At 34.0% G+C, this 137,045-nt stretch overlaps 1 protein-coding gene across 1 annotated transcript; it reads right to left on the reverse strand.

Moving 5' to 3' along the window:
• Positions 1 to 11,017: 11,017 nt before the first annotated feature.
• Positions 11,018 to 104,150, reverse strand: LOC129239648 (putative exonuclease GOR). The gene is made up of 3 exons (XM_054875313.1): positions 103,101 to 104,150; positions 51,887 to 52,240; positions 11,018 to 14,040 (listed from the first exon to the last, which is right to left on the reverse strand). The coding sequence occupies exons 1-3, from the start codon at positions 103,225 to 103,227 to the stop codon at positions 12,227 to 12,229; spliced, it is 2,295 nt and encodes a 764-aa protein (XP_054731288.1). The 5' UTR covers positions 103,228 to 104,150; the 3' UTR covers positions 11,018 to 12,226.
• Between the last annotated feature and the right edge of the window lie 32,895 nt (positions 104,151 to 137,045).

The raw sequence follows: 137,045 nt of genomic DNA on the forward strand, positions 1-137,045 counted from the left end.
ACTGTAATACTTTGGCTATTATTTTTTTCTTTGGCGAATTTTATTTATTGAAATCAAGTAAAAAGTAGAATTCAGCTAACATCGAACAAAATTGATTACTTTTTGGCGTTGAAGGCAATAAACCTTCTGCCTTTTTCAGACTTACACTACTTACCATGTGATCCATGACCAGTTGACGGTTGATAGCGCATAAGTTGTCTGCATTTTAGTTAAGTGATAATTGTGCACAGCCTTAGTGTCGGCGACTAAAGTGTTTGCTCATACTCACAAAAGCTATTTGGATACATACAAACAAACATTCACGTGCTTACCAGCAGTTGCAGCAATCAATTTCAATTCGACTTAATTTAGATGGCTATAAAAATAAGTTTGAAGGTCTTTTTTATTATATCAGCAATGCCAAACAGAGTAGCCACTCCGTGCATAGATTCACTTTACGCTAAGAACAAAAAAAAAAAGCAAAAAAAATAGGTATCTACTCTTATATTTAAACGGCAGGTAAATAGACGACGACAGCGCACTTCCTAGTTTAGCTTTCAGCTCGGCATCAAAATCAAAGGAAATGTTTTTAATTTGTTTTAATTTTTATCTATTTATTTTTATTTGCACTTACTTAAATTTATTTGTTTTTCAATTTATTCCATTGCTGTTTTTCATTCATTTTTATTTTTTTTTGTCTTTTCCGCATGTTTAAGTGGTCATCTCTTGGCCTCCTAACACATTGGCTTCGTGATAGCTCCAGCCCCGGTGATTTGATGTTGCCATTTGTTTTCATTTTCTTGCCTGGTGTTCCCCAAGGTAGTGTCCTAGTGTCCCTGTTCTGAACCCTATACCCTCAAACAGTTGTACTCGTCCTTAGTTCGGTCCAGGTTAGAATACGTGGTATTCGTTTGGAGACCGTTTCATGCAGTCTATATTAATAGATTAGAGTCTGTTCAGAGAGCTTTTGTGCATTTTGCGCTCGATGAAATTCGTCGATCCTACTCCGTCTTATCGGTATCGTTGCTTATTAATAAATCTAATGTCCTTAGAGTCTGGGCTTGTTCTGTTGTCGATGTGTTTTGTCGTCGATATTTGGGCGGGCTCCATAGATTGTCCGTATCTGCTCAATAAAATTAATTTTAATGTTGCCTCACGCATTTTCCGTTGTAATGAAAAATAAGTAAAACTGTACGAAAATCGTACAAAGTTCACAAAAGAAGTTAATATTTTGCCATATCTGCTTATGCCGCTTATTTACGCGCCTTGATGTTGTTTAAAAAAAAAATCGGTTGTCTATAAAATCGGTTTACTGACGATAGTTGAACGTGACAACGTCATAAGAAAATACTGATGGAATTGTTGCATTTTTCAAAAGAAAATTTTAATTCTATTTTTATTTGTTTGATAGATATTTTGTATGGATATAGAGAAGGAGGTAAATGAAAATTAGAAAAATTTTTCATAAAATTCTTCGTTCAGAGAATCATTTTAAATTTACAAAATACTTGAATAAAATTTTTTGTTTCAATTTCTACTCGAATGCTAAAATTTAATTTTTATTTTATTATTTTATAATAATACATTTTGTATTCACATTATTTTTTTCAGAAATTAAACTGAAGTTGAGAACATTGTTCCCTTTGACGGCTGGCTGGTCGAACCTGTCATTTCAGACATGTTGTTATGATATGTGGAAGATTTAGCATTTATGTTTTAGTTTTTTGAAATCATAGCTACGCTCGACAATTATTTCAATCGAATAGTAAAGCCATTGATTTTTTACTCATCGTGAAATAGTTATGTTAACTTATTGTTGTATAGTTTTGTCAATTATAGCATAACCTAAAATCGCTGCACCAGCGGACCGATGCTATTTATTTAGTAAATGATGAAAGCACGAATATTCGACAATATATCACCGATCATATATTTAATATCGAAAGAATCATTACCTTTATCGCCGCAATTATCGTTGCTATAAACAATTGACACCACATTCACTTTTCACTGCCCTTCATACTTAACGAAAACGTGTTAATTTATACATTATTATTTTAGATGAATCAGTGGGAAATTGTTTAGTATCGAAATATCGCAAAAATGGGCACTGATTCCTTATTGGGTGAAATTGAGGCGCTTTGAATTAGTCTAGTATTATTGTATAGCAGCTGTCCAGACGCATCGCTCACTCAATTAGGAGAGAGATAGCTGTCGAACATTGCCGAACGCGGAGACCGATTGTGCCTCTTTCTCGCACCTTCCGCGCTCTCGCTTGCACTTCAAGACTTAAATGGAACGCCTCAGAGCAAGGTAATGCCGCATGAGTTTTTTGGTGCGTGCAGCCGGCTCCATCGAATTATAAGGCGTTGTCAGGTCAAAAATGAAAAAATGTAGATTCTTTAAAGTTCATTATTTTTATTCAAAATGCGGCCCTTATCAATTATATGTGCAAAATGACATCATATGAATTTCCACCACGAGCGCGTCTACAGGCCGCCATACGAAAATTAAAATTTTCAAGAACTCGCTCAGACATTACCCCATTAAGTTCAGCAATAGCAATCCGAATGTTGTGTTTCAGCTCTGGATGCGTTGTTGGCTTATTCACATAGGCTATAATTTTCGAAAAACCCCACAAAAGTAGTATATTGGAGTTAGAGCGCATGATCTAGGTGGCCAGTTTATGGCACCAATACTGAAATTAATCGGTCCAGAAACTTAGGTCGCAATAATGCAAGGTTTTTCCGTGTTGTGTGACTTGTGGCGCCATCCCGTTGAAAATGAAGCTCTTCTTCATTTACTATATTTCTTCAAGCTCAGACTACAAGAAATCTTCAATTAGTTGTCTACAGCGATGCCCATTGACAGTAGAAGCTTTTTCAATTTCAGCTTTGAAGAAAAACGAGCCAATTATTTCAACAGCCCAAAAGCTACACCAAAGAGTATATTTTAGTGGATGTAATAATTTTGCTGATTTTACTCGAGAGTTTTCCTCTCCCCAGAGCGGGCAAAATAAGTTTCATCACTACAGGTTATTTTGCGTGAAAAACAAAGTTCATGTTAAAAGAGCGAATTCACGAAATTTGTGAGTTGTTAATTTGAATTTGTAAGAATGTAAAACGTCTTATGTAAATCCGCCAAGCAGTCTTGCATGAATGACAATGCGGACCAATAGAAAAAAAGCGAAATTTTGTATAAAAAACTTTTAGCTAAAATCAGTATAGCGCATATTTAATGCAAATTATTGTTGTTGCCATTAGCTTATTTACTTTATTTGGCTCAATATTTGCGAAATATTTCCTCTATTTTGCAGGTATTGGTGATTATTTTTTTAACAATTTATTTTGGTGTTTATATTTATCTTTAGCGAACTGTGCTAATTGCTTGATGCGATAAACGTAATGATCATGCGCTTTCGACGAGCTTCGCAATTGAATTTATCAATATTTAGGTGTGACATGGCAAGTAGACTAGAACAGTGAGAATTCCGTTTATGACCATCATAAATATTATTGTACGTGCGCTGGCGTGATTTTAAGGTACTATGGCATATAAAAACTACGGAAATTTTTACAAAACTTATTTTCAGCTGGAACTTAGCTTCAGTTAGAAGCTCTATTAAGTTTCATAAACATCCGAAGTTATAGAATTAACTTTAAAAAGAAAAACAACTGATTTTTACTTACACAGCAAATTTGCTGACATGAAATGTTTTGCCTTTGTAGTGTTTTCTGTGTTTTTTATTCACTCGATTTCTTACGAAAAATAAAAATTTGTATGCTAAAAAAAAGTAAGAGTAATTATGTCCCTTGAAATTCTACTCCAAATACAAAGCTCCCACGGCAATTGGTTCTACATTACCGGAAAGACTTGGATTGATATTCGGCCAAGGGCTGCCACTCCAGCAGCATTCCCCGTAATTGTATTGCTATTATTTGCTAGCTCGCCTCCTGGGAGCGCAAGGTTAGGCTAGGTTAGCCTGGTTGACATTAAGCCACACATAGACCTTTTGGTTCCTAACGATACCAGACAGTGGGACTCCCAGGCATTTTAAACGCGTTTTTAATAATGCCGAACAAACGCACAGAAGGTGTTCTAAAGTTTCGTCAACATCCTCTCTACATTTCCTGCATTTGTCCGCGTTAGCAATTCCTACCTTGTACGCATGTGCAGCCAATAGATTATGACCTGTCAGCCTATCTATGATAGTTCTGCAGACGTTTCGCGAGAGCGTAAGTACGAATTGAGTCAGTTTTTTGTCGTAAGTTCTACACATAACTTTTGGTGTTTTGCATGTGGTCAAATTAGTCCACCTAGCTTCAACTCGCTTTTTATGTAGTCGTCCATTTCGTTGTATTCTGTATTTAGCGGTTTTAGTATGTCGTTCTCTTGTTCAAATGGTAGTCTAACAGCACTTTTTGCTATTTCATCTACTATTTCGTTCCTCATAATGCGGATTTCCTCACAGCAAAAGCTTCCTCTTAGGAAAATACTGCTGTGGTCTGGCAGCTTGATATGCTGCCTAATCCCTAGTTTTGATCAGTAAATGCCCGTTCCCACTCCGTTTAAAGCTTTAGAGCCGTATGTGTAGACGTGAAAAGTCCTGTGGCCAGGTTTCATGCCTTTGTGCCATCCCTCCTCTTCAATTGTGTCGGCCAAAATCGCGTAAACGGTTATCGCGCCAATAAAGAGGAAGAAGAAACAGTAGTAGTATAAACCTATAAGTGATGTATTCGTAACAATTATTCCTCTTGTAAATGGTACTAAACTGGGTTTCATTGGAATAATGGCGTTCGACATAACTAAAGTCATTTCGTTTAATATGTATATAAATTTTATTTTCATTTTCGGAGTGAAATTCGTAACGGTCAATAATAGCTGTCCTTTCGATAGTTAAACACAATCGATAAGTCCGATTTTGAGGTAATTTCTCAGAAAAAAATAAAAATATATAATAATAATCAGTTTTTTGGGTTGCGAAAGGAATTTTGTTTGTGGGTTACCTGCAAACTGGTAAAACAATAAATTCTGAATATTATTGTAACCTTTGAGACCAGCTGAAGGAAAACTTCGTGAAAAAGGACCCAGATTGCAAAAAACAAAATTGTTTGAAGCTTAGACCTGCTAGTGCCAGAATTGACTAATGGGACTGGAAACTTTTCAACACGCCCTCGTCTGCTACATAAGAGCGTGATCACTGTTAAATAATATTTAACAACAATTGATTTTTCGAAAATTCCCAAATTTATTGATAATTTGGTCGTCAATACTCAATGCAAATACCTCAGAAGCAAGTCCAATCTCCTGCATTGTCAATTATGGCCTGGCACCGTCTGAGCATACTTTCCACTAGTTTTTCTGCATATTCCACCGGAAAAGACCTCCAAATTTTCCGAATTTGCCTAGAAAGTTGATCTAAATTACATGGCTTGCGTCTGCAAAACTGCATTTTTATCAGAGCCCACACATTTTCTATGCGATTTGCATCCGGTGACTGAGATGGCCAATCTAAAGTGACAACTCCGTTTTGCGCCTTCCACTCGCTACACGCTCGAAGGATCCAGCTTTCATTTTTCTTAGTATACCAATGGTTAGCAGATGGTAACAAAGCCTTTTCATATATTTTATTCATTTTTTCGGCATTTAAATTCTCGGTAAATAAGAACAAAGTACCGGAACTTCTGTTTGAGAAGCACCCCCAAACATGGATCTTGGCGGGGTGTTTAACAGTCCGTTGAAGCATCCTACTGGTGGAGGTTGCCCGGGCGTGTTTGATGCTCGGAAATGCTCAGAAGGAGGGTTCATCAGAAAAAATTACGTTGCTCCATTCGCGGTCCAAGTTTTCCTTCGCCCATTCCACTCGTTTTTCAACGTGTTTTGCACTCAACATTGGTTTTTCCAAAGTACTGCCATATTTCAGTTTATTGGCAAGTAAGTGCCTGCGAATCGTTCCGTAAGATATGTCAACAACACCTTTTGCTTTCAATTTCACAGCAGCTCCACGTAAAGTCTAAGTTGGATCTTTCGAGAACAATGCGAGAATCTTTTTTTCGTCTTTTTTTGAGACTTTACTTGCACTTCCGCGACCAGGAAAATCATCAACGTAACCGACCTTTTTATAGCGATTTCTGCACTTGCTAACGAGCTGCTTCGACTTTCCCATATATTTTGCAGCAGCAGTTTGCGTTAATTTGGGTCCTTTTTCATGCAAACAAAGCGAGAATTGCCTCAAAGCGAGAGGCGTAAACAGAACTCATTTCGAAAAACCACTCAATTGAAGACTAAATTCGACAGACAGCTAACTTTTTACAAAAAGCATGAAGGACTGAGGTGCTCTCTATGTCATAGAAAAAGAAACTAGACGCTATAATTTTTATCTACATACGTGTAACAGTGACCACACTCTTATGTAACAGACTGTATTTGCATGATTCCACCTAATACAGGGCTGTCCATGTACGACGGACCCATCTGGCAACCCTGTATCTTTTGACAGAGACGTCAGATCGCTTAATGACATACCGCGTTGGAAGCGTCAGTCCAAGCAGATTTTTACCATGGAACAGAACACGCCACGCGAGCGCTCCCAAATTGTTGAAATTTACATTCAACAAAAGAAGTCAAAAGAAGAAGAAGAAGAAGAAGAACAAAATCATCATGTCCGATGAGGCTCATTTCTTATTGAATGGGACGGTAAACAAGCAAAATTGCCGTATTTACGCCACTGAAAATTCTCACGAAATTCAAGAGGTACCGCTTTACGACGAAAAAGTCACTGTTTAGTGCGGCGTTGGTGCGAAAACGATTATTGGACCGTTTTTCTTCGAAAATGAAGATGGTCAAGTGTGATTGTGATGCCAATCATTCGTCGAAAGCGTATGAGGCAGTTCTGGTTTCAACAAGACGGCGCTCCACCACACACAGCTCGCACCACAATCGATTTTTTGAAGAAATTGTTTCCTCGTCGTTTGATGTCGAAAAATGGCGATTTTGACTGGCCACCGTGTTCGCTCGATTTAACGCCACCTGACTTCTTCTTGTGGGGATATTTAAAATCAAAGGTTTATATTAATAAGCCAAAGACCATAGGAGAGCTCAAGAGCAACATCCGTGAGAAAATAGCCGCTATTCCAGCCGAAATGTTAGCTAAAACTATGGAAAATGCTGCAAAAGGGGCACAATACGCCGTACAGTCTCAAGGCGGCCATTTGAGAGATATCATATTCAAAAAGTGATGTCAACAAATCTACTTGAACCAAATAAAATGATTATTATCGTCAACATCAAAAAAATTGTGTTTTTCTTTGATTTAAAAAAAAAAACACATGGGTCCGTCGAATATGGGCAACCCAGTATTACGCATATCTCTCTATTTATCCATACTTACACTTGGCCGTTGCTTATGCACTCCTACCAAAGTTTGATATACTTGAATAAAAAGAACGTTTTGTTTTTGTTTGAAATTATCGTAAACAATAAATCAACATTTATTTTTCCAACCATAAAACGTCTCAACAAAAGTGTTGATAGACATTTCATGTTCGTTAAGTTATGTTTTTTTTTTGTTTTGTATTTATATACATACATATGCTTGTACATATGTATACATATATATTTTTTTTAAGGCTAATTTTGCTAATAAATCGATTTGTTGTATATTTTGTTGCTGTTTTCTGATATTTTTTTGCTTTTTCCTGCAAAATTTTGTTTTACTATACAAATGCGTACGAAGTCGGGTCGGTTAAAAAAAGGAATTACAAGAAAACCAATTACTCAGCTGCTCTTCTTTTGATCTCGCTTTCGTTTTCGTTTTCTTAAAAAAGTTTAAAACTAATTTTGTTTTGTATATATTTTTGTATGTACATTTTTTTAAACTAGGAACCTCAATTTTTACAATGGGTTTTGTTCTGCAGTGACTTATGTGCTTGTTTTTGCTTTTGGTTTCTCATTCTCCTTACTTCGCATGACAACTATGTACAGCCAGCGCAACAGCGGATTTACAAAATATTTTTCTTTACAATTCGTATTTTTTTGTTTAACTAAACAGCATCGTTAAATGAGCTGCTGTTGCCAAATTTAATAGCCAGTTGTAGTTCGCCTTTGAGTAAAAATGTAAACATTTTTATAAAATATTTATCGCAATAATGCTAAAAAAAATACAGCATTTTCTTGTTTGGTTTTTACAAAATGATATCTTTTTCTTTATTTTATCGTGGTAAACTTATAACTAATTAGAATTACAAAGATACTAAATTAGACTTGCATGAAATGGTGGGAGGTCAACAACTGGGTTGGCCACCTTACAAACAAATTTTTTAAAATTAATTTTTTTTGTGCTTTTAGGTATATTTTTAGTTTTTTGGGCATTTCTTGTGCCATCTTGTTTAGTTTTGGATTTTTGATTTTTGTTTTTTTCTTGTCGTTTTGTGTTTTTTGTTTTAAATTTGTTTCTAATCGTAATTGGTGAATGATAATTTCATAAATAAATAATAAAATAAAGTTTATGAAAGCTTACAAAAAAAAAATAAAAAAATGAAAAAAATCGTATGCATTTAAACAATGTTAAAAATCAATATTAACAATGTAAAATTTAAGCTACATTCGTTAGGTAGCTTGCACATGTGTACGTGTATGTATGTATGTGTCTAGTCTATCTAAGTAAAAAAAGATACTATGAGATGCAAATACATAAAATAATATTCGTATGTTTCCTTCAATGAATGCTGTTGCAGATCGATTACTTGTACGTTTGTATGCGGTAAATAGTAAATATGTATGTGCGGATATGCAAATGAAATTTCTATTCACAACAAATGTAAATTGGCAAAACTGGAGTGAAATTTTACAAAAATTTTACACAATTTTGTTTTTCTAAATTAAACTGTTTTTTTTTTGTTTTTTGTTTAACAAATTTACTTTTCTTCTAAAAACGTTTACTTTGACATAAATTTGTTTTATTTCGCTTTTGTCTATTTTTTTGTGTTGTTTAGGAACAAGCAGGATACAAAGAAGAAGGTAGTTTCACTTAAAGGCATTAGCAGCCACGTTAGCCATTTGACTTTTGCTGGCCCCCTGACATCTTCAACGAAATATAGCAAAATGATTGAAAATTGTAATTAAATTTTTCTCTTCTTCAACTGCCTGCAATTCAATTCAAACTCAATTTTATAAAAAAAAAAAACCGAAAAAATGAGTTGCGCATTGTCAAGCTGCAAAAATACTCGTACAGGAGAGCAATGTAAGAAAGCCGGTATACGCTTTTATTTTTAATTTTCCACACTTCGCTTTGTTAGGCAAAAACGGCTAGAAGCCTGCGACTTGATGCAGGAAAACCTTGTGAAATTTTTTTTTGTTTTTTTTTAATTGGCGCATACACCCTTTTTGGGTGTTTGGCGGAGCTCCTCCTCCTATTTATGGCGTGCGTCTGGATGCAGTTTCACAAATGGAGGGACCTACAGTTTCAAGCCGACTCCGAACGGCAGATATTTTTATGAGTAGCTTATTCATGGCAGCGCTACACTCGGAACTTTGCCATTGCCTGCCGAGGGGCGACCGCTATTAGAAAAATGTTTTTCTTTAATTTGGTCCTTCACCGAGATACGAAGCTACGTTCTCTCTGTGAATTCCGAATGGTAGTCACGCACCAACCCATTCGGCTACGGCGGCCGCCTTGTGAAATGCGCTCTAAAATTGGTGCACTCAACATTTTACCAGCGTAGAGATAAGATCTAAGCTGCAATTAACGGTGCCGTAACCATAAACATAGCCGCAGCATTAGAGCATTTAAAAATTAGTCATGTGACGTAACCATAAACAGCTGATATTGGAGTCGCTTTGCATTGCAGTGTCATAAAAACACAAATAATTTTCCACTAAGTCAGTTCTCGTCGTTCATTTCTAATATTTAAATATCAAAACAAATGTGAATCATTGCACAGCTGCTTACAATTACGCGCAAAAACCAAAACTCAATAGTTGCATACGGCTGCGGCTACCGCTACGGCTACGCTGCTATGGTGCTATGGTGCTGCTGCAGCTATAATCGTTTACAGTGATGTCCATGTTTGATCAGTACCGCTGATCGCTATGGTTACGGTTATGGCTAAGGTACCGCACCAATAATCGCAGCTTTGCGCAGCATAAAACATTTAATTAATGCAAAAAATACGCGTCCTTATATTTCAGATATGTTTGAATATTTCAACTCAATCTTCATTTAAACAGTGAGCAGTTAACTGCAAGCACAAATTTGTTGCAAAATTTATTGTACTACTCAAATGCAGCTTTAAACGAAAAACTTGTAAAACATTTTTTTTTTTTGCTCATGGGGAGGCCACTTTTTCACATTCGGTGTTTAAATTACTATAAACTCAAACTAGCCGAATGGGTTGGTGTGTGACTGCCACTTGGAAGTGCACGAACACGAAACACCAAGCAATAGAAAAAATTTGTTTTGCATTAGCGGCCGCTCCATGGCAAGCAAAAGCAAACATCCAAGCGTATGTTTGCCATGAAAAAGCTTCTCATAAAACCATCTTCATCTTCCGAATGGCAGGAAACGGCATACAATTGTAGGTTCTTCCATTTTCTAAAAGACGCACACCACAAATTGCAGCAGGAGCTCGGCCAAGCAGCAAATAAAGAGTGAAAAAGCCAATTATGTGGAGTTTTGGAGAAAAAACAATCCATTATTTTCTCGGTAGTTGACTGTAGTGGCATTTCATTGACTAATTGACAATTTCAAGTTTACGGTCGTGGCATTTCAAACTAAAAAAATTTGTTTTTGTTCCATTCAGTTGTGAGTTACACCCGGTCAACAGTGGAAGTCAACAAAGCTGAAATTCACTACATTTTACAGTTTTTTTTTCATAAAGGCGAAAATGCGAAAATCCAAGCCAGGCCGCTGAAAGTGTGAATGCTGTTTATGGTGCCGATACTGTGACAGCTGATGACGTGCAATTTTGGTTTCGCCGATTCCGCTCTGGCATTTTTGAAAGTAAGAAAATATTGATAAAATCACAGAAATAATCGAAAAATTTTTAGGGATTTCTTCTTCCCCAAAAAGGAGCAAAGCTAAATATGAAAATAGGAAGTTGAGAAAAATTACAGCTTTATGCGTTGGTTGAATTGAATTGTTTATTAAATAAAATCATAATCACAACTATGTTAACATAACATACATACAGATGTTTCGATTTCGGATTATCCTTAAGCGTAAGTACATACATATGTACATATATGCGTTTATTTCCTTGTAATGGGCAGTACATTTAAATTTTGTGCATGTATTGGCGATACATACATATACATACATATCCTGTACTACTACATTCATGGATTCGTCTGAGAAGACTAATAAAAATGAAATTTATGTAATTACGCTAAAGAAATTCCCAACTCGCAACACCATCATTTATTTTTAAGATAGTAATAATGTGGCAACGCTGTTGGTAATATATATGAAACTTCAAAAATTACTGCATCTGTCAAAAACTTGTAAGTGAAACTACTTTCTTTGTTATATCATGGCAATAAAAATTTCATATTCGTTTAGTTTAGTTTAGTTTTTTTTTGGTTTCCCTCCTGTTTCGTTTGAATTTACGAGGGTGAAAATTGGAAAAAAATGAGAACAGCGTGCGCTAGTGCAAAAAATCACAGCAATTAATCAGTTCATAGTATTTTCTAAAAAAAATTCCGCTCCATTTTTGTTTGAATGTCAGCAGCAGCTTTTCAATAATCCGAGATTGCTTTCTGTCGCTACAACGGCTTTTGCTACTTTCTTCTGGTACGGTTTCACATTAGTTTTTGGAGGCACCCGCACTGCGCCATACCGCGCGTCATGCAAACGAACGCTGAGCTGGAAAGTGCAATAATTTTCCCACGCTCAGGCGGCAAATGCGGGCCAGCTGCCACACAAGCAAGTTTTCTTAACTTTAAACTTGTCGTAATATATAAATATATACATACATACATATGCATATGTATATGTATATGTTGTAGCTAATTAGTAAAAAATTAAGCAGTACTTGTAGAAAATTACCACACACACTCACACATAGATACAATAATGTGTCGTATGTGTATTGTAAAAACAATAGAGCACACAGCGAGGTCCACATGCGCTCACAGCCACACTCATCATCACTCATTCACTCACGCCACGCCACACCACACCACCAGTTACACCCAATACGCACTGAGGCTCACACATAGTGTTGGTCTCGCTCAGCGACCCGCCTGTTGCTCAATACGCTGTCGGCCGTAAAGTGTCTTTACGCACTTTCCACATCATAAGCTCTAGACACGCCATTGAGTCCTCGAAACTATTGTGCCCGGCATCACTGCATTGGATGTCGCGATGAAGATATGACTTCGTCAGGTTCTTTAGCGCGCGACGGTACGGGAAGCCGCTTGGATGCGGGAATGTGATCGACGTATCAATGATATTTTTATGCACTATTCGCAGCACACGCAAATCATTATCCAGAGCGTGGCCTATTACGATGGTTTCGGCATCGATAAATTCGAGCAGATCTTTCTGCACCTCTTCCAGCGTCTTTACGTCATTACTCGAGATGTCTTTTTCGGTGATTCCCGAGAAACGCGTATTGTAGTCCACCACAGGTTTATCGGGCCGCACGAAATGCTCGTAAACTAATTGGCCATCATAGCCAACCATCGTCACCTTGGTCACTTCAAGTCCACGCCCTGTAAACGACATCTCCGTGTCTAGAGCATACACTTTGGGCGTAATACTTTTATAGCTGCTGCGCAGGCGTGTTTGCACAAAATTCTTGTAAGGGCCATTAATGCCCACCACAGCGCCGGTCCACACATGCAGGTGGTTGTGTGAACAACCTTCCGTCTCCTTGGTGCCCCCACAACAGGTGTACTGTGAGGCGTAGCCATTGCCGACATAGTTGAAATGGAGTTTACCCCAGTGGAACGTGCAGCTCTCGTGAGTGAGGTATTCGCCCGATTCGGTTACGTGAAATGTGCGCATACAGCGCACGCATTGCTTCTCCAATGACTGGTCGTATTGGGAGAAAATTTGAAATTGCCCATTTGGTGTGAAGCAAACGGTGGTAGTCGCTGGTTCGTCCTCACCTGCTTCGCTCGAATCCGAATCCAAGGAGGGCGGAGTAGAATTGGCAGATCCTTGGCCGGAATCCGACGAATTGTCGCCGACCGTCGATTGTGTTTCGATGTTGTTGGTGGTGGCAGTGGTTGTAGAGTCGCTGCTGCTGCTGCTAGTAGTACGGCTTATTTCCAATCCATCAACGATATTAACTACGGACGTCGTATGAGATGAGTGCGCTGCTGATGGACGGGGGAAGCACTTTTGTACTTCAATACACCCTTCGTGGATCGCGCTCTCGACTGGATAGCCATAGATGCGTAACAAATTGGGATCTATGACGTAGCGTTGCAAATGTTGCACAAACTCTCCCTCCGACATATTCAGTTTGGTGTGCTGCTGCACTCGCGGCACGAATGCGCGTGCAACTCTGCGCAAATTTTCCACGTTACGCTTACTTGCGGTGGGCGAGGCAGTGGGCGAACAGTTCGCCGAATTGGTGGGTGAACTCGAAACAGATGACGTTTCCGACGACGTGGATGCAGCTTTGCCAGACTTCGCATTGGTGCTACCACCAGTGTTGCTGCACGCCGTGTGTGTGTTTGCCGCTTTCAGTGCAGCTGTTTTTCGCAGATTTAAGTTAGCCGTCTTCGATGGCTGTTGCTGCTGCTGTTGTTGCTGCTGGTTTTGACATTGTGCTTGCTGCTGTCCGGGACGCCGGTTTTCCTTGCTATCCTCGTTGCCATTTATAGGAATGATGCGGACTAGGTTTTGCTCGCTGTGACGCTTGCGGTGATGCTGCTGGCGATTTCTACGCCCCGTCTCTTTACCAGCCTTTTTGTCCGGCTGCGAGATAACCGAGTAGACGGTGCTCAAGTCCTCATTACTCGAGCTTGAAACAAGATCATCGCTGGCTGCAACACCGCTGCTTGAGGTGCTGCTACGATGTGCTGGGTTGTGGCGTGCCGCCAAAATATTGTCTGAAAAGAAATTGAGAAAAGAATATATAATTAGTTGAAGTTTGTGAAGAGACGATGTGCAAAAGGCATGGAAGGTAGTGGAACAATTTGACGCCCTAAGACCATAAAAACTAGAATCAATTAGTAAAACGAAAAGCATATTGCGCACGACCTTGTAGGTAGGCGCATGTATATCGTTTGGTAAACTCATCACGCTGGAGGTGTATCTGGTTTTACAAGCATTAACGCCTTGGATGATTACTAGCTACCGAAGAATCCACACACTAATCTCTAACACGTGTTCCCCTTTACCCACGTCCCCTCCCTCCCCCTTTTTGATCAACGCTTTGCGCTAGAATAAATCATAAAGCGCTGACAAAAACGAAAATACTTAAGCCGAGCAGTGGTAAAAATTTGTCCGCCGACGTACATACAAAATATGACAGCTGCAGTTGTTGCCGCCGTAAATATTATTTTTGTGTGTGATTTAAATTTGTTCACCAAGTAAACAGGCAATCCGCCAATTTAACTTGGCAAATGTTTATTTGCATAAATTTACTATAAAAATAAATAAAATATTTTCATGCTTTTTCTTTGTTCAATACAATTTTGCAAAGCTATCTATGTGTGTGTGTGTGTGTAGGTATGCTATAGGCCACAGCCATAGCTGTTTACTTTTAACAAAACAACTTCTTTGATTTGCGCAGTTTTTACATTTAGAACAAGCTGATTTGTTTTTGTTGTGTGTTTTTTGTTTTTTTTTTTGTTCAAAATTTAGTAATTAAAACATCTTCAGCTACGGCTGAAAATAACTTAAATGTAACTACGAGTAAAAGTGCTGAGTCGTTTTACGTTGTTTTGCCAAAAGCCCAGTCCATAGATGTTCGAGTGCACACACACATACATACATACAATTGTGTCAGTTCCTTATGAAGTCACTTAACGATTTTGGGTGTAAGCTGCTGTCATTGTTAATTATTTTGATTGCATTTAAGACAAAAATTTGCTAAATATAGAAAGAGCATTTCGATTTCCTGCCAAAGCCAGCTCTGGTGGTGGTTTTGCTTGAAAAATGTTAATGGTGATCAATAAATTATTGCGCCCATAGAAATGGTGTGGAATAAAATTCAATTGATTTCAATTTTAAGAGCAGGGTTGCCACATGTATTTAAAAATTAATATCTTCAGAACAAAATTTGGTTGATCGATCAATAGGCTAAACTAAGCTGATCAAGAAGGAAGTTTTAATCTATAAAATAATTTCTAATAGGGTTGCCACATATGTGATATAGGCAAAATAAATTTTGATACATGCGCTAATATCTTTTGATACGCTCCAGCGTTCCCTTGGAATTGTGTACTGTTGTAATACTGTAAATTCCATGAATAGGGTTGCCAAACTTTTCCGGTTTAATTTAACAGTTGAAAAAACGAATTGTTTTCTGGCAAAAGTAAGGTTAAGTCGCTGTTTTGTTTGAAAAGTTAAAACGCTAATGAGAATTAAAACAAGAAACCGGGTTCAATTTAGAGCAGGGTGGCCATATACAAACAATATATTTAAAAAATACATATAAAACAAAACCTTGATTGGCAAATGTTAAAACTGTCTATCGAAAGCAAACATGCTTTAAGCTATGAGCCAAATATGTGGCATTCACCAAATTTTTTGTCAATTTTTATTCTACATTTTTTTTTATTTTTTCAAGAACTAAATAATATTATATTTTTTGTTATCTAATGGTTGTTGGGAAAATCGACACATTAAATTGGTACTAAACATCGAAATATAACACACTTAGTTGCGAATAGTTCCTTACTTCCACCTACATTTGCACCCTCAAATACCAGCATTCACGCCCGTGCCTACTTAATCATTCCGTGCATACAATTGCTTGTCTACGCAAATTTCATTTTCTTTTGTTAACTCTGAAACGTACCCATCACTTGTAACGAAGTGTTTTTGTTTTTGCTTTTTTTATTGCTTCCTAAAATGTATGCTTTCCACACATATAATCAGCAAAAGCACGGATGTGTGAAGAAATTTTTATTTCCTCATTTAAAATTGTATGTATACTTATGTGTGTGAATTGAGTGTAGCGCGGCGTTACAGGCAGGGCGTATACGCAACCTCAACAAGTGGGATAAAAACAAATCCGAATTTCGAGCACACAATCAACACAGACATGTGTACATACATGCATATTTACATACTATTTACATGTAGGTGTGAAATAAAATTCATTAGAGCGTGCTTTTGTTGCATTCGCACATGAGTGTGTACATACATATATGTATCTATATAAATAAATATTTATGAGTGCACCTGATGAAATTTAAATAAATTTTACTTCCTTAAATTTCTTAAATTTCAACGCCTTTCCTCCACATTTATTGGTATATCATATGTATGGATATAAAAGTGCAAATATTATGTATAAAAATACATGCATACCCATACACATACACACATATATGACGCATGAAAAGTTAAATTTAAGAAATTTAAAGGAAGTAAAACTATTTTTTGTTTTTTTTTTTAATTTTTTCATAATTTTATTTGTCACAAATGTTTCATATTCACTATTTTATAAACACACATACGTACATGCACATGCATATATATGTACATATGTATATACGTGAATATATGTAGTATTGTAAATATTTTTATTTTGTTTTTTGCTTTGACGTTTTTACATTTTTTAAATTTAACCACGTGCATTCCCACGCTAACAAGGAAGAAGTTTGTAAAGCCAAAGGCGAACACACGCGTACGTGAGCAACAAGCATAAAATGCGAAGCATTCCAAAACTAAAAAAAGTGCCTGTTTCGCTGCTTACGGCTTAAGTGTGCGCGAGTGTGTGCAACTATTTCAATTTCAAGTGCACAAATACGGTTAACGTGCTTTTATGCTTTTTTTAATTTTTTTGGAATTAAAAAAAGAAATTTTAATTTTTATTTTTTTTTAGTTTTTAATTTTTTTTTTAGTTTTTTAATTTTTATTAGTTTTTAATTTTTTAATTTTTTTTTTAATGTTTTTGTTTTTTTTTTTTTTGGGAATTGCGAGTAATAAACTTAAGTTAAAATTTGTGTGCATTTATAGAAATTAGCAGGCATTAGCAAACCTCCAGGTGTATTACTGCCATAAAAAGGCTCCTCATAAAAAATATCTGTCACTCGCAGTTGGTTTAAAACTGTAAGTCTTCGCATTTTTGGAACAACATCAAGACGCCCGCTACAAATAGGAGGAGTTCGGCGCAATACCCAAACAGGGTGTAAGCGCTTATTTTATACATACATATACAATATATAGAAATTATGTCGCAAATGGTGGTTTATATAAAAAAATAATCTCATAACAGCTGTGGTCGACTAGAAAAGCTTTGGTTACTTTTCCAATACTTTCGGGGCTTGTGTAAATCAAATCCGTAGCAGATGTCTTATATTACATTTTGTATATTTGCTTCGTTTTAATTTAGAAACAAATTAATTAAGCTCTGTGAAGGCTAATTGTGTGGACTTTCCAGCGCATTTCACTTCAGCTGTTTGACAACGAAATCTAGACAAGAAGCCTACACAGCGTGTGGCAAAATCCTGACCTTTCTTATCTAAACTAAACTACTTCTAGAAGCAACTGAAGTAAGAGCTCACTACTGCTGCGTGCATTTTCGTGATCATTTACCAAGCTTATCTTCACAGGAAACAAAATGCTAACGCAATGATGATAAGATTTAAGTGAAAACCTCAAACCATTAAGAGATTTAGATTCACGTACTTTTTCGCACTTTTCCTATCAGATTTCAATCAATGAAATGAACCACACACACATACACATTAAGCTGATTTACTTGAAATGAAATAGTGGATATGTATGTGTGTACATAAAAAACCACTAAAGTGCCATTGGTGCGCATAATACAGCAAACCACTGAGTTAACTTGATATCACCTCTATTATAATTTTGTGGGCGTAGCGCTGTTTAAACTCTGCAGTTTGTTGACACTACGCCATTCACAGGCCACTTTGACGCTCATGTGCCGGTTGGGAGTGTTCTTAGTGCGCATATGCATAAGTAAATATAATACAATACACGGGTAGATATCAGTAAACTATATAGGAGTACATCAGTTCATTAGTATGTACGCAAGACGCAGCACCAGCGCCATAACTTTAACTCATCCAGCTTTGGCTTATCCATTTGCTGCTGCGCTTGACACTTGCCAAGGACGCGTTGAACAAACATGGTCGCGATTAATTTATGGCCGAAAAGTTAAGTTGACTATTTACATATCTACATATGCGGCTTTGTTTTCCCTTTGTACTACTTCACTATACATTTATGTATGTGATTTGTTCATTTGCTTATGAAAGTGTTGCTGTTTATCATAAATTTTGTTTGCTCGTGAAGACTTTGCGTGTACGTGTGTTGAAAATTTTGCATACAACTTAATTTAAAGGCGAAGCAAACTAATGTAATAATAAATAATGAAACAAAAGTACCATAAAACTACAAAAAACTCCCCGGGGGAGGACGCGAACAGATAGAAAAATTCAGAAAACAAAATGAATGAAAAAATGAGAGAAACACCTTTGTCAGCAGAAATCACAAAATTAAAATTAAACACTATATCATTGCGCAACGTGCCTAGCATTTCGAGGAAGCGCTAACATTTAAGCATCGATTACCTAGACAATTACGTCATTTGAGGCGATACATACAAATATCAACACCACACTGTGACTAGTTCGTGATCGATGTTTTCATTTCTGCGGTGACACACTTAACTTTATATGCCAAAAAATCATCTAGTTCAAAAGCACGGCCAGAGTAACCGACAGTCGATTTTAGGGTCACCTAATCAGCCGGAAAAATATCTGAAAAGAATGTTTCTATTGTCCATTACATAGACATCAGCAATCCCCATTTAGATGAAAAAATTTATTCAAAATCAAAAATCAATCGAATTTGTTTAAAGAGATTAAAAACATAATTTTTTGAATGAGAATTTCTACCTTTAAGGGGGAACACCACTGGGATTTTTCAAAAAAATCGATTTATGTAAAATATGTAAAAAAAAATTTAACTTAAAATCATGAAAATTGACGAAGTTATAGCCAATACAGTAAGTGCAGGTAGTGAACGCGTTTTTCTCAAAACGACTTTTTTGAACACAGTAGCCTCGATTTCTCGAAGACTTATGAACCGGTTTTAATTTTTTTTTTTTAATTTTTGTACATGTATTGGCTACAGTCGTACATAGCCGTTTTTAAAAATTCCAAAAATTAAAATTTTTTCCAGCCTTTCGAAAGCAAAAAAAAGGGTAAAAACTCAAACTCATTTTTCAAACCTGCACCATTTGCTCAAAAAAAAAAAAAAATTAAAATTAAAAAAAACCGCCACGTACGACGATAGCCATTGATGTATAGTTTAAGAATTTTGTTGGTTTTTTGCTTTGAGATGATTTTTCACCGCTGTATCGGGGTTACCAGGGTGCATCAGTTTTTTATGCCATTATTGCATTAATATTAATAACAATTGTAATTTTTAATATTTTCAATAAAAACTAACACAAAAACTGATACTGATATATCGAGCCATTACCGCCAAAATAATGTATCCCACACCATAATCGATTTTTGTTTTGTTATCGAAATCTATAGCTCAACATCATTTGCATCATCTGTCAAAATTTCATGGCTGTAGATTAAACCGTTATGATTTTATAACAAAAACAATTTTAATGTAAATGCATATGGTGACTTGTTTACATTTTCTTTGAACGCTTGTGTGGGATACAATTAAATTCTCTTTTAAAATAAATGAAACACAAGGGGAAAAAATAAAAAAAAACACAATTTTTTGAGACTTTAATTAAAGATAAAGCTTTAGAACAATATGTCGAAGTTATGAATTTGTTTGTTTTGCAAAATATGTTTTTGTTTTCAATTATTGGATATTTTTACAGCTCTCCCTGGTACCGTATAGCGATTCAGGTGAATCTTTCGTTGATTTAAATGGTTTGGAAAGTTTAAAAGAAGTCGAGGAGGAAACGTGTGTTGGGAAAAAGGGCTACAATACAGTAAATAGTCAGTTATCGTTAAGAGTATTCCGTAATATTTTTAGAAACAGTTTCAATTTAGGCTTTCATTCACCTAAAAAAGATAAATGTATCTTATGAGAGAATTACAATAATTTAGAAAATATTCATTCTACAATGAAAGTTTTTATGAGAGTGGTACAAGAGATGGGTTTTGTTTTTTATGGGGAGAAAAGGATGGTAAACGAGGGTGTAATGAAATTTGCACAACTGTTTTCCAATATCTTAAATTAGTCGATGAAAGAAAAACCCAGTCGATAGTCCATCTTTATTGTGATAGCTGCGCACGACAGAACAAAAACAGAGTTATGCTTGCGACATTAACCTATTTTGTTGAAAATTCTAATTTTGTGACTAATATAAAAGTCACATACTTGTTGCCTAGACACACCATGATGCCTGTTGATTCGATACATAGTACAATTGAATCGTTTATTCGGAATAGGACTATTTGAGCTCCAAGTGAGTGGTACACCATAATATCAAATGCAAGAACTAACCCAAGAAAATATAATTGTATTGAATTAACTAACAGTGATTTTAAAGACTGGAAGACATTTTCACAGGCGTTACTTCCAAATTCAGTGAAAATTCAATTTACAAAATTACGCTCTGTTACATTGGAAAAAAATATTCCAAATATTACTCTTAAATATGACTACTTTGATGAATCTGAAACCATAAATTATGATCTAGATTCAATTCCACGATCCAGACGAAACTCCGAAATAGTTTGTGAGGGATCTACTCAATTATATAATATGATGATATATTAAACATTTCTTCTGCTAAATATAAGGATTTGAAAACGTTTTGCGATCGAAAAACTTTGCCCGTAAAATTCCAACACGAGTATTTAAATTTAAAATGGGATGGATCTATTAAAGATTTGCTACCTGAAACCGGCCAGGAAGATAGTATTTAGCTTTCTTTATATATTTTTATCTATCGATATTCAAGTTTACAAGATTTTAATATGAATAACATTACTTTGTTAACAGAAAACTTTAAATATATGAATTACATTACTTTATTTTTGTTTTATCGAATATACCAAGAAATGTATACATTTATTTTTTTTTTAAATCAAATGTAATTTAATTTTAAGGAGTAAGTAAAAAAATTAAATAAAAAAAGTCACTTCCTTAAAATAAATTTTTGTGTAACCCAAACACTTTTTTAATAATAGGTTGCCAGAAGGAAAGCAAAAAAAATGTATCCCACAAAAACAACCCTTATGACGCAAATATCTATTTCAAATTATTAAAATTAAATGTATTACACAAAAAAATATTTACGTTATAAATTTTAAAATAATGGCTTTATTCAAACTGATTTAATTTAAAAAAAGCCTTCCCCTGTAAAATTTCGAGTTTGTGGGATACATTTTTTCGGCGGTTATGGCTCGATATGTTAAATAAATTATAATTTGTCCGATCCTCAAATAATTATCCCTACTTATAAAAAAAATTCATGAAAATCACTTAATTTTCACGCGTTCACAGTGGTGTTCCCCCTTAATAATTCTGACGAAAAAATCTTTTAATTCCACACTTATTGCAGTAGGACAGGACAAAATTATCCCCCAGCTTTGCTATAAAAACTAACTAACAAAAAAAAAATACAAAAGGATAACACAAAAATCAAAACAAAGTTTAAAAAATTACAAAAACCAAAATTTAAAAAAAAATAATAATAAATTTTTTTTTTTTAATTACAAAAACCAAAAATGCAAAAAAATTACAAAAACAAACAAAAATTCAAAACAAAAAAATTGCACTTTCATAAATATCAGCTCTACTCAGCTGCTCAAAACGAGAAAATTTGGAAATTTAATATTAATCGTGACTAACATTCGGTAGTGCCCTAGTGCGAAACCTCGGGCACGAAACACCAACTAATAAAAAAAGTGTTTTCTAAAAGCGGTCGCCCCTCAGCAGACAACGGCGCACACACGAGAGTATTTTTGGCATGAAAAGGCTCCTCACGAAAACCATCATGTGGCATAAAATTGTAGGCCCCACTATTTGTGGCACAACAACCAATAAAGCATGTAAGAAATCTATTATCTCGATAGAAGACCAAAATCGCGTAAAGTATCGTTCAAACAATTTAAAGTTTATGCTCGTTGCCAAGGTAACATTTCACACTAAAAAAATGTTTACTGTTTGTTTGTTTCATTCTGTTGTTCTTTTACCCCAAACTAATATTGATTGCTTTTTGTTCCCATTGATTATGAAGTGAAAACGACATTTTATTTTTGTCGTACTTAATGTTTCCAAAATGCAACTTAACAACTACAAAACTTCAGCTGGAAGTCATAAAAGTTTTCGTTGCTGCAGGCCTTTTGACCTACTGCATAACTATTGGGATGTGGCAATTGTTTTAAGTAATTTTAATTCATTAATTTAGCTAATTTTTAATTCAACTAATTGTCCCCATTTTATTCGAACTTGAAGTGTTTTTAAAATTATACGTCTTTTTAAGTAAATATCGGTCCATAACTCATTCTGCATGTCTATCTATCACCAGCTCAAGCAGTCGGCCATGCTAATAAAATCAACAATTTAAGACCGCTAGAAGCATTAGTGTACATATGTATATGTGTTTTGTATATATTTACATGCGTAAGTACTAATTTATGATAAACATAGTAAACATACTTTAATGTTTATAACTTTGCATTTATTTATTTTTTTTTTTTTCATTTTTTTTTTTCAAATCTAGGCATTCAAAACTGACCTTAGTTTTAATTGATTTTTGTTGCTTTGTCTTGCTTTTTGCGTATTGTTAATCGTGGCTAGTACACAACTAAGTAAGTACATATTTATGAATCTATATTCTATTAGCATTTATTTTTAGCGCACGCGCAAACAGTGGCAGAAGAATATTTTTATGTATGACAATAAAAATAAATATTTCAAATAAATGAAAAAAAAAAAAATACTAGGCAGTAACTCAAAAAGCAGTACCTATAATATAATAGTGGTTTGCTGGTTCTTGGTTTTTGTATTTTTTTAATAATTTTTGAAAATTTTTGCTTTTATGACAACTAAACCCCACTTGATTGTCACGTAAATTTGCAGTAGTTGCGTGTCGAGTAACAATAAATAGAATAAGTCAAAAGCAAAAATCGCTTAAAAGTTATGAAGCAAAACATTATAACTTAATTTGAAATTTTTTTTTAAATATTTTTAGCAATCAACCATCACTTTTCGCCACTGCAATTAGCCATTTATGTGTGTCTTTAAGCGGCGAGTTTCATTTGTGTTGATGGTAGGTATTTCTATGCTGATCGCCAGCGACGACACTCTTCAAGCAGAAAACGAGACGTGAAGCGACATATTAGCAATTTATACTTGGGTTAGCGCTAAATAATAATATATTATTTCATAATTACAAATATTTGTATGTAGTTACTTGCTAGCATGCGGCGGGGCGTGCTCAGTCGTAAATGAGATTCGGGGTTAGTGGAAATTTTTTAGCCAAAGTAAATGCGTGACGCTTTTTTTTTATTGCATTAAAGTATTTATGGCAAAGACATTTTGTATGTATGCAGGTATGTTCTGATACTGCATATATGGTTTACTTTTGAAACATTTTTCAGCAAGAAAAAAACAACAACAACAACACTAAACAATAAATGTCTGAAAATTACTTGGGGTGTTGTTCTCTGCGAACCTGAAGTGATCAGCAATCATATATAAAATTTCACGCCATTGCTCATTTATGTAGGAATGGAAAACAGATTTCGGTAAACTTTTTTCTTTTTTTTTAATTTTAGTCGGAATAAAAAGTAAGCTACTCCTGGATACGAGAGTAAGCCACCTAATAAGGCGAATCTATTAAAGGTGGTGTTGGCAAATCAGTTGATTGGTTTTTTTCTTTCGCTGTGTCCATATGGCTGACTGCACAGAATAAAACAAGGCGATTTCATTTTTTGTTTCCTACTTTTCCAATACTTTGCCGTGACAATCAAACGTGCAGAACTTTGTTGTTGGTCTAGTGCCACCACCTTTAATAAATACGCCTCGCCACCTAAGCGCTGCAATCAAAAATTATTTACTGTAATAATGCTCCCCTACTTCATGGCAGGTCTCACTAATCACTAGTCACTAATGTACGAATTAATGTGGAAACTCACAAGACTCTTTGATTTTCTGCAAATTAGTTTGCGCTTCCAGTTTTCCCAGCAAGCGCGTCTTAGGCCTCGCCTGCCAATTTTACCAAGTGTTTCATTATCTTGCAACTACCGGTGAAAAAGCTTGTAATAACTCGGATATTTGCAACTACTGGCAGCATTTAGAGGTCTTTTAAATCATTTTGCAGCCAATTGTGGAATGACAGCTTTGGTTTTCGTGCTCGTCTAGTAATGTTTGACATATTTACTCATGTAGATGCCGTAGTTTGAAGACAGTTTTCTAAAAGACAGAGAATTTGTTGCCTGCATATATTCATTTAACCCTCTGTTGGACACCTTTATGAGGTTATATCCATCAATCGATAAAAAATAAAATTTTAGGAAGCTATAGAAAAGTCTGGCCAGACCCGGGAGCCCAACGGAGAGTTCAAGAAACCTCACTAGGCAACTTTTTCGTAATCTCCTTGAGGGGGATTGGTTTATGAGAGACCAAAAATTGCATTAGCCAATGTAATAAAATAAAGTAAACTTTAAAAAAAATTAAAAGAGCCTCTTTCAGATACTTTTTTTATAAAAATATTCCGCTCATAAGTCAAAGTTCACTGAAAATACCAGCTGTAATTACATTTCGCACTTTGCTGTGGTAAAAATTTCAATTGCAAAAGTAAACAAAAGTACAATAACAACAACAACGACAGCAACATCAAAGTGCAGCATGCGCTGCATATACACACACTCACATATTTGTGTATTTATGTTAATTTATATTTAATTACATCATCACCAAGAAGTGGGCAGTGCGACGATGGCTATTGTTTTGTGCATGCAAAAGTTACTCATACTTACATACAAATAAACATACAAAATCAGAAACACACAAGAAAAACTACTACTTTTTATATTGTTTGTGCATGTGTGTGTGAATGCATGCTTAGTGGGTTCAAATAAATTCGAGTATTGCATGCTTACTTAGTACGAAGTATTTAAATACCATATATGTATGTACGCATGTATATGTGAGTGTGTGTATGTGCTGTCATCATGCAATTATTTATAGCTGCCGTTGTTATTGCCTTTGTTGCCAACGAGGCTATTGACAGTCATGCAATTGCAATAGTTTATAAACAAAACAAACAATTGTTGTTGTTGTAGCAAGTGGGCAATATATGTATGTGCGTATTAGCATAGATTGCATTGCGGCAGCGGCTATGCTTAACTTTGTGTTTGACTGCATGAAAAAGTATGTAATTGTTTGCATGAACACAAGTACACATGTGTATGTGTGTGTATATGTGTTTGCTGTGTTTTCGTTTCAATGTTGTCGACACAATACCGATTGACTCATAAGCCGGTTGAAAAAGTTGCTAAAATCAAAAGTAGCCAAAAAGTTGGCGGCACGATAACTTAACCGAGGTGAGGTGAGTTGCAGCGTGAAAGGAAGGTGGAGATGTTGCCGACAGCCATACACCAAACAGCTACCACCAGAGCATAGTTGAGCACAATAAAGCACAGCAGACAGGCATTGCAGCAATAGCAACAGCAGTAGCAGGCGAACATTCGACGCACTTGACAGTCGGAGACCATTTAAGGCGTCGCCGAGGAAAACCACATTGCAACGCAATCGTCTGGCTGACAGCTAGACAAGCAACAAACGTGTGTGATACATATGCATACATATATATATATATATACATATACATACATGCATCAGATATTCATGCACACATATTTACATATACATATCGCGCACTTACTTCAATCGTGTCATAACTCAAGAAACCAAAATGTACAGAGAAAGGGTTTCGAAGTTTTCAATTTACTATGCCTCATATGCAAACTTAAATATTCAAACAAAATAATTAAAAAATATTAAAAAAATTTACAAAATATATATATTTTTTTTTTTGGATTATGTCACTATTGAAATAATTGCATATCGCCCAATTGTACGAATGCACTATGAACAACAATGACAAATAATATTGAATGCATTAAACCATTTTTCCCCTCTAATAAATGTTTTCAATAATTTTTCAAATACTCGTTTTTAATAAGTCTAAGTGCGTATACCTGGCGCTTAAGCAGGGTGAGCCAAATATGGATATAACTTCTAATCATTAGCCTTTTTCATGCTGACAGTAAGAAACTAAATGCGTCGCTTCACGCTTCGGAAATATTGCAAACTTAATCCCAAGCCGTTCTTGTTTTGTGACCTAGGCAGTGCTTTTACTGAATAGAAGTCTTAGCTGAAATAAAACCAAATGTGATAGCAAAAAATGGGACAAACCGAAGTGTACTCTCGAAGAGAAGCCAATACAAAGGCAGTGAGAAACTGTTTTGTGTGCACTAAATATTTTTTCGAAAATGAAATTTCTTTTTTATAAATGTAATTTCGATCAACAGCGAGTGCTACAGAACCATCTTTGAGGTCTTGAATCGACCCTGAGCTGTTGGCGTAGACCTTCTCTTTCACGTGGCCCCAAAGAAAAAAGTCACAAGGTGTTAAATCATAAGATCTCGGTGGACTATTGCGATCACCTCTTCGAGAGATATCACGATCCGGAAACTTTTCCCGTAAAAGATCATTGGTTTCGTTGCTTGTGTGGCACGTAGCGACGTCTTGTTGAAAATAAACGTGGTCCAGACCAATACCATCCAATTCCGGCCATAAAAAATCGTTAATCATCTTTCGATAGCGCAATCAATTCACCTGTTACACCTGTTATTGCAAAACCCTTTAAATATGATAAAAAAAAAAATGATTTCGAGTGATGGAAATCTTTGCCTTAACCTTTACGCAGCTATCGAATTCACAAGTGTCAAATATGATTGACGTACGACGGCATTTACAAAGATCACAAATCTTCCGATAGGGTGATTAATTTTGCGCCATCTTGTATACAGTGGTTACTAAGCATGAATTTCATCAGATTTCTTATCTCCAATTAATTGCTGTGCACCTAAGATTGATTGCGCTCTGTGCACGCCGACTGTGATTTAAAACAGCTGATTAAAAGTACACGATTCTGCCAATTACTAAATAACGGTTAAAGGTTTATCTGGGTGTATTTTTTGATAGATATTGGCATTGAACTTAATACGGTGTGATATGTTTTTGTTTGTCCCGATTATCTAATATACATAAACTAATTTGGCCTGATTTTTGCTTTTCCTCTAATATATAATAATTTTCTGTGCCACACGTGCCGATATATTGATAAGCACGCACAGCTATTGTTGTTAAGCGCAGCTATATACATGCATACGTATTTAAGCATAATATATTTATATGTACATGTGCACATTTGCCAATTGTTTAGGACTTGCTATACTAAATGCCGATGCTATCGCAATTTTTATTTGTTTAGTTTGAATTTTATATTTTGGAAATTTTTTAATCATTTGCACACTTTCACTTTCTTATCACATTTTTACAAACGTCTGTGTGGAACTTACAAAATGAAATTAACTAAAAGAATAGTCGCAGCAGTTTATCATTTATCAGTGCTGAGCATCACTGCGTCTTACATTGCTACCACACACGCACACGACAGCCGCGCTACTCATACAAGTGCCCTGTGGAAAAATACACTGCTTGCGAATCGCTGCTTTCGTGTGAACTTGTAACCGAAATTAGTTACAAGAATTGTGTAATTTTTCTTTCCTGCAGGGTTTGTATGCTTATACAAATTGAAGAACGTGTGTGTGCGCCCCAATTGCTGTCGCCATTCCACTGGCAATAACAACAACATGCATCACCAGCAGCAATGCGAAGCTAAAATTGCTTAAGCTGTCAACTTGTCTTGTCTGTAAAATGATTTTGACATTTTGTCATTTTGTGTTGACATACTAAGCATTTCTGTTGTTGTTGCTGTTGCTGTTGTCGTTGCCGTAGCCATTGCTGTGCCTGTGGATGTTTTAACGCTGATGTTGATGTCGAGGAAGTTTGTGTTTTGCGTCCGTCTCCGGCTCGCTCTGCATGACTTGCAAGGAATTTGAGAATTTGCAAGCCAACAAATTGTGTTGACAATTTTGTGAAGTTTGTGCATGCAAAATAGATAGATTTTAAATAGATTTCAGAAAAAATCTAAATAAATAAATCTTTGTCTCTCTGTTCGTTTGACGCTGTGGGGTGAATATTGAAAAATTTGAATACAGCTTGGGATCCATACATATTGCCCTGAGCTCAAAATAGATTGACATTGAAAATTAGCTAAGTCAGGTGCTACTACCAACTTTACGTTCAACATAACGGTAATTTTCCAAAATGCAAAAAACACTGTATTTCAGTAATTAGTAAGCAAAACTTGAGCAAATTTTGAACACCGTTGCAATATTAGAGAAAGTAAAAAAATTTTGAAAAAAGGGGCATGGCAGCGCTTACTTGCCATTTCATTTAATTGCCATTTGAAAAGGATGAAGTGTGTGAACAACTACACCCAATTTCCATATGACGATGAGCTTCGAAGTTGCCAAATATGACGTTCTTGCACGATAAATATTTTTCATGAAAATCTTTTTGTCATACTTGCAGACAAAGACTTACGATTGCCTATAGCGGGGCGACCCTTTGAGAAGAAAATATTTTTTGCAAAATGGGATTCGCACTAAGAATCAAACGAGTGGCCGCTACGTACTACTCAACGTTCTTATACCTAAACCAATAAAATAATTAGCCTCGAAGCTGTAGATAACCGGAGCAAATTTAGAAAAAGATTTGCTCCAATACCTATATATTTTTTTTATGAATAGACTATCAGCAATACCAGGGTTCCACTAAATAATTAATGTTTTATGCAGATAGTTAAAACATTGAAAGCCTGAAGATTTATTGATAATGAAACACTTATTTCAACCACCACTAAAAAATTATTCGTTGGGAGCCACTACCAACCCTGAGCAATACCTTTCTACCTAGCATTCAGCGCGATTTCTCGACTTCGCAGTACCTTTCAGCAGAACGCTTTGGACTTGCAAAAAAAAAAAAAAACAAGGAAAACTTGCCCTTCGCTGGTTATTATTCCTCACACGTGCACATACCCACATACACTAGTGTACACATACATATTAATATAATATATGCACATGTAATTACCACCATAAATTATATTTCAAAGCACATACGCAGCGATCGTCTACCAAAGGCGTAGTGATTATCAAATATGTTAGACAAATAAATAGAAGCTAATGACCAGCAAAAAAATATATGCCTATAATACAATATTTGTATTTTTTTTTAGAAACAATTGATTCAGTGTAATGAAATCAAAAGTTATAAGGCACGTGCAAGCTTAACAAGTTCTCGCAGTAGTTCAAAGTACGTTTGAAAAGTATGAAGGCTAGCACAAATGGCACCTATAAAATGCACGTGCAAAAGGGTGAGACAAGCTGGTGCAGTAGGAAATGTTGAGAGTTAAAGTCACTTTTTATAAATCACAGCCCTTTGATTACTTAATTACTATAAATCACTAGGTCACAGGAAGTCAGTGAAAGCAATTGTATGCAATAAATTTTTATTATACTACTATTTTATAGTATATTCTTTATTCCACTATTTTTATATTCTTTTATATTCTATTGAAATCTATTGCACTCATTCCAGCTTTTAGAGTCACTCTTTGAAGTCGAAGTACATGTTCAAAATTTTTTATATGGAAGAAAGAGCCTAACACCTTAAAAAAAAAAATTGCCAAAAATTAACGGTAGTTTGTGGTCACTTGAAACTTGCACTTTGCTATACTAAAATTCAATGGGCTGTAAAACAGCGTGTCTAAAAAATGGCTAACAAGTGTGTTTAAAATTTAAAAAGTTACAAAAAAAATTTAGAGGTTGCAAGTTTTGAGGAAATTGTAAAAAATTTTGAAAAAATGTTGTGCTAAGCTTGACAAATTTCATTATATGGTTTTTGTTGAACTATATTTTCATCAAAAACTAATGGTATATTTAAAATTTAAAAAATTATAAAAAAATTTAGAAGTTGAAAGCTTAGGGGAAATTGTAAAAACGTTTGAAAAAATTATGTGCTAAGCTTGAAACTTTGCGTTATATTGTTTTTGTTGCAGTACGAACTATATTTTTATCAAAAAAATAATAGTGTGTTTGTAATTTTGTAAGCGGGTGTATACGAAAAGAAATTGGAGGGACACGAATTAGTAGTGCTTAGGGTAAATGTAATGAACATTTTAAGTTCTTAAACGAAGTCAAAGCTGCTCAATGAATTCAAGTTTTGTCAATGGTGACCAATAAGCACCTACAGACATATTTTTTATGTAAAAGTTGCATACTCCAAATTAAATTATTTCAGTTCATTTGGGAGAGTGAATTGTTGGAAATACAAAAATTGCGCAGTATGCCGATAGTTAATCAGCTGAGAACTCAGAACTCACAAGAAAGCAAGGAAGCCATTGACCGAAATATAACTAAAGGCATATTCTTCTACTACAGCATAGCAAAAAAAAAAAAAACTTTTCACTATTGCAATTTCATTTTCTAAGCCTTAATTGCTTTTGTTTTTTCCTGCTGGGTAACTTGCTGCTGCTAATAACGCGTTCACAGTCGATATTTCACGACTCACAACTGATAGTCATCACTCGGGCGATGCTCAAAGCACGCGCTGTGCGTCAAATATTGAAAAAAAAAAAAAACACAAAGGCTACTGGTTTTTTCTGCATAGAAACATTGTAGATAAAGTAATCACCAGCGACTGTTTTTAATCGTTAATGATCTTGCTTATTGTAAGAAGTTAACTAGAAGGCGATAACCTACCATGCGTTGTTGTGGTTACTAAGTCACTAAGTGAAGAGAAAAAAAAGTTATGGAAATGATTTTTACCTACTTGCGAATATTTTCTAGCAAGAAGGGCGTTTAGTGCACGCGTACCTCGGCAAGCACGCGTAGCTTGGTTTTTTTATTTGTTTGTTTTTGTGCGCATGGCCTGGAATTAGCTTCAGCTACTCTCGCTGCTCATTACCTAAATACGTAGTTCACACAGCAGCGTCATGCGATTCGGCGATAAGTCGGTGATCGTATTCAAGGCAATGAATTAATGAGCGCTGATGGACAATGCGGTGACGTGTGAGCGTTTAACACGCGCTATCTTATCTAATTCATTCGTGTGAAGTCATTTCTTTATTTTTATAGCTTTGTAAAATTTATTAATTAAATGCGTATTAATAATCAAGCATACTTTTTCACCCTACTAACATTCGGCTTATCTGCATATGAATAGGAAAATCTGTGATATGCGAAACATGTGTTCCGAATTCGACACCAGTGCGTATGAGCAACACCCAGATGATTGGTTGGCAGTATGAGTAAAGTAAATAAATAAATGTATGTATTTGTGTAATTTATTATGCGCATTTTGCAATGCTGCTTGAACTCCGAATACTCGGCACAAAAATCTAAATCAGCACTGACACAGAAACACCATTTCCGAAATTTATGTTACACACACTCGTACATAGTCGATTATTTATTAATGCATACATACAAATATACCAACTTAGGCATGTATTTACTTATTGCACTCGCTTGCTCTCAAAAACAAAAGATCAAATCAGCCACTATTGTAGCTCAATAAATTAGCACAGCAAAATGAGCAAAAACAAAAAAAAACCGAACTAATTCAATGCAATGCCACAATTAACCGGCAATAACTGCATGCATAGATACTATTTAGTTTTTCACCTTTTTTCATGCATCACTTTCATGTGCTAATGTGCGAATAAATGTTGGCAAAGAACCTGTCAGTGTGCGAGACATGCAAAATCAATTGCAACTGGATCACAAGTATGCTTCACTCTAATTAATAGCAATTTAGCAGGCACAAAACATAGCATGGAAGTAGAAAGCAAAAAATTCAAAACGCAAAGCCAAACAAAAAAAAAAAAAATTGCGCCACAAAACACAAACAGCAGACAGAACTGCCAGCTGTCCGATGGTGCTTAGAAATACACGGCATCTAAATTATCTACGACAAACATATGGGCATACATACATACATACTCGTATAGTAAGTGAGTAAGTGAACATATCATACAAACAGGTAGCACGCGAGATTCAACTCGGCCCCTTAGCGTGTGAAGTGCTGGCGAGTATGGCTTGATTGCTACTATATCTACATACATTTACTGTACTCCATATACTCCGCCATACTTTGCTATATTTTCACATAAATCCCCGAGTAAGTATGCTTGTACATATGTGAGAGCTTGTGTGCTCGTGAGTCGTTTGAGTTCGCCTTAATTTATGCCACATCATAAAAAAAAGCCGGCATTTTCAAGGTTCAATTTTTTGTTCCTATTTCAATTGCCACTACCGCGACTTACTTGGCTATTTCTTATAGTGTTTGTCTTCTCTTAACTGAACACGTTTCTGTTGAGAGCATTTTGCTAACTATTGTTATGGTTTTTATTCTTGTCAATTGCTACTATTCAAGTGTTTGATGGTGTAAAAAGTGTCAGTGATTGATCTGAAATAAGCTGGTTTGTGTTGTTGAAAATAAAGCAAAATCATAGCTAGTAATTTTATGGAAAAAAATTAAATAAAATTTACCGCCAAAAGTTAAAAATGATAAGCAAAAAAAGATAGACTGAGAAATGAGGCAAACATACTAGCACCGGCTTTTAGTCGCTTAGGCACGGTAGCTGGGCAATAAGGAAGTCAAATTTTCGATTATTCAGTTAGTTGAAAAATCAGTTACTGATTTGAAGCGCTGGATATTTTTGAAGTCATTTAGTATATTAAGTTGGTAAGAGTTAAGTCGTTTAGTGTGAGTTAAGTTTTTTAATATGAGTTAAGTCGCTGAGTATTAGTTAAGTCGTTCATTTAGTATGACTTAAAAAGTAAAGTCGTTTAATTCACTTAAGTCGTTTAGTGTGAGTTAAGTTGTTTAATATGAGTTAAGTCATTGAGTAAGGGCTAACACGTTGAGAATGAGTTAAGTCGTTTAGTATAAGTTCAGTCATTGAGTATGAGCTAAGTTGTCTAGTATGAGTTAAACCATTTAATATGAGTTAAGTCGTTTAGTGAAATTTCAAAAGTTAGTATTATTGAATTAGTCACTCATTAGCTGGGTCAACTCAAAAATACTCAGAAAGTGGTTTAATCATTTAACTATTCCCTTACTCAATCACCCAGTCATCAGTCATACAATTAAACAATCGATTAATTACCGATTTCAGGTCAACTAATCACTACTCAAAGCAGTTTCTAGGCTTTCAGTTGCTTAGTAACTGAGTTTCCGGTTAAGCGAGTAAATTAGTCAATTGTTATCGGTGCATAAGTCAAATTAGCATGATGAATGAGTTAAGTCCTCATACTCCACACTTGGAAACACACTGAGCATTTTAGTTATCTGCAATTAATTTTACATCGATTTTAGTTGTCAAGGGGGATTTTGTTGAATTTTAGTTGCTTAGCGAAAAGATAAATTCATTTGTATTGATGATCAGCAATTTTCTATTTACCCGCATACAAAGGGTAGCATGCGTTCATCTATGCACATATGTCTATTTCACACACGCCTCAGAAACTTGTTTCTGGCTCTATTGTTGCGTGGGTTATGGACGATTATTTGAAGTGGTTGAATGACACTTCAGAGCACAATTTATATACTACATACAAACATACATACATGTCTTTGTGTAGTTTTTTTTTGTTTTTGTAGATAATGGAAGAATTGCCACTTAATAGCACTTAGCAAGCAATTTATTGATTTTTTTCCAAATTGATTTCGAAAGTAATGGAACAAATACTTTATAGCAAGGAAATTACTATTGGAGGCAATAAGGGGTTAGCATTAAAAGGCAGAAGAAACAATTAAATATTAAAAATTGGCGCGCACACTTCTGTTAGGTGTTTGGCCCAACTTCTCCACCCATTGGGAAAAAATACATGCATAAAAAACACAAGCAAAGTGCTAATAATTTTTTACGGAATTTTATAACATTTTCTCACACTTTAAACCAAAAATATTTTTGGTTGAAATTTTTTTTTTTTAATTTTTCATTTTTCACTTCTTCTTAGCAAATAACTGCCCTCAAAACCAACAAAAGCAATGCTTAAATGATGAAAAAAAAATATTTCAAAAGCTTTTATAATGTTGAAATTTATCAAAGTGAAAAAGTAAGATGTTAAAAGTCAGACTTAATAAATGTATATTACCACTTTTCGTACTAACTGTAATTGAAATTAAATAGCAATTTAAGCGGCTTGAAAAGCCAAAAGCTTTGTGCAATAACGGTGCTGCATAACGGTGACTACTAAATTACCAAGTAATTACATTTGCACTTTGGAAGCAACGGAGGAACTAACGCAGCTGTTAAATACAATACATACATACATATCTACACATTTATTTTATGCACAGCCACAATGAAGTGTTGCTTTTGCTTTTCTTTGCATTTGTAATGCATTGCTAAAAAGCCTCGCTAAACTTGCAAAACGGAAATTAATTGCAATCTGAATTACAAAGTGTTATTACACTAAGTCTGGCGGTCGGTTGAACGGCTTTTTTCGCTTTAATGAGCGCGCTAATGGCTAATTGCAGCGCCACAAGCATTATGACATGTGTAGACATAAGTAGGCATGTATGTACGTATGTTAGACAATTAATACGGTAAAACTGGAGCAAAGCGGCAGCTAAATGTGAAAGAAAAAAGTGAGATAGAAGTGAGAGCTAGAAATCTAACTGAAGTAATTCAAATTCCATTTGAAGAGCTTTTTAAAACTAAATTTAGTGCACATATAAATCGAAAAAAATTAGAAAATGAAAATCTGCACAAATAAGAAATGAGGCAACCCTGTATAGATATTGGACATAATTAGGTTGAAATGGATGCTAGCAAAAATATATGTGACATAAATCCATTATCAACTGCAGCTAAGCCAAAAATCATCAATCGTACAGCCAAATAGCGAGGCTCGTATTGCTGCTTGTGCCGGATACACCTCTCTACTGGTACAAAATGCGCACCATAATTGGAGCACGATAAGACTTCCCACCAACACGCTTCATGTGAATGACCGTCACGGGCACGATCTAGATTATGCGTTATTGAAAAAACTACCAAGCTAAACGTTAAATTTGTAGAAATGTGGCTAGCAACAATCTTTTGGTTTTCATTAAGAAGCCTGCTGACTTCTCTGATAAGCAGGATTCAGAAGCTGATATCGGAATTATAATGAAACAGGTTGCTAGGTCTGCCAGGTTGCAATGCCCGTCAAGTCTCATTTTATCGAACTTTTCAACTTTTTTAACATTGTCTGTCGTGGCATGAGAGCTGCTAGTTCTGAAGGTGCAAGCGCCGATATTACCAGAGAACCTATGTACATATGCAAGGTGGTGCAAAGTTAATCATTCATTTTTTTTTTTTTTTTACTTTTTTACTAAATAAAACAAAACATGATTTTGAGTGATGGAAGGAAGTCTTTATGGAAATCTTTGCTCTTTAAGCTCCAATGCTCGTCTATTTGTATACTATAGCTCAAAAGTGTCAAATATGATTGACATAAAACGCTATTTGCAGATACTAAAAATCTCCCAATAGGGTGACTACTAATAGGGCGCCACTTTGTATAGTCAGAAATGAAGTACTATGTTATCTGGCTATATCCAATACATCGCGCCTCTGCACACATGGCGTATACACAACATCAGTACACTCGCATCAACAAACCACTAATAAGCTACTATTTAGTGAGTGTGCGGATTACTGTTATAAAGTCCAATTGAATGTTTTTTTTTTACCAAAATGTGTTTGAATTATGACGAAAAGTATATTTCTTCAATATTTGGCTTTGGTTTTTCGCTAATTCTTTCTCTTTATTGAGGCAACACAAAGAGCTGAAGCGACAAAATGGGAACAAAAGCACATATGGTCGTGATGAAAAAAAGTATAAAATAAAAAAATATATATAAAAAGAAATATATTTCTTTTTTACCTTTGGGCTTTCGACAAAGTGTGTCAAATAACACAAGTGTGCAAGCACACAAATTCAAACAGCGAACATTGGAGTCAAGTGCAAACCCGGTACACTGGGAATTCCACCACATGCATGCTTCATAAAAAATTTGCTATATCTACAAAAAACAAAAAAAAAACACTCTACGTAGCAGCTTAATATGTACACTCATATTTAGAGCGAACTGACTAACTAACACTGACTTATACAAGTGATGATACCAAAATGAAGTACAGAAGCGGACAGAAAAAAATGTTGAGCAGTAAATGCAGTATTAGTCATACATACACATCATAAATAAGTGTACATACATACATATGCATGCATGTGCTCGTGTGTCTCGCACTAATTGCTAGCACTTAAGCAATCCTATGTTTTGTAATGCGTTTAGCAGCTTTAACTAACAAAAACGTAATGCAACGTAATAATAAAATGTTTAAAAAACTAAAAAAAAATATATATTTTATTTTTTTTTTAAGTAAAAAAAGGCATGCGCCGTCAAATGTCACTTTGAGACAAACCCAAAGTCTGAAAGGAGCCACGCAGCAGCTTATGTAAATGATGAGAGGAGTTTAATTTTAGAAAAATACGCTACTACGCCTTTGAGTTTGCCTGTACATATGGGAAAAAATAAACAGACACAAAAAACAAAATAAAAACGCAAATGTAAAACAAACACATAAACATAGATATGCACATGTGTCACTAATCTTGTATTAATATTTCTTTATGGCCTTTTGAATATATAATCAGCTGTTAATTGCGCGCATTTCAGAGCAAATCAGGCGTGTGGCAGCGCTTAATAATTTATTTTGCTGATTTTTGCTTTCTTGACATTACTTGACATAATTATCTATTAAGAGCGTAAAAATTTCACATTTATTTGCAGTTTGTTATTGTTAAGTTTTGTTGTATTACGTAGCACTTGTGGTGTACATACTATACAAACTTGAGTGCTGTGAAATTCATGGCATCTATGTATGTGCGATAAATGTTTAATAATGGGCAGTTGCCTATGGTTTTCACAAGTGTATGCTTGTACTTATGCATGAAGATATGAATTTGAGCCATGTACTGAGTTGTGATTTTTGGACCAATTAGAAACTAGTTCATTTAGGTACAGTCATGAACTAGTTTATTTTGGACCAATATCGAACAAGTGCATTCGGTGCTTTGGAATAAATGTTATTAGCTCCAAAGGAGTTCATAGTTTTATAGATATTTGAATTACTTGGCTACTACTAAAATGTATAATACTATGTGCTAGAAGACTAGCGCAGATTAGTTATTTTGGTTATACCAAACGACATCAATTGCTTACACACACAACTAAACTAACATTGATATAATGTAACTTTAATTTTTTTCGCTTTTTTCACAATTTTATCGGTTCGATTTTCTTTTTTTTTTTGTTTTGTTTTATACGGTTTCATTTTTGCACCTCACTATTCTACAGCTGGTTGGTGGGTTGCATAGAATTAGTATATGGGTAAGGCTTTCTCAAGTGGGCATCAAAATTACCAAAGTGAATATTTTGCGATGAAATTCAGCCAGGACTGAGTTCTATCATCCAGAAGCACACTCAGAAAATTTTGTTGTAAAATTATAAATAGTTTTTTTTTTATTAACTATCGAAGTTTTTTGCAGCGCTTGAATAATTATCACATTTCTCGTAAAGTAAGTATCCGATTACAACGATTTTTCAACTGCAGACTGATAAAGGATGATATTTTCCAAAGCCGCCATTTTTGTTCCGAAACTTGATGTTTTGTTTTTGTAAAAAATTTTTTTTAATAAACAATTAAAAATTTAACTAATTTCTGCGCCTCTGGGATGAAATTTTTTTAAGGATATTAACGTAATAAACATCTGTGCATTTATGTATGAAAAAAAATGCGTGCAATTCGAAATGGATTAATTATAATTAATTTTTTTGTGCCAGAATGCGCGCTTCGACTTACGCGGACGCGCACGAACACACAAACGGCGACTCGCGGGCGGCTTGCGAAAAACCGTTTTTCGGACACGTCTCAACGCGATATGCTTCCGTAAGATCAGTTTTGCCGACATTGTCATTAGTTGTGTCTAGTCTCCTTCCGACTGCTGTGGTGATGTGTTTCGGTGATAATAAAAACTGTGATATGATGTAAAAACAAGTACAATTTTATAAATTTACTTTTTCACAAAAAGGATTTTGGCATCGATGCCGAGTGCCACTTTTTTGCCTCTGCACATGGGAAAGGTGCCTACGATAGTATTGGTGGTGCTATAAAGAGAGATGCGTACCATGCAAGCTTGCGAGATAAAATCCCGGTGAAAATTACGGGACCGAAACAGTTGTATGATTGGGCAAAAGTCAATTCTAAGAAAATTAGTTTTGATTACTGTAATAAACAAGAACATGAAAATCACTCTAGTAAGTTGAAAAAGCGATATTCCAAAGCGCAAACTTTGAAAAATTCGAGGCAGTTCCATTCTTTTATTCCAAAAGTTAAAAATTCCATCGAGTGCAAAATATTTTCAGCCCACGATCAATCTAAAATTATACCCATTATGTAAAAATAAACTACATGAAAAGTGTAAAAAGCGTGAATGATTTTCATTTTTTCTCGAAATAACAAATGTATATGCGATATCTCTATAACTTTCTATATCTTTTCACTTTTTGTGTCCGTCCGTGAATTGTTGTTGTTTTTCAGCGAGAAATTTTAAGGGCATTTGCTGACTGAACTTACAATGTAGGTATAGATCTGATATGTAAACATAAACGTTAGTAATAAAGAAGTATATATGAAACCTTGCATGACAGCTTATACATTCCTTTGAATACATTTGATTTAATTATCATTACGCATTTCCGCGAGAGTCAAAGCGCAAATTCTGTTATACGTAAATTACTTATATGGCCAATCTTTAAAAACAAGTAAACACCAGTAATGGAAAAGTCGGCAAAACTGATCTTACGGAAGCATATCGCGTTGAGACGTGTCCGAAAAACGGTTTTTCGCAAGCCGCCCGCGAGTCGCCGTTTGTGTGTTCGTGCGCGTCCGCGTAAGTCGAAGCGCGCATTCTGGCACAAAAAAATTAATTATAATTAATCCTTTTCGAATTGCACGCATTTTTTTTCATACATAAATGCACAGATGTTTATTGCGTTAATATCCTTAAAACAATTTCATCCCAGAGGCGCAGAAATTAGTTAAATTTTTAATTGTTTATTAAAAAAAATTTTTTACAAAAACAAAACATCAAGTTTCGGAACAAAAATAATGTTTTTGGAAAATATCATCTTTTATCAGTCTGCAGTTGAAAAATCGTTGTAATCGGATACTTACTTTACGAGAAATGTGATAATTATTCAAGCGCTGCAAAAAACTTCGATAGTTAATAAAAAAAAAAACTATTTATAATTTTACAACAACATTTTCTGAGTGTGCTTCTGGATGATAGAACTCAGTCCTGGCTGAATTTCATCGCAAAATATTCACTTTGGTAATTTTGATGCCCACTTGAGAAAGCCTTACCCATATGTATATATTTTCCCATAGCTCCTAGATGAAACATAGGGCCTCAAGAACTAGTGCTTTTCTGATACCAAATATTCCACTTCTTACTATTATACTTGGGTTGGTGTAGTTGGCTGGTGAACATTGGCTTGAATGCATAAGTGTGTGTGTTTAGGAGAGCCTTTACAGAAGACAGGATGGCGCTTGTCGAGTGCAGATGTACTTAAATTTAATTAATTACCAACATAAAAGAAACCATTGAATGTATGAGCAAGAAATATTGCAAAATTAGTGAATGAGGAAAACTTTGTCATATTTTTATGAAATTATTGAAAAATTTATACATTTATTTTCTTGCCTAAATTCTGAAAAATTATTCCTCATCTGCATTGCATCTCATTCGCATGTGCATTGACTCAACTTAAAAATTAAAAAGAAAAATGCCAATTGCAATTAATAAATGATGCGTCTTTTGCTGTTCAAATTGCCGCAATTAGTTTGCGATTTATTCTGATTAATCAGCAAAGCCACTTCAAACTAAGCATGAATGCTTATGCATTAGAACAAATAATTTTTTTTGTTTCATTGGATTTTGTTTTTATTTTTGTTTTATTTTTTATTATTTATGAGTCAGGGCAAAGCGCATTGATGTTTTTAGTGCTTATTTCATAATGGATGGAAGCCATTTAACAATTCATGCGAATGCTTTGAGGAGCTTTTATTAGACAATTAATTTAGGCGATCAATGAAAAACTACAATCCATAAATGTTTGCTGTTACTTGATATGCAATCAATTATTGCATATGAAAACCAAAGTGTAACCAATAAAAACTAATAACATAGACAATTTAGAAATTAATATAAAAAAATTGGAAAAAAATAAATAAATAAAGTCTTCGTTCAGATAGAAATCAAGATTATTAGTTACATTCAGCGCCACACGCGTTTATTTTGCGTGAGTAACCGGGTAAATGCAAATGAGTACACTTCAATTGCTGCATAATCGAATCTCCAAGCATTTGAAATAGTCTACTGAAAATACTTTAGCGATCATTAGTGCGGCTCTCGCAAAGGCTCTGAGCAAAACATAAAACGGAAACAAAAGATTTTATGCATAGATCGATTCGTCCCATCTACAATAAAATACATTGAATACAATAAAATTTCAATCTATTTGAGCATGAAAGGCTGCTACTTTCTTATCTTCTTCTTAATTGGCGCGATAACCGCTTACGAGATTTTGGCCGAGTTTAACAAAGCGCGCCAGTCGTTTCTTTCTCGTGCTAACCGGCGCCAGTTGGACACACCAAGTCAAGTCAAGTCCTTCTCTACCTGATCTTTCTAACGCAGAGGAGGCCTTTCTCTTCCTCTGCTACCACCAGCTGGTACCGCATCGAATACTTTCAGAGCCGGAGCATTTGTATCCATTCGGACGACATGACCAAGCCAACGTAGCCGTTGGATCTTTATTCGCTGCGCTATGTCTATGTCGTCGTAAAGCTCATACAGCTCATCGTTCCATCGTCTGCGATATTCGCCGTTGCCAACGTGCAAAGGTCCAAAAATCTTACGCAGCATCCTTCTCTCAAACACTGCAAGTGACTGGTCGTCAGGACGGTCATGATGAGTGCCTTGTAGAGTGTTAGTTTTGTTCGTCGGGAGAGGACTTTACTACTCAATTGCTATTTTACTCCTCGCAATTCAAATAAATATTACTGAAAATCACATTTTTTTTAATTTTTAATTACATAAATGAAAATTACAAACTTACTCAATAGATAAATACATACATACATGCCCATTTACCTCACTTACATGTGCATAAAAGCACGATATGCCGTAATCAAACTAAACAAAAAACCTAAAAAAAATTTAAAAGAAATAAAGCCCAATAGCAAAAAAAAAAATAGCAAATTACAACGGCGAATTATGACGAAAAACGCTAGTCAGTTTGCCGGTGGTTTCCGTTCGTCGGCCGACCTCAGTAGCACATGTTGTGGCGATGCTGCTGCTGCTGCACTTTTCTGCCACCGTTGTACATACATACAAACATTAATATGCATAATTTACGATTACTCGCATTGAAGGCGATGAGGGTTAGGGCCCACGCGACCCCAATGGCAGCCTAGCAACTGATGCGCCAGCCGTCTGAGAGGAAAATCGTTACGAAACTACAGAAATTGTTGTCAAAGCAGAGGTACGAGGGAGGTACGTTGATAAAGTGGAGAGTAATGATGTACAAATACACTTACATGCCTACGTATGCACGAGTATGTGTGCATACACCACTATTTGTGTACATTAGTCAACAGCTGTTTGCTGTGCTTTTTCTACTCGTACAGTATAGATTATAAATATTGTGATAGCCCACTGGCTGGATTTTCCAAACGCAAACACGAGAAGCGCTACCGGCCGGCCGGCAAAAGCACAACCACACCCACAGCTCACAACTATGTGTGCGTGTGTGTGTGTGTGGCAAGTTTGTGGGCACCCTGTAGGAGCTGAAGAAGTTTCAACTATAAACTGAATTCCACAGTATGGAAGTTGAAGCAACTAGTTACGAACTGTAGTCAAATAAACTAGTAACAAAGTAGATTCCTTTTTGAGCACCTTATTTTCAAGTATTTTTAAAGATGCTCAGCAACGCATCGCTGACTACGACAGCGACACATAAGAAGTCAAAAGAAATTCCAATTCCCATAAACAATAATCAATGGATATGTACGCGTTTAATTATCTTTCTACATACCAAATCGTTGCTCTGCAGGGTGGTTGAAATCATCATTTATGTTCATGCAACTATTTGTGTAGCCATAAATATCTACATGCAAATACATAAATACGCATCTATTGTTTTTTTAATTTGTATTACTTGAACGCTTTCTGCATGGGCGATCGTGTGCGGCAATAAATAGGAAAATTGCAGGAAATCTCTGCTTAAAGCCCATGCAACAAATGTACACAAGCATGCAAAGTATGTAGAATAGAGCAAAGTAAAGTCAAAGCAAATTGCTCTGCTTGAGTGCGTGCGTACGGCGACCGGATGAGCAGATTTTGTGCTACATCCTACATATGTATATTTGCATCTAACCCCCTTTAGATTTTTACGTACATACATACGTATGTATATACTCGTATGTACATGTGGCCATAGGACGTTAGAAAAAATAACTATTTATAAATGCAGGTAGATAATGAGCGGTTAGCTGCTTTGTAAACCAACTTCAGAAGTTGAAAGTTGTTTTTTTTTGTTTTTGTTAATCAAAATCTGATATTCAATAGGTAAATTTTTCCAAATTAAATGTTCTTTTGTAATTTTTAAGTTTAGAAAACTGCTTATTTCACTCAAATTACTTTTTCAATTCTTATGCTATGAACAAAAAATACAAAAAAAAAAAAAATTCAACTGCTCTTTTTATTAATTTTTTTTTTATTTTTTTTGAACTGCTTATTTTTAATTTTTTTTTTTTTTGATGCGAAAATTTCCATCACAGCACCTCATTTACAAGACTTGTGAAAAGATTTATGCACCCAAAATATCATAAGTGGTTAAATGAATATATTTTGTTGTTGCGCTAGTTTTTCAGACGCCTACTACGTTGCTCAGTTTGTTTTTTTATGTTTAATTTAAAAACACAGGCAATCAATTAACAGTGTGCCGATTAACGATTGCAGCCGGTATGGGTGAAAATGTCTTGAATAAACCGAAAAACTTACAAGAATTGAGAAACAAAAATTTCCAGACAAATGTATGTGTTTACGTATAGTATATAATTATGTACATACATATGTATGCGTTTTTGATGAACAAGTGCTTAAGAATTTCTATTGGAAATATTTTTCAACATTTTTCCATAAAATTATAAAATTTCAAGATAATATACGAGAATATGAAGGGCATCAAAGAAATAAAAAAATTATTTATAACACGACAACAAATACTGCGCACACATATCTATATATATTACACAATATATGCATATATATGTACATATGTATATACATACTTTTTCAGGCTGGCATAAATATTTTCATCTCACACTGCTATGAGTTCGAGTTGTCGTAATGCGATGCTTCAAGGAGTCTCAAACTCGATTAATAGCTGAGAGTCGATAACATCCATTTTGGTAGCCACAAAAAGAAAGTCGAAACTACAAAAGCTAATTACAAATGTCTTTCAGATTCGAATGTATCGGGTGTTTTTGTTTTAAGGTGCATGAGGACTATAGTTTGACAGCTGAGAATAGCAAACTGGTATTTCTCTTCTGTAAGCTGTGGCAAGTCATTATATGAAACTTTTAAGGCCTGAAAAACGCTTCCAAATTGTAAAAATTTACTTTGATAAAAAAAACAAAATCTGTTTGCGAAGTTCATTGAGCGAAGTAGGTTGAAGAAGACGCCGAAATGTCGATTCGTGGTCATTCTCAACTTTTTCGCCTTTATCTTTCGAGTACGTGGATCTTAGCTTAGGGGCCTATAAAATACAGCTCGTGCAGCAATTAAAGCCATCGTTGCGTAGCATTTTTGCTGATTGGACCCATTTAGATTTATTGGAAAAAATAGTCGAAAATTGGAGCATGAAATTATCTACCAAATTAAAATAAAATTATGAAAACAAATAAAATATGAATCATTTTCAGTTCTCAAATTCTTAAAAAACACCCAATATAGGTATGTTTATGTTGACGAATTAATGAACTAAACACTTACAAAAAAAAAAGAGCCTCAAAAATTCAACTTATCCAGTTTGAGCTGTATTTGCTTGTACGCTCTGCACGTGTTTGCATGCAAACTACCTTTTAATTGCTTTTATGGTTGCCATGTACTTATGTTTGTCTATCAATCTGCCCATTTATAATTTTATTACTTAATTATGTTAATAAATTGTGTGCAAAGCCTTAGCCAAGACAAGGAAGTAACTGCTGCCGCTTCAAACTTCACACTCATTTCTTCAAACGCTCCATGCGAATTCATTTCATCTTTACTACTTAAGCCTGATTTCATTTTTCTACTCTCAACTTGTTTTATTTATTAATTGAATTGTTGTTCATAATTAAAATGTAGTTTTGACTCGCTTCGGTGTGGTACTTGTCAGTTGTCCAACCCCTGTTTTCTAGTGTTTTATAATTTTTTTTTAATCGTTTCACTTTTTATGGTTCGCAATGAATTTCTAAGTGAGATTTTAGAGCGAGTTCAGCGTACGTTGAAAACTTGCATGGAAGCAAATAAGTGGGCATCATCAACTGGAGTAGCTTGTTTGAGGTGAGCTTAATTGATTTGAAATTGATTAGATTGAGTTATAATCAACTTGAAATGTATACTAAGTTTTTAAACAAGAAAATTGTATGTGCATAGATTTGAATCGAATCTTTTTTTGGAAGCTACCACGCAGATTCGATTTTAATGGTATTTAAAAAATTTCTTAGCAATTCAAAATACTAAATTTGTATTTATAAAATATGAAATTTTAAAATGGTTGGCATTCTGCTGCGCCAAGTGTTTGAGTCAACTAGTAAAATTGTATGTATCGACTGTGTGTTGATGCAATTGAAAAGTAGGTAGCGTGGCAACTAATTTTTTTTTCATAAAATTTTTATACAAAAATTAATCACCAAAATTGTTTTTGACTAACTTAGTGAGTAAAATATAATATATTTCTAATTTTTCTTAAAAAACAATTAATAATTAAAAAAATATTAATTTTTGTTATTAATTTTCTTTAAAAAAATTGATAATTAAAAAAAATATTTAAAAATTCTTAAAAACAAATTAGCAATTAAAAAAAACAAATTTAAGAAATATTTAAATCGTTACGTGAAACATTTATAATTAATAATTAAACAAAACAATTTATTATTAAAAAAATTATATTTTTTGTTTTTAACAAAAATTAATAATTATAAAATTTATAAAAAAAATAGTAATTAAAAAACAAACAAAAAAAATTCAGAGATATTTAAATCGTTCAGTGAAACATTGGTTGGTTGGTTGGTTTAAGGGTGACCCCGCATCGGAGTGCAACATAGACCGCAAGTTGGGTCCGTTGTGCTGCCCTAGAGGTCATTATATGATTTCCCTACCTAACCGAGATTTTTACTATAGATTTTGGCCCAAGATATTAATTCGTTTCGAGAATTTAATGAGAGATTCGATTTTCAGGTCCGAGAGTACTGAAAAATTGTCAATTGTTGGAGAGCCTAGAAGGCCGGGACAACTGCACAGCAAATGTCTGCTCGATACTTCCTCATCTTCGTCCTCGCAGTATCTGCACAGGTCGTTTTGAGGAACCCCGAGCCGACGTGCGTGAGTGCCCAAAAGGCAGTGGCCGGTGATAAGAGATATTATATGCCTTAGTTCGCGTTTCGAAAGACTTATAAGGGTTTTTGTCTGTTTCAGATTATAGGATGGCCAGATTTGTCTGGTCGTAACGCAAGTAGTTTCCACTCGCCACCTCCGCTCAGCAATGCTGTGAAATTCTGGATCAATGATCAGTGGAACATTTATAATTAATAATTAAAAAAAAAAATTAAAAAACAAAAATTAAATTTAAAAAAATTAAATTAAAAAAAATTAATATAGTTAAAAAAAATTTGAAGAAAAAAATTAATAATTAAAAAAAATTAAAAATGCTTAAAAAAAATTAGTAATTAAAAAACAAGACAAATAAAAATTTCAAGAGATATTTAAATCGTTAAGTGAAACATTTATAATTAATAATTAAAAAAAATTACAAAAATAGTTTAAGAAAAAAAATTAAAAATTTTAATATATATAAAATATAAATTAAAAATTCTAAAAAAACGATTAAGTTCATAAAAAATTATGTGAAATACAATACAGTTTAATAAAAAAAAATTAAAAAAAAAAATAAATAAATAATTTTTGTAAACAAGTCCTCATTTCGTTTGCTTGAAGAACATCATAACTCAATAAGCCAAATATTTGATAAAAATGGCTTCAAAGTTGTCAGTTTACGCTGCCTGCCTAAATACAAGTAGCGACACATTTTACGCTAATGCATTTTTCACCAAACATAAAAGAAGAGCTGGTAGTGATACTTAAATTTATACAACAAAATGTTTCTAGATTATGACGTTGTTGCAGCAAGTATGTAAATAGTAATATGTAAATATTTATTTCTTCTCGTTTTTGAGACTATAAAGTAAAAGACGAAAAAAATGCTTAGCACTTCACGCCCAATCCTCCTACTCGTATAGCTTACCTATCAAGTTAGCCTAACAAAATTACCTTACTGAGTTCAATGTTTCCGAAATACTTTTTAACTACTTTGCTGCAGACATTTAAATAATTTTTTGCTGCTCTCAATACGAGAATTTGAAATTTCATATGCTTATGCGTTATCTGCATTTCGTGCATAACTTAATTAGAAAATAATCTATGCCTTAACATTTGTATATGCATACATATGCAGAAATACATACATACATATGAAATTTTAAATGCTTCAAACCGGAATGGGTGGGTTGTCCGCCGGTTTTGCGCATCATTTGGCAGTCATTTATGAAGCCGCGCTTGTCAATTCGCATTTAACCTATTCGAATCGATGTTTAATTGCATGCTGGGCGTGAATCTTTGTATGCTTTTTATTGTTGTCTGTTTTTTCTTCTTTTGGTAAAAAGAGTTTTATTTTCTGGTTTCCAAAGTTGCTGACAATTTCATGACGTTTGTGTGAAAGAAATATATTTTTGGTTTTTTGGTTGTATTTGTATGTTCTAAGTAAAAGGTAAAAAATCCTAGCAGCTTTTGTTGGATATCAAAGAGCCTGCATATAAATTACCTTTTTTACGCATAAATCGAATTTGCTTATGTGCTCTGCTGGACTAATTCTTAATTTAAGGAAGCTATCATTTTTTTCACGTTTATCTATTTGCAGTTTAGTTCGCTCTTATGCCAATACTCTAGCATACCTATGTATATTGAAAGGTGGCGCAAAATTAATCAACCGATTTTTTTCGATTTCTTATTAAATAAAAAAAATGGTTTTGAGTGATGAAAATCTTTATTTTGAACTCGACGCGCTCAAAATTGATTGACTAAGACGCCATTTGCAACAATTATAAATTTTCCGATAAGGTGATTAATTTTGTGCCGCTTCCATATCAACTAGCTGAGTCATACAAAAAATACAAACGCTGTCCATATTAGGTAGTGCTAACTTCAACTTGCACTTTTGCATGACGTTGATATTTTTGTTTTTATTTTTATTTTTAATTTTATTTTTATCTTTTGCCTCCTCGCATATTTTCCCAAGTGGCAAAAAACGTTTATCACCCAGTATATCTACTAATACCACATAATAGTCACATTAGTCAGTGGTGACTAATACGTGTTTTTATATTTCTTATTGGCCGCGCAAAAGCTAGTCAATTTAGTTAAGAATTGTAAAAATACAAATACGTGAACGAGATTTTGTTAACCAAAAGAGGTGAATTAAGTCCCTGACTCATTGCGTCAAGTCACTGCGATGAATCTATTCCTTTTTTTTTAATTGATGTTCTATTGTTTTATCGAAATTAATAATTGGCTAATTTTTTTCATACAAAAAAATTTTTTTGAAACAAACAAATTTTATATTAATTTTTAATTTTTTTTTCGTATTTTAAATTATTTTTCTTTTTGGATTTCTGTATACTTTGGTAAATTATAGGAAGATTTTTCCAACAAAAACTTTTAAATCAATTTTTAATTTTTTTTTTCGTATTTTAAATAATTTTTTTTTCTATTTCTGTATATTTTTGGTAAATTATAGGGAACATTTAAATTTGTGGAAAAAATAGAGACTCAAACCAGCGCAAAAGGAAGGGTCTTCCCTTCGGTCAAACACCCTATAAATTAAATTATACAAGGTGGTGCAAAATAAATTATCCGCATTCTCGAAACATCGTACATCAATCATATTTGTCACACGCAGACAAGCAATAGGGCGCGTAAAGGTCCTTCACTCAAAGTAATTTTTGTTTATTTGATAAAAAAGTTATTCAAAAACCAAATTGGATGATTAATTTTGCACACCCTTGTACAAATATTTTTAAGTTATTTTAAATTTTTTTTTAGTGAATTTGAAATATTCGTAGTCTACTTATTAGGATAAAATTTGTCTCAACAATATTTACCCCTTATTCTTTCTTTCCTCTTTTCTTTTTATCTACAGATATACCTGACTCTGACTGTGGCTGCAACTGTATCTTTATCTGTATTCGCATCTATAACTCTATTTGAAACTTTATTTGTATCTACGAGTATGTCTGCATCTACATCTACAACTCTAACTTTGTTTTGGCGCTTTGATTTGAAAACCACACGCAAGCTCATTACTCGAATCAAATAAAAGTAATACCCTCAACGAACGGCTTATTTGCGAAATTACAAAATTTAAAAATCAATTTTGATACACACATACATACATACATATATGCCAATATTCTACTGAATGACCTCCAAATTACATGCATATTAATTCTTTAGATTATAAATATTTTTATTTTAATAATTTCTACCTATCGCAATACGATTTTCTATGCTCATTTGCAAATATTATTTATGTATATGCAAATATTATGACTATTTTCAGTCAATCATTACGCCAATTCGTCAGGCCACTTTTGGTATTTGTTTACTAGGAAATTGTTTATACATTTTTTTTTGCGGTATCATTTTCGTTTGTCATTTTACGCTGCAATTTTAAAAATAATATTTGCCAGCAATGCCTCGAAACTTTTTTAATAGTTTTTTTGTATTTTCAATATATTTTTGTGATAAGAATTTTACGATGACCAGAGTGAGTAAACAGCTGCAAATTTAGTTATTTTACGATTTCTTCATACGAATTATATTACGAAGCCTTGATTGATTTCTTGGTTTTTTGACATTTCAAGGAACATTTTTGTTTTGTTTTATGACTGGCTTAGTTTTTTATATTTAATACAATTTTTCATTTCTTTAGAAGCGTAAAAACTCAGCGCTTTTTTTATTTCTTTTATTGCTGAAACTTTGCTTTTATTGCTACTAAATTTTTCCATTTCCTAATTTGCTTCTTTGCTTGCTTTGGTGCCCACTGCGATTTCACTGAAAAAACTTGTTGTAATTGCGATCTAATATTTCATCATTGTGTCATCTTTGTCTTTGTGTGCAATTGTCCCATTTAATTTTCAAAACATTATCTATATATACATACACACATACGTACATGAACATTCATAGAGAATTTTTAGCATGTGATAAGTAAAGTGTGACACAAATAGTTTATTTTATTTAAATTTTGTTTCCATCTGGATTTTGGTAGTCAATATTGACGTGCAGTTAATGTGTTCATTTCTTATTTGAACAATTTTTAACTGTGAATGTGAGCTATTACGCAAAAACTGGCAATTACGTTAAATCTGAAGCGATAGGAAATTAGGTGAAATGAAATGGCATTGAAAGGACTGAAATGCAATTGAAGAGAAGGAAACGGAATTGAAGGGACTGGAATGAAATTGAAGGTACTAAAATGCGATTGAAGGGACTGAAATGGATTTGAAGGGTCTGAAATGGAGTTGAAGAGAATGAAATGGAATTGCACGGAATGAAAATGAATTGAAGAGAATGAAATGAAATTGAAGGGAAGGAAATTGAATTGAAGGGACTGGGATGAAATGAAAGGGACTGAAATGCCTGAGATGGTATTGAAGTGGCTGAAATGGAGTTGAAGAGAATGAAATGGAATTGAAGGGAAGGAAATGGAATTGAAGGGACTGGGATGAAATTGAAGGGACTGAAATGGAATTGAAGCGACTGAAATGGAATTGAAGGGACTGAAATAGATTTGAAGGGACTGAAATGGAATTGAAGAGACTGGAATAGATTTGAACGTCATGAAATGGATGCGTTTCGTTCTAATTAGTATTTCAGGAATTAATAAGATAAACTGTTACACTTCATTGATTTTAGTCCGAAAATACTTGAGCGAACCTACATATAATAATTCTGGAAGAATTTTTGAAGGGAAACTGCTTAGGCGTCGATGGACGAGCGAGAATGGAAAGTAAAATTTCAGAGAAAAAAGATATAACGTAGAGAAAAAGGAGAGAAAGAGAGCTGTACCTTATATATATCTTAGAAACACTTTAGGCTATTTTTCCTAAGTTTTTTCATGTGGTTGCTAATTTCTAATGAGAAATAACACTACCTATTTTTTGGCGCTTGTTTGTTGGTGCAAACTTGTAGGAAATATATTTTTGGTGCCTATTTTTTGGGACGTTTTTGGTCCCAATTTTTTTGGCATTTTTTTGGTACCTACTTTTTAGCGCTTATCTCCCTTTCCTGGCTAGAGCTAGTGCGTACTATAAAGTGCTATCCATTCTGGCGTCGGATTTATTGACATTGCCTTACGGTAATTTGTGCCGTTGCTGCGGTCCTGGAATTGCTGCGTTTGTGCGGGTGCTAAACGCTCGGAGTAGTGCGCGTTGTTGCCATGATTTGGGTCCGGCGTTTGCCTACACCGGTGGACCCTTCTCCGTTTTTTGTAAATTTTGTCTATTTGTATTCTCTGCAAATGTTGTGAATTTATTTAGATATACAATATATTCTTTCTTTCTTTCTTTCCTTCTCTCTCCCTCTCTCTTCTCTCATTGTCTCTCAGGTCTCTCTCTCTTTCTTTGTCTGCCTTGAAAGTTTCACTTCTATTATGTGTACTAAGCTACACGCACTTTTTTTTTTGATTGACGTAGTGTTTTCGCTTTTATTTGGGAATGCCATGTAAGCTTTAATGCTAGACGGTCGAAAAAGCAACACTCAACGTTCTTAATAAAGTTAGTCTATACTACTTATTGTGGCATATACTTGTACATATGTACATGCATATACATATGGAATATCCCATGGCTCAACAGTCAATAAGACATCCCATTTCTTTCGGAACTTTAAAATGCAATACCGGAATGTAGCGATTATTCTTCATAGCATTGGTTGCCCGATCCCCCAATAACACTGCAGAATTCTATACTCTAAAATAACACCTTCCATCTATCTTACTCACGCTAGTCCCACTATTCACTCTCACTTTCCCACTCGAACTCCTTTGTATGTACTCTATCACTCGTCAAATTATCCAAACCAATTAGAAATAATGTGAAAAAAATATTTATAGACTCACCTTCGGCGCGTGAAGACATATACTGTCGATTGTAGGTATATACCCTTTGATGAGCGAAATAATCATCGGCTGCAAAATCGGTAGTACGTTTCTGTGTGGACGCACCATTATTGTCTGACCGTTTACTGTTGAAACGAGCCTTCCTAGGTTTCGCATTGTGTTGTGGTTGTGGTTGCTGCTGCTGCTGTGCCGGTACTCGGCGTTGGTTATTTGGATTATTACGAGCCCTAGACGAATCCGACACGTTGCCCTTATAATGGCACTGCATGCCGTTATTGAGATGTTGGTGTGGCTGATAATATCTATGGGTCGGTTGGTGGACGCCATAAACAGGTACATGTTGCGCATTGGGTACTACAAAAGTGAAAACAAAAAAGAGAGAGGATTAAATTAGGAAAACTTAGTTTTAGGGTTAACAAGAACAAATTATGCAGTCTTAACTAGAAAAGTAGAAGAAAAAGCGCATAAAAGTAGCACAACTTTTTTTAAGGTTTTTTGTTGTTGCTTTTGTGAAATTTTTTAATAAGCAAACATTGTTTGCATAAACATTTTTACTACGCGCATTGTTCTTTGCGCCGTATCGCGCCATTGTCTGTTGATTCTATTGGTGAGCTTTAGAATTCGGCGAATAATAAAAAAATATGCAAAGTAGTATAAAACTAGACCGGTAAAAACACAAAAAAAAAAAAAAAAAACATAACAAAAATAAATTGATGTTATTATTGTTGAACAAGAATGCTAATAATGCATAGCTAACGGTTTGTGTTACGGTATCAAATAGTTGGCTGGCGGCAAAACAAGTTTGCATTGTATTCAGGTTAACCCCAGCAAACTGCTGGAAAACTCTTGTTTCAAATAAAAAATGCTTTTTATACGCCTTATTTACATGCCCATACATACATACATACATATATATATATATATATTTATATTATATATGTAGTAGTATATAAATATGTATTACACCTAGAAGGATTGCTTTCAACTCAGCCAATTTTTTCCAAAATAAGCTACTATTTAAGTGAACTAATAACTAACAACTAAACACTATTTGCAAGATTTTATTCTCATAATTTAGTTTATTAACCAATTATCTATTTTCATATTTTGAAGCTAATTTTTTATAGTTTTTTAGACTGGCTAGCCAAAATATGATTTTCCACAAAAGAATTCATAGCATAATTGCAATTATTTTTATGAACTGAAAAAGTTGCCAACTTGATTAGAAAATCACGAAAGTGAGTGAAAATCTTCTTAGGGGACAGATACCTGTAAAATTTCGAAAAAAATATATGTTTTTTTTCATAAAATGTTAATAAAATCCTTTAAGAATGTGTAAAAAAAGTTTTTGAACGTAACTCTAAGTATTTCTTATATTATAGATCGTCAACCGTGACGACTCTATTCTTTGCGTTCGAGCGCTGGGAGAGGTATAGTTACGTTGTATTCAACCTTTAGACGCGTTTTTTTCAAAACTATATTTTTCGAATTTCCGATCTCCATGAAATTTTGCACACATCTTTTTTATGATATTAGATTCTGTGAGAATTTACAATTTCGAAAATTTTTCGAAAAAATAATTTTTTCGTTGCAAAAATAGTAGGAAAATTCGCCCCAAAATTCATTTTTTGTTTTTTGAAGCATCTTATTCCGCGATTTTTTTTCCATTTTTGTTTAATTCATGTACAAATTATGACGTTAATAAACCAAAAAATATTTGGTTTTTTGTATTCAGGTCATTTTACGTGATTTTATTTGATTTTAGTTGATTTTACTTGATTGTATTTGGTTTTATTTTATTTTATTTGATTTGATTTGAATTTATTTGATTTTATTTGATTTTACTTGGTTTTGTTTGATTTTATTTGATTTTAGTTGATTTTATTTGATTTTTTTTATTTTATTTGATTTTCTTTGATTTTATTTGGTATTACTTGGTTTTGTTTGATTTTATTTGATTTTACGTAATTTTATTTGTTTTACTTGATTTTGTTTGAATTTTTTTTATTTTATTTAATTTTTTTTTTATTTTACTTGATTTTATTTGATTTTAGTTGATTTTATTTGATTTTATTTTGACTAACGCCGATGCTACAATGCCCGCCGATTGAGAAGCCCCGCTGCGACCTTCCAGGAAGAATTGAGTGCGCATCCGTCATTTTAAATTATTAAAATAAAAAATAAATTTTTATATTATTTTAATGTATAAATAAACTGTATGCCAATTTTGAAAAAAATATATTGACTTCTTCGTTTTAAATAATTTTAAGGAAAATCAGGGAAAACAGGGCCGTTTACAGGTATCTATCCCCTTAAAGTGATTTTCCAACACCAGTTTAGTCGAAAAAAAACACAGATCTGCTCAAAAATATTTTGCCATTAATGGAATAATTTAAAGCATTAAATGCGTAAGGGAATTTTACTTGTCGTTGGCAACCCTGTTTTTCAAAGTCGAGCAATTCAGCATACAGTTATTAAATATCATACTGGAATACTTTATTATTTGAGAAAATATTTAATTAATTTAATTATATAAATTTATTATTATTATTATCATTATTCACAGGGGATATATGCAATATAACCCCAACTTAATTAGCACACTAGCTGCTAGGTCATATAAATTTATTTACATTAATTTTATATAAATTTCTTTGGCAACTCTACCTGCACTGATATGCTACTAAATGCCTTATATGCAAAAAAATTTTAATTATTGAAACTTGATAAATTGTTGGCAACTTTTATAGGAAAATACTCTTCGCTAAAAAACTCAACCACCTTTTAATAGGCGCGCCAACACTTTAAATGCTTTAGAATTGCGATATTTCTACTAGCGGTCATACATTTTTTATATTTAAATATAAATATTTTATTCCACGCTTAGACTAAAAACAAAACTGAAAGCCAAAGCTGTCTCAATATTATTTACGATTTAAAATTGTTTATGTAATTTAATAAATTCCATAGTACATACATACACATATGCAACTAAATATGTATGTAAATATATACTTATATATACATACACTTATAAATTTAATTTTATTTATATTTATATTTAATCTCCAGCTATTTCGCTTCGCTTCACTTAATTTAATTTTAATTTAATAATTCACACATTCATATAATATTTACACTACACATTCCTTTAGCGTTTTTTGCTGCTGCTATTTGCGCTATTGCAGTTATTAGATTCGTCTACAATCAAAAGCTGGCGCTAAGAATTTTTTTATTTAACTACATTGAAATTCCCATTTTTTTTTTGTTGCTATTTTTTGTATAGGTTTTAAAAACTGATAAATGGCTTCTATTCTAACGTTTAACTTTTTTTATTTTTATATAAGTAAGCAAAAAACTGATTCATTATTCAAAATTGTTACTTTTCGTGCTACTTTGATTTATAAAGAAATGTTATTTAATAATAAATTAGTAACTAAATATGCACTTAATTGTCATGTAGCTGAATTTGTGGGTTAAGATCTTAAGAGATAAGTCGCAACATTAATTTAATTTTAGAGAAATTCTACACATAAAAAAGTATTTTAATTCACTGAAATATGAGCTTTTGGTGCATTAGACTACTCCAATTTCTACAAATCTCATCTCTTACTAGGAAGCCAGTTTATAGTACTATATGCAAGGAAATCGCTAAAATATCTCAACTACGTCAATTTCTACTTCTCTAAATTTGATTTTAAGTTCTATAAAATTCAACATTTTGTTAATTAATGCATTTTTTCCTTGTAGTGTAACAAGGATTTATTAAAAAAATAGAATTTTGAAATTGGGTCACATATAAAAAAAGTATGAAGAAAATACAAACGTAAATCTCCTCGAAGTAAGCGTCCCAATTGCTACAAACTTTTCTTATTTTAATGGAGACTTACTCCATCTAATGTACATCTTTTATATGAACTTCTCGCTTTTCTTCTCTGCAACCAATTCTCACTCTCCCTAAGCTAAACAGTCACCCACGCATACTTATATACGCAATCTTCTTCCTGTTACCAATAACTTAATGAGGTGTATGTGTAATATATGTACTTGTAAAGTGTAATCTCGCTTAAGCGGACACCTAAGGGACAGACAAATTTGTATTTTCTGAATATACCACAAATCATAGGCGGACAAATGTCCGCTTATGAGAGGTGCCCACTTAAGAGAGTTGGCGTTAGGTGAGAGTCCACTGTGTATGTAAATATTTCATGTACACTGATATTTGATCAATTTATGCGTTGCCAACTATAGAACAGATTCTATTGAAGTAAAAGTATGACTACGAGTACACTTAACTTCCTACATACATTACCCACATATATGAGAAAGAGAGAGAGAGGCAACAGCTTATCTGCCCCTCCCAAATTACAAGTCAAATCATTAGTCTACATTCATTTCCAAATAACATACATTTTAATCGATAAGTTTTTCAGTGCGTTCGCTAGGCGCTCAGGAATAGGCAGATGACTAAAGTTGCATAGTGGTCGCAAATGTATTCACGCAAAAAACAAAAAATAATAATAAAATTATGACACACGCACTCATGTCATGCCTTCCTTGCCTTATCGGCTTCTGTGATAAGATATATAATTAAGCTGTGTAATGTTTCTTTTTACCCCTATTATTTCCTCCCTGTGCACACCAACAATAAACCACCGCGTTGACCATGATGTATGTGTGTGTATTTTGCCAATATTTGCTGAAATCCTCATAAACCATAGTAGGAGTCTACTGCTCATTTATAACTACATGTTTATGCAAATATATACGCTATATATTTTTAGAGTTGTACTAGATAAAAAAAAATACGTTTTAGAAAAATAAAACCAAAACATGTTTACTTGAAGTGCATGCCCAATATTCACTTACGGAAGTTACATATCTCAAATTAAATATAGGAAAAAGCACGTACCAAAATCGAACGACGTCAAAAAGTTAATCATTCATACAGCTAATACAGTGAGTAAAAAAAGTTTTGGTTTGATTTTTATTTCTTTAGATTTTCATTATTAATTAATTTTAGGTGCGAGGATAATATGTGCATATAGGTGTTTTTAGTATAGTAGTTGTTTAGGTCTTTTTTAAAATGTCTTTTAACAGTATATATATTATCAAGGAATAAAAAAACACAAAAACAAAAAAATGATTTGTTTTATTTTTTTCCAAAATTCAAAAAAAGAATTCATGAAATTTGTATCAGTTTTACGAAATGTTAACATTTTTGTTTGTTGTTTCTGCATATAAAAAAAAAAATTTTAAATTCTGAGTAAAAAATTCCACAAGCTATAAATTTAATGCATTTTTTAATGTTGTCTAAAGCTTGAAGCTGTAACACATATTGTTTTTGTATGAACTATTTTGTTATACAAAACTAACGCAAAAACTTGTCATGAAAAATATTGTGAAGCAAAACGCACAGCGCCAAAACTTTCTTCACTAACTGTATGAAGACTACGCAATTTGTATGCGATATGATTTTGTTTTGTTGATTACCTTGCTTTTGTCGATTTCCCGACAACGCTGGCATACTAAGCGCATAATATTGATTTTAAGATTGTCCCGAATAGCGCGGACGTACTCGTACAAGGGTGAGCCGTGTAAGATTTTTGATTCAAGTGGAATACAGCAAATAATTTCTATTGAGAAAGAAATTATTGCAAACGAAACTTCTTAGCTTCTTTCTGCACGTACATTTTTTTACAATTTAATAAAAAATTTATAAGCGGCAAACTTTTTACTTCAAAAATTAATGCCATTTACGCGTCCATCCATAAGGCGATTTGAATTAATTATATGCAAAAACGCGCATCTCTTAGCAACTTTTAACTTGCATTTGTTCTAAAAATTATTGTATCCTAATTAAAAACCGAGAAATTGTGATGTAAAGTTTGTGGAATTTTGTTAAATTTTTCTTTTCATTAAATTGGAAAATTCAACTTATATGATTTTTGTTGGACAATAAGCTATACTTCTATAAAACAAAAAAAAACTAATAAAGAACAGCCAAAAAAAGTATTCAAAACTAGTCAAAATGTTGATGTGCTGATGTCGTTTGCCGGCTGCACCGTAATTCTACCGCAATTTATTCAATTCCATTTCATGCACTGCGCAATGAATTTTCGTTTTATTGAGAGCCTTATCAATTGCGCACCTAAATTGTAAATATGTACAACCAAGCATATGACTTTTGTATTTAGATTACGACGAAAGTATAAATAAATTCTTCCATACATACATACCTACATATGTAAGTCCATAAGCCAAAGCCAAAAAGTTACAGTTTTGCACTGGAATTATGAAATTTACTATATTTTAAGACTTATTGGAAAATATTGCCAAAAAATATTAAGAGCTGAACTGATTTGAAGCTACTTTCAAAATTCGAATTTTTTCTAAATGAAGCTAGTTTTTGAAACTAATTTTCAAATAAATCAATACAACTAATAGAGTTTGTTTAATGGCGTTTTTAGAAGTAGAATTTTTTGAAATATATTCCAAAAAATCACTGGAGCTAATCAAAATAATGACATTTTTTGGAAGAAGAATTTTTCAACATTTTTATGCAGATTTTCTAATCTTAAAATCTTCCATCATCTGAGGCGTATCTTAGAGAAAATGTTTTTAAAAACTAGTTTTATGTAAATATTAATACTTGATTTTTAGAAAATTCAATTTTTTTCTAAATGAAATTAGTTAATTAAAGGAAATTAGTTTTTAAAAATTTTTTGTATAAAAAATCACTTCAAGTTATAGATGAGTTTGTTTAAAATGTTTGTATAAAAATGTTAAAAATTTTATTAACAAATTCGAAATACTGACATTTTTGGTTGAATTTTTCAAACATTTTTTTGCAGATTTTTTAATTTTAAACTCTTCTGTTATAAGAAAAAATGTTTTTAAAAGCTAATTTGATTAATAAATACTCGATGTTTGGAAAACTCGAATTTTTGGTAAAAGAAATTAAAGTTTAAAAATAATTTTCAAAAAAAAATCAACTCACCTAGATGAGTTTGCTTAAAATGTTTAAAATTTTTATTGACAGTACCAAAATAATGGCATTTTTGGAAGTAGGATTTTTCAACATTTTTATGCAGATTTTCTAATCTTAAAATCTACCATTATCTGAGGCGTTTTTTAGGGAAAATGTTTTTAAAAACTAATTTCATTAATAAATACTCGAATTTTTTGTAAAAGAAATTAAAGTTTAAAAACAATTTTCAAAAAAATCAACTCAGCTAATAAATGAGTTTGCTTGAAATGTTTAAAACTTTTATTGATAGTACCAAAAAAATGGCATTTTTGAAAGTAGAATTTTTCAAATTCCGAGCAAAATGTTTTTAGAAACTAATTAAATTAAGAAATAATTGAGCACTCATCAAATTATATTTCTTTTTTAAGTATTTCCATGCGTAGTTCACTTTTTTTTCTATTTAATAAAAATTAAATAGTATTAATTCATTAACTCACCAACAATTCCATACGTAACAATACAAGGAACCAAATATCCACCAGACATTTTTGTGTTTTTTTTTTGGTCACAATTTCAACTTGCAGAAAACTTTTTAAAATCTTTCAACTTTTCACAACGCGAATGTAGATCACAATTTAAAACTTTTTCAAAACGTTAAGAGACACTTTTAAGAGACGAATGTGAATCTGATTTCAAAATTAAAGAATTTTTTTCAAAATTTTAAGGCGCGTTTTAAAATCAGCTTATACTTCGGAGGACAAATGTAGAATGAAGATTTATCCCGCGTATGCCTTTATATATGTAGTATTAATTCCAGGTAGAAGCGCGAGATTTAGAATAATTGCTGTTTTTTCGCAAGGTTATTCCTTGCTAGCCGCGCTTCGTGCGACGTTTACCTCTGCTAGGCAAACAAAAGAGTCGCACTTACTAAAGTGATTAAAAAAGGTCAAATGCCATACAACCACTTGACAAAAGAATGTTGGGAATGTGAAAGTGTTTTTGCTTGTAAGAGCAGACGAACGAACAGAAATTTAGTCTTAACATATAAAAAGTGGGCGTGGACTTGTTACGATCTCAATATTTTTTATGTCGGACCTAAAGAACGTGGCGAGCAGCAACAAGTGCATTCAAACTGGAGCGAGTTTTAATGAACAGTAATCAATATGCACACATGTGCCCGAAAATGGGCGTGGCACAGCCAAGATTTTTTTCAAAATTTTATGTCCGTCGTGTATATATATTTTCATCATTCATGTTTCACGCCTTTTTGCAAATTACCGTTATATGGCAGGTGGGCGTCGTTATTGATGGATTTCGCCCACCTTCAATACCAAACTATCCGGGGCGAAGAGTGATATGTGTCTCAAATTTCGTTGTAATATATTAAAATTTGCTGGACTTATCGTGCATACGGACATACGGACGGACAGGCGTGGCTATATCTACTCGCCTCATTACTCTGAATATTTTGATATAAATGTGTGTTGATTTGATGTCACCTGTAATATGTTTCGTAAAATTAGAACACCTTTTCGCACAAGTGCGCGCGGGAATAATAACAACCACCAACCAAAACCACTTTTTCTTTTAAGGTTGAAATTCGAGGAAAATCCGGGAAAACCTGTCAGACATATCTTTTGTTTTTTTTATAACCTTGTTGATAACTAAAACAGGTAACCCACCTAAGGTAACCCATAGCAAGGGCGAATTTTACTTTCGCTTTTGTCATTATATTTAGTAGGAGTTACATAACCATTAAAATTGAACGCGAAGGAGAAATATCCTTTTTACTTCAAATGAACCCACTTGAAATGAACACAAAATTGAGTAATTAATATTTTTTTATATATTATTTCTTTGTTTTCGTTTTTGTATTCTAGAATCCTTTCTCATGCAGCGACGGCGAATTTACTGCCGTTTTTGTCATTTCATTTAAAGTTCATTGATCGCGAGAGTGCGATAGTAAGTGCGAATGAGATAGCATGAATGCAGTGATACGCTTTTTACAGGATGAAGGCCACGCTACAGATGTTTAGGAGTGAATTAACATATCAGCTCACTGACTAGCTTATTACGGCACAGGCAAGTAAAATTTAAAGCGCTTGGAAATGCTTGAAAACGATCGGCCTCACGTTGCCAAACCCGTTAAAACCTACCTGGTTTCATATGAAGACATCAAAAATGGCTTGATCCGTGGATGGCCTCAAGAGATGAACAGTTTTTCCGCGACGGTATACGATATCTACCAGAAAGATGGGAAAAAGTAGTAGCCAGCGATGGGCAATACTTTCAATGATTCACTTGTAACAATTTTTCAAAATAAAGTTGTATTTTTATCAAAAAAACAGCTAGAACCTAATACTTAAGAAGCTTAAATCTTGCATGCTTACAGCTTTGAAAGACTAGAATCAATCCCTGAACTCGAGCTCGAGCGACTCCTAAAATTCGCGAGCAGTACGCGCATCTTGAGTGATGCATATTTTCGCTAAATAGGACTCTGATCTGGTATCGCTATGGACCATTATGGTCTCTTCGTGGCTTCGGCCAGCCAGTATAACCTAACCCAACCTAGCTCTTGCATACTCAGAGCCGACCGGTATTAGAAAATTACTTTCTCTATAATTTGATGTGTGACCTACGTCCGCCCAGGGTTTCGAGCCTGGCCACTATTGACTTGTTTGATATGGAAAGGGATACATACATACATAATTGGATAGAAATACAACCACATGACTCATATGATGTGAGCGTACATACATACATACAAATGTATGCAGTATTACTGTTACTTTTTCGTTGTCCGGTGTGTCCAAAATAAGAAAGCCTACACATGTGCATATGTATGTACATCCCACTGCACATGACTCTCCACACATATGTACATACATGCAAATTCATTTATGCATAACTGCCACCATAAATATTCATTAAAACTTCGCCAGCGGACTTGTTTATGCAAATTTCGACATTTATTTGCAATTACAAACTATTCTAATAGACAATGAGAAACTATTTGCATTGGAAATTTTCAATTATCGTTCACTTGCAAAACTACCTGAAATGGGAAATACGCAATTATGTGAGTGCATATGTATGTATGTGTGTTGCGATGCAATAAGAACTAGCATTTTAGTATTTTACTATGCAATTTACGTGATTTATGAATGCCTGCAGCAAACAAAACTGAACGGATGTGGAGCTGGTGGCATTTTTCAGATATGGAGTATTTCTAGAAAACAAGTCAAAGAAAAAACAAAGGGTTGAGAATTCATACATATGCACGTACATATGCATATATATATGTATGTATGTATGTATGTATATTAGAAATAGAGGTAGTGCACTAAATTTTAATTAATATAAAAATTTCAACAGAAGGCAGAACGCAAAACATAAACTACAAAAAAACTGCAATTACACATAAATACGTACAAATGTAGTTATATTAGAAATTATTGTTCACATTTTCTGTCCTTAAAGGGGTTCCATTTTTTTTTTTGGTTTCATAAATTCTTTTAAAATCTAAAGAATATCTTTTCAATGATCTAAGCTTAATAGAAAGTCTAAAAAGTCCCTATAAAGCCAATGAAGTGATGAGCGTCGAACGGAAAATGAGTAAAAACGAAATCGCGTTTTTCTCGAAATACGTTTTTTTCGCGCTCTCGAATATAACTCAAACAGTAAGCAAGATATCAACTTCAAATTTTACAGGCATATTCTCTAACATATTGAACTTTACATGTTCCTCAAATTTTATATTAATTATCACTAAAAATATTGTTTTGATCAATTTGTTTATAAAAAAGTGTAATTTTTTTCATTTTCACTTCAAATTTTAATTTTTTTGTTTTCATTAAAAATATGTACATACTTATTTTAATGAAAAAATTTGTTTGGTTGTTTTCAGGTAGGAGTCTGGTTAAAAATTGAAAAAATATATATATTTTGTTTTTTTTTAAGTAAAATATGTTGAAAACATAATGTGAAAATTTTAGGCTAAAATTCAAAATATCAGTAAAGTTATAGCCCATATTAAAGAGCACGTCGCAGCTGCGTTTTGTTAGCCGCACTGATGTCACTGTCACTGCGAAAACATTAAACGTGTTTTTCTCTATTCAGGAAATTCTATTTAACCGATTGATCTGAAATTTTCATCGGTTATTCCACACATCAGTAGTTCTGGCAGGTGCTACTTTTGTTTTTTTTTTTTCAGACTAACTTTTCATACTACAATCTGATTTCCACCCGAAAAAAAAAATTTTTTAAAGTCCGCCATTTTGTTAGTTTTCAAAACAATGTTCCCATTGCAGCAGCTGCCAGAATGACAAGCCTACAGAGTAATAATCAGTTTAATTTTTTCGTTGCAGATGTCCTGAAGAGCCAAAAACCTGTTGACAAGCCACCTATCTTTTTTTTAAGACGTTACTTTGGTGCCACCCTACTACAAAAAAATAAATCAAAAATAAATAAATAAATGTTTTTGTATACTATTTGAAGTCAATAATAGCATACTGTAAAATCAAAACGATCGCTCTTTATTTTCTTTAAAAAAAATTCTTAAAAAATATCTATAAAAAATGAGTATTTGACCAGACAGGCTAACGACACCTTCAGTTTATTACAAGAGTCTGTACATTCCACGGCGTAAATTAAAGGAGCCACGCGTTTGAGCAGCTGTAGCGCTGCCAATTTTTTTTTATTACAAACAAATTTTGTATATTCATTTAAGCATGAATATTAATATGTAATTTATTTCAAGGTAATAAGTACTCTCAGTTTTTCGCAAAAATTGATTGAAAAACTCGTTGTCTCGAGGAGCTGCCCCCTTAAACTTGCCCAATACAGGCTGGCTTTGCCTGCTTGGCTTCGACCACTGAAATTAACAATACTGAAATATTACATGAAAAGATAACAAATGGCAGCTTTGCTTGAAGCGCTTGAAAAGCGACGAGATTTCCAATAGCTCAGTTTTCTATTTGCAGCGCTTTTGACATTAGAAATTGAACACCCGCGTCTTTTATTTAAATTGATTTGGTTTAGCTTCATTTGTGAATTTCATGTTGCAGACAGAGTGGCAGCGAAACCGAAGACGAAGCAGTCGTTTCCACGACAGTCGGTTCTACGTTACCGAAACGACCCGGATTTATATCCGGCCAAGGACTGTCACTCCAGCAGCATTCAACGTATGTAAGTATGGAAAATGTTTATGCTGCTACAACAACAACAACGAAGCAGTAGCTTAAAGCAGTAGTCAAAAACAATTATAAGTGCCCTTTGTAGTTGGAGTAGTACAAAGGAGCGCTACTTGTGACATTATTCATGTGGACGCATTTGAGCAGGTAGGCGTGTGTTAACGCGAAAACAACAAAGAATTGAAAGTATTGGAAAAACAGGCTAACGACACGGGAAAACCGCAAAGAAATGCTTGGTATTTACAAATAATGAGGTAATGGAAAACCGCTTAAATTTCTGTTGCCTGTCTGTGCATTCATGTGTTGTCTTGTTCATTTTTACTATTAAAAGAAAAATATTTTGTTCAATATTTTCTCACAGATTCTAGTTAACATAAGGATTCCAAAAAGTGTTATGCATTATTGAAATTGTTAGCATCTCTGTTTCCTGTTTCCCTATGCGGGTGCATAGCTCTGGGTAGAAGACGGTTGAAACTGCTCGGTCTCGCTTTTCTGGACAACATTGCGGATGTCGCAAGTATCAAAATAGCTAGTATAGCCATCCTTTTTAAAGGCCACACAATGGTTTAAAGATGATCAAGTAAAGTAAGGATGGGATAGTTCCGTCGAAGGGCAGCCACTTCACCTAATCTAGCTTAACAGGAACTATAAGATAAAAAATGTTGAAAGTAATCCAAGCTCGGCTTTTCAAAAAAGTTTGGATGATTTGGAGAAACATTGGAGTATGTATGTACAAGGTGGCGCAAAATTAATCACCCAATTTTGTATTTGAATAAATTTTTTATTAAATAAAACAATGATTTTAAGTCATGGAAATCTACGTACATATATTGTGACTATTGTGCACTCCATTGTTGGTCTCTTTGTATACTGCAGCTGTTTGGGTCACAAGTGTGAAATATGGCAGATGTACGACGAAATTTACAAAAATTATAAATCTTACGATAGGGTGATTAATTTTGCGCCACCTTATATATCATCAAAAATGTTGCATGCATGTATGTATGTTGGTTCTTATGCAACATACTTTGAAGATCACTGAATAATTGAATCCGTTTTCGTTTTAATGACAAAGTCGTAAATTAAAAGGCCATGTTTTTCATATAAGACAGACAATTTTCAATAATGTGCTGTGATGTATTCATTCTCATATTTTTGAATCATTTTTAATATATAAAATACGTGCCAAAATGTAGAAAAAAAATATTTTATAAAAATTTTGTTCCCATATAAAAAAACAAAATTCTGTAAAACCCAGCTATTCTCCCACAACTTTTATAATTAACAATGCAAAATTTTTTATCTCTATATTGGGCGTAAATCTACGTGCACTTGCAAACAATTAATTTTATTGTTTTTGCTTTTTGTTTGCCCCTTAACGTCAAACGCTTATGACACACTCACGTGCCGCTTTCTGCCTCGCCACACACGCAATAACCCATTCGATCTTTGCCAAATCTTCTACACGCACACTTGCGCACATTCGTACGTACATACAAGAATTTTTCAAAATATTTATGATTTTTGTTTTTTCTATTTACAAACATATAATACAAACTGTGTGCATAAATCAAAGAGGCTTATGTGTACCAACGGCAAACTAAACAAACTTAAATACTAAATGAATTCCCAACTTGAAAGAAAAAGTGGCCAAGTTATGCATTTATTTTTAGAAACAGTCAAATTCATAAATAAACACCGCAAATATTTATAATTTTCAGCATTTGTTTCAACACTTTTCACTTTCCATTTTCAATTCTAATTTCAAAGCAAATCCTCAACGTCCAACAAAATATGCACGAAAGCAATTTAGGCAGCAGAGAGCAACAACAGCCTTAGTTAAATAACAATAAAGAATAAATAATTGAAATAAAAATTAGCATAAAACAAAAGTAGCATTCAAGCAGAACCGCAACAAGCAGCGACATGTGATGGGCGCCCCAAAATTAGTGTAATAATTTGGTGTGTGGAAGTGTGATTTAATTGAAAATTTTTAAAATTTGGTCGCGCACAAACACGACGGCAGCATCATTGTATGGCTAGCGATATGTGAAATCAGCGATAAGTTGGCCGTCGTTATTAATGAAGCTATTAGCAGCGAGAAGCAGCAGTAGGCGCAGTATTACGGGCGCTTGCCTGCAACTTAAGTGCCAGTGCACTGCCCTGGGTGAATGGGCGGAAAAAAGCCGCATGATCGGTGAGTCAATGTTTCTTTCAAACACTATTTATTTGTTTTGAATACGAGTACAACTATTTTTAAACTAAATTTACTTTAAAATAATATTCATTTAAGTAGGTATTTATGTCTGTTCGGCGCGTCAGCTTGGCGAAAATTATGCCAAATGTCAAAACTAATGGAACAAAAATGCGGTGAATAGTTGAGTGTCGCGTAGTGAGTGGAGAGTACGTATGTTTGCATAGTAGAAAGGCAGCTGACATAAATGAAAAGTGATTAGGGTAATTTGCTATGAGTGGGATGGATGAAAGCACTGTCATAGAAAAAAAAATGAGTGCAAAGAAATGGGGTCAGAAGGTGAGCAAAATACAAAAATCCACGCGTTTACTATTTCATAGATGTGAAAATGGGGGAGCATGAGCCAATGAACACGAGACTAATGATAGTTGAATGGAGCAAAGTCTGGCGAGAACCGCGGGTAAAATAAAACCAGAAAGTTTTTGGTGTTCCTAAGTATGTTTTCACGCCTTTTGCAATATGAGTCCAAGCGCTATCAAGCTGGAGCATAATTTTGTGGTATCTCGGGCCATATAATCTTTGTATACATTAGGAAAATCATCATATTAGCGCTATGACTAACTACTTGTAGCGCTTCACATTCAATGGAAATTGGAATAACCCAGTGTGTAATATAAAAGAACACAATGTAAATGTGCATGTATGCATAAATTATTCGAAGTTCAAATAAGTCTTTCCCACAACAGGCAGAGGCACTTTCTCCCCGTTTTTTATTTTTCTTTCGCTTTTACTTTTCCCACACATTTTTCATAAATATGTATGCATACTTATAATACTAAGCAGCTTCCCATTGCCATTACGGGTAAAGAAAATAAAAACAATATATTTCTAATTGTATGTATGTATGTACGAATTCACAGCAGTTGTATTCACAGCTCCTGAACAAAAAAGCCAAACTTCACCTGAAAGAGTTTGTGCTACAAACATACAAACAAATACCTGTGTGTAAGTAGTATACAATGGAGGTAAGATACAAGAGGATTAGTGATGTCCATTCTCGGGATTTTACTGATCTCGTAATGCCCGGAACTGCGCCGAAATTAAATGAAGTAGAGAATTTATTGTATTTCAAATATATTAGAGAATTATTTTTCGGTTAAATGTCTTTTTGTTTTGATTCAAGTGTGAACTTAAACAAATTTCGGCATTATCCTCCGGTTCAACATTTCTTTGCTGGATTCTTTAATAGAAATTGAAACATTTTCTGCAAGCAATCGGCACCATTAGGTTAGGTCAGGTATATCTGGCTGATCTGCATAGGTCTCACATAGACCACAAAGGTCCGTGGTGTTACCAGTGTTGTTGAAGTCGTGTTAAACATAGTTCGTGATGCGCGATTTAATATAAACAGTTCACCATAAAAAAATATCAATTTTCTTAATCAAAACTACTGGCATATCATAAATACTTCGGACTTTCTATGGAATGAAGTTTGCGAACTGCAATTTATCCTCCAGGCAAACTGCTTAGGGTATAGAATCGTTCTTGCCTGTTATTTTTTCGCACTTTAAAAATAAAATTCTCCGCCAAAAACGAACTCAGTTGTTTCATAAGAAAAAGGTTTTGCAAAGGCTTGTAGCTCAACTATTGTGATACAAAGGAATAAAAAAATATTTGTTAAAACATCTGTATTAATATGTAAGACGATTTGTGTTTATTGACTAAGTTGAATAAAATAAAATAAATGAAAACTTTTGTTTTTCTCAAAAAGTGGGGTTTCCGCGATAAAAATTTACTGACGGCAAATGATTTAAAAAATAATGTACCTAAAAATATTACGAAATATCACGAGAATGGCACTGGACTGGAACCCGCAAGTGAGCAGAGGTCGCAAACACTTGGAGAAGGTCGATGCTGCGCGAACAAGCAGATGTACGGATGTACGATGGAAGAGTCTTCTCGAGGCCCTATACTCCCGAGAAGAGTGAACAAGGAAAAAGAAAAAAAAAATCCTAAAAAGACCACGATTTCAATAGACTAGTCGAGAAAATTCGGTATTAAAATAGATACGGGACCTCGGGATTTTGGGACTTACAGCCCTATTGTATATGCATGCGCACCTACCTTCATTCTTTTAAAGTCTTTAAAGCCCTTAGCAAAAAAAAAATAAAAACTTAAGAAAACTCGGAGAAATAAGAAAAGTGCAAAACAATAAAAACTAATTTTCAGTTTTGTAAAAAATTTATGTTTTTCATTGCATCTGATTTGATGAAAATAGTAAACTCAACAATCGCAGAATTTCAGTCGACTAGTACCGAGCAATTGAAGTAAGTATCCCGGAATTCCAGTGTACCGGAACTAACATGCCTAGTTAGCATCCCAGATGCGTGCTTAGATATATACCTGAATTTTTTTTTTGTCATCAAAAAGTTAACAATCCATTGCATTACCCCAAAAAAGTCAAAAACTTAAGAAAACTGAGTGTGCAAAACAATAAAAGTTTCATGAGTTTCATTCAAAACGTAAAGAGACGCGACTAATTAATGCGTATTTCAAGTATTTTCAGTGAAATTACCTACGTATTTAGCGGGAAAAGGGCAGGAAAATACTTGGAAAAACAGGTACTTCTATTAAGTTGAAATATAACTGTTTATATGTACATATGTGAGTGTTAACTATTATTAAATAACATTTGCTGGGAATTTTCTTTATTTATTTTGAAACCACTAATATGTGGCAATAGCTGAATGGCACTGCATGAGGCCACTTGCTTGTGGCCAGCTTTTAGGTGAGGTATGCAGTCAAGCAAATTCGGCCATTTCTTGGTAATTTCTTTGTACTAAAATTTTTTATTGCTTTTGCACTTGTTCGTTGTTTGTTTTTTGTTTTCGTTAGCATTTATTGGGTTTTTTTTGCTTCGGAATTGAATTTAAGAAAATGCTGGAAATTTTATTGGCGTAATTTTCAATTAATGAGCCAGTTTCCACATATATGTATGTATGTGTGAGCACATGTACATGAATATGTATGGTATTAACCTCCAAGCATCAGTTAAATTGTTGCATAGTAAAAAATTTACTGCACTTCAAAGCCACAAGTCCAAATGAAATATTGAAACAATAAACATTTCATAGCTAATGCAAATATCTTGAGAGTGTGTGTCTGTGTGTGCCTGCTTAGACACTCCGCTTTTGACCTCATTTTCTTTATACATTTGTTAACAATAATTCGTGTTCTGGGTTACTTTCTTTTGCAATAATTTTATAAAGCAAGGCAATCCATATTTTTATATGCAAGCAACTTTTTACTATTGCATTGAATTACTTAGATGATAAGCTGAGAAAGAAAGCTAGAAAATGTTCACACACGCAAAGTTTAAAGTTCGAGCGAAATATGAAAGTAAGTATAAAGTAGATATGCGATTTTTTATTGGTGTGCATTGCCCATTATGTTTTTCTTTTTAATGAAAGTGTGCCGTTGAAAGTCCCACAATATGTACATATGACAACTTTTGATGGAAGTTTGAAAATCGTGCCCAAGCGAGGTATTAAATATCTCAGTGAAAATTTATAGGTTAGATTGGGGTGAAACGGTTGCCCACTAGGAGGCACATTCAGGCTCGTAGCCCATTGTGATGCGACGTGCGGAACTTGTACTTATCTCCTTTAAAACTAGTGCGTACTTTTCAAACATTTTAGAAAATCCCTGATTTCCACGATACTGATATTTTCTAATTCATTAAAAAATTGCTTACATACAATGGCCGCGGCAGCCATTTGGCCGATATTTTGTTCCATACGTAATTGAGCCATACCAATATTATCATAATAAAGAGAAATTACAATAATTTCCTAAAAAAAATTGTATTTTATTCAAAATCAACACCGGCCCTTGAAACTTAACCACCCTTTATTTTAATATATTGGAACTGCGAGTTTAATGGATTTTAAGTTTACTCGTGTAACGGAATGTGGTAGCCACCGTAGCCGAATAAGTTGGTGTGTGACTACCATTCGGGAGTGCGCATTTTCGAATCTCCGTGCGTGAACATCAAATAATAGCTTTTCTAATAGCGGTCACCCTTCGGCAGGCAATGGCAAACCAACGAGTGTATTTTACTGCCATGAAAAAGCTACTCATAAAAACCATTTACCGTTTGGAGCCAGTTAAAAACTGTATGTGATTCTTCCATTTGTGGAACAACATCAAGACGCACACCACAAATAGAAGGAGGAGCTCTGCCCAACACTTAACAGAACTGAACGCGCCAATTTTTTTATTTTTTTATTTATAATGAAATGTAATTTATATCGCGTGAAGAAAACAAGAAGCCTATAATAAAAGACAAAGAAGAAGCAGAAGAAGAAACACATGACTTTGAGTGATGGAATTATTTATTCAGAGCCTTACGCGCTTTATTGCTTATCTGTTTCTATATTCCACCTTTCTAGTTCACAAGTGTCAAATATTATTGACATAAAACGATACTTGGAGAAATGATAAATCTTCCCATAGGGCGCTTAATTTTGCGTCATCTTGTGCTTAAGGCCAGCTGCATTGAAGCATAAACTCTATTTGAGTTCGCAGCAGCCAACGCTGAAAGCTATCCATACAATAATAAAGCCTCGCTCGAACGTTTAGGTGAAAGTTTCATAGACATTTTAAAAAAGCTGCTTTCAAAATATAATATTATTAGGTAAAATTTACGACACTAAAACTGTTTCGAAAATCATGCCACTTTATAATAAAGTCTTTAATGGTAATTAAATAAAATTTATAACCTTTTCTACATATTTCCGCGCTTGACATTTGCATGCATGCCAATTTACACATCATACGCGAAATTGACTTTAATGTAACCACGAATCGCATACCAATTAAATTAAAAAGTTGCGCACATAAATTTAAAAATGTATTTACTTTTAATTTTTGACGTATACACTTCCTTGCGCCGTTTGTTTTGATGTGCTATTTTTTATTTTTGAGAAGTCATTTTGTCGTACACAAATCATTTGCGGTTGGTATCTGTGAATTTTTGCTCATTTACACATAAATCAACTGTAGCATTTTTTTCTAGTATTTTTTTTCATCTGCTTTAAATAAAAATATGTCACACTCGTAGGCTGCCATGGACGAGCAGATAAGTGCGTGACTACACTTCCATTGATTCTGGATACGATGTCCACTATACACATGACACAATAATCAATTGAAGCAGTTGTTAGGCTGTTAGGCGGGCAATGGCAAACCTCTGAGTATGCGAGTATTACGACAGCTTCCCATAAAAATGATTCACTGCTTGGAGGCAGCGTAAAGCTCGAGCTCAATTCACTCATAGGACATGGCGCTAAATAATATTTTTTTTTTTGTACACTCGTATGTATGTATGTATGCTGCATATATATTTTTTAATAGCCAATCACCAATTCATTTATACTGGTTCTTATTTTGTTTTTAGCGATAATATTTCGAATTTTCTACGCACTTGTCAACATTTGTCATAAGGTGACCCTCACGTCAGCGACGTTGCATGAATGCGTAAAATACGGAAATTTTATTTTTACTTGACAAAGAAATGCCTTTCATTCATTCGATATTCTTTTAATGAATTTGTTATATAGAAAATTATTATATGTACATATTTAGATGTGCGTAGACACAGCTGCAAGCATTAAAATAAGACTCAGTGGGAAAACACTTATTTTACATGCATAGAAATACCTGCTTTTGATACTTATTTTGTAACAGGTACATATTTAAAAAATTCAAGAAGCACAAGCCACAAATAATAAATATGAATAAAATATGAATAAAAAGAAAAAAAAAAAAAGGTTTAGGGGCTAACCAAAGCACCCGTACAAGGAAAAGTTGTTTAACAGAGTGCACTAATTTAAGTAATCGTTTCAAAACAGCTGAGAACAAAGGAGGTAGATTCATAGAAAACTTGTTTATCGTGCTATTATCAAGCATCGCAGTTAGTACGTAGGACTAGCCTAGCTTGAACCCTCAACGAAGCACCAGCGAAGCACTTTTGACTACAAAATTGTAGAGGAATCGTATACGATTAGCAAAAGAGTACCGAAATCGGACTCAACTTGATTAGTAAAAAATCCTTTTCTTAGACCTATCAAAAGTGAAGGTTTTTTTCATCCAGTTAAGCACAAAATAAGCGGCCTCGGTAGTCTAGCATAAGTGTACTAGCCTACCATCCCAGAGATTGTGGGTTCGAATTCCACGTAAATCACGGTCCACGCACTCTTCCTAATTTACCTACTTTCCCACAACAAACAAACAATTTTTTTAAATCTCATTCCTCAAACCCCAAAAATCTATCTTTTCCCTCCTTACTCCGGCACAATAGTCAGCTCATTATTTGCATTGTGGCTGCTAAAACAAGCAAAACCAAGCAAAAACAAAGAAATACACACAGTTACACATTGTATCAAGTGGCGCCCGCTGAGGAAGTGCGCAGACACACCACTTTAGCGAAGTCCTCAACCATCTGTGTGATCCTTCTGCTAGAAAAATGTGACACACAGATGGCGCTCCAAGCAGTAAGAAGGCGTTGTTCCTAAGCAACGACAGGTGGGCATTACCACTACTTAAGACTGGTAGCGGCAGGCTAATCACCTACCCTGCCAGAAAGCAAAATAGATTAACGAAACCAACGCAAGACAAGTTTTGTCGAGGCCCTATGCCCCCGAGAAGGAGTGACAAGGAAACAAAAACAAAAAAAAAAGCACAAATTTAAATGAATTGAACATGTTTGCAAGTAGCTAATCTAATTTTCCACGCTCTATGATGATGAAGTATTTTTTTGTTATTATTTTTTTCATTATTTTATTATTTTTTTTTATTATTTTTTTTTTATTACTATTTTTTTTTAATTTTTTTTATAAATAAATAAAATAAATAATTTGGCCGATTCCGAACGGCAGATATTTTTATGAGGAGCTTTTTCATGGCAGAAATACACTCGGAGGTTTGCCATTGCCTGCCGAGGGGCGACCGCTATTAGAAAAATGTTTTTATTAATTTTGCTTTCACCGAGATTCGAACCAACGACCTCTCTGTGAATTCCGAATGGTAATCACGCACCAACCCATTCGGCTATGGCGGCCGCGTATTATTGTATTAGATTTCATAATTAATATTTCTTTTATTAGCATTATTTTTTTTTTTCTTTTATAATTATTATTTTTTTTTGTATACATATTTTTTTTATATTTTGATAAAATTCTTTTCTAAGCAAAGTAATACTTCTCAGAAACAGATATTCCCACACAGAACTGACCAGATTAATACCTCATTACCGATCTAAGCGCCAAGGTGGAACTTGAGGAATCTCAGAGTATTCAAAATGAAAGGAGTTGATTTGATTTTACTACTGTTTCTTTTTTTTTTTTGAAAATTATTCGCTTTGTGTATTTAAAATAAAAGGAGTTGACTCGATTTTATTCAGATTTTTTTGTTTTGAAAATTTTGCCTTTGGATCTTTAATATAAAAGGAACAGATTATATTTTAATGGGATTTCTTGCCTTTGAGCCTTCAAGATAGTCTACTTTACTTTAAGGGATTTTTTTTTACAAATTATTATCTTTGAGTCTTGAAAATAAAATAATTTATTTCGATTTTATTGGTTTTTTTTTTGTTCTGAAAATTTTGCCTTTGAATCTGCACAATAAAAGGAACTGATTATATTTTGCTGGGATGTATTTTTGTTTTGAAAATTATTGGCTTTAAGTCTACAAGGAAAAGATGCGATTTTAATGCGACTGTTTTTGGAATTACTGCCTTTGAGTCTTCTCAATAAAAGGAACTGATTTTATTTTACTGGGATTTCTTCTTGCCTTGAAAATTTTGCATTTTAGTCTTCAAAATATTTTACTACTTTTCTTTATTGGAATTTTCATTTTTTGTTATAAAAGTTATTGTCTTTGAATCTTCAAGTGGCAAAGAATTTAATCGATTTTGTGGGAATTTTTGTTTGCTTTGAAAATTATACCTATTCAAAAATAGAGGGTTGAACTGCGCTGTTTCGACTGAGGTTTCCTCTATTTTACTATTTAATATCGATTTTTGCTAGGTTAAGTAAGGAAAATAAAAATTATGTGAAAAAATTTAAGTTTAAAAAATTTAAAATTTATAAAAATTAACAATTTTGAGTATAACATAGAAAAAATGGCATTAACCCTAATCTCTTGACGTTGCATTTGGCACCTTAATCCCATGTCGATGGGTAGGCGCTTATTTCTACTATATAACGCTAATAGAAAATTAGAAAAAAAATTATAAGGTATCTTCTAAGCTTTAACTAAACATATACGAAGAGATTTTTTTTTAATATTTTATAATTTAATAATATTTTATCATAAACAAATGGTATGAAACATGCAACGGGCTGGAGACAAACGACCATCAACATGGAATTAGGGTTAGTTTTCATGAGAAAAATTTTTCCAAATATTTCCAGCAATACATACATGGTTTTTGTTTTTTTAATATAGTAAAAACCATGATCTTTAAAGTGTTTGCATATCAGTGGACGCAACTGTTGAAATGTCAGCGCATACATACATATTTCGAGATCGGAACTAAAAACTAAAAAATAAGCCACTAGTAACTTGGCAGGACATAAACATCGAGAAATATTTCAAAACTAATTTCTAAAAATACCTGAACACTACTGAACATGCATACATACATACATACATAGCTGTAGCAATGAATGTTTGTTTTTATGTTACGTATAAATTCATAATCAAATGTTTAATGTTAGTTCGTGGAAATGTTTTAAATGATCTCCATTGATAAACAACAGCCTGGCACATTGGCTGAGCACAACAATGCGTGGGAGTCTACTAAATATCGTACAATTCACTTGATTTTCAAATAATCAAATAGTTGGTTCGTCTGTGTTTGTGATTTTATTGAGTTGAAAATATTTTTGTTAAAAACAAATTCATACTTAATAAACAAAATTGTAAATGCTATTCGCCTAAATAACGTAATCGAAACATATGAATCACTTGGTGATTTTTTTCTTTTTTCCAACTCTCCTCTTTAAGAGTTCATCATATAGTCGAATACCGAATACCAAACAGTGCCACTAAAAATTTCGCTAACGTCACTTTCTTCGTTGACATTGTCAATCACGTCTAACATGATTTACCAGCTTACGATTTCATTCAGCATAGCGCCCGCCTCCTCACTTCATCTTTTCTTTAATGCAAACATGTTGTTGTAGTCTTCTTCATCAATTTTTAGATGATTAAGATTTTCGAAAAAAAAACCAAAAAATACAAAAATACGACGTACCAGTTCGTACCTGGCGTCTACGACAAATCGAACAAATTTCTTCAAGTTTTTGTTTCATTGCATTTTTCTCTGATTTTTATGTGTTTATATTTTTTGTTATTATCTATGGCACACACAGGCATACAAACACAAATAGCCGACCGGTTAGCATTCGGCTGCTGTGAGTTGAATGAAATGCTTTTATTGCTGTGTTATTTTTTTCTACTGATTTTGAGTTTTGTGTTGGCCGAATTAGAATTTTCGGAGGAACGTAAAAAATTCTTGTCATATTATTGTTTTTAATGTTAAGATTTTTGTTTTGCTTTCGTTGTTTTTTTTTCATATTATGCAAATTTATTTATTTTTTTCGTTACGGTTCTTGTTTGTTATTGTCTCCATTGTAGCGACCTTTGTATTTTACTGACGTTTGGTGACGTTATTCGGTTCTCACTATGTTTTCAGTTTTTTATTTTTATTTCTTATTTTTTTTTTCGAATTTTTAGTTTTTTAGAAACCACTATAGTGTAATAATAGAAGTGTGTCAGGTAGCAAGGACATTCGCTTTCAGTAAGCAGTTAAACAGCAATTTTTTTTGGTTCTTCCTAATTTTTTTAAATATATTTTTCAACGCACATTCATAAAAGGTGGTGGCACTAGACCAACAACAATATTTCGTACATTTAATTGTCAAAAAAAAGTAAAGGCAAAGTAGAAAACAAAGAATGAATTCGCCTTGTTTTACTCTGGGCTGACGGCCACATGGACACGACGAAAAAAAGGAAAAAATAAATAAATCAGCTGATTTACCTATTCGGTTTTCGGTTAATAGATTCGGCTTGATATTTTTTTGAAAATTAGAATAAGAAAACGTCAAATGTACGCTCATTAAACTGGCTGGCACATTTTTTATTATTACACTATGAGAAACACCTCACACTGCAAAGAAAAAGCACATACAGTCAGCGTAAACAGAAAGTGAAAACCACAATTTTTTCCTTGTTCACTCCTCTCGGGAGCATAGGGCCCCAACAAAACTTGTCTTGCGTTGGTTTCGTTAATCTATTTGATTGCTGACAAGGTAGGTGATTAGCCTGCCGCTTTAAGGGGGGACCCTCATTTAGACGGTCGAAAAATGCATCATTTTTGGGAATTTTTTTCTCAGGTAAAATAACTTCAAACGTTTTGTAATTCATAAAGTACTTTAATAAATGTCTTGACTGTCTACAAAAATTTTCGGAGAAGAAAAAAAACATTTTAAGTATGGAAATATACACCTCGTCCATGGCACCTCATTCTATCTGTGTACATTCTAGCGCTCTGAATTTTTTTCTGAAATAAAAAAACCAAATTTTTTTTAAAACTTTAGGATAATACCTTCGATGTGACATTTTGATTAAAAAAAAAAATGTCGAAATTGATATTTTTTACCCAGTTTTATGTTAAAAGTGATTTTTCATGCATAAAAATTGACTTTAAAATTACAAAAAAATATGAAAATCTTTTTTTAAAAAAAAACACTTAATGTCACATTGAAAACAATTTAATTATCTTTAAAATGAGCTATTGTAAAGCCTGATTGGTTCAATACAGCGTTCTCAATTGTGTACACAAAATCGAAAAATGATGTTTCGAGAAAAACGCGTTTAAAGTTTTGGATACAGGCGATCAGGCCACCCGTCGCGTCCTGTTAAAAATTTTGTCACTCCTTCAAAAATACAGATATCGACTTGAAATTTTGAAAGTATATTCTTAAATAGTTGTAGAATAGATTAAAATTATTTCCAAAAAATCGATTTTTTTGACCCGATAAATGAGGGTCCCCCCTTAAGGGGTTAGGGGTAGTCAGAGGCCCGACAAAATGATGATTTTCACGAATTTTTTTTTGCTACTTAGTTAATTTATTTAACAAAAATAAAAACATAGCATAAAAACACCATGTTTTAACTTGACTTCACCAAAATTTCAAAAAAAAAAATTAATAATTGCAAAAGTTATCGCTGTTTGTGTGAAGCCCGTTTCTCCAGAAGTCCCTTGCGGTGAACTTCACAAGTCCTTGCAGATTCATCTAAAACCAATCGGACAAGAAAAATTAGTTTTATTAATAGATAATCTTGTGCCTGATCGAAGCTTTTTTTTTCAAAATGAACAAAATGGCGGCCTCAGAAAATTTTTTCCAGATTTTAGAAAAAAAAACCAACAGTTAATTGTTAAAAAAAAATCGAAATTTTTGAAAAAAAAAAATCCTTCGATCAGGCACAAGTTTTTTATGTTTTTCAAAAGCTGTATAAATTTTATTGAAATCTACGTAGCGGTTTTTAAGTTACAGTGTTCACCAGTTTGAAAAACATAGTTTTGAGAAAAACGCATTTAAAGTTTTGCTATCGGCTCCGGAGCGGCCGAGCGCCCTTTGTTAATGTTGAATAACTTGAAAAGTATTTGTCGGATTCACTTCAAATTTTTACACAATATTTTCAAAACATTATACTTTAAGAAAATGCAAAAAAAATCGATTTTTTGAAAATTCTGACTACCCCTAACCCCTTAAGGCCTAAATAGCGGGAATGCCCACCTGTAGTTGCTTAGGAACAACGCCTTCTTACTGCTTGGAGCGCCATCTATGTGTAACATTTTTCTAGCAGAAGGATCACACAGATGGTTGAGGACTTCGCTAAAGTGGTGTGTCTGCGCTATTACCGCGGCTGCACGCTTCCTCTTGTTGGCGCCCCTGATGCAATGTGTAACCGTGTGTTTTTCTTTGTTTTTGCTTGGTTTAGCAGCCACAATGCAAATAATGCGCTGACTATTCTGTGGGAGTAAGGATGGAAAGGATAAGTTTTTTTGTTTTTTGTTTTAGAAACAGGGAAAGTAGATAAATTAGGAAAAGTGCGAGGACCGTGCTTTACGTGGAATTCGCACCCACAACCTCTGGGATGGCAGGCTAGTGCACTTGCGCTAAACTACCAAGGCCTATTTATATATGCATTTTGTAATTTCAATTATTTTTTCTAAAAGTATAGTTCATACTACAATAAAACCCGTAAAAAGCAAAGTTTCGAGCTTTGTATAAAATTTGTAAAAATTCGGCAAAATTTTCCTCGAAGTTTTTACGCAGAATTCTAGAAAAATTTTGAGTACATGGTTTCATAGCCCTTTGAGTTTTAGTATAACAAAGTGCAAGTTTCAAGTGTTTCCAAAATCGCGTTGATTTTTGAAATTTATTTTTGCTGACGGTATTGCGTGTCTTCTTCCATATAAAACGAAATGTGGAATTGGCGTTTCATTGGAGAAAATGCACACGACCGCGAACAAGAAAAATTCTCAAAAACAAATGTGATCTTAGACTTACTGGAACCTTTATTTTAACCAAAATCCAATGAGCGATAAAATGGCATACTGCAAATTTTTTCAAAAATGCTGAGTCAAAAATTTGAAATTTTGATACAAATTTGCCGAATTCTCACAAATTTTGTACAAAGTTTGAAAGTAGGCTTTCTATGGTTTTTATTGTAGTAGGAACTGGATTCTTTTAAAGCATAATTGAAACTAAAAAGTAAATAAATAAATAAATAAATAAATACTAAAAACTTATAATATGTGATGTTCCCTTTCTTTTGACGTTGACTTTAGGTATGCATGAATGAATGGTTAAAATGGGCATTTCCTGCTTGATACTAAGAGTTTTTACTTTGAGTGAAAATCATAATCGACTACTAAGTCTCCTTTTAGTAGGGAATGCAATAGTATTCGATAGTTTCTCTAATCCTCTTCTAAACCCCTACCTTGGAAACATATTTGAATTCGAATCGTTTTCTATTCGTTCCTAACCTTAATGTTTGTTTAGCAAATACAGCATTCTAGTGGCACTCCAAATAAACAACAGTTTGGAAACAACTGTATATCAGGATATTTGCGCATGCGCGCCAACAGTTTGAAAACAATTGCATCTTAGGATATTTGCATATGCGCGCATTCCAGTTGTCAGCAAAGCAATGCAATCGGTCATTCACAATGGTGTCACAATAGAAATTTGTTTGCTTCTTTTTTTGAGCTCACAATCGTTTTTTTTTTTAATTTTGGTGTAAATGGGCTCTTTTTGAAGGCCAGGAAAATTCGCGCAACTTTCTTGACCACAACTGCATGTGACTATTATTCCTTTTTATATTCAAAATATTACTTTTATATTTTTACTATGGTTTGTTAAAAATTCTCAACTGTATTTTCGTGTTAAAGCTACACAAAATTACCTCATTAATTTTTTTCCAACGGTTTTTGTGTGTTTTAAAGAATGGCACAGCATAACTTTTTTTCGCCTTAGCCGTTTTTCCTCTACCTTCTGACAATTTTCAGCGGTAACACTACTCGATACGGTATAATTTCAGCGCCCACAAAGCAACTATAAACCTCAGAAGCAAGTCAATAACTTACCGGCCTTATAAATAAAGCGGAGCATGACAACGAAACCAGTTTACCATAATTCGCATGCCACAGTGAGCACATCATCACGTTAGAGTTGAAGGAATTCACGAAGGGGAATTATTGAAAGACTGAATGAAATTTGGTAATACGTGAGTCATGTCAAGCATATGACCGCAAGTGGAACTGAAGATTCTTTGAACAAAAAAAATTCAAAAAATAAAAAATACAAAAGGGCAGCTCAAGAAAAGGTTGCGCGTATTTCATGAAAACAGCAAATTTTCTGCGCAGAAACGCTTAGCAACACACAGAAGCACGCATTAAATGATTAATTTCCGGCGAATTGGCGCGCAAAAGCGATAATTATGAAGCGGCAGATACTGATGGTGTCCATGTATGTGTAGCAAACGGGGTAAACTTTGCAAAAATGATGATTGAAAATGTATTTGTCGACAAAAGTAAGGAATGGAAGTATTGATAGTTCATAGCAAAAGAAGAAGAATGGACGCAGAAGTAATGTTGCAAGGAAATGACCGAAATGAGGCGAATCTGTTCAAGGTGATAGTAGTAGGCCAGCTGGTTTGCTTTCTTTTTTTCTATCGCCTTTACATTCTTTTGTCGTAACCCTTTAATATACAAAATGTTGCAAGTGGTCTAGCGCCATCACCTTTAATAGATTCCTTGAATAGCCCTTGGAAGTGACAACATTTTGATAATGATTTTTTTTTTGCGGGAATTGCGCCACTTATAAAAGTAATAAATCGGTTGACACAAGCCAACCTACTTTACCTACAAAAATGAATAGAAATGCGTGAAAGTTGGCCAAATGATAATATCGATTCACACGTTTGAAGGCCGTCAAAGTTAATTTTTTTTTCGTGCTAACCGGCGCCAGTTGGGCACACCAAATGAAGCCAAGTCCTTTTCCACCTCATTTTTCCAACACAGAGCAGGCCTTGCTCTTTCTCTGCTACCACCAGCTGGTACCGCATCGAATACTTTCAGAACCGGAGCGGTTGTTTCCACTCGGACGACATGACCCAGCCAACGAAACCGCGGAATCTTTATTCGCTGTGCTATGTATATGTCGTTGTAAAGCTCATACAGCAAGTACAGCACTCAAGACAACATTAGGTCAATTGTACTGTACTAGGCTTCCCTTCTTATTTTTATTTAAATCTACCTGAGCTTCGAAGCAATCTGAGTAGATCTTGTGGTGCCAAGGAGCCAAGGTGGTTTCTTCTAAACACAAAGACCTCAAGCCTGATTCGTGCGGAGGCCGGGCAGATGCACAGAAAGTGGTCCGCCGTCACATCCTCTTCCCCACCTGCTGGGCAGAGTGCATTGTGAGATGCCTACCTTTCCATGCGCCCGCCAACAGTCCAAGCAGCTGCCTACGATCCCTTTCTGCTTAATGACAGGAGGATCTGCGATAGTCGGTCGAAAATGACAGATAACATCAGTTTTGTACATCTGCAGCTCGTCTAAGCTTGCAAAGCTCGCTTGTGGATTGAAGCAACCCGTTTGTTAACCGTGGCTTTTATGGCTGCAGAAGGGAGTGGCAGTACGGGCTCCGGGACAAAGAAGTTGTCCACAAGAGCCCATCCTAGCTACTCATCGGATTTTGTCTCCGTCCAAGCTTCTGCGCCATACGTTAGGACGGGCATGATGAGAGTATTGTAGAGTGTTAGTTTTGTTCGCCGGTAGAGGATTTTACTGCTTAATTGCCTGCTTAGTCCAAAGTAGCACTTGTTGGCAAGAGTCCAAAGTAGCACTTGTTATTCTGCGTTGGATTTCAAGGCTGACAACCACAGTCGGTCTAGTTTATATCAATCAGTTGCTTACAAATTTGCATTAGTTTCAACAAAGCCTGCATATTTCACTATTTCGTAGCTGATTATTCTGAAAGCATTCAAAGCCACCTTTTAGTCATAGAAGTTTTCAAAGAAAAACAAAGCATCGCAAAGTACGCAAAGCCTGTAACGCAAGCCTTCATTGGTTCAGCACCTGTACTTTGCTTTTCAGTGCCTACCTCTTACTACAACTCTGCCAGTTACCTTCTGACTTTTTCCACAAAATGCTGCTCTAACGTGACCATTAATGGCCGAGGAACGCCGTTGGCCTTATACACTCGCGCACACAGTTATTAGCAACAAATTACATATTAAGTCATTTCTCATATTCAAGCGTCGCTGGCGTAGGTTTCAAATTTGGACAAATAAATAAATGGCTTGGTAAATAAAAACAAATGAGGCCATTCCATCAGCAACTCAAAACTTGCTGTGTCGCCCAAATTTACGAATAAGACAAAAAAGCCAGCGATGAGTGCGCCAATGATGACGCGCCAACAGCAAAGCATAGCACAGCTGTCACTGTTGCCGAATTTAAGCATGACCAGTTGGCGAATATTCACGATGACAGCACTGCTGGAGACAACAGTTATTTGCTTATGCTGTCATTCATCGATCGATCGTGTGCTTTCGAAGGCAATTAATATATTTTTTCTACCTGAAAATTGCAATTTTATTTGTTGTTCACAAAAGTTGAATGATACCGAAAACAAAACAAAAATTCGAAATGAGTCATATGTAAAGGAAAATAGCAGCGGTTGGAAATAAATTTTATAGCCGCCAACACAAGTAATAAATAAACTTACTGCTTGAGCAAGAAATACGGGCCGCATAAACTCGTAGCTTCTTTTGTAAAAAGTCTGCAGCTGTCTCTGTGTTTGTAGTAGCAGCAGCAACAAACTGGTTGAGAAGAAGTGAAAGTTACCATTTCATTTAGGCTTTTTTCTTGTTGCCATATCAAAAAAAAACAAAGTACAACAATAATGAATAGTAAATAACGCAAAATTCGAAAAACTCAAACCGTACACGTATGCCATATGCAGCCAAAAAGACGTGCTGTGCTGTGCTGTGCTGTACGACTTGAAATGACAATGCCGTCGAGTCGTCTTCACTGCAAACAACAAACAAAAGGGGGAAATTAACTTGAAAAAGAGTTGTTGAACGAAAGAAATTTTGCCAAAAGAGCAACCAACTGGAAAAAATGTGGTCCGTAACCATTTTTATATGCCAAAACGATACTTAAACCAACCGCTTGTGTACGAGTATAAAATGATAGAGGGGAACGAATTCATTTCATATGCCGTGATGTGCGAGAAATTGGCAAAAACTATGTGAAGGCATCTGCAAGTGCTGTTCAAACCACAGAAACCGGCATTGCGCCACTACTGGTGAGGATTTGGTTATGTAAAATATTTCAATGTTGGCTAAGAGAAACAACGAAGATGCGCTAAAACAATGCTGGGCATTATGTGATGGCAACAAGGCAACACTAATGGCAGAAACACAGCAGATATTTGCAACTTACCACACAGAGGCATTTGATAATACGAATGAAAAAAAAATGTATGCATAATAAAATTTAATTGCGTTTTTTAGGCATTCCCGGTTAAGTAAGGTAAGGGTCGCCAATTAGAGATAACTTATGTTTGGAGGTATTTCTTTGGCAAAGTATCGAGCACGTAAATGTTTAGGAAGAGAACGCAAATGCATTCAAGGTGATAGCACTTGAGCAACAACAACATTCACATGCATTTTTTTTTGTTAAAGAGATTCTGTATATAAAAACTACTAGAAAAAACTGTTTCTATTAATTGGTGTTTCGTGCGCGCGCACTTCCGATCATAGTAGTCTCGCACCAACCCATTCCGCTAAGAGGCCGCAAAGTACTTATACGAGTATAGTGTTTAGTATTAGCTGCTTTCTGTGGGCGAAGCACAAGGAATGGTTGGGCATCTCAGACAGTGTACTCTGCCCAGTTTATGAAGAGGAGGATGAGACGGCGGGCCACTTCCTGTGCGTCTGCCCCGCCTTCGCTCGAATCAGGTTTGAGTTGTTTGGCACTGATGTGTTAAGAAGCGACCACCTTGGCTCCTTGGCACCACAAGATCTACTCAGATTTCTTCGGAGATCGGGTAGATTTAAAGAAAATTAAAAGGGAATCCAGGTGTAATTAAAGTCTGAGTGCTGCACTTGCTAATTGTCCCGACAAAAAAAAATAGCTGCTTTCGATTCTCCAACCACCTAGCGAGTAGTGAATGAAATAAAAAAATTTCTCTTGATTCCAACATTGCATATGATTTGGCAGCACTGCATTATTTTCGTTGTCAAAGCATCCCTCCTGAAAGTATGCAAGGTATAACATAAAAAAATTACTACTAATACTTGGAAGCACTGACCGATGCATATCGCTTGTGAGCTAAGCGGCTAAAAACAAAAACGCGTGAACATCGCTAAACTGTTGTTGTTTTCATATGCCAATTTTTCGGTTAGCGCGTAACGGAACTCGCTGGTGAGCTGAGAAGTGGTGATTCAAAAGCAGCTAATAAGATGTTGCGGAAAGCCAAATGACAGTGGCCCTCAAAATAAACCACAGTTTGAAACCAAATGTGTCGAGGAATATTTGCGCCGTGCGCAATCTACAAAACTGTCAGCAAAAAGATGTAATCCGACATTCGCAATAGTGACATAGTATTTACATATTTGTCTTTTTTTTAAGGGGGTCCCCTTGGTCTAGAAATTTCAAAAAATCGATTTTTTGGTTTTTTCGATATTTCGAAAGTATGGTATCTTAAGAATATACTGTAAAATTTTCATGCAGAAATTCCCAATATTATAGCTTCTATAAGCCATTAACTAGGTAGAGAGCGGTCCGCGCGCTGCTGTACCTTAAACTTTAAACTCATTTATCTCGAAACGACTTTTTTCGGCCTGGTGTTGTAAAAAAAGAAAAAACTATTCAACTGAATCGTCTGAAATTTTAATATGTTGTTCACAACATCAATGGGTATCGCCCGTACTAGAATCATATTAATATTTCAATTATTTATTTAGTCGTAGCCGAATGGGTTGGTGTGTGACTATTATTTAGAATTCGAATTCGTTCCAATCTGCATGAAACACTAAAATGAAGAACAAGTATTTTTCTAAAAGCAGTCGCACCTCGGCAGGCAATTGCAAACCTCCGAGTGTATTTCTGCCATGAAACAGCTCCTCATCAACAAAAAAATATTTTCAGTTCGGAGTCGACTTAATACCTCCCTTAATCCCTCCATTTGTGAAACAACATCAAGCGCGGTCAAACACCCAAAAATGGTGTAAGCGCTAATCGTACCGCTACGCTTTCTTCCCATGTACGCCCCATTTCAAAATGTTAAATACGCCAGTATTTCGTTACAAAAATATAGTTCACATGCCAAAAAACAAATCATATGAAAGCAAAGTTTCATACTAAATAGAAAAATTTTCGAAATTGCATCAAAACTTTCGACTTTTTAACAAAACATTTCAGAATTTCTCGGGCTATGCAATTTTATAGTCCATTGAATTTTATATTTTACATAAAGTGTAAGTTTCAAGTCATTTCAAAATACTGTGGATTTAAAGCAATTTTATGCAAGGCTTTTTCTTCCCCATAAACAAATCGAGCATATACTTTGTAAATTGCATAAATAATCTCGCAACAAAAAGTTGTTGCTACTCACACTGGCATCTCTCCCCCTTATAGTATGGCCTCGCAGCACTCGCTCTTCTTCTTTTCAGACCTACAAGCACCGGCCCTTTTCCACTCTCACTGGCGTGCTTGAGGCTGAATGATCCATGAAAAGTCGTGGAGGCCTTTTAAATGCGATTATCTAATAAAATATTAATCTAGAAGAACATGAGGCCTTTTACCGTAGATTTCCGCCTAATTCTCATATTTTTTTCTCATCTATGCGTTTTGGAATCCAACTTTTTTACAACTTTAAGGTCGTAAAACGGCTTTTAGAAAGTTTGATCATGAACGAAAATAGCCGATCTTCTTTATTAAAAATCACGGCATAAATAATTCATACTGTTATATCATTACAGCCTTTCACCAAGTGTCCTACTTAATGTCACCTCTGTTTTCACCGCATAGCAAAGTAAAAAAACCAAGTAAAAGAAAAAAAAGAAATAAAACAAACCAAAAAAAAATCAAGACAAAAAACACGAAATAAAGCAAACAAAATTACAAAACTATAAAAGACATGCAAATTTAAAAATAAAAATAGACAAGTCATGATCATCAGATTAACTTTACATAATCAACTGATACGGAACAGTCTCAAAATCAACAGATCTTAACGTAATACACAATTAAGGAGCAAACAAAAATTTAATAAAAGAATAAATAAACTTGAAAGGTTATGAAAAAATTATTACCAAAGCAAAAAAAAAAAACAGAATAACAGGAAAACAAACGTCACACACTTTCTTTCTTGTTGAGAAAGGTCCAAGTATTGAGTGTGAATATATTATAAAACAAACAACCACTACCAACAACAACGAAAAATATGAATAATCAAAAACCAATACGACACCGCTAGCAGATAAGATTTTATACCTACATAAGTAAACTTTTGATATTTGCACTCGAACAAAAACAAAAACACAAACACAAAAAATATTTCACTATAAAGCAACGGAAATACACATTGACGTATATATTTAAAAACAACAAAAAAGAGAAGCAAATTTAAAGAAAAAAATTATTGGACAGCAAAAAAGCAAAATAGCATTGAACATGGAAATATACAGAGAAAAGTTGGTCGAGAAGCAGACAACACAAAAACCGTTTATGGCGGCACTACAAATCAAGCAGGTAGCGCTAGCAAGGCACAAGGCGCTTAAATATTGGGATTTCATGTGTAGCTAAAAGTCGTCAGAATCATGCGATCCCACCGATGAGCCAGCAACAAGCAAAACGCCAATAAAACAAAAAATATTAATTTTTCAAGTTAAGCGTAGCAAAGGAAAGCACAGCAAAGGAAAACAAAAGAAGTTACACTGAATTTCTTGCATATGAGTAGTTTTGGCTTACGAGCGTAGACTGTAAATGGAACAAAATAAAAAGAGGAGAAAAAACTTTACTTATACACGAAAAAAGTTGATTCGTAAAACAAACAAACTAACAAACCGTGCACAGCAGTGAAGCGAAAACGCTTTCTTTCATAGTTTCCATATTTTTTTCCGTGCACATAACGTTTCTTATCTAACATACATAAATACATATGTACGTACATACATATTTACATGGTGGATATTTTTGTGGTCAAGCGGTAAAGTTTTTTAAGCTCATCGTTGCTTTTCATTTATGATATCTTTTCATTTTATATTTTCATTTTTATTTTTTTATTAATTTTTTTTTTCCTTTGTGGCATCAGCTAGCTCTTTGGCTAGCGGTTGGCATGATATGATAAATGTTTGGCTTTACTTGACATATGAGCCGCATATGCAGTTGGTGCGCACAAGCCCCTTTGACAGCGAAATTATTAGCTACCCGAATGTGTGTGGAAAGCGGCCCAGCAGGGAAATCCACTAGTAATGAGTTTTGGCAAATTTGCATTCGCATCTCTTTTCTATATACGAAAAGCTGCTGAGTTGTGCACAACATATAACAGAAAGTGTAGAGCGCTCCTCATGCCATGAAAAGCTTTTCATAAAAAAATATATCTGCCATTCGGAGTCGGCTTAAAACTGTAAGCGCATTCATTTGTGGAACAACATCAAGACGCACGCCACAAAAAAGGGAGGAGCAGCTCAGCCAAACAGCCACAAAAAGGGTGTAAGCGCCCTTATATATGTACTAGTATAACAGATAGGCTATTATCGGGTATGAAAAGGTAGGTATCATTGCACTTTTTTCCAACCTTTTCCAAGCTGCAGGTGCATTCGGTACAAACACGCTATTTTAAGCCAATTTGCTCTTGGTCAAATATATCATACCTCTAGTTTTTATATATCTTTTTGCTAAAATGCAATAATACAAACATAAGGATATCTATAAAAATAATAGAAAGTTACGACAAAAAATAATCTACTCGAGTTGATATAACCGGTTTGAGTTGAAAACGCTTAATTATAATATATGCGACCTGGTTAAAAGTAGCCGCTTTCGATTCGCCATTTCTCTGCTCGTTTTGTTTGGACTTTGCTCGATGGACAAAAAAAAATGACATGTGAAAGCAATAACCAAATTGTCAAACAAGATACGACATGAACGGGTATGAATGTACCCCATAACACTGGTATAAATCACTAAAACTGGTATAACTCACTAATACTGGTATAACTACTTTCAATGCTGCCAAATCTCTCGTCTAATACTAGGCAAGTTGCATTAGACCTCGTTTACACAGCACATTTTGTTGCTTCCAATTTGTGGATTCTCATTTGCTGTTTCCCGTCATGTTCACACATGGCAACTCTGCTACTTGCAATTGTTTAATATTTGGCGCTATAGACAACAACAAAATTGATAAACTGAGAAAACGAGAGCACAAAGGCTGTTTCAGAGCACGAACATCACAAGCAAGTGCCAATTTACACAGAGAAACATTTTGTTCATGGGAGAAGAATGGACGAGTTGAGCGAGGGTATTTTGTCTCCCGTACTGGCAACACGCTTTGTGCTTCTTATTCGCGCTGTCAAACTTAAAGTTGGCTGCAAAACAATTTTCGACATTCGTTTTCTTCTTTTGTGAAGAGCATCAAAAGCATATTTCCAGTGTATCCCTTCCAGATGTCTTTGTGTGTAAATCGGCACTAATGAGTTGAAGCAACACATATTTTTTTTTTTTGTATGAACGCGATCTTACTCCTACTCATTAAGTATTTCCCAGCATCATTTTTGACAGCTCTTTTTCTGTGCTGCCAATGTATATTTATTTATGCCATTCGCTAACGGATGGTGAATCGAAGACGGCTAGTGTTGTAAAGTAAAACAAAATATACTATTGCGCATGGACTCCTGGAAAGTACTTGGAAAAGTCCAGCTAAACGTGGTAATCACGTTGCATATATAAATATTTTTTTTAAATAAAATAACAAATAAAATATGATTTACGTTTTAGAAAATAATTAATTTATTTACCAAAAATTTTATATTAGTTATAATTTAAAAAATATCTTTATCGAACATTCTTCGGAATCATTTATTTCATTTAGTTTTCATTTACAAATTTTTTCAATCTTCTCATATTATGACAAATAGCACCAGAATAAAGTATAAGCGGTGTTAAGCGCTCTTTTGCAGGTCGCTTGCAAAAGAATACAACTATAATTTACGCTTACATTCTTTACTTGGTTGCGCTCCGATGTGCAACTCTGCATTGTGTGCACGAGGACAAAATTTAAAGCTACAAATTGTGAGACTATACGAGTTTTAAACATTTTGGCGGACCTTAAAAATTGGCGTGCTTTATTTGCCCGTAACAAATTTAGCTAATTCCCTCTGGTGGCTAGTGACTCTTGTGGCCACTTGTAGTCTGTATTGACAACACTGCCACAAGAGGTAAAAAATGCATAATGCAGAAGAAGGATAAACTATTATTTTTTTACATTAAAATGTGATTGTTGCATGCTTCATATATTTTCATTAATTACAGTTTTATTTTTTATTAAATTTGCCAGGTTGCACGTTCACTTCTTCTGCTTTGTTTTCTTGCAGCTGTCAGAATGCTGAATCGTATGTCTATTATGAACTTTTTGTTTTTGTTTTGCAAAACTGGTACCACTGTGCATGGAAACATACTTTGATTTGGAAATACCTCTAGTAAAATATACAGGCCAAACCTTTTTCATAGGCCAATATAAAGCATTTTTTACCATCTCAAGCTAAGCAATACCGTAATCTTGGTAACATAAAACAAATTTCGCTCATTTCTAGTCTTGGTTAAAATTTCAATTTATTACCGTTTTTTTCTTGAGTGTTTTACTTTGGAATCGTACTAGTTCTAAACCAGAATTTGTATCACTAGTCAAGGTTTTCCCTGCTGGGTATGAGTTAACCTCGCCGTCGACTGTGTGTGAAGAGTTGCTGAGAAGATATATGTGTATGTATGTGTGTGTGTCTCACATACATATGCATGAATACGGAAATGTGGTGAGCACATTGTGTACGATTTCCAAAATAAAATAAAGGAAACTTTGCGGGAGGCATATAAAATGCGAATACGAAAAAACAAAAACTCTTGAAGCAATTAATACTAAAAGGAAGTGAGCCCGAGTGGCTACAACGTGAGCAGGTGCACGATTGAATAACGCATTGGGAAGCCAGTAAATGTAAAGAGGAAATGACTGCGTTATGGCAAGCAGTTCAGATTTTCGAGCATCCAGACAGTATTTTTACAATCACCTTCACTCATACGCCCATAGGTACACCTACGCTTTGAATAAAATAAAATGCATATAAGAAAGTTCACATGCGATTTTGCACGCGTCTGAAAATATATCGCGCCTCACATGGTGCATACGTATGTATCTATGTATGTAACCACATGGAAAGCATACCAAAATGTTTGTGTGGGGTAGGATGAGTATAATTTTGTAAAAAAAACCCAGCAAGAGGCCCAAATTTAGGACTATTTCTACTTTTGACTGTTGACTCTTGACTGGCATTGGCAGTGAACAAAGTCTTGCACGGCGAGTTGCAGGAACCACTAAATAAATTGAAATTAATTTTACAAATACTCCACTTTTTACTACTTTTTTCATTGCACTCCTCCTTCATCATCTTAGTACAGTTGCACTAAACTTTAATTGCCTTAATCATTGTTTGCCAATTTTTATTATTGTACATACTGTGTTCAGTCGCTTCATGCGTGCCTGCACTGAAATTTATTATGAACATGTGCACTTATGTATGGTCATACATATGTATGTCTACACATGTTTTTTTGTATGCAAATGCCTGCCTGCCTGCCTGCCTGCCTTGTCTTGTACTTACTAATCGTACTTCATTTGCTTGCACTTCAGTCACTAAGTGGCTCCCGGCTCCCTGCTCAAATGCAATGCTTTCGCCGCCATACTTGTACACACACACACATGCTTAACAAATGTATGTATGTAAGTGTGTATGCATGTATGTATATATGTCTTTCAAATATGTGCATTTGGTGCAATAAAATCCACACTGCCATAGTAGCATCATTTTGCATATCTACACGTATTTGTTTAGTGGCATTTACTTTTTGTTGTTGCAACGCATATTTGCATGTGCGGCTTGTATATATATGTACGAATGTAGTTTCAGCAGTACATATGCCAATAATATTTATACCGTTGAGTATGTTTTATTTTATTTTTATTTATTTGCTTGTAATCAAGGCTTTGACGAGGAGAGTTAAAACGACGTAAATGAAGTGAGCCAAACGTAATGGAAGTAGGTAACTATCGCTTGTAACAACTTCTATACGTTGCAAACGTGATGATGTGAACTTTCCTAGACATGTGCATAATTAAATAAAATAATAAAAGAATAAAGGAGAGATCAATTTGCGCGTCTGCCTAAGTTAAGGAGCTTAGTAATTGAGGACTGAGGCTCGCTAGAGTTTTTATATGAAATGTGTGGCAAGTGAGGGTGGTGGCGCTGTAGTGGCACCTGTGGTACATGCTGCTGGAAACCTTAAGGCATGTTTAGGTATATGTTAAGTTGTAAATCATAACAACCAGACAGCAAAAGGGTGAGTGCGTGAGATTTAGTTTCTTTATAAAATCATATTTATACTCCCTAATAATAAATAATCTATACTCATATTCGTACTCATACCCATACTCATATTCAAATTCATTTTCATTCCCACTTCCATGTCTGTTTGTCTTAATATTAGTGTTCATATACAACATTTTCTTCATACTCATATTTATACTCATACTCATACTTATATTCCTACTTATATTCATACTCATATTCGAATTTACTTTCATTTTTATGTCTGTTTGTCTTAATATTAGTATTCAAATTCATACTCAGACTTATACTTATACTCATACTCACACTCATACTCATATAAATATTCATTTTCATTTTCATTTCTGTTTATATTAATATTAGTATTCATATACAAAATTTTCTTCATACTCATATTTATACTCATACTCATACTTATATTCCTACTTATACTCATACTCATACTCATATTCAAATTTACTTTCATTTCCATTTTAATGTCTGTTTGTCTTAATATTAGTATTCATATTCATGTTCATACTTATACTCATATTTATACTCATACTCATATTCATATAAATATTCATTTTCATTACTCATACTCATACTCACACTCATACTCATATTCATATTAATAATATACTAAAAGCGAAATAAAAGAGCTTATGAAAAAAATTCTTTCAAGCTAAAAATATTTGCCCAAATTATTTGGGTAACTAATGAAAAGCTAACAATGCAAAAATTAAAAAGTTCCAACATGCAAAAAACAACAACAAAGAAGTAAAGCGCATAAGTGCATCTTCTTGGAAAATATTTGTTAGCAAACAAATTAGAAGACAAACAAATAAAGCCATGTCAAAAGACAACGTAGCCAAAAGTTAGCTGAGCCAAATAAGATAAAAGATATGAAATTTTAGATGTCAAGCAAACATACAATAGAATTTTTTATTATTTATTTTTTTTTTTTGTTTTTTTTTTTGTTTTTTTAACTTGAATTTAAGATGTTAGAGAGGGAATTTAAGTGTTCGTTTTTATTTTGCATTAAAAATAAAATTCAATGCTTAGTTTACATGGAGATATAGCCGAGATAAAGAAATTAGATTAGAATCTGCGAGTTTGATGGGATCACGACAGTAAATAGAAAATATCTACTAAAGAGTTCTAAACCCAAGCAAAACATGTAAATGAAGGTCAGTACATCGATCCCAGATACGAAGCAGAAGAAAGAGGCCTCCAACAGCACTGAATTGCTTTTTGGCTTCTAAATGCCATGAAAACGGCCAGGAGTAACACCTTTGGCTTGGTAGAACAACCATAACTTTTAGTTAAAACTCAAATAGACACGAAACTTTTCATCAGAGCTTTTTACTCACAAATACAAAAACACACATAAACACAGCCCAGACAAGTTTACACCGTCATATTTTTCTTCTTTTTGTTTTTTAATGTCGCAGCTACTAACTACTTAAATTTTCAGTCAAACAATCTTGTTAACTCGTCGCTCACATGGCAGATAAGTGGAAGTTGTTTTACTACGAATTATACAGTGGGTAGCATGGAAATAAAAATGCGTAGATACAAAAAACTGATACCAGTAAATACTAACACATACATACTCCACCACATACGCAAATCGTGCTGCTTACAATTTGCTACCTGCCGGTAAAAAGCGTGGGCAAACTCAGCCAGCAACAATTAAGGAATAAAAAACATATGTACGGACGTTTTTAGATAAAGAGAACAATCCAAAGCAATGCCACACACGTTTTCTTATCAGCTCTACGACGTACTTCAGTCGCACATGTTTACGATTAATTAACCTCCCCAACCCCATCTCCCCCCCGAATTTGTCCTCTAACCGATACTATTGTTCATTGAGTATCATAGTTACGGAAATCATATGCGTAAAGTAGATTGCGCAAATTTGAAAAAATTCGATTGATAGATAGTTTGATTCGAAATTGTTTTATGTATTTTTAGTCTTTCTTTGAAAGTCAAAAAATTTCACTCAGGTTATCAAAGTAATTTCACAATTTAATACTTGACAAATAAAAAAAACGAAATCAACAAAGCACTTAGATATTCTTAAATTAGAAATTCGCGTAATATTAAGGGTACTGATAAACAAGATGGCGCAAAATTAATCATCCATTTTGTTTGTGAATAACCTTTTTTGAGTGATGGAAATCTTTATTTTGACCTTTACGCGCACTATTGCTAGTATTTTTGTATACTACAGTTGTCTAGTTTAAAAATGTCAAATATGACTGACATACGACGCCATTTGCAAAAATTATAAATCTTCCGATAGGGTGATTAATTTTGCGCCACCTTGTATTAGACTAGATTTGATGGGCTGCTCTTAAAGAGTGAAGTTCTTATAGCCACAAAGACCGATTGTAATGCCCAGAAAAGTTGTGCCTAGTCTAAATAAAATAAAAAAAATTTTCTTGAACCATTCCGATCTTTTTTAGCTTCGCGGAAAAGTACTCCGATAGAAATGAAAAGTGCATACTTCGAATTGCAACCAGAATTGTTGAATCAGCTCCCTTTCGTAAATATCTCTACAACTGCTTACATACATATGTACATATACATAAAATTATGTAGTCATAATGAACTTATCGTGTTGAGCATTTCGCAAAATGTAAGAATCTAGTGAAATTTGTTTAATAATATTTTTTTTTTAATATTTTGCTTTTAATTTTTTTTTTTTTTCTTTTTTAATTGGTTTTAAGTTTTTTTGTTTTTTTTTTTCTTGGAATTTTTGTAATTTTTTACACTTTTTATACTTTTTTTATTTTTAATTTGTTTTGTACTTATTTTTTTTTTGTTTAACTTTTTATATTTTATTTTAATTTTTTTATACTTTTTTATTCCTTTAAATTTTTTTTGTATATACTTAACTTAAAATATAAATTTTTTTTTTTAATTGCATACAAAAATTATAAAAAAAATGAATAAAATATATATACGAAAAACATTTAAAAGAATAAAAAAAAATTAAAATAAAATATAAAAAATTAAAAAAAAACTAAAAAAGGTAAACAAAGAAAAATAAGTACAAAAGAAATATTTTTTAAATTTTTTTCACATATATTTTCATTAATTTTTTTTTGTTTTTTTATATGTTTTTTTATAATTTTTTTTTTTCTTTTTTTAAATTTTTTTCTTTGTTTATATATTTTTTATAATTTTTGTTTTTCTTTTTTATATATTTTTTTTTTTTATTTTTTTATATTTTTTTTTATAATTTTTTCCTTTCTAATATTTTTTTTATAATTTTTTTTTCTTTTCTTATATTTTTTTTATAATTTTTTTTCCTTTTTTTATATTTTTTTATAATTTTTTTTTATCATTTTTTTTTTCTTTTTTTATAATTTTTTTTTACTTTTTTTATATTTTTTTTTATAATTGGTTTATATAATTAAACTTTTTTTATTGCTTTAATGTTTTTTTATATATATTTTTGCCCTTTTTTTATATAATTTAAGCTAAAAAGAAAAATGTAAGCAAAGTTGGTTATAAAATCTGCATATACACGTTCCAACTCATTGTACAACCGCTCACTGCGCCTACCAAAAATTAAATCATTTTAGTTTTCGCGCAACCATTGGACCAATATGTCTAGGTTGATACAACAGCAGTTCAGTAACTGACTAGTGGTGTTCACATGGCGAGTTGTGTGCCCATTCTTAAGTCAGTTCATTCTTCTGTAAATTTTAGGTCATTCGTTCTGCGTGTTTTAGTCGTCCACTTCGACTCTGCAGCTGTACAGTTTATTACACTTAGCAGTTCGAGCTTTTTCCCTAAATTTTTCAAAGGATTTTCAACATACTTGAATGCACTTCGAATTAGTCGCTGCATGATCTTGATCCCAACTTGAATGTTTACAAAGAAAGCGACTTCCGAATGAGAAAAAAATGCTTTATGTTCACCAGCCTCCTGGCTGCTATATCAATTGAGTAGATTTTTGCTGGACACCCCCGCACAGTGATATGGAGGTATGCATGTAAACTTTGCACAGTGATAGTTGCTAGGGGTTTAATAAAGTTCTAAAATTGTACTCCCATTATTCATAGAGCTTAGAAAAGTCTGTCTATGTTGACACACGCGCTCGCAAAATCAACTACGTAAAACCATTTATTTACTTCTGCTTTCATAGATTCACATACTCGTATGTGGGTACATATTTTGTACTAAGTACAATTCGGTTCCCATAGTCATTTTATTCAGCGCACATTTACCTCATTAAAGTAGTCAAGCAGCTTTTTACTATTTTCACACTTATTTCTCAACCAATTCACATTTTACTCCTAATCTGTTTTAATTGTTTAAGTTTTTTTTTTTTTGTTATCGTTAAGGGAGTAATGGAGTTTTGGCACATGTTGGAGCATAACTAAATGTGCTTGGGAAATAAAAGCTACAATTTTCAAATACTTTGCCTACTCAACTTGGAACGAGCTTGTTTATGTACATTTTTAAGTATTTATGTAAATGCACAGCCCGCGACAAGCGAGAGCACATCAACTTTTTAACCAGTTTTGACTTTTTTTCTTTTTTTTTACTGTTCATTAGTTTGTTATAAAAGTGTGGCTCATTGTCAAAATCTATGTAAATTTAAATTCCAAACTTTATACGAAAATTAGAAACATTACACAAACTTTACATGCCAATTCCATGAAAATTCCAATTTAAGTAGAATTAAAAAAAAAAATGTGGCAGCAGTTTTATAGTTTATTAAATTATAGTATAACAAAACGCAAGCTTGAAGTTGCTAGAAAAATTAATTGATTTTTTATAAATTTTTTCTTGACGGTGTTGCCCCTTATTTCCACATTAAAAGAAATGTAGTGCATTCGTATTGAGAACCTATAATATGATATTAGCCTAGACCCACGGGGCATTATTCGGGATTACCGGCGCAGTTAATTCTGATTATATGAAGGAAAAAATTATAAAAAATCAATTCAATTTTCTAGCAAATTCAAACCTGCATTTAGGTTGCTTCTCACAACGCACCCGTTTCGTGGTCTAAGTGGCATCACTGTCTCTATGTGCGATGCGGCTGCCAAATCTAAAACCCAGGTTGCTTCCGAGACTTGAAGGGTTTGAGGGTAACCACAGATCTGACAGTCGTGTATCCAACAATGTCTGCACGGTCCAGAGCATTGCAGAGCTATCAAGAAGACGAGACGAATCTCAATTAGGCGCTATTCAAGAATTCACAGAGAGAGAAAAGGCAATTTAAGACGTTGGTACTTAGGCCCCAAACAAGGAGACCCCAACAACTCCGTTCCAACAGCAGTCAGTTCTACGATACCGAAACGACCCCTATTCCGCAATATAAAGGGTTTTTTAAAAACAGGTGTTCTGAATGAATGGATTGCGCTATCGAGAGATGATTAACGATTTTTTATGGCCCGAACAAGACGGCGCTACGTGCCACACAAGCAACGAAATCATTGATCTTTTACGGGAAAAGTTTTCGGAACGTGTTATCTCTCGAAGAGGTGATCGCAATTGGCCACCGAGATCTTGTGATTTAATACCTTGTGACTTTTTTCATTGGGGCCACGTGAAAGAGAAGATCTACGCGAACAGCCCAGGATCGATTCAACACCTCAAAGATGGAATTCGTGAATCCTTCGAAAACCCTTTATAAGTATATATGGGGAATGTTTATGCTACAACAATAACAACAGCAATAACAACAGTAACAACAACAGCAACAAGACCTGCAACTCTTACTATTTATCTGACAAAACACTGCAGGTCATCTTAAGCTGAAACTTGCTGAAGAAATGGATTACTCGTAAGTGAGAAATGCGTACAACTCGGTGAACGGCTATCACTTACATCCAAACTATCGAACAAGAAACACTCAGAGGTGCTAAAAACAAAAGTCTAAGTGTTCTAAGCAACCTTAGATTGAAGTGATGCAAAAGGTTTTTGGAATACTATCCTCTCCAGTGTGTTTATGCGGCTCATAGCATAAGTTTTTTAATTGATCTCATTTTGAGAGTCAGCATAAAAGATCTTCTACCTGCACCGTAACAGGTATTACCCTAAAAAAATAAAAAAAATAAATAATTGGCGCGTACACTTCTGTTAGGTGTTTGGCCGAGCTCCTCCTCCTATTTGTGGTGTGCGTCTTGGTGTTATTCGACAAATGGAGGGACCTACAGTTTCAAGCCGACTCCGAACGGCAGATATTTTCATGAGGAGCTTTTTCATGGCAGAAATACACTCGGAGGTTTGCCATTGCCTGCCGAGGGGCGACCGCTATTAGAAAAATGTTTTTATTAATTTTGCTTTCACCGAGATTCGAACCAACGACCTCTCAGTGAATTCCGAATGGTGATCACGCACCAACCCATTCGGCTACGGCGGCCGCCTCCCCTCCCAGTAATAATAATCCTATGAGATAAAGCTGAAAGAAATGTTTGCAGATTATTGCGAGGTGTTGCCTTCTGAGGGACAGATAATGAATACATAAATCCATGCACTGGAAAGTCTGCTATTGCCTGTCAGGTGGTGACAGTTGATTGATATTCCTAGAGCGTAGTACCTTAAAAGGCTCCATACTAAATTGCTATTGATCGCCCTTTTAGAATGTCAAGTACCAACTTACAGACGTCAGCCAAACGTATCCTTCTTTCTAGATAATAAACTCTGTATTTAACTCGAATTAAGTGGCAGTAATCAAGCAAATAACTCTTAAAATGTTTAATGCTGGCAGACTACGATTCGTGTGAAGTGACGCAAGTAGCTATTTAAGTTGTATGTTATCAAAGTATATGACGCGTGATTACAGTTATTTACAAAACAAACACTTATTTGAAGTGTTGCTGCTGTCATAATGTTGTTCTGGCATAAAGCATAAAATCATAAAAATGATAAGTTTTGGTATTTTTGTAAATTTGTTATGTTGCTACTGAAGTTTATTTATATTTAGACATATTTGCACATGTGTGTATGTATGAAGGTTAATATTTCAGACAACTACAGCACGCAGTAGTCTACCCTTTCTTAAGACAATTAAATAAATTTACAAAAGTTATTCCTTTTTTTCTCTAAAGACACTTTGCATGGAATAGAAGACACTTCAATTTCGTTTATGTAATGAAAAGAAATTCTAACGAGACTTTCAAGTAAATAAGCCAAAGTAAGATTCTACGCGTGCCTGACACTAGTTTACATAGGTCGTTATCATCATTCACCGTTCGCCGTTCGCCGTTTACCGTAACACCATTACTGGCATGGTTTTCGCAGAAGTATGGGCCGGTGACTCTGCCAGCCACAGCAAACAGTGATTCGCTGTGCGTGCATAGTTTCTTTTTTTTTCTTGAATGGCAGGTGGATTTGTTTAGTTTGTGAAAATGTACATGTATCAACGCTCTGCGCGAAATGCATTTCATTGTTCAACTGAGTATCGCTCCATGACTAAGTTTGCCAAAGCCTGCGGTACAAATTGTCTAGAAAAATAAAAAAAATCAGATAAAGAATGGACACGAAAAATATTGGTCGGTCGAAAATCGTTAGAACATCAAATTTATATAAGTTAACAAAGCAATTTCTATTTGATTTTCTTCTTATTAATTTATTTTAGAGTAATTTAGAGATGGCTCCTCTCGTTAGGCGATGGACTTAGATTTTTGTTACGGTATCTGCTGTTCTCTGCCAATTCATTTTAAACTGCTGCTCATTTCTAAAATCTTTTTTTCAATTTTCTTTTAGGAGTTGCCCAATATTTTCCTATAGGGCGCAATTGTGGTGAGTTTGGTGGCTTGTGATCCTTTTGAACAATATTTATCCCAACGTTTTCATATCAGTTCATAGCAAGACGGTTATAAGAGCACTATGCTAAATCGGGACAGAGCAGAACTCTGAGTCTTTATGTTGTTTTATGAATGGCAGCAAACGTTCTTACAAACACTCCTTAAAAAGTAGGCAGTGTTATTTCTCACTAGAAATTAGCAACCACAAGGAAAAACTCAAGAAAAATAGCCAAAAGTGTATGTAAGAGATATATAAGGTATAGCTCTCTCTCTCCTTTTCCTCTAAGTTATATCTTTTTTCTCTATCGCGGAACGAAAATTACCAAAACGTTGAATGGCCTTGAAATTTTACTCTCCATTCTCGCTCGTCCATCGACGCCAAAGAAGTTTCACTTCAAAACTTTTTGATTTATAGTGCCCGTGGTAATGAACTTTTCGCTTTTCATAGCACACTGGCAGATATCGGTTGGCAAACCAAAAATTTTGTTGGGCACTTCTCGCACATTTTTAGCTTAAAGACACCTGGGACTTCTCCTCTCTTCGTTGCACTTTAAAACGCAGTGTCCTGAATCTAATGAAAGTCCATATTTATGGATGTCTTGACTGTATAATTTTTGCGCACTTATTTTGTTGTTGTTGTTGTCACCATACTTACATACGGTGAATGCTGCTGGAGTGACAGTCCTTGACCGGATATAAATCCGGGTCTTTCGGTAACGTAGAACCGACTGTCGTGGAAACGTCTATTTCGTCTATCATTTTGATTGGGTTGTAAAAGCTTTTTGCAAGCTCCTAAACCTTCACTTTTGCATAATTCGTGGACGTATCCTTCCGACATACGGGCCTGTTTGGCAGCATCTCGAGGTGAAAACTCAGCTTTTTTTTGGAATAAAGGCACCATTCTTTGGCTTTTGTTTCCGACACAAATCCGTTTTTTATTCCGCCGCCAGGCCTTGGTTCCACCGAAAAGGTTTCATTAAACTTTTTACTACATAAGTTACCGTACTTTTCGGGCAATTTAAAGTTTTTGGTTTGGCACACAATTTTCGTCGCAAGCTCACACTTAATCGAATACATTTTGAAGAATGCGTAGAAATTAAAAAAAGTGAATTCGCCGCATTAATAATGACAACAAACACTAGGAATGTATATATCTATTTTTTATTTACAGTTAGTTTTACGCAAGTGATGAGTAAACACAAGCGACTAAGTTTTTTTCGTGTTCACTCTTTATCACAGTTTTTTTTTTGTTAACTCGTCTTACACTTTTTTTAGAAACGTTTTACAATTGCAACCAGAATAAATTAAAGGCTGTCAAGCAATCTTCATATCACAATAAATTGCTGTCAAAGATCTTCATAGCCCTTGAATCACCCTGTTAGCGCCTTAGTAAAGCACTTCACTGAAAACTTTGTGTTGATGTGACCAGCTAATAACTGATTTTAAACTCGTTTTTAGAAAAAGTTTCAGAGACCTCTGATTGGTGAGAAATCAAATTTAGCATCAAATTAAGCAGCCTTTGATTTGTACCGCAAACTAGGTCAGGTTAATTCATTAGCGGATTCGAACTAGTGAGGAGACATTTCAACAGATGAACAATAAAAAAAAATGTTTGTCACATGGTGTAATAATACGAAGCGTGCCAACATTTTGCCAAAGACGAAGTAGCAGTTGGTTTGAATGAAATAAAGACAAAAAATTAAAAAAAAAATATTTATTTCGCATATATAACTTTTCAAGAACTGTCACCAAAATATTTGTAGTTTATTTATAACTCTTGTCACTAATAAAAATAACGAGAAATACGATAATTGTATTTATATAATATTCTTTGTTTACGCTCTTACGTCATAATTCTCGTACGCTACTCAAGCTTGAATTATTATTTCTCATTTGTTTACTAAGCACGGAAAAAACTGTCAGAAATTCGTTTGCATGAGTTTTCAAAATTGTCATTAAACTTTTTACACAGCACAAACAAAAATGTTTTTGTTCAGATTTTCAAGGTTTTAATGAAAATTTTATTTATAGTTAAAAAAAAAAAAGCCCAGAGAAAATGTCAAATCATTTTCAAAAATTTTGCTAAACTTTTTCTTGTAAACCATAGAAAAGAATTACAAAAATGTTCTAATTGGACTCTTAAAATTGTAAATAAAATTTTTACGAAGTACAGAAAAAATATTCAAGCATTTTTCAAAAATTTTCTAAATCATATCAAAATCATTTTGTTTATTTTTTTTTTTTTTCAATCATAAAAAAGAATCAATAGGCTTTTAAATAAAATTTATTTATGACATACAGAAAAAAATGCAAACATTTTTTTGTCGTTTTTTTTCAAGATGTTGATTGAAGTTTTCATGGAAAGAAGTTCAAGCTTTTTTTTTTGTTTGTACAGAAAAAATTTCCAAGCATTTTAAAAATTTTGCTACACTCTTAACTAAAGTCATAAAAAAAAGTTGAAGGTCCTTTTTATAGTTTTTCATAATTGTAAATAATATGTTTACACGGCACAAAAAACAAGATTCGAAGCATTATTTCGTTGAATTTTCAAATATTTTTCTTATTTAACACATGAAAAAGTTAATATAAATTCTTTTCTCGCACTTTCAAAGTTTTTTTAGGCTTTTAAAATTGTAAATAAAATTTACACGAAGTACAGAAAATATATACAAGCATTTTCAAAAATTTTTCTAAACATTTTTTTATATCACAAAAAATTAGAAGAATATTCTTTAAAAAATTGTAAATAAAAATTTTACGAAGTACAGAAAAAATATTCAAGCATTTTCAAATATTTTTCTAAATCATATCAAAATCATTTTTTGTTTTTGTAATCATAAAAAATGAATCAATAGAATTTTAAAATTGTGAATACATTTTTTTTACGACGTAGAGAAAAAAAGTTCAAACTTTGTTTTTGTTTATACAGAAAAAGTTTCCAAGCATTTTTAAAAATTTGGTAGACTTTTCACTAAAGTCATAGAAAAAAATTAAAGTCTTGTTTTGCTAGTTCTTCAAAATTGTAAATAAAATTTTTACACAGCACAAAAAAACAAAATTCCAATTGAATTTTCAAATATTTTTTTGTTTTTACTTAACATATGAAAAATTTAATATACATTCTTTTCTGGCATTTTCAAACTTATTTTAGGCTTTGAAAATTGTAAATAAAATTTACACGAAGTACTGAAAAAATTTCCAAACATTTAAAAAAAAAATTTGCTAAACTTTTTCTTTTAAATCATAAGAAAAATCACAAGAATGTTTTGTTCAGGCTTTTAAAAGTGTAAATAAAATTTTTACGAAGTACAGAAAACAGTGCAAAATTTTTTTGTTTAGATGATCAAGATGTTAATTGGAGTTTTTACTGAAGTTATAAAAGAAGTTCAAGACTTTTTTTTTTTAGTTTTTGAAAATTGTAAATAAAATTTTTACAAATAGCAGAAAAAACTTTCCGAGCATTTTTAAAAAATAAAAAAAAAACATTGTAGTTTTTCACAATTGTAAATAAAATGTTTACAAGGCGCAAAACAAAAATTCGACACATAATTTTTCTGATTTGTCATTTTTTTTTTTTTTTTGTTGTTACTTGTTACACATGAAAAAATTGATATTAATTTTTTCTCGGATTTCGAAGTTTTTTTTTTAGAATTTTACTAAAGTCATAAAAAAATCACTACTTTTCCTTTAGTTTTTCATAGTTTTACGTTAGTGGAGCCATTCTCAAATGCGTTCTATTTCATTATACTACAAGTATATGTATACACAATATACCTACAATATACAATATACCTACAAACACACACATAACATTTTGCTGCACACTCACTTTTTCTCGTTATCCGCAGCAGCACTACCGCCAACACCACCACAGCCAAAATTGGTACAGCCAACAGGCTGAGCACCTTGTAATCCATCATCTGCATCTGCTCCAACATGCTATCGAAGTAATCCATTTCTGATTGACAATTATCAATTATAATTAAACAAACAAAAAAAAATATTTCACGCAAACTTCAAATAAAAGGAAATTATTCCTCAGCACTGCACTGCACTGTGTTCGTAGCGAAAAGCGCTATAGATACCTTTAGCGCGCACGTTCACTCGCTTATTTGGCAAATGAAAATTAAAAAGTCCTTTGTTTGCCTACAAAAAACAAGCTTGCTTGCTACACTATGCTTTTTACACTCTACACACACGCGTTAACAATTGAGCTTGGACAGGACAGGACAGCACAGGATACAAGTTCATGCACATAAACGGCAATGTTGCGCGATTCAACCACCGCCAGGCATGCACGACGAATAAATCGATGTGCGACGCTGCGCCCTTGGTTTGCTTCAGCGTCTGTTCTGCTATATACTTTAGCGCTAGAAACACGTGGTGTTGCGTGCACTAATACAAACACCACACACCAGTATATACAGATGGCAAGCGTAGGTTCAATATCCTTTTCAATGTGCCAGGTCCTTGAATGTAGTAACGCTCTCACACTGTCTCACTCACTGGCGCTCTTCCTATTCGTTGTTGATGGTTGATTTCGATGTGCGCGTGTGAGCCAGCTATAATGAAGTTACACAGACACCAGATGTTTGCCGCCCTACTTGAAGTAACTGCTTATAAGACTTCTTGTTGTGCCTGCTTTTATATGTAAGTTGCTTTGTTTGATTGGCTTCTCTTTATTGTCTTGTTGTTGGTGTTGCTGTTTATGTTGCTTTCTCTTGAAATTTGCTGAGCAGCACTTTACCTTCGTATCCTTACGTGTTGCATGCGCTTGCTCGCAGCAAACACTCGTACCCTGAAATGTTTGGCTGTTCCTGCTGTTGAGCACGTTTCAATGTTTTACAGGGTATGACTGCAGCTTGCTTTGTTTTTTTTTTTTTTTGCCGAGAATAGCTCTTGTGTGCTGTGTCTGTTGATTTTATAACGCGCGCGTTTTTTTTTTTGTTTTTTTTTTTTTTTGTTCTTTACTTATTTATATTTGCTTTGTTTGGAAATTTGCTTTTTGTCTCAAACTATTCACTCGCTTTCGATCTTTTATCTTATATGGATTGGAGTGTTACTCTTACACCGTTTTTCTGCTTGTTGTTGTGCTTGATGCTTGAGTCACGTGTGCTTTTGCTTTTACAAAGTTTCTATTGTGTTTGTACAGCGTCAAATTATCGTAAATAATCCACGTCGATTGTCGTAGGTGGGTGGTCATTTGGCTATTCGTAGTCGGGACATACAACTCCATGTTCACAATGCTCGCAAACACGGCTTTTCTCTGTGCGGTGTAGCTTCAACACCGCTGCCCCAAATTTTCTGCTCGACTTGCGACTTGATTTCCTTTTCGACTTTTTGACTGAATTGCTTGTTGTTGTAGTGCCAATACACTTTACACTCGGACGCTCTAGACTGCGAATGTTTAGCTGATTTTTGTTTTTGCTTTTGCACTGCTTAATAAGTATAAATCACTAAATTAGTTTTTCACTAACTTTTAGACGAACAGTTATATAGCTGCTACGGGTACATGGGCGCGCACGTTTATTCATTTACATTTGGCTGGACGTGTCAAATGTTCAAATGCATTTTTCAAATAAATGTCACGAATTTCCATGCGCCTCAACGGGAAATCATTTGATAGCACATTTGACGTAGAGTTTTTATTAGTATCTTTTTGTAATTTATTACGTTTCAGCTTGCTGGCTTCTATTTTTTTATTGTTTTGCACTGCTCCTTCCTTATTTGATAGAATTGAAAATTTTTGAAACTAAGGCGCTGTTCACACTTTGTTGCGAATGTTGTTGTGGATGTTCGAAGTTTGTAGAAAATATATCAACATATAAATATTTTATATTTTTCTCCTCGCTTCCCGTCAAATTATTATTTATAGTGTCACAAATGTCGCGACATTTAACGGTCTGACAGCGCGTTCTTTTCTTCTTCTTCGTCGTCGTCTTCTTATTCTAATGATTTTGTTATTTGTTATTTTGTATGCTTTAGAAAATTTCACGTTTTGTTTTCCTGCATATTTTTCTATACGATTTTCAAGCTCGCGGAATTTTCACACCCACACGTCGTCAAGCCACATGTACGTATGTATGTGTGTATGTATATAGGTATGCACATATGTACGCATGTGTAAATATTATTTGTCACGTTGACAAAGTATTTTCACTTTTTTTTTTTGTCGTTTGGCTTTTTATTTATTTATTTGTTGTCATCTGTGTGTGTTTTTTTTTTAATTTAAACTTTTTAGCTTTTTATTTTTATTTATTTTTTGCTCGTTACTAAATAACCACTTGCTGGTTCGCTCGTTTGTTGCTATTTATTTATAATTGATTTGTGTACTTGATTGTCAACAAGTTTTGATTAGCTGTAAGCATGCAAAAATTTACGCGCACGTACTAATTTAGTAAATTTTTCTTATTTTACTCTTCAGTTGCTCCCATTCAAACACTTTTCAAAAGCAACAATTTTTTCCAAATAATTTTTTGCTTCACACTTATTTAGCTTAAATTTTTTAACGGTAAAAAGTACTGATTTAACACTTCACGTATTTTTTGTTGTTGTCACTTCACAATTTTATACACAAATATATTTTTTACAGATATGTAGCGTTCCTCTATTAACACCGCATGCCAGTCAAGTTACTTGTCACCGCGCGTAAATGTTAACACTTTGGCTAATCGTGCTGAACTAAAATCGTTCGTATGTACAGCAAACGTTCAAGTAGTGCTGCAGCGGCTGCGATTTGGCATTCAAAATCAACAAAACAAAAAACAAACAAAATAAGGTATTAGAGCGCCTCATCAGTTGGGCGGTAGGCGTACAGAGATTGCTCCACTCTATTGGAGTGGCGCTCGCGCTGCTTCCGACATGCTGCTCCCAGAGCGTAAACGCTTGCGAGCATGCAATGGTGTGGAAAAGTGTTGCGCATAGGCAAACTGGTTTTTACTACGAATTTCAGCCAGTGTCTGTAGTAGTAAGACGCAAAAAATATCTATGACAAACCTAGCAGATTTTATAAGGCTTGCACGAGATTAGAAAACCAAATCCTAAATATTTTATTTCATTTTATTTTTTCTTAACAAATTAAAAATATAAGTGATTCCATACTTTTTTCTACTCTACTCCGTTTTGTACTTTGTGCCCAGCCAAGAGAGCAAGCTCTCTTTCTCTCCATCCGTTTGCACGTTGTTCGAAAATTCGAATATTTTGTTTAGCACTTGTCGGCGCTACTATGCATTTATAATTTAAAAATTCTCTCGTTAAGCTGAGAAAGTTTCACGTCATTTCGCTCTTTGTGTCTGCTCTCTTTCAATTGCATACAACCCTGATCCCCGCATGTGTAAAATTCTTCATAACTTGCCTAACCCTTTACCCTAATCGCATCGCTACATTCTCTACCGGCTAAATTGGTTTTACCGGGAAAATATTACAGTTTTTGCACCGCAATTTCTATAAATCCGCTAAGCATTCGTACATTGTGGACATGTAAATTTTTTGTTACATATAATTCAGGGCAAGTATATTTTTTTATAAACATCTGAATCAACATAAACTGGGAAGTTTTTAATTACAATTTTATTCATATGTACACACATACATATATTAAATATATGTACTATATCTTTGGGCGAGAGTTAATCAAAGTCTCATTAATCCAAAAACAACATAGTGACTTCTTCCTGTGTTTTGTTTTGTGTGACAATTGAAGAGATAAAGACAGCGCCGCTGAAAGAGCTGAAGTCCATGCCATAAAATGCTTATGCACATACTATACATATAAGAAATGCTTCGAGGACTGTGAAAGCGTTGGCCCTTGTAAGGGAGCAAATATGTAGATATTGAGGAATAAATAAATATTCTGTGATAATAATAGCCACCGGAAGTAGAGGGGGGTTGAGGGGCATATATGTGATTACCTTAATTTGTGGGTTTATTTACTGAGACCGGAAAACTGCCCATTTAGTGCGTAAGCACATATCACTCCAGTTGATGTCTTGTTCTGCCCAAAAGTGAGAACCTCGTATCAAATACGAAATTGTTTTTACGCACGAGAATAGCTTTCATCGAAGTGACAAACACAATCGTCGCTCATAAGCCTTATAACAGTTTGAAACACTGGAATAAACTTAACGCAATAAATGTTTTTAGACCACACAAATCAATGAAAAAAATATCGATAGCAAAAAATGTAACGGTACAGATCTAGATGGCAGGACTAAACAAAATGCAGTCCAGTACACATTTTATAAAGTCTTAAGCCCATGTACGAATATGTATGTCTTCCGAAGGTCAAGTTTTAAAATTTTCATTTTATATGAATTTGTTGATCATTGATTTGTTGTCATCTCTGAAATAATTTTATGTTTATAATCGTTCATTCGTCTTATTTTTATGCTGTTCTGAATTCCCAAAAAAAAAAACACAACTCGAAGGCTTGGCACACGCTAAAAACAAAAGTACAAACAAAAATCATAACAAAATTGTTCACCTCGCAAGTTCGTATATTTTTACAAGCAAATTCCCGTGCTTATTGTTATTGTAAATTCCCTAACTTTACACAAAACACAACTAGTCGGAATTCCCAAAGCATTTTGCAGCAAGCGTAGACCTCAGACGCCAATCTTATTGTGCAAACAAATATGCAACCATTTGCACGTGTATATGTATGAGTATATGTAAGTGTGTGCTCACCATTTCTAACTCAATACAAAATGCCCCACCAACTGGCGCTATTGATGACAAATACTAGCAGCAATACAAGAGACAATCATCACACGCCTGCCTCTCTACTTCTCACTCTCTGCCTCACTCTCTCTTTAATGAACTTTGATATATGTATGTATGTAGTGCCATAAAAGTCCCCATACGATTGGCGTGCGCACACCATTCATAGTTCTTGACAGCGCTCAGATACGCATAAAGTTTACTACGTATGTACATATGTATGTATTTATAGGCAAGCGCATAGCGCCAGAAGTGGAAAGTCTACCTTTGAATTCTTTCCTGCTTTGATTAGATTTCCGTTCGCATCAAACCATGTGAATATGGTCAACACGCGGCCAACATGTGCTCGCACCTTACCATTATACATATGTATGTACACAATTGAAGTCATGCGTGTGAGAGACCACTTTAGGCCGTCGTTAGTGTTCTACTAAGCCCTTGATTGCCCGTTTCCCGTTTGGTTATAATCTGGGAACATAAACAGGTATGCGAAAGCCCACCATGCGCGCCCAAACAATGACGCTGCAGATTATCTCTGATACATACATACCAATGTAGGTGTATATGTACGTATGTATGTATGTACTTTCTAAACGCTTCTATACCCCCGCTAGGTATTGATCTCCCGCCTAGTCTATATATTCCATAAAATTTGTGATTAACAACAAATTCCATTGAATTATTTTTTATGCCAGAAATGACTGCGCGCCTGTTCATTCGAGGTTATTTCTCAATGCCAGCAATGGCAAAGTTAGTGGAATTGTATTGTTTAGTCAGCCGCAATTGCTCGCTCGCGTATGGATGACGTGTTTCTTATTGTAGCCAGTTCGCTATCATTCGAAGAACGTGGAATACCCACCCGGCTGCAATATACTAAGTGATAAGTGTAAGGTAAAAATCGCTCATCAGCTCCAAACAACTATCTACATACATACATATGTAAATGTTTATATTTTTGCTCTACATTTTTTTGTGTGACAACTATTGCAATTTGTTGTTTGTTGAGAGTTGTGTGAAGAGAGCAGCTTATTCTCTGTGCTGTTTAAAAGCTTTTTCATTGAGCTCACACACCGGTTGCTGGGCTTTTTCGAACTCGAATTTTCGTTTGGTGGCGCGGAAAGATGCCATATTAACTGAAAACTTTCGGAAGATTACAAAAAATAGTGTATTTGGGTATTATACGTTTGTTCTCCCAATGTATTTCAAGAAATGGATATTAGGCTAGAAATCGGCATACTACGCCTTTGATCAAATAGAAAGGTGAATTTGTTTGTGAATTCTATAATTTTTATTTTATGAATCTTTTATATACATTTTTTTATTACTTATTTCTTAGAAATACAATAATATAATTATATTACATTACAACAGGCACTAGTCGCTAAGACTATCCATTTTGTACCCTTCAAAATAATCTTTCTCCGAGAAAATATACTTATATAGCGATGTATTTTTTTTTAACTTCGACTCTACAACCGAAATCGGCTTAATTTGATACAGTTTTTTACCTCTCCTCTGTGGACTTACTCGAAAAGTTGCCACTGGTGTGTGATTTTAGTTTTATCAACAACCAGAAGTAACTCAGAGCTACATAAGTTTCCCTAGATAGAGATTGTGGAACTACATATTTTGATTATTTTTTTTCGAGTTCATTTCTGTTTTTTTTTGTTTTTTGTCATGCTTTTACCAAATCCGTACAAATCAAACTTTCAAACTTTACACAAAATTTTGAAAAATTCGACAAAATTTACATTTAAATTTTTAACATTTTACTCTAAAAATGTGGAAAATTTTCGGGTATCCAGTATACGAAATTTCAGTGAAATAAGTGCAAATTTTAAACGGTTAAAAAGTTACTTTAATTTTGAGTTTTTGCTCACGGCTCAAGCTTTTTCTTACATACAAAAATAAATAAAATTTATAAAAACTGGAGTTAATTTTTTTAAATTTTATTTTGTAAACGGCTTACGGTAACGGATTACAATGGATGTATCGCAGAAGTTCTACAGACTGGGAATCCACGTTTTGGGAGACCGTCAGCCTTTTCTTTGAAAACTATCCCTTTGGCGGCAATCGTATGTATACATATACAGGGTTGGCCATATTAAACTGACCCATTGAGTAACCCTATAACTTTTTACTGTAATTTGAAATCTAAGGTTTACGTCAACAAGCCAAAGACACTAGGCGCACTTAAGGCCAATATCCGACGGGAAATAGCCGCCATATCGGCCGAGACGCTGGCCAAAACTATGGAAAACGCCGAAAAACGGGCACATTACGCTATACGAGCTAAGGGCGACCACTTGCGCGATATCAAATTCAAAAAGTGATGTAAACGAATCTCCTTGAACTAAATTAAATGTTTTTCACAATGAAACACAAAAAAATGTTTCTTTTTCCATATTTTTTTAATAATCACATGGGTCAGTTTAAGATGGCCAACCCTGTACATATCCAAATACGTGCTAAGGGCGACCACTTGCGCGATATCATATTCAAAAAGTGATGTAAACGAATCTCCTTGAACTAAATTAAATGTTTTTCACAATGAAACACAAAAAAATGTTTCTCTTTCCATATTTTTTTAATAATCACATGGGTCAATTTAATATGGCCAACCCGTATGTAAGTATTTACAGCTAGTAATGTGACGCTCTTTTTTAGCTCTCAAAATTACTTCAATTGGTAAATGCCTATTCGTGTTTCTTAACATTTTTATAAATTTTTTTTTTACTAAAACTGTTTTGTAATCATTTTTAATTTTTATGTTTATTTTTTCATCTTTTTTGTTTCAACATTTTTTTTATTTTGTTTGTTATTATTAATTAAAAATGTAAAATTTTTGCTTATCCTTTTTACCATTTTTTACATTTGTTGTTTTAAAAATTTGTTTATTTATTAGTTTTTTTAATATTTTTTTTAATTTTTTCATGTTTTTTGTTTAATTTAAGATTTTTAATTAATTTTTTTTAATTAACCTCGATTCCTCTTAACATTTTTATAGATTTTTTTATTAAAATTGCTTTTTAATATTTTTTAAATTTTATTTACGGCGGCCGCCGTAGCCGAATGGGTTGGTGCGTGATTACCATTCGGAATTCACAGAGAGGTCGTTGGTTCGAATCTCGGTGAAAGTAAAATTAATAAAAACATTTTTCTAATAGCGGTGGCCCCTCGGCAGGCAATGGCAAACCTTCGAGTGTATTTCTGCCATGAAAAAGCTCTTCATAAAAATATCTGCCGTTCGGAGTCGGCTTGAAACTGTAGGTCCCTCCATTTGTGAAACAACATCAAGACGCACACCACAAATAGTAGGAGGAACTCGGCCAAACACCTAACAGAAGTGTACACGCCAATTATTTATTTTTATTTTATTAATTTTTATTTTTAAAAATTTGTTTTTATTTTTTTTTTCATTTCTAATTAAAAAAAAAATAATTTTTGATATTTAAAAATTTTTTATAATTTTGTTTTTGTTCCTTTTTTATTCTTTTTACTTTTTTTATTTGTTATTTTAAAAATTTGTTCTCTTAATCTTTTCATATTCTTATTCGTTTTTCTATTAATTTTTTTAAACTATAGTTTTTCAATAAATTTATTTACATCTAATTTTTTAATTTTTAATTTTTTTTTCATTTTTAATTCATTTTAATTTTTAATTTTCCAGTTTTGTTTTCATTTTGAATTTGTTTTTTCAGTTTTAATTTTTTTGAATTCTTTTAATTTATTTTTTTTTTTTGCTTTTTAATTAATTATTTTTTATCTTTTCATATTTTTATTAGTTTTTTTATAATTTTTATTTTTTTTAACTATCATTTTTAATTAATTTTTTTACGTTTTTGTTGTTTTTTGTTTTAATTTTTAATTTTTTTAAATTCTTTTAATTTGTTTTGTGTTTTTGTTTTTAATTAACTATTTTTTACCTTTTCGTATTTTTATTAGTTTTTTTATTAGTTCTATTTTTATTTTTATTCTTTTTTTAACTATCATTTTTAATTAACTTTTTTACGTTTTTATTATCTTCGACACTTCTTAACTTTTTTTTATATTTTTAATTTTAATTTAATTTTTTGTTTTTTTTTTTTTGTTAATTTTTAATTAAACAATTTTTTATTTATTTACTTTTTTCATGTTTCTTAATTTTTTTAAATTATAATTTTTATTTTCTTTTTTTAAGTTTTTTAATCGAATTTCATTGTTTTACTTGAAACAAACAAAATTCTAAAACTGAAAACAAAAAAGAATGACGAAAAAAGCGCTTTATTAACAAAATTATAAAACGTTTTTAAAAAAATGTTTACGAATAACAAAAATATCCCAAAATATTTTGAACAAAAAAATAAAAAAATTTTGAAGAATATTTTATTTTAATATTTTAGCAAAAATATAAAAATAATTTATAAAAATTTTAAAAAGAAGCGAAAAGTCCATACCAAAATTTCCAACATTGAGTAAATCTCAAAACTATTAACTCTTTGCACTCGACGCCTTTTACGTTTGCGCGAACTAGAAAAATGAAAACCCATGTCCAAATTACTTGGATCATTAAATATGGCATCGCTCAAATAATCGACCCACAGCTAATACCACCCAATGTTTTGGTAGAACTCTCTCATTTTTCTCCTGACGGTCGGAGTATCAAGCTCTCCGCTCATCTTTACAATTTCACCAATTGCACACTCTCAAATAATCCTTAGAAAGATGCCGCACACGCCAACAAAGGGCAAAAATAATTTTCCGAAGAGATGCGCCCGCAAAGTTTACATTTGAAAATCACCTTTTCCTTAGATCGGTGTAGTAAATTGTAGGCCTAATGATCACATATGGCATCCAGAAGCATTGAGGCATAGAAACAAACATTTTTGATGCCGTTTACTGTTTTACACTCTGCATACATAATTAACCGAAGTTGTTGCTTTATATGGATTCATAAATAGATATATTGGAAATTGCTCATTGATTCTCTTTACAACTCCGCTCCGCATATTGGCTTTTCACTCGCCATTTAATTTACATATCGGGCATTCGATAACTGTCATTTAATTAGTTGCTTAATCCCCCGCATTGCGTCGTTTTTCTGCTTCATGAAGTCAATTACAAATTCAAACTTTTGTGCAAAAACTGTATGTGTGTGTGTATGTGTGCGATGCAGATTGGCGTGATATGCCAATTTTAACAAAATTTCAGCCACGTTTACGTAATACTACTTTTGTATAACAGTCTGCTCATTTTGTATGTTTACATTCATATGGGCTAAATGAGTTAATTCACCTCATTAAGTGGCAACGTGAGTAGCGTTGCCAATCGCACTATCACTCCTGATCTATTAATCGATTGACCGTTGGCGCGTGAAATTGGCAATTCAAATGCTTTGTTTGAGTTTTCGTTGTTTTCGACGTTACGTTTTTTAAATAAAATCAATATAACAAACGCATGGTTTTAGTTTATATTGTTAATTTAGATTTTTGTTTTAGTAACAGCGCACAAACATATACTTATACAGTGCGTTTTGTAACTATAGCACAGGGACTTGTTGGCAAGTTTTGATAATTTTTTTATTTCTTAGTAAATTAAATAGTTTTTTTATGGAATTATAGTTCATTCTACTACAAACAACATGTAAATCTACATCTCAAATTTTGTACAAAAATTATAAAAATGCAAATAATGTTCAACAAACGTTTAACTTGTTTTTTCATAGTTTTTAGAAAAAAATTTGGATACGCAGTGTTATTAAATGTGCAATAAAGTACAAATAGGAGGATGAGCTCGGTCAAACACCTAACAGAAGTGTATGCGCCAATTATTTATGTTTTTTTTTAAGTGCAAACTTGAGGTGGCTCAAAATTCTCGTTGATTTTTAATCATTTTTTCCCTGACGGTGGTGCGCATTTTCTCCACAAGACGAAAGCGCGACATTCTTTCGTAACTTGTATGGAAAACCACACTCAACTCAAACCACCAGCAAAAAAAAAAAAACAAAAACAAAAAAAAGTGAAAAATCACCGCAATTTTTGAGCTACTTGAAACTTATAATTTATTATACCAAAATTCAATTATTATTGAAGCCTGCGTTGGCAACAAGAACGTCGAACGTACGAGAATCCAGTGGGAAATGTAATCGACAAGAGGCAACCAGAAATGTGAGAAATCATCAGTGGTTTCGCGCAAAAAATTCTTTGGATGAAAAAACGGGGCCTGAACGCACGCACACAAGCATAGGACTTGTAAGGAGGTCGATGGAGTTCCGCTCTGAAGCAATGTGAAAGCGGTTTCAGGGTGGATGACGGTTCCAAACGAGGCCATATCATTGCTGAGATGGCAGATTTGATGATTAGGCATTTTAAACCTCCTCAAAGAAAAAAACCAAAAAAAAAAAAAACAAATATAAAATAAAAAATAAAAATTTTTGAGAAAATATCCAATTCGAAAAGATCTATTGCCAAAGCATGCACTCTCCATACTCTATATTTTAAGGCTTTTAAAAAATTGTAGTACATTCTGGGGCTTATTGTTCCATAATTTATATGGCGGAAGGCTAATCAGCTTCCCAAGCCGAACGACTGAGTCGATGCCCTCACTATGCTCCCGAGTGAAGTGGACAAGGAAAACACAAAAAAAAAAAAAAAAAAAAAAAAAAAAAAATTATATGGAGCCAAGGCAATACCAGCAAGGTGGTGTGTAGCTGTTCACTAGACAGGGCTAGTTTGTTGGAGCGGCAGCCATTGGCCGGAAAAACCTGGGTCATTCCGGTAAGGTAGAACCGGCTGCCATGGGAACGTAGCCATTTCTGCCTACTGCTGGACATTCACAAGGAATGTGCTCTTAATTGTACGCGTCCATTTAACAGAATCGACAGGGGATAGTCTCAGCGCGTCCAATTATGTTTAAGTGATATCTCAGGCTACAAGCCTGTAAAGGCCTTGAAGAACTTAACTAAAAGTCCGGTAAGTGAAGGTACCGCGCACGGCACTAACCACCTTTTCACGTGCCCAATCAAACCCACTCACCTAACACTTTTCTCTCTCTGGACCCAATCTGTCGAAACAGCACGTTTCCTGGGCCTACCACCATTAGATGAGCTAGACGAAGACGACCGGTGATTTACACTACACTGATAGTGCAAATTTACCGTTACAACAACAACAACAACAACAACAACAACAACCCAGCTAATCTACGCTGCTGAACGAAAGTAGCTTATCAGAAATTCCTCTGTCTGGCATTAGGAATTGTTTCGCTTGTCGCAGATCGATAGAATTTCGGCAGTGTTCAACGAATTTATATCCCCCTCCCATTTTCTAAGAAATTCGTTAATGTGGACCTTTGTAAGTAAACGGAAAGGCTCAGGATCAATTAGAGGCATGGTATGTTTGCCCTTTCTTAGCTAGATGACCAGCCATTTCAGTTCACTCATATTTCTCATGTCCAGGAACCCAACCTAATAACAGTGTGTTGAAGTTCCCTAACATGTTGAGAAGCTTCAGTCGGTCATTTACAATTTTCAAGGTGATTCGAGTTGATAGAAGGGTTTTCCAAGCCGCCTGACTATCTGAAAATATATAAATGTGGGTTCATCTCATTTTTCTACGGAAACATTCGCTCACACATATCTCGACGGCATGTAAATATTTCTGGCAGGAATAGTGTTGGGTGAAAACCCACAGAAGTCGATTTTTTGGGTTTAGGCCCATTGATTCCCGCCCCTGTTCTAACATCTTCTAATTTCGATACATCAATAATCTATATGTGGGAGCCAGATTTGAAGATGATAAATTTCTTTCTTTCCAATTAATAAGAACTTGGAAGCTCCTGAAGGGAAGTTTAAAGTTTGGTGTGAAACTATATGCCCGAAATTGTTTTAAAAATTTCTGATTAAAAAGTGTGAAATTTTGTTAAAAAAAATTTTAATTTGCACATTTGGATTTATATGGTTTTTATAATAAATGAATTATCATTTCATAAAAAAATCACTAAAATTAAATAAGTGGCAAATAAATAACCAAAACTTTTCAATGCGTCCCTGTGCCTCAGTTACGATACTCCCTGTGTTATTATTTAAATGGCTTGCATCATCTGTCTGAGAAATTGTACACAAATTGGCTGGCAAAAAAGTAATCAAATATAAATTAATATTAGCAATGAAAACCAGGTCAATAAAAAATCCGATTTGTTCCATTTGACTAATTGTCGCTTTGATTTGATTTAAATTAATTTAATAGTGGTTTCAGCACGCAAAAACTCACTTTGTTTTATGAAACTGTCATTTGTATGTATGCATGTGCGTATTTATGTTATTCACAAATGACCCGAGTGATGCATATACATATGTACATTCATATATGTACGAGTGGAATTACTGTCAGGCACTGGAACTGTTAATTGCTATGCTGTGATTATCGAAAGATTATCATCAATAGCTAAAAAACAAATTAAGCTACACTTGGATGAGTTTTATACCGCAAATACTGGCGTTTGAGATGCCTACATTTTTTTGTAGATGTATAAAAGGTGGTGAAGTTACTAGCGAGCTTTGTTGAGCTCGGTCATAATCGCTTGATCGTTTACTGGAAGAGATCAATAAGAAAGAGAAAAGGAAGAAAGCTGAATAGTCATATTTCTGGGCGCATACACACCCTTTTTGGGAGTTTGGCCGCACTCCTCCTCCTATTTGCGCGTGCTTTTTAATGTTGTCCCACAAATGAAGGGACCTACAGTTTTAAGCTCCTCTGATTGTTTTTATGACGAGCTTTTGCATGCCAGAAATACTCTCGGAGGTCTGCCATTGCCTGCCGTGGGGCGACCGCTATTAGAAAAAACTTTTTCTTCATTTTGGTGTTTCACTGGCAGACCAATAACTGTAGGTTCTGTTGAGAATATTGCGCTAATAGTTGAACAAACTTCAGCATTGATATCTCGGTGTTCTCAACAATTCGACATTCATGAATTGACTGTTTGGCGAATTTCAATGTAGATGTGCTCATGGTGGACATTTAAATGATGTCACTTTTGACATATAATTGCTGAGAACCGTATTTTGAATTAAAATAATGAAACCTGAAAGAATTTACCATCTATTTAGTACTTGTTTTTGTAAAGCAAAGGTCGAAACCAGTCCGCTTTTCTGCGCCACCATCAAAATAAGACACTTCTGACACTGCGCGACAAGAATCAAATTTTTTGTTATCCAGAAAAAACTGCACGTGAAACTACTCATTATATATAGTATTGCTATGCACTCATTTTTTTCATTTTCATTATTTAAAGCACCTTAAAGCATCAAAGGGAAACATTTAAGCCGAGCCACCATTGCGTATACTTTATTTCAAAGGAGCAAAGTTCAATTATTTTACGTTTATATGAAACAGCGAGAAGAACGAACTTGAGTTATGTATTACTACATACATATATGTACATATATATCTTCAACATATGAAACAGAAGAATAGTAGAAAAAGTTATTTCTAATAGCGGTTACTCCTTCGCAAACCTCCGAGTATATTTTTGCCATTGAAAAGTCCCTCATAAAAAACATCGGCGGTTTCGGATGATCTCTTTCATGTTGAGAAGTCTCGCAAGGCTAGTGGGTTCACCCACTCTCTCCATTTCAGCATGCCTATTAAATTGGAAAATCCTGCCAGTCGGCACTGCAAAACCTTGTTGCTAGGGTAGAGCAGGCCAGCGACAGGAGGGACTACGCTATGGGCACATTTTTGGATACATAGAGAGCTTTTGATAATGCCACTTTCGACAGTAGGTGCATCTCTGCCAGTAGGCATGGCGTAGACCGGATGGTAGTAAATTGGATATATTCAATGCTAGTCCAAAGAATCGTCACGGTGCGGGCGGAGGAGGATCTGCTGGTGTCACCCGGGGTTAATAGAGGCTGTCCTGAAGGTGGTGTGCGGTCTCCATTACTCTCGTGCATGGTGATGGATCCTCCACTCACCACCTTAAATGATGTTGGAGTCTACACACAAGCAAATGTGGACGTTGACGGGCCCTTCGCTTATGATGGTGGCCCTTATCAAGACTACAACGCAATGTGGCCATCTGTTGCACCGGAGCTTTTCCAACTACTTGAGGTCCGGAATTAGATGCTCTGATGTGTCTACCACCACTTGATGTTTTCATCCAAGGAGAGGCCTTGAAGACCATCTGCAGCCTGAGACACAATGGGAGCTAGTATGGCCCCTGGGCGGCGTTGGAAAACAGTGAAGACATGGACTTTGATCCAACGATTCTCTCCTTGCTCCTTGACGCCATGCCATCCAGAGTCGTGCTTGCCAAGAGATACAGTGTGATGCTGCCAGAGGCTCAACTGTGGTCAAACTAAGAAAATGAGCCCGGCAAACACTGTTTTCGCATTTTCACGGATGTCTCCAGGACCAAACGCGGCTCCGGCTCTGAAGTCTACGTGGAATCCAGCGGGACAAAACCGCACTTTGCTCTTGGAATGCGTGCATCTGTGTTTCAAGCGGAGGTGTATGCTGTTCAAGAAGCGATGAACTTTTTTGTGAAAAACATATGGAGAGGCAGATCTATATGTGTCTCCAGCGACAGCAAATCTACGTTCATGGCCTTAGACAGCCTCCCCAACCACCTCAAGGGTAGGCGAGTCCTGTAAATCCAGGCTGAACTATGTCGGTAGTCATAATAGCCTGATGCTAATATAGGTGCCGGGACACGTGGGTATCGTGGGTAATGAGACGTCTGACTCCTTAGCTAGGATGGGCTCTGAGGCCAACTTCTTTGGCCCGGAGCTCGTTTTGCCATTCCCTTCTGCAGCCATCAAAGCCACGGTTAGCAAATGGGTTACTACAACCCACAAGCGAGCTTGGCAAGCTTAGAGAGGCTGCACACGGACAAAACTGATGTTACCTGTCATGTCCGAGCGACTCTCGCTAATCCTCCTGTCATTAAGCAGAAGGGATTGCAGGCATCAGGTTGAACTGATGACGGGCCACTTTCTGTGGGCGAAGCACATGGAAAAGGTAGGCATTCAGATAGTGTACTCTACCCAGCTTGTGAAGAGGAGGAGGAGACGGCGGACCACGACAGTCGGTTCTACGCAACCGGAACGACTCGGATTAATATCCGGCCAAGGACAGTCACTTCAGCAGCATTCCTCGTATATGCACGGGGAATGTTTATGCTGCTACAACAACAACGGCGGACCACTTTCTGTGCGTCTGCCCCGCTTGCGCTCGAAGCAGGCTTGAGGTCTTGGGCAGTGTGTTAAGAAGCGACCACCTTGGCTCCTTGGCACCACAAGATCTACTCAGATTTCTTTGGAGGTCGGGTAGATTTAAAGAAAATTAAAAGGGAATTCGAGTACCGTACAATTGACCTAATTGTGTCTGAGTGCTGTACTTACTAGTTGTCCCGACAAAAAAAAAAAACAGAAAAAAAATGACGAAAGGCCGAAAGGCGAGTAAGATAGTAAGGCACACTGGCTAGGCAATATAAAGCTTTTCTTTGAGCTAACGTCTAACTTGATTTAACGAAAGCTTCCCCGAAGTTAGTGCCCATTCAGCAGCTACAGCGAGTATTGGAAGCCAGCTGTTGTAGGATTGATAAGAAGAAGCATTTATCACTCTTTCAGAATAGAATTGACGTTTTGGCAGAACATTCAAAATCAACTAAACCGCAAATTGATATTAAGAGAATTTACAATCTATTAGCGAAGCCAAAATCTAATCTTCGCAGCTTTTACTGAAATTTGAATATAGTTGGCTTTTATGCCTCACAAAAAAATTCTGAAACACCATTTTCATGTATGTATACTCGTTCATTTCAAATATACTGAGGTATGCATACGTATCGCCCATAATAAGTGCTTTCACTTATCCAATAACTACATCGCTACATTTATTGCGATAACCAGTTTTGAAATCACTCAACTAAGTCTGAGTAACAAATAACAGATTTAGTAAATAATTAGATCAATTACATTACATTACCTCCTATTTGACGCTAATTATAGGTGACACTCACTAACTAGCACCGGTTACTAACTACGCCAGCCGCGCTTATCACTAATCACATGCTTTGCACTGGGATTACATTACAAACTCAAAATAATGGTTGAAGTGATACTTATTAATTTGAGACATACAAACACATCCACATTTATTCATGTCATCCGACTAGTTTTCTAAATTATACTGAAGCTTTGGGAATAGAAACAGAGCAAATTCTTAAATGTGTGCCTGTATTAAAAAATATTTTAGAAAACAATAAAATTGAAATTTGTGTTGACTCTAGATAATTCCCTTTTGTGTTTCCAGCAAATGGAATTTTCCAAATCACTTTTTATTTATAGTACAAATTATACTATGAACATTTATTTTTCATTACTAGGCTTTTTCTTCCATATAAATAATTTGGAGCAAAGGCGTGACACCTCAGCGAAAAAAATTGTCAAAAATTAACGGTGAGGGTACAGTACACTGGGGCAGCAGCCCTTGGTCCGGAGAAACCCGAGTCATTCCGGTAACGTAGAATCGGCTGCCATGGGAATGCGATATTTTGAAGTCACTTGAAACTTGCATTTTTTTGGACTAAAATGCAATGAGCTATGAAACTGTATACGCAGAAATATTTCAAAAACTCTTATTGATTTTTTATCAGAATTTTGTATGAAAGAAAAGGCTACCCTCCGCGAAAAAAAAATATCAAAAATCTACGGTATTTTAAAGTCACTTGAAAATTGCGCTTTGTTACACTAAAATGCAATTAGAAAATTGGATACCCCGAAAAATTCTGAAAATTCTGGTTAAAAAGTTGATGAAAGTTTTATTTTTTGAAACTTAGTTTTGCCAAAAGGTTTGAAACTTTGCTTTATAAGGTTTATGTTGTGTATAAACTATATTTTTATAGAAATATAATGGCGTGCTTATAACTTTGTAAAGGGGTGTGCATACATATGTATATGAGAAGAAAAGCTACGAATTGGTAGTGGTTAAGATGAGTAGATAAGCGAAAATTTGCAAGATGATATGTGGTGCAATGAGGTAGGAAGGATTTTTGCATATGGTTTTAGATATTAGTTATCTTTTACTATAGAAAAGATACACCCATTTAGAAAGATACACTTCTCTCAACGCTCCGACCATTTTCTAACCCCAGCAAAAAATAGGATTTGTCGCACTCCCAAATACGTCTTTGTCTCGGCCCACGGCAGCAATTCATAACGCAATTCATGCAGTTTAGTGGAGACAACTCCGGATGAATGTGCTGGTGCGTTATCGTGGTGAAACAGCACCTTCCTTTTTTGCCAAATGCGGCCGTGAATTTTTTGTGAAAGTGGTCCAATAACTCACTGTAGTATTGTCCTGTAATTGTTCTTCGTTTTTCTAAAAAATCCATGAGGATGATGCCGTTCGCATCCCAAAAGATCATCGCCATGACCTTTCCGACCGATGGGACTTTTTTCTCCTTCTTTGGAGCAGATTCACCATGAGAAATCCATTGTTTTGATTGTTGCTTAGTTTCTAGTGTGCAATGATGAATCCAGGTTTCATCAACGGTGACAGCTCGACGCAAAAATTCCTTCGCATCTCACTTGAACTGCTCCAAACACTGCTTCGAAGTTAAAAGCCGCATCCGCTTGTTGTCCACCGTGGGCAATTGTGGCACCCATCGGGCCGATAATTTTTTCATCGCCAACTTATCATGTAAAATATTAATTGCCGTTCCGATCGACACACCTATGGCCTCTGTTACTTCGGGCACTTTCGCTCGTCAGTACGAGAGAATCATGTCGTGGCCTTTTTGAATTATTTCTTCGACAACTACGTCAACCGGGCGTCCTGGTGGCTCCTCATCAGCGAAGCGTCCCCATAGACAGCATCCAACTTTGCTTTTATCTCCTCGCATTTTTCCCACTCAAAAACAAAAAGCCAATTACCGAACGATACTGCTCTTTTTCCATCTAAGTGAAAATCACGAAACATGTCTTACTTGAATAGCTGCCAAATCCAAACTAAGCTATCAATCAGTCTGAAATTTGTTTTTCCATCGTTTAATAGATGGCAGCATACGATGCTAACGCCAACTTCCCTCAGAGTACTTATTGTACCGTCCTCGTATATTGTATATGTGTGGTCAATTCTGGATAGGTGGGAGCATAGTCAGCTTCAATGTCCAGAACGTAATTGAGCTAAAGTTGCACAGGTCTCACGAAATAGCTGCAACTCTTTGTCTGCCAAAGGTGAAGATTGGACTCCTGTTACGGCAGTGGGGGATCGGGAGTTTAGGAAGGTAGTAAAAATGCCCCGATGAGTTTCAGTTTACGTCTATCTATATACTTTCCGCTCCAATAGATGTAGTTGTTTTTCCCATGACAACCGGTTCTACGTACCAGAATGACTCGGGATTTTCCCGATCAAGAGCTGTCGTCCTAGTAAACTAGCCTTCTCTAGTGCACTGAACCTCAGCGCCTCATCTAAGCATCCGGTAGCATCCCATCGATCGGTTGTGGTTGCTCGTATCCACCTTAGCCAGTTGCGATGGTCACTGTAGTTGTGTAGCACCAAATGATAGAAAAAAATGTACTTTTTCCATGAAAATAATTTCTCATAAAAACCATCTGCCGTTCCGTGTCAGCCTGAGAAACTGTAGGCTCCTCCATTTGTGAGGCGACATCAAGATGCACATCTCCAATTGGAAGAGAAGATCCGTCAAATATATAAGTAGTTGATTGTAGTTCAGGAATGTGTTAATATCTCTGCCCCATAAGAGATTAAGGACCTGAAGAAGTCGATATCGCCAGCTTTAATAATAACAACTCTTTTCTCTGAATGCAATAAAGAAGCGAGCTCATTATGGCTAGTGGCGAACAGACAAAAGGTACCTCCTCATGCTATCAATAAGTTATAAGTATGTCACACTTGATAGTTTTGATTTCGAGTAGTTGAGGATTACTCTTACTTCGAACTCGGCATTAACAGCATTTGAATTCAATGAATAATGGCCGTTGCTAAAATAATCTATTTTTAGGTGATTAAGTCATTAAATATTAAATAGTAAATACCCCTCTCAACTAACAAAAGCCGCACTTGATAGGTTATCGAGACCTTACCAATTTATATAAATGCACGTTTACGGTAACATATAACTATAGAAATTTTACCGAAATATTTTTTTAATATACACTAGATTAGATTAGATTCTTCATGAGGCTTGCACTTCAACCTCAGGGTCTTTTGTGCCCTCTACTCATCACAGGACCTCATCCAAGCCCAGTTCGCTTATTAAACACAGGTTAGAGCTGGGTTGTATTGAGCATATGTGCCTTTCCTCTGAAGGCAATTAGCCAAGATGTCTCAACCTTCTCCGTGCTATAGCGCTGCATTCCGGTAGAAGGAGTCTCCTGAGATTGGTCGCAGAAACGACAAGAGTCCGTAGACTAAATCTCGATAATGTGCAGATGACTTCGGAGTCTGCAGTGGAAAAGGAACCCGCCAAGAAAATTAACCTTAAACACACTTTCCGCTTTGTCTTTTTTCTGACGTTTAAGTTGAGTTTTGTGCTTTGGTGTATTAAGAGACTTATAGTAGAATTTTATGGCAATACTTTTTGTGGTACATTTTAATCCATTATAACCCTTTGTTTTGAGTATTTTTTACACTTTTTCGCTAAGAAGCAAAATATACCCATTTATTGAGGAGTTAGAGGGTTGAAATGTTCCACAAAAATATTGTCCGTTGGTTTCCACATACAACTTCTGAACACGTCATGTTTCTTTAAATGAAAGCTTCATAGAGTTTCCTTTGCCGATTCACCATGTGAAAACTTTGAAAACCACCTAACACAAGATTCAGACGCACACTTTCAAATGGCCGATACACGTATGAACTTACATATTCTACCTGCCAGAATCCATTTTTGGAATCTTACTACTGTTTTCTTTTTTTTTTTGCGTTTTTTTTTTTGTCTTTTTTCTTTTTTTTCGGGGTACTGCTTAAAACCAGTTGAAAAATTTGATTAAATCAACATCTAAGTTCATCCATAAAAATGTGAGAAATTCATTATTAGGAGCTAAATAAATTCAGAAATTAATACAGACTTGCCAAATATTGGAAGTTCAGCGGTTAAATATTTGTATATATTTAAATACTATACAAGTAAAGACAATTTAGAGCAACAAATATTTTCAACGAGTGATTCAACCTGAAAACAAAAACACACGCCACACACATAAAACACAAACGATGGAATGCATACAAATGCATTGAACCACTTTTGTACAAAAAAGTATTATAAATGAAATTTTAATTTTTCAAAGTTCAATGAAATTTTATGGTTGACAAATCGAATGACCGGCCGGCCGGCCGGTAAAGAGACATATCGTCTATGCCATTGACATATGCAGATCATTGGCCATTCAAACACATGTGAGTAGATACTTACTATACATATATCAACATGCAGTAGCCGCTCGCTTATATGTATAGACACTCGCATGCGTACAGTGACGGACAAAACATATTGAACTGAGGCCTATTATTGACACTATCACTTCGTGCGCTGACAAATTATTTACGAACAAAGAAGAAGTAATCATTTTCAGAAAAAATAAGATGCGTATGCAGCGGCGAGTATCGCAGATGATAGAATAATGAGCTGTATGAGCTATACGACGACATAGACATAGAGCAGCGAATAGAGATCCACCGGCTTCATTGGCTGGGTCATGTTGTCCGAATGGATACAAACGCTCCGGTTCTGAAAGTATTCGATGCGGTACCAGTTGATAGTAGCAGAGAAAGAGGAAAGCCTCCTCTGCGTTGGAAAGATCAGGTGGGGAAGGACGTGACTTCGCTTGACGAGTCCAACTGGATTATGAAGAGTAATAATTAAACTCAGTTTTAAGGGACTTTGCTTAATTTATTTGCTAATTTGTTAAAGTTTTGGGGTAATATTATAAGTTCATAGTTATCCAAAAGAGTGAACAAAAAATCACGAATAAATTTTGTACAGGAAATTCTGTCTTCAAAGAATCTACTTCTATTATCTACACTGCGCTAAATAACTATAGCACAGCGACAAGATGTGGCAAATTATTTATTTCACATTAAATTTTAATACTTGTTTTTATTAAAATGTAACTCATTCTCCTACAAAACTCATAAGCATAAATCCAAGTTTCTAGTTTTCTAAATTTGTGGAAATTAATTAAAAAAATTAAAATAAAGGATTCAAAGGAGCCACTGAAAACTTACACTTTCGTATGCCAAAATTTAATGGGCTATGAAACTAAGTACTTTGGGTTGCTGAAACTAAATACTAAAATTTTTTTAAAAAATTCTGATTAAAAATTTATAAATTTTGATGAACATTTTTTAAATTTTTTCAATCTACAAATTAAAAAAAATGATTTAGTTAAATTTTAATTAAAAAAACTAAAAGATTAAAAAAACAAAAGAAATGGTCACCAAAATTTTAAACTTTTTAAATTAAATTTAAATTTTTTAAATTAAACTAGTTACATAAAAAACAATTAAAAAAAAAAACATTTTAGTCAAAAAAAAATTCAAAAAAGAAGTTTAAAAAAAATTTAAAAATTTTCCTCAAAATTTAAAAAAAATTTAAAATTTTAAAATTAAAAACAAATTATTACAAAACTTAAGAAAGAAAAAAATTTAATTAAAAAAATGTTCGTAAAAATTTCAAAAAGTAAATTTTTTAAACTTAAATTTTTTTAATTACATTAAAAAAATGAAAAAAAAAACAATTTTTTTAATTAAAAAAATTTAATCAAAGTTTCAAATATAAATTAAATTCAAATTTTTTAATGAATTTAAAAAATTAGAAAACAGTTTTAATTAAAAAGAAAAACAAATTAAAAAAAATACAAAAAAATGTGTCTTTTAAATGATGGTCAAAATTTCAAAAAGTAAACTTAAATTTTTTTAATTAAATTAAAAAAAATGAAAAAACAACTTTTATAATTAAAAAATGTAAGAAAAAGGTAATCAAAATTTCAAACTTTATAAATTAAATTCAAATTTGCTTAATGAATTTAAAATATTAGAAAACAATTTTAATTAAAACGAAAAAGGAATAAAAAAAGTACAAAAAAAAGTTTAATTTAAAATATTAAAAAAATATTTGTCAAAATTTGAAAAAGAAAATTTTTTCAAACTTAACTTTTTTAAATTAAATAAAAAAAGTCAAACAATAAATTTTTTTATTAAAATTTAAGAAAATTAAAATTCAAATTTTTTTAATTAAACTTATTGAATTTAAAAAATTAGAAAACAATCTTAATTAAAACGAAAAAGAAATTAAAAAAAAACCACAAAAATTTTAATTAAAAAAATGTTTATCAAAATTTCAAAAATTAAGTTGATTAAAGTAAAAAAACAGTTCAAACTTTTTAATCCGAATTTAAACAAAAAAAAATTGAGTACGCAGTTTTATAGCTCATTGAATTTTGATAGTGTAAATTACAAGTGGCTCCAAAATTACGTTGATTTTTAACAATATTTTTGGCTGACAGTGTTGGAATTTCTTCATATTGGAGAAAATGCACTAAACCGCCAGCAAATGAACATTAAAAAACTACTACCCGTTTTTTGAGCGGAAACTTAATTAGTTCACATAAGCGAGGCGCCGCTGTGAATGAGTGCATATAATTAAAGATAAAGTGATGTTCATGCATACATTTGGGTGTATGCGCGCACACAGAAATAGTCGCTTGCGACTAAATACTCTGCCATCGTAAATAAAAGATATGCAGTGTGCAAAAGAAATTGTACGTACATATGTACATACATACTCGTATATGTGAGTGTGCATGTATTTGGGTGTGCCTAAAGGCACAGCAGTGTCTTTTGCGCACACTGAGCGACTGCCTGCTGTTACGGCTGCTGCCCAGCATTGGTATCTAAAGTGCTTTAAACTTGACACAGCTCAATGACCCTACAGATTTACATCCAATCCAATGAACCCAATCCAGTTCCTCAACCCGAAACGAAAAGCTAAATAACCAGCTACCCTTTTACAAATTTTTACGCAACAGCGTAGTAAAGTGTAAACAATTAAACTGCACAACAACTACAACAACAATATGTGTGTATGTGTGTGTACTCATATGCTGTGAACAGTGTCAACAATTCATTGTTTTAATTAAAACAAGCAGTTCAAATGGGTAACCAGTTAAAATTTATCTACTTGTGCTTGCAAGTTGTTGTTGTATGCTCAGATACTCGTACTACAAGGACAATGGCTGTTGTCGCTGTTATGCAGGTTGTTGAGCAAATGAGTTCAATACGCGTGGGTGTCAGCAACCGAGTGGTTCAATGATTTTTAGTCCTTAGTTGAATGCACTTTCGCACATACAAACTTGCACATAGTTGAGGCACGCGACGTTGGGGCAAGTGCCAGCAGTTTCTATAGTAAACGGTTGCTCGTACGTGGATTATTGAAACAACTGCAGTGATAGATGGATGGATGGAGAGATGAATGCTATTCATAGCGAAAATTCTTGTTACGAAAAAACTTTTAAAACGAACCTTAATAAAGCCAAATATCTTCATAGCAACAATACAGAAATGTTTGTAAAATCTTCAACGGCCTTCCACCTGCCTCAACACACAAACTAAGTAGCTAGCACACGGCCTGGCCTAGCCTAATCTAACGTGATGCCTGAAAAACTTTCCTCTTCTTGGCACAGAACCCTTTTTATGTTCCAATTGGACATATTCGGATAAAATCTCTCCTCGAGTTTTAGGTCTCCATATTGGTATTGCCCAACAGATGTAGAGACATGCAAATTTTTAAACCATCGATCACTTTTCAAATAGAATAGAATACATTTTAGGCTTGCACTTCGACCTCGTGGTCTTTTGCGCCCTCTACTCATCACTGTAGCTCGTCCAAGCCCAGTTCCCTTATTAAACCTAAGATAGAGCTGAATTAAGCATATATGCCTTTCTTCTGAGTGCAATTGCCCGATATGTCTCCACCTTCCCCGCGCTGTAGCGCCACATTCAAGGAGAAGGTGTACTGAAGTCTCTGGCGATGGGTCGCAAAACCGACAAGAGTCATGGAACCATATCCCAATCCTGTGTAGATGACTGCGCGATCTTCAATGGCCCGTGTGCATTCTGAGTTTATCCATAGGAAAAATTGTGTGTTTCCTAAACCTCTCTTTCAGCATACGACTCGGCTTCGAAAAATATACATCAGCAAAGAACGCTCTGATTTGGGGCTATAAAGTCCAGCGGTCTGGTGTCTTCGAGCCATCTGTATGCAAGTGCAGGCTACACTCTTGGAGTTTTTCTAATAGCAGTATGCGACACCAATACTGTCATAAGCGTTCTTTCGAAAACTTAAAAGATCTAGTTTCTGCAAAATTTTTTGCCTCATAAAGCACATTGGATGGTCCACCCTTGCAGACACCAGCTTGAGCCAGAGTCGCCTGCCAGGCACGTCAGGAGACACCTCCTCAACTATGCCGAGGAGATCCAGGACAAAACTAACAGACATTTACTGGACCAGACAGTGTTTAGACAGACAATAAACGACATTCATCGGGAGACCGTTACCACCTTCCTAAGCTTTAGATGAGCTAGACGAATACGACCGGTGATATACACTACACTGACTGGTACTGTTATAACAACAACAACAACTACACTGACAGGGCTTGTATTACTGATACAACAACAAGAACATCCAGTTTCAAAGGAAGGTTAGTGAACCAGTCTGAATCAATCGCAACGAAATCGGGCTAACGAGTCTATGTGCATACGTGCGTCTCTGTGTAAGGAGGAATGCAGTCCACACAAACTAAACTTTAGTTTGGCCTCAAAAACACGTCAAGTGATATCGTACATGGAATCAAATCATTGCAGAAATGAGACGCACGTCAGTAATGACGTTAAATCTGCACCATCTCAAAGTGACGCTGACGAAATAATGGAAGAACTTAAACCAAAACAGCCTAGAAAATTCAACAGATCGATTGGATTCATTCTTAGTTCTTGTTTTTGTTGTTGTTGCTGCTGGAGTGAAAGTCCATGGCCGAATATAACCTCGGGTCATTCCAATCCAATAACGGTTGCTCCTCAGCAAACAATAGCAAACCAACGAGTGTATTTCTACCATGAAAAAGCTACTATTAAAAAACATTTGCCGTTTGGAATCGATTTAAAATACTGGGGATCCCTCCATTTGTGGAACAACATCAAGACGCACACCACAAAGTGGGAAGAGGAGCTCGGTCAAACACTCAAAAAGTGTGTAGCACCTCTTTTTTGTCAGTATATATTTTGTCCTACTAATATTTCACTCAAAATATGAGCCGAGCTTAGGAAGCCCAATTCCTGCCCAAATCAAACTTTTCTTAACTTAACTAATTTTTTCTTTCCGCACACGCAGCCAACTTATTGCGTTGTTTTTAAATCATAAAATTACGTTAGTAAAATGTGTAATACAGTACCTACAAATATACATACATACATACATACATACATACACACATCCATACACTCCCGCTGTTGACTGCGTTATTTCGAAATTGGCTGACTCAATTAGTATTGTTATTGTTTAACTGATATTTATGATTAACAAATTAAATATTTAAATACGAATTATAAATATTTATTTATATTTATACATTTTTTTATTTTCAATTTGCATACAAAAGCACACTTCTACGCCTTAAAACACAAAAAGCTTCGGACGAATGTCTCCGAGACGCGCGAGCTACACAAAAGCGCTCTCGCTCTCACTTCCACCGACATATTAACGGTATCTAGCCTTGCACTTCCTTCGCATACTGCACTTTCTCCTTACCATAAAAATATTTGTATATGTATGTACACGTGTATTTGTTTTTACTGTTTATTGGAGAAGAGAACAAATATATGGAAGGTTAATAAAATACTGGCCAAGTCAAGGCTAACTGCCAAAATGCATACAGATGACTCAAATGTCTAAGCAAATTTGGTGAGTTTGCTGGATATGGGAGTTTTGCTTATCTACTGTGTGAATGAACTTTATACGTACATACATACATATAATATGAATGGAAGTACAAAATTGTTACACATTTGACTTTGATGCTTGTCACGGATTGATGGCGTCTAAGTGACGATTGACTCAGGAGGGATTGACAGAGGAAGGTGTGTTGAGTAAATGAGTTGAAAAGAGTTATATTTAGTATTACTACTTGTAGTTGGTTTTTCTATTGCGCAGATTTTTTCTGTATTTTTCGTCTATTTCATAGACTTTAATTGCATATCCCCATTTTATATTTAAATTCCAAATCATTTATTTACCTGTGGTGGGCTTTAATTTACGAGTTTACATCCACAGAAAGATGCAGCAAACAATTTTGTTGTCTCAGCTTGGAAAACTTGGCGTGAATTCAATCATATTGTGATGCCTACAGACAGTATACTATTTTATTTTATTTTATTTTATTTTATTTTATTTTATTTTATTTTATTTTATTTTATTTTATTTTATTTTATTTTATTTTATTTTATTTTATTTTATTTTATTTTATTTTATTTTATTTTATTTTATTTTATTTTATTTTATTTTATTTTATTTTATTTTATTTTATTTTATTTTATTTTATTTTATTTTATTTTATTTTATTTTATTTTATTTTATTTTATTTTATTTTATTTTATTTTATTTTATTTTATTTTATAAAGATTAAGTGCAATAACTAACTTTTTCTTAGCTACCTTTTAACTGCTTATCGTTCTCAGGGCAGTTGAGCAAACTAAATTGTGTTAAAGAGTTTTTGCTATGAAGGGGAAAAATTACCCTAGATGTCTTTGACTAAAATACATCTTCACAATTTTTTAAGTATATTTACTGCAGAGGTCAATTAGGGCCACATTATACATATGTGAGGACATAGCGAGAATAAGGAATGACATCTCGTTTTGGCACGGAAAGAAGAAATTCACATACGTTCAGGCCGATCCAATTTTTTCTTAGGTTTACTTAGGGAGCCAGTTTTGGATGAGGTATTGTGGTGAATAGAGGCCTTTAGATCGAAGACCATTAGGACTAAGTGGAAACCTCCAATTATTTTATTATATTTATACTGTCAGCGCCATCCGCACAGCCAGTGCAGCCCTGTAGCTGCCAGCGCCACATAGTTCGGCGTGAGCCTGAGATAATAAGCGCGATCAAGACGCTAAAAAATAACAAAGTGCCTGGGCCTGACAACATCAACCCGGAATTACTTAAAGCTGACCCCGAGCTGAGCGCTCGTATTCTGTTGCCCCTACTAAATAGCATTTGGAGCTCAGAAAAGATACCATCCGAGTTGAAAGAAGGAATCGTCACTCTTCTCCCGAAGAAGAGTAACTTATCCGAGTACAAAAATTGGAGAGAGAGATCACGCTGTTAAGTATGATAAATAAAGTTATAGCTCACATAATCCACAAAAGGCGATCCAACTCATTGATGCAGGGGTTACGCAAGGAGCAAGCCGGATTTCGCCCACATTGCGCGTAAGTTGATCATGTTAACACCTTGCGAGTAATCGCGAAGCAGTCAGTAGAGTGGCGGACGCCTCTTTATTTATGCTTCATCGACTTCGAGAAAGCTTTCGAAACTCTTAAGCACGAAGCTATCTGGAAAGCGCTCGCCTGCAAAGGAGTGCCTGAAAAAATAATCAATATCATCAAAGAGCTGTACGCGGGCGCTTGCTGTCGCGTCGAACACGAAAACGTTCTAAGTAACGGGGTCGCGGTGCAAACCGGTGTGAGGCAGGGTTACGCACTATCTCCGCTGCTTTTCAATTTAGTTCTGGATTTAGTAATGCGGCAAGCGACTAACAGAGGCATATCCTGGGGTATGTGTGGCCACCTGGAGGATTTAGACTATGCTGACGACATATGTCTGCTGTCGCATAAATATTCGCACATATCAGCAAAACTTCATGCGTTGAGCGAGGCCGCAGCACAAACTGGACTAAAAATCAATATCGTGAAGACTAAAGTTATGCGCATCAACACCAGCGAATCGCAAGCTCTTCAGATTGCCGGCACACCCCTGGAAGATGTAGATGAATTCTGCTATAGATGAATATTAGCCCCAGATTATTAGTAACGCTGATCTCTGGATCGTGACCAAGCAAACACCAGTCCACATAGAAATTCAACGCCGTAAGTGGAAATGGATCGGTCACACGTTAAGAAAGCCCCATGATGACATAACAAGAACAGCACTGGATTGGAACCCCCAAGGCAGCCGCAGACGTGGGAGACCAGCCAATACGTGGAGGCGTCAGGTCGACGCAGAAGCAAGAAAAGCAGGCCGTGCGTGGAACGAAATTAAATGTTTAGCATTAGGTAAAATTAATTATAATTTGTTTATTGAGGCCCTAGGAGCCTCGGGGGGGGAAAAAATATATATAATATATATTTATAAGAAAATGTTTCATATAATCAAATCTTGGCTTTTAAAGCTTTGAAATTCAATTCTATTTTAATATTACGAAAAATAATAAGTGAACAAAAATCTAGCTTACCAATTTTGTGGTACATTAATGATTATGAAGTCCTCAACTTACCTGAAAGAAAAGAAAAGGATTCAATAATTAATTAAAAATAAAAACTAACGAATAATAAATTTAATTTATTCATTAAAAATAAAAATTAACGAATAATAAATTTAAATTATTAATTAAAAATAAAAATTAACGAATAATAAATTTAACTCAATTAAAAATTTAAAAATAAAATGAAAACTGAATTCATAAAAATCCGTAAATTTTATCGAAAAACCTCATACGAAACATTTTATTTAATTATTTATTAACATATCATTATTGCATGCCTTTTACTTATCATTTCTGACGCTTGCACAGGAAGTAATACATAAAATTCTGCAGCAGGCGACTTTCCATTTCTAAAAATATTTTCATAAGTATATTTGGAACTCGAAAAGATTCATGCACTTGCCTCGTGTACAAAATGCAAAAATTATCTGTTTTGTATGAAAATTCTAAAATATACAACAATAAATTAGCACTTTAACCAGAATACTTCCTGATTTTCAAAAACTCATATAATAAATTGTATAAATATGGTAAATAAATATTTGCTTTGGAATGTATGGCGCATCCACTTAATCGTTTAATTTGTAATATTACATGCATTAAATTTATTTATTTACTCATACGCCAATTCAGCAGACGAGAAAACAAAACAAAAGGCGAAAGCAAAAACTTCCGGTTCGGCTGAGCGTACAATAAATGGAGGCTAAGCAGTTATCGGTTAAATTTTACCTCGAATGTGAATTTTTTTTATTAAATTCAATCTAAATTAGCTTAATTTAATTTCCTTTTAATATTTTATTTAATTATTTATTTATTTTATTTTAGTTTTGTTGTGCTTTTGTTTCTTTTTTTACTTTTGTTTTGTTTTATTTTATTTTATTCATTAATTCAAATTCGCAAAATTAATTTAGGTTAATTTAATTTAATATTTTATTTAATTATTTATTTTATTTTATTTAATTTTCGTTTTTTTTTAATTTCTTACTTTTTTTATTCATTAATTTAATTTAGCAAAATCTAATTTATTTTGCTTTCTTACATATTTATGTATACTAATTGGTTTTTTAGTTTTATTTCACTTTCTTTTATTTATTTTTTTTAATTTTCAGTTTCTAGTTTAGTTCCTTTCATTTCTTTTTTTTATTTTATTCACTTTTTTATTAACTCCTTTTTCGTTATTTTAATTTAATTAAATTTTATTATATTTTTCTTATTTTTATTTTGTTTTATTATAAAGGGTGGTTCAGTTTTAAGGGCCGGTGTTCATTTTGAATAAAATACCATTTTTTTAAGAAATTATTGTCATTTCTCTTTATTATGATAATATTGGTGTGGCTCAATTGCGTATCCAACAAAATATCGGCCAAATGGCCGCCGCGACCTCGGCGGCACACCTCCAAAACCACCAAATGCAAATAGTTCCTTATCTAAAGGGTGGTTAAGTTTTAAGGGCCGGTGTTGATTTTGAATAAACTACAATTTTTTTAAGAAATTATTATCATTTCTCTTTATTATAATAATATTGGTATGGCTCAATTACGTATGAAGCAAAACATCAGCCAAATAGTCGCCGTGGCCTCGACGGCACACCTCCATCTGAGGGTCCAAATTTTCGATGACGCTGAAGCATAATTGAGGTTGTATGTCGTTAATGTGCCGAATTATCTCATCCTTTAGCTCTTGAATTATTGCTGGCTTATCGACGTACACCTTTTCTTTCAAATAACCCCAAAGAAAGAAGTCCAACGGTGTCGTTGACGTTTAGGTGTGGTTCACATTTTTTATTTTACTCTTTTTATTTTTTTTGGGTTTTAGGCTAATATTTGTTTTCCTCTTTTGAATTTTAATTTGATTTTTGTTAATTTAATTTAAAAAAGTCTAATTTAACCCATTTTGTTTCCTTGTTCACTGCTCCCGGGAGCATAGGGCCTCGACAAGACATTTGTCTTGCGGTGGTTACGTTAATCTATAGCTCAATTTTATTTCCTTTAATTTTCTTTTTAATTAGTTGTTTTTTATTTTTTATTTTACTCCTTTGTTTATTGGTTTATTTATTTATTGACTATAGTTTTGTTTTTTTCAATTTTATTCAATTCTTGAGTTTTTTCAGTTATATTTTTTTTGCCGTTTATTTATTCTTTTCCATACTTTTTTATTATATTATTTCATTTTATTCATTGTGTTTTAATTTTACCATACTTTTTTATTTATTTATTTCTTTCAGTTTTTCACTTATTTTATTTATTTTGATTTTTATTGTTTCTCATTTGTTATTTTATTTTATTTAATTTTATTTTACTACACATTTGCTGTTTTTTTCTACTTTTATCTTATCTGAAATTATTTTTTTATTTTATTTCGTTTAATTTCATTTTCTTTAAACTATTTTTTTCGTGTATTTTATTTTATTTTATTAAATTTTTTATTATTTCTTATTTTGTTATTTTTTGTTTTATATTTTTTAACTAAGACCAAGTAGTTATTGATAATTTTTTACTTTGAATTTTATTTTTTATTTTTATTTAATTAAATTTAGCACCACCTAGTTTAAATCAATTTAATTTTTTGAAAATTTTAGTGTTTGCTTTTATTTACTTTTCTCAAAAATTTCAATTTATTTAATTTTTGTTGCTTTTTAATTTTACTTTACTAATTTATTTTTTTGATTTTATTTCGCTGGGTTTTTTGTTTTTGTTTTTATTATCTTATTTGAAATTTATTTTGGATTTTTTTTGTTCAAATAAATTTAGCACAATCTATTTTAACTCAATTTAATTTTTTTTTAGTTTCTGTTTTTTAATTCACTTTTTAATTTACTTTATACAGTTTCTGGTTTATATTTTTTGTTTTTTTATTTATTTATTTATTTCTATTTTAATTTTACGTGATATTTTTATTTACTTTTATTTTTTATTTATTTGTTTCTAATTTTATTTTACCTCATATTTTTATTTAATGTTATTTTTTATTTTATTTGATTAATTTTTTTTACTAATATACATACTTTTATGTATATATATAGATTTTGTTTTATTTTATTTTATTTTTTATTTATTTTTATTTGTTTTTTATTTTGCTTATTATAGTTTATTTATGTTTATATTTTATTTAAACTCTTTTTCTAATTTGAGGCCATTGAGATTATTGGTTTATTTTTTTTATTTTAATTTCTTTCATTTTTCTTTGTATTTTGTTTTGCTTCTTATTGTGTGTCGTTTCTTTTTTTATACAATACATTTCTATGCTTGATTTAACTTTTTTTTATTTATTTTTTCTTATTTTATATTTTATTTAAACCCCTTTTTCTAATTTGAGGCTAATTAGTAATTAATTTTTTTAATGTTTTTTTTTTGTTCTTTTTATTTTTTCTTTGTATTTTGTTTTATTTCTTTTCTTTCCTCATACATTTCTATCTCTTTTATTTAACTTATTTTTTTATTTAGTATTTTCCTCTATTTTTATATATAATATTATATTAATTTTTTTTTTCTTATTTTGCTTTTTTTTATTTTGCATCATAATTTTTTTATTTTTGCTGGAATTTTTATCAATCATTTTGTTTAATTTGTAATTTATTAATTTTGTTTTTATTGCACTTATTTAAATTTTGTTCTACTTTATCTTTTATTTCATTTTTGTAAAAAAGTTTTAATTTTTAAAGTTAGCAGAAACTTTTTATTGGAGTTTGTTTATCGATCGCCACCCAATTCTTCTAGATGTCTATATTGCACCGCAAATCATTCTTAGTTCTGTACAGAAGGCATTTAATCCAGTTGGGCCTACAAATGGCTCTAGTACAATTAAATAATTCTGGTACGTTAATTTGTATGGTCTGTTTTTAAGTTGGTATCCGCGTCACCTTCCCCAAAATCCGTTCGGGCATAAGTGTTTTTCTCCAAATAGCTTCCTTCTCTGACGTCGAGTTGTGAGCAAAAAATATTTTAGTCAAACCTAACAAATAAGCGTACTTTTTTAGAAAACTACTTCCAAAGAAGTTCAGAAGTTTCTTAGCGCGCTAAATATCCTCTTAGATCTTTAACCAGCTCTTATTTTACAATCAGAAATTGTGTAAAAAAGCATGAAGTGAAAAAAATCTTTTAGCCTGTCTAGTCAAAGATAACCTCATCGAAAGACTCCTCCATATCAGCAATAAAAATTCGACTGCGCATCGCCCATCGGTGTAAACATTCCCATTATAAGATACGCAGACTAAGCGAGTTCAAAATCTTGGGAAAGGTCACGAATTCCGCTTTTTCGAATTGACATAAGCAAAGCCTGCCGATGTTCTTCCTTCATGTTTTATTTATTTGCATGTGCTCTACATACATACATATTTATGTATGGATATTTATTCGCCCCTTACCATTTATCACACAATTCCGCATTTGCATTAACTCAAGATTTCGCACAATCACTTTCTCATAAAAAATTTTACAAAGCATTTCAACTTAATGAGCCGCCTCCGGCAATGATACTGCACTGATGTATGTATGTGTGTATGCACGCTCA

The sequence above is a fragment of the Anastrepha obliqua genome, chromosome 2 (assembly GCF_027943255.1).
Source record: "Anastrepha obliqua isolate idAnaObli1 chromosome 2, idAnaObli1_1.0, whole genome shotgun sequence".
Taxonomy (NCBI): Eukaryota; Metazoa; Arthropoda; class Insecta; order Diptera; family Tephritidae; genus Anastrepha; species Anastrepha obliqua.

Coding starts and splice junctions, on each gene's coding strand:
- LOC129239648 (XM_054875313.1), bottom strand. CDS start 103,227: ATGGATTACTTCGATAGCATGTTGGAGCAGATGCAGATGATGGATTAC. Junction 52,241..103,100: donor GCTGCGGATAACGAGAAAAA/GTGAGTGTGCAG, acceptor TCACTTTTGTAG/TACCCAATGCGCAACATGTA. Junction 14,041..51,886: donor TATGTCTTCACGCGCCGAAG/GTGAGTCTATAA, acceptor ATTTCTTTTCAG/ACAATATTTTGGCGGCACGC.